Source organism: Schistocerca piceifrons, chromosome 3, assembly GCF_021461385.2.
Source record: "Schistocerca piceifrons isolate TAMUIC-IGC-003096 chromosome 3, iqSchPice1.1, whole genome shotgun sequence".
In the NCBI taxonomy this organism is placed as follows: domain Eukaryota; kingdom Metazoa; phylum Arthropoda; class Insecta; order Orthoptera; family Acrididae; genus Schistocerca; species Schistocerca piceifrons.
In genome coordinates this window covers 309,292,621-309,436,799 of record NC_060140.1, presented here as the reverse complement: position 1 = coordinate 309,436,799, position 144,179 = coordinate 309,292,621, and the positions used below count along the sequence as shown (strand labels likewise).

The following is a 144,179-nucleotide window of genomic DNA, read 5'->3' as shown; positions in this document are numbered from 1 at the left end:
ATGGGAAACGCCTTTTCTTTAATGATTACCATTCCAGGTCGCTTATCATATCCGTCCCCTACTTTCTGAGGGTATGAAATGAGCTGCCCATCTTTGAAATTTTTCTACGTTCTCCATCAATCCTATCTGTTTAGGATCCCACACTACACAGCAGTACTGTAGCACAGATGAAACGCATCGTGTGAGCAGTGTCTTTAGCAGACCTGTTGCATCCTCCAAGTGTTCTGCCAATAAAACGCAAGCTTTGTTTTGCCTTCCCCACAACATTATCTATTTGATTGTTCCAATTTAAGCCGCTTGTAACTGTAGTTCCTAGGTATTTTGTTACACGGGCAGCCTTTACACTTGCTTGATTACCTGTACAAACTAAATCTCTCTTAGCACTGAAATGGAATATCTCTCACTTTTCCTCATTTAGAGTCAATTGACTCTTTTCACACCATGCAGACATCGTGTCTCAGTCATTTTACAATTGGTCTTGATCTTCTGACGACTCTACTATAGGATACATGACAGCATCATCTACAAACAATCTAAGATGTCCTCTCAGATTATCTGTTAAATTGGGTATATACTTGGTGATTATAATTAAAGTTAAACTTTCAAGCCGCTGTAGAAATAACACCACTGGTCAAAATGAAGTCATATTCCAATGGAATACTATCGGAGAAGGTGGAAAACGTATGGCAGAAGAAAAATAAATAGTTACAAAGTGTACCAATAGATGGCATTATGAGCATCATAATCGAATAGTGGCCGACTACAAATGACAAACGGATCGTACAACAATTCCTAAGGTGTACGTCTGATGTTAAACAAACTGCACTACTCACTGTGCATAGGTTTACAGGTGTGATACTGTTATTTACGTAAGCCCATCCACCACGGCAAGTTCATATCACACTGGATGAAAAAATCGGTTTTTAATTGTCCTGAGGCCAAATCCGCATAAAAAGCATCAATCAAAATCAAATCGGATTTTTAACTTCCGTGTGACTGGCGCAAAACATGCTCAGTAAGCTGTCCACCACTTTTTGCAACAAGTTGAAATCGAGGAACAGCACGTTCCACAGCTGATCGAAGTGTTTTCGGGGTCACTTCAGAATGTGCTGCACAATGTGTGCCTTCAATGCAGCTAAGTCGGCAATCGGAACACTGAACACAACATCTTTCAGATAGCCCCACAGCCAGAAGTCACGAGGATTAAGATCTGATGATTGGGGCAGGCAGGCTGTAGGGGAATGGCGGCTGATAATTTAGTATTTCAGAAATGGCGCTTCATCACCTGCTGAAATGGATTTGCAATGTGCAGAGCTGCGCCAACTTGCATAAAAATGATTCCATCCAGACATCCACACTGTTGGAGAGCTGGAATGACATGATTGCGCAAAAGATGCTCATAGCGCTTACCAGTGACGGTACAGGTAACAGGACCGGAAGTACCGTTACCTGTCTCTTCGAAGAAATATGGCCCTATGATAAATGATGCCGTAAACATGCACCACACAGTGACCTTTTCAGGATGAAGTGGTACTGGATGATTTGCGTGTGGATTTTCTATTGGCCATATTCGGCAGTTCTGTGTATTGACATATCCTGTCAGATGGAAGTGGGCTTCATCTGTCCAAAAAATCTCCTACGACCAATCATTGTCCACTTCTATGCGAAATTCTAAAGCAAAGGTCTCTCTTGCTGGCAGGTCAACAGGAAACAACTCGTCATTATGGGTAATTTTGAATGGATAGCAAATAAGGATGTTTCGTAGGATTTTACGCACCGTGCTCACAGGTATATTCAATGTTCGGGCAGTTCTCCGTGTACTACACATTTGCACACCGCCACTCATCTCCTCCTGCAATGCTGTCGCCACTGCTTCCACTGACGTCGAAGCAGTTCGTTTCCTCCCTCTACCAGGCTACACACCAAAAGAACTCGTCTTTTCGAATTTCGGAATAATTTTCTCCAGTCATCGGACCGACGCCATTTTTCAAACCCTTCATTGTCCGAAACTTCTGCAGAGCGACTTGTGCACAGTTATCATTCTTGTAATACAGCTTTACAAGCAGAGCACGATCCAGCATTGAGCCAGTCATGGCGAACCTCGCAGACGCGAAAGGAATAATAGCCGTGTACCCGGCGTGTTTATATCAACTTCAATGGGTTGTGCACATGACAGATGTTTTCATTTACGTATTCGGACACATACAGTGTTATCTAATTTTCACACAATTTTTTTTCTTCTGCCATATGTTTTCTCCTTCTCCGATAATATTCCGTTGCAATTTGACGTCATTCTGACCAGTGGTGTAATTTCTACAGCGTTTTGAAAGTTTAACTTTAATTATAATCACCCTGTAGATTAGGGACAGCAGGGGCTTATAACACTTACTTGTGGAACCCTCAGATATCACTCCTCTTTTACTCGATAACTTTCCATGTATTATTATGAACTGTGGGCTTCCTGACAGGAAATCATGAATCCAGTTACACAAGTGAGACACCACTCCATAGGCACGCAATTTCATTAGAGGATTGTGGGGGACAGTGTCAAAATCCTTCTGAAAATATACAAATATGAAATCAATTTGAGACCTTCTGTCGATAGCTCATTACTTTGTGTGAATATAAACCCACAAGAATGATATTTTCTGAATCTGCGCTGACTATGTGTCAATAGACCATTTGCTTCAAGCAAATTCATAATTTTTCAGCACAGTAGCTCCACATGTTCCAAAATTCTACTGCAAATTGTAATTCACTGAAATGTTCATACTTCCTTTCCTGAGTATTGGTGTGAGCTGTGCAACTTTGTAGTGTTTAGGTACAGATCTTTTTCTAAGTGAATGGTTGTATATGATTAGATTAGATTAGATTAGATTAATACTAGTTCCATGGATCATGAATACGATATTTCGTAATGATGTGGAACGAGTCGAATTTTCCAATACATGACATAATTAGGTTAATTTAACAACATACTTAAGTTAATATAACAACTTTATTTTTTGTGTTTTTTGTTTTTCTTTATTTTTTATTTTTATTTTTTAAATTTTTTTTATTGCTAAGTGTGGAGCTATAGCATCAACATTCTCTGAAAGGAACCTAATTCATATGCAGTTGGGATAAGGGGACTTGTTTAAATTAAGTAATTTAACTTCTTTGCTACACTAAGGATATCTACTTGTAAGTTACTTATGTTGGTAGCTGTTCTTGATTGAAATTCTGGAATATTTACTTTATCTTCTTTGGTGAAGGAACCTTTGAAACCTGCATTTAATAACTACGTTTTATTTTCGCTGTCATTGATAACATCACCATTGATATCGTTCTGTGTTAACACTGCAATCATATTGCAGTTAATAAACACTTTTATTATTAGCATAACTGTGATTTGAGTCATAAATATAAACTGACCAGTGTGTTTTGAATTAAAGGCTGCTCCTAACAAGTTATTTAATTGTCATTCATTTTGCACAGTAGAAATGCTCACATCAAATGAATTTGAATTTAGTAATATTTTGAACTGTCCTAGGCTATATCGTTATTGAGCCTATTGAAGGGATCTGATTGTGAGCGAATTTTATGTGGTTGATCATACTAATGTTGCTACCTGTTTCTCAAAAATCATTGTTTTGCACAAATCAAACCAAATTTGAAACATGCATAATGTCGTATTTTCTTCATAGTACGTTACTTATGTCTCAGTACTATGGTTATCACAGTAGAAATCCACTGAATAGTATGTGATCAAGAAAACTGGCATTTAAAAAACTGCCTAAATATTTATTACACCCTTTATTTGATCTCCATAATTTTGGTTAATCCTAATGAAAATTATATATTTAATTGCTGTATCAATTTACATTGATATAGATGAATTAGTTTGAAAGAAAATTGTAGCTAAAGCTAAAAAATTTCGTACTTTCACAAAACCGCATTTAAAGATTTTGATACAATTTTTTCAACCTACATTCAAAGTTTAAAGACTCCAGGTCCATAACTGTAGTCATTTGATGTTTTTGCATCATCCATTCTATACTTGGAGACCCTCTTTTGAATTATGACTGTTTTTATGATTCATAGTGCACTCATCTCAGCCTCCCACAGCCTCAGCTGGTCAATTGACAGAATCACATGCTTCACATTCACCCCATGGTCTATGGGCATATCACTCAACACTTTGAGCCTGCTGATTGACCCATCAATGAAACACAACACTGCGCCCACAAATATTGTTTTAGTCAAGCATTCTCACATTCAGTTATTTAAACTTTCGTTGGGCATCCATGATACCAGATTTTAGGGTACTGAGGCCCGCAAATACTGTTTTAGGCAATTATTACCATAAAAAGTAACTGAAACTTGAATTGGAATCTATAGTTCTACGTAGATGCATTTAACAAGCAAGTGTATGCTAGCTATGCTTCTACTATAACGTCTACTAGTGAAACTGATTGTGAATTATTATGTCTGTATTCACCAACACTCAGACTAGCCCCCCGATATTTACATCATGACTCGAAACCCTTTGGACAGAGAGGACAACAGAGGTCATCATCCATAGCAATCCTGTGAAAGAAGATGGCCCACACATCTTTTTTCTCATTTCTTGTAAAACTGTATCAAACAAATGAATAGTGGAGGCCAGTATCTCCCTTTTTCACATTTTCATATATTGTCACACAGTCACTGTTGTCACTTGATTTGCTTCATCAACAACTTTTATCAGGTTAGATAAATGTGTGCCTAATAGGAGTGTAATGTTCTTACTGGCACTGCTAAGAATATCCTATGACTTCCACATCACTGGCAACGGGTTATACACAAAGCTGGTGAGTACAAGCTGTAAATAAATAGTTGCCACTATTAAAGTTCCAACCCTCATATATGCATGGACTCCACATTATACGAGGATGACAATATATAACTAGTTAACATATTTAAATAAGAAAATTTTAGAAACAAGGCTGCAGCAAAGACTGTAGGAAAAATGCTACTATTCAATAGAAGAAGTCACAGAGGATGAAATGATAATTTGAGCAAGGGGTAAGTAAGTGTTAGATTTTATTGTACACCTGTACAACAAAAATGTATAATGATTATGATGCTGTATGTTAACGTCAGCTGGTGAAATCTTATCACAATTTTGACATGTCTCCTGTACCTGACTCAAATGATTTAGATTATTTATGATATGACATTAATAAACCGTAATTTACAACTGCACTGAGTAAAATGTATGCAAAATGCACACAGAATGTTCAACTGTTACCTACACTCTCTTAGCACCAGTTTGACCAAACTGAAAAGCAGTGGTCAAGGAACGAATAAAAACCAAGAAAGTCTGCTGCAGCAAGGATAAACACAGCTGAACTGACAACAGACAGAATGGGGCATGTCATTGTTTATAAAATGCTCTCTTGCCTATCAGTGTGCATCAAACAGACAAAAACCATATAGATTCTTGTTCCAGATGGACTGGGGTACAACTTAGCACAATTTAGAAAAATCTTTATTTGACAGATTTTTCATTTCCTTGTTCTCTTAATCACTTTCTGTTCAACTAATCAATTTTGGATGTTATGAATATGATGCTTTGATGATAAACAATATTATAAAATGTTTGGTGACAGTATATTTGATGGTGGAATGGAAATATTTTCCTACACACATTTAAAACATGCAATAATGCTTCAGGGTGGTTTCTTCATGATATTCTACTATCTATTTTGAAATGTGTCTTTCACAAAAAGTTTTTCTGTGTAGCTCAAAAACAAAACTTATATGTACACATGTATGCTGTCAGACAGACTGGATATTTTAACAGCATCATATTCAAAAATCGTACATGTGGCGACATATTCAATCAGTTTTTACAAATGAAACTTATTCAGAAGCATCTTATCCTTCCAGTGAAATGTTTGCAATTAATCTTCTTGTTACCAATTGTTAATTTATACATTTGAAACACTTTTGCAGCAAGCAATCATGTGTAACTATTGTAAACATTGAATTATCAATTATAATTGTTATAGTGTCTAGCAAATTATTATCATTTGCTTCCTGTTTAAAGTCATGGTGTGTTTATATGAAACACACAATTATCCATCCCCCCCCCCCAAACACACAAACAAACACCCACACAAATGCACACTGTTTTTCTTATGTATAGGAACAAACTTTAGAAAATCCTGTGGCCAAAACAGGCAGCCACCTACGAGACGTTGGAATAAGCAGCCACTAAGGAGACATCTTCATTCATGTTAATAATATGTAGCAGAAAAGTACAAGGAAAATAATGTCTAGTTCTCCAAACAGGACTCTTTGCTAGACTGGAGAAAGTATATTGTTTCTAAAGTATTATCCTCACATACGAAGTTAACCAGAAATGTTACATGTATTTTGTGACCATAGTGCTTCATTTAGATGAAGCAGTTCCATGGAATCTTTAAAATGTGCTCTTTTTCGTATGAGCTACTTACTTTTATGTTCTGACTTGTTATTTGTGGGCTATGGAAAATTTTCAATAGTTCCATGAATATGGTTTGCATAAAAAGTGATAAGCAATTATTTAATTCCTTGAAGCATTGTCTGTACGCCATTTGTATTTCCATATGCACTGATGGGGGAAAAAACGCAACACCAAAAAATAATTAATGCAGAGTCATGGAATCCCGAGGATACATTTGTCTAAGTAATATATTTAAGTGATTAGCGTTGCAAGATCACAGTTTAATGTAAATGTGAAATACGCCATTGAAAATGTGAAATGCTGGTTCATTAATAACCAGTGTAACCCCCAGAACGTTGAATGGAAGCATGCTGACATGCCTGCATTTTGTTGCACAGGTACCAGATAACAGTTTGTGGGATGGACTTTCATGACTGTTGCACATTGTTAGTCAATACAGGGATGGTTAATGCTGTTTGTGGGTGACACTGGAGTCGTCATGCAATGATGTCTCGTATATGTTCGACTGGAGACAGATCTGGTGATCAAGCAGGCCAATGCAATATATTGACACCCTGTAGAGCATGTTGGGTTAAAACAGCAATATGCAGGCAAGCGTTCTCCTGTTTGAAAATATCCCCCAGAATACTGTTCATGAACGGCAGCACTACAGGTCGAATCACAAGATTTACATACATTGTATCAGTCATACATACGGCCATCATTGGCACTGAGACAGTACCAGCTTTCAGTGGCCTCTCGTTTGACACCACTGAAGTCGCAAATGGTGGTAGTTTGGCGTCAGTGGAATGCACACTATAGGTCATCAGGCTCAGAACTGTCCTTGTAGTAACCGATTTCTAACAGTTCGTTGTGACACTATGCTGCCAACTGCTACTCCAACTGCTGCTGCAAATGCAATATGATGCACCAGAGCCGTATGCCAAACACAATGGCCTTCCCTCTCACTAGTGCCACAAGGTCTTCAGAAGCCTGCTCATCTTTCGACTGTATATTCTTGTGACCACAGCTGCCAGCAATCATGCACGATGGCTACATTACTGCCAAGGCTTTCTGCAGTATTGCACAGAGAACATTCATCTTCCCATAGTGTTATGACATAATCTCGTTCAAACTCAGTGAGTTGTTGATAATGGAATTTTTGTCACCTTGAAGTCATCCTTGAGTAACATCAACTCACCACATCCAATCTCAAAGGTAACTAACGCTCACAACCGTTTCAGTGTATTTTTAAGCAAACCTGATTTGCATACTCATAGAGGTGCTACTAGCACCACCCTTATAATACTGGAGAGATATCTTAATAGATGTAGAAACACACCTACCAACTTCTGTTTATGTTGCACAACTGCTTCTTGGTGCTGCGATTTTTATTCCATCGGTGTACATACTGCTGCGCAAAACTTAAGGACAAAAGTAGCTTTTTCATGATGTGTCAGTACTCTATGAAACTTGGACCACACACAGAAAGAACTGCTACATTATAGCACAGTACAGAAGATAACTGAGAACAATACATAATGAGTTGAATAGATATGATACTTTTATTCAAAGTAGCCGCAATTCATGATGGTCCTTGGCCATTAAAAAAGGAGGAACATGGTCCTTAATAGGGTATATGATCGCCATGGACTGCATGTATGCTCTGCAACGCACACCCACGCTGGTCACAAGGTTTGTAAGGTGTTCTCGTGGAAGGGCGTTTCATTCCTCCACCAGCGTTGTTGACAATTGCTGGATGGTCGTTAGTGCATTTGGACATGCTGAAGATGGCCAAAGTGGCCGAGCGGTTCTAGGTGCTACAGTCTGGAGCCGCGCGACCGCTACGGTCGCAGGTTCGAATCCTGCCTCGGGCATGGATGTGTGTGATGTCCTTAGGTTAGTTAGGTTTAAGTAGTTCTAAGTTCTAGGGGACTGACGACCACAGCAGTTAAGTCCCATACTGCTTACAGACATTTGACATCTTCCTAATGCATCCCACATGTGGTTCTGCATTGTCACCCATAGAAATTAAGTTAGATCGAAATGCAGCCCTGAAAAGACACACATGCTGAGAGAGTAGTGCCATAATACTAGCGACTGTTGAGTGTACCGTGTTCAAAGACTTGGACGCTGGCACATCCATACAGCATTATGCCTCTCCATAACGTAATACCTGGACTACCAAACGATCATGTTTTGACAATGTTGCTGGGTGCATTACATATTTTCACCTCTCGTCCTTTGAAGGTACATCCAGCATTTTCAAACTTGATGGTTTTGGTGGTCCAGGTGCTAGGTTTGGGGAGGCACAATGTTGCATGGGAGTACTAATCTCCAAATCTTTGAACATGGTACATTCACCAGTCAACATTATTGTAACACTGTAATTCTTCTCCATGTGCATCTTTTCAGGGTGCATTTGGCCCTGCCTTAATTTTTATGGATGACAGTACACGACTGCATCACACAGCGAAGGGATAGGAGCTCTTGAAACGAGACAGTATTCAGCGAATGAATTGGCTTACCCGTTCTCCTCTCTTAAATCTCATCGAGCGCATTTGGGATATGTTGTGAGATGAATTGCAGCCTATTCACATCCACCAATGTCCATCTAGCACTTATCTTTTGTGAAGTTCAGGCGACTATCATGAATTACAGTGACACCAGTGTAACAAGTGTCTTCGAATAAAAGGTTTCACTTTTGTTTGTCTCATTTCATATTTCTTTCCATTACGTTTTGTACTATAACGTGGTACTTCTTTCAATGCATGATTCAAGTTTCATTGAGTATGTTACTTGTCAGTAATACATAATGCAAAAGATACTTTTGTATTTACGTTCTGCACATCACTGTACATGATGTTTCAGAAGTGATGATCAATAATTCACAAGTGGAAAGTACAGGCCAAAGGTATCTAAAAACCTCCAATAAACATGGCTCCACAAATCAACCGTTTTCGAGATACAACACATTTTCTGTTGTGGTTCATCAGTGTCTAGGAACACTTGGCATCTCTAAAGGTTAATGTAGTTGTTCGAAATGTTGTCCATGTGGCTGAATGCAACATTGAACTCATCTCTGAAATGAGGTGTGAATCCTCTCAGTCAGTCCTGAGAAATTCTGTATATGCTGGAAGGCCACTTCAATCCGCAAGGGTAATTCCTCAAGAGCGTTGACCTTGGTAGTGTAAAGCAAGCTTTTGATATGAGGCCACACACATAAATCTATGGGATTTAAATCGAGAGACCTTGGAGGCCATGGCACAGGCCTTCCATTACCTATCCAGTGTTGACCATTCGTCCGAGTTAGAAGCTGGTGCACTCATAAATTAAAATGTGCTAGAGCACCGTCATGCATGAACCACATGTTCAGGTGTTGATTCAGTGAGATATCATCATATACGAGGGCAGTTCAATAAGTAATGCAACACATTTTTTTTCTCGGCCAATTTTGGTTGAAAAAACCGGAAATTTCTTGTGGAATATTTTCAAACATTCCCGCTTCGTCTCGTATAGTTTCATTGACTTCCGACAGGTGGCAGCGCTGTACGGAGCTGTTAAAATGGCGTCTGTAACGGATGTGCGTTGCAAACAACGGGCAGTGATCGAGTTTCTTTTGGCGGGAAACCAGGGCATCTCAGATATTCATAGGCGCTTGCAGAATGTCTACGGTGATCTGGCAGTGGACAAAAGCACGGTGAGTCGTTGGGCAAAGCGTGTGTCATCATCGCCGCAAGGTCAAGCAAGACTGTCTGATCTCCCGCGTGCGGGCCGGCCGTGCACAGCTGTGACTCCTGCAATGGCGGAGCGTGCGAACACACTCGTTCGAGATGATCGACGGATCACCATCAAACAACTCAGTGCTCAACTTGACATCTCTGTTGGTAGTGCTGTCACAATTGTTCACCAGTTGGGATATTCAAAGGTTTGTTCCCGCTGGGTCCCTCGTTGTCTAACCGAACCCATAAAGAGCAAAGGAGAACGATCTGTGCGGAATTGCTTGCTCGTCATGTGGCTGAGGGTGACAATTTCTTGTCAAAGATTGTTACAGGCGATGAAACATGGGTTCATCACTTCGAACCTGAAACAAAACGGCAATCAATGGAGTGGCGCCACACCCACTCCCCTACCAAGAAAAAGGTTTTAAGCCATACCCTCAGCCGGTAAAGTCATGGTTACAGTCTTCTGGGACGCTGAAGGGGTTATTCTGTTCGATGTCCTTCCCCATGGTCAAACGATCAACTCTGAAGTGTATTGTGCTACTCTTCAGAAATTGAAGAAACGACTTCAGCGTGTTCGTAGGCACAAAAATCTGAACGAACTTCTCCTTCTTCATGACAACGCAAGACCTCACTCAAGTCTTCGCACTCGAGAGGAGCTCACTTCAGTGGACTGTTCTTCCTCATGCACCCTACAGCCCCGATCTCGCACCGTCGGATTTCCATATGTTTGGCCCAATGAAGGACGCAATCCGTGGGAGGCACTACGCGGATGATGAAGAAGTTATTGATGCAGTACGACGTTGGCTCCGACATCGACCAGTGGAATGGTACCGTGCAGGCATACAGGCCCTCATTTCAAGGTGGCGTAAGACCGTAGCATTGAATGAAGATTACGTTGAAAAATAGTGTTGTGTAGCTAAAAGATTGGGGGATAGCCTGGTGTATTTCAATGCTGAATAAAACAACCTCTGTTTCAGAAAAAAAATGTGTTGCATTACTTATTGAACTGCCCTCGTACATTGGGAAATACAGTCCTCAGAAACCGCATGTACTGCTGTCCAGTTAATCTCTGTGGTAGGAAGCACGGTCTAGTTACATGGCCTCCGAGCAGTCCTGCCCAGACCTTTAATGAATAACCCTGCTGATATCATGATACATGTGTTGCATTAGGATTGTCTTCAGCCCAAATGTGACAGTTATGGTAGTTAAAAATACCATCATGGATAAATCCAGCCTCATCCATAAACAGAATACCACTTAAAATAGGGAATTCAGAGTACACTGTTGTTGCACCTATTTGCAGAAATTCTCTCTAGGAGGGAAATCTGCATTGTTGAGGGCTTACACTTGCTGGAGATGATATGAATAGAGTACCTGCCAGTGTAAAATCCGCCACATACTGCTATGACTCAGGACACGGTCTTGGGTAGCAATACTCCTTGTTGAATTACTCGGATGTTCATGTACAATGTATAATACCCTTTCCTCAACATCGGGTGCTATGGATGTAAGTCGACTTTCTCATACATGGTGTGTGAAACTCGCGGTTTCTCTAAGTCGCTGATGGAAATGGCTAAATGTACGCCTGTCTGACTGCCTGCAAAGAGGAGAAGCTTCTTCATACGATCGTGCAGTCTCAAGGACACTGCCATTCATTTTTCCGTATATGAAGTGCTTGTCAGCATACTCTTCATTGGTGTAACGTCTGTCCATGGTGCCTTCACGTTCACAACTGATTGTGGGTCTGGTGCATCACAGTGCACGGAAGGAGAAAGGGAAGTAGATGTGCATGTGTAAACAAACATATAGTCAATCCCAAACATTGAGATGCCAACGTAAATAACCTCGATATCCAGGGGCATTTACAGTTGGTTCCCAACTCAAATTAATGCCATACCTTGGCAATGGTCAATTTGTGGACCCGTGTTTATTGGAGCTTTTCAGCTACTTTTCGTCTGTTGTTTCCACGTGTGAATTATTGACCATCACTTCTGAAACACCCTGTATATACTGCTATTGACCCCAATGTAGGTGGAGATTTTAAAAGATCCCTTGCTGACTCACAAGTAGATAGGGTGCTATGGGTCAACCTGTACAAAGTCCCTACTTCCTGGGTAAGCCTTATATAACTATGGATACATTAGCTGTCCAGGCATTGTCACTGGCGACTATTTTGCCTAAATTGCTATCTATCCTATAGTAAGTAGCATACCTTGAGAATGAGTTTATTTTTTTATAGAGCTTTGGACCATGTTCTTGTTGCAGGTGCTTATGCTAAGATCCCTGCTGTGCATGACACAAAACATGCCACCGCCACACTAAATGGTATTTGTTGAAGCATCCTTTGAGATACCAGTTATGAAGGACCGGTGACACTCCGAAACAAGGAATCTGAGCTCCACAAGGTACTCTACATTAAGCATGACCTCTGAGACAAGTGAGACTCATCGAATACCACAGATATGGCGAATGTACTTCCCAAACCATCTTGCCTATTTTGTGTTCCAATATTATTTTATTCAGAAGTTGATCTCCTTCTAAAAAGCGGTATTATTTCGTACTAAGATATCTGCGCTATGTTTCCCAACCATTTTTGTACAGAAACGCATGTAGTAGCTGCCATGTTGAAAAAGATTTACAGTCATTCTCAACTAGGGTAGCCGATTAAAAACGTCTTGGTAAGTGTCGCCACTTTCATTGTGCAAAGTGTAGTGAGCTGTATTTAGACACTCTCATTCGTGACGTTTGATTCAGTTTCCTGCCGATTCAGAGATTCATGCTCAGGCATTAAGAAAATCCAAAGTCATTATGGGAAGAAGTATCTTTATAATTGCTCGTGAAGTTTTTGATGCAGCCCAAGACAAATCGCCTGTGAAATACAAAGTGGTTTAAGTGTGAGAACGACAGGCCCATACCCAGAAGTACTGAACTAAATACACTGAACAAGGTGGGGTAGTGGTTGGCACACTGGACTCACATTCAGAAGGGTGGTGGTTCAAGTCCTCCTTTGCCCATTCAGAATTAGGGTTCCCGTGATTTCCCTAATTTTCTCCAGGAAAATGCCTGGTGGGTTCTTTGAAAGGGCACTGTCAAATTGCGTCCCCATTCTTAACAAAACAATCCAAGCTTGTGCTCCACCTCTTATGACCTCGTCGCTGACTAAATGTTAAACACAAATCTTCCTTCCTCCTCTCCTTGAGCTAAATACAGACATTTATCGTTGTCTTCCTCATCTTCCGATTCTGTAACCTCCAGGACAGTGTTCGAATTCAAGAAAGTTTAATGGCAATAGCAAATGAAAGTCATAAATGTAAATGGAATGATCAACAATCAGCATAATTTTCTAAGACAGTTCAGTCATGTGAGGGTTCTTTCCACACTAACCAATGTGGAACACATACACACCATAGTACAATTTGTTTCTGTTGCTGCAAACCTGATCATGCAGCCCCATTCTGTTTACAACAATCTGGGAAGACAAGCACTACTTCACCTCACCAGCAGTCTGTGACTCTTTCTCTCTTATAACTGACAACTCAGGTTATTAGTGATGAAATGTCGTTACACATAGAAAATCCTAAAGGTGGAAAGTTGGATACCTTATTTTTGTTTTTATTCTGGCTTACAAAGTCATTCTATTTACATATCTGAAATCTCTTTTCCAAATTTACAATGTTCCTTTGAGTTTGCGTTAGCTTGTATCAACAATTTTCAAGTTCATATAACAATAACAATGAACCCTCATGCATTTCCAGTACCAGATTTCTAAGGACCAAGAAAAATCCATGATCCATGTGGAATGACCTAAAGAAGTCTAAACCAACAGCATGGACAATAACATCACTCGTATTTCTTCAGACGATTAGGCTATACCTTTGTTCATAATGCACAAATCAAACAGATTATTAGGAATCTGTGACAATTCTGAATTTACAGTAAACGCCCAATCTGAGGCAGAAACTTGCCCAACTTATGTTTGTCTCTCTGTGAAGACTCTAAGGATTCAAAGACTTTAATATGCATTTCGCTCCCTACCAATTAAACTTCTTATAGTACCATTTGGAACTTCAGTTCTCCAGAGAAATTTGAACACTATTAGAGCAATTAATTCATAACATTTCCCTGTGTGTTAACTATCTTGATGACACCACTGTAACTTGTGTCACTCAAGAACGTTATCTACAAAATCTGAAGAGTCACGTCTGCAAATTTTGTTTTGCACATTAAAAAACAATATCAAGAGGATGTTGAACAATTTTTTTTCAACCCACATTAGAATTTATGCACAACAAGAATGGGTTAAGAGTGACAGCCAGTTGAGGCAAATGATATAATATCTGTACCTAAAAATCACAAAGATACACTATCGTTTTAGGTAGGTTCGATTGTAACAGAAAGTAAGCAGCTAAAATCATCCAAATTAGCAATTGTCAAATCTCATAAGCAAAAAAGGTTTAAAATTCATATGGTCTCAGAAATTTCAGAACATATTTCTTATACTAAAAAATTCCTCAAAATCAGCCCTCATCTAGTCACACACAACCCAAAAAAGTTTTGGTTTTGGGGACAGATATGTTCCATTGCAACATCACAGTAGGCCTTTCATACAAAATCGAGGATGGCTTGAAATAGCCCAAAGCATATTATGCATAAAAAATGCTAATAGCAACACAAATTAATTGTTCTAAAATTGAGAAAGAAACTTTTGCCATCATTTATAGCATTCAAAAATTCAAGGTATTCTTGTTACCATGGTCTGGTGTAGGAAAGGCCTGAAGACTAATCTGATCAGGTTAAATAAATAAATATTTGGCTCTAAATGCCGTTTGGAAACAGATTATTAGCGTCTTACCAACCTGTGTGCCCGCTCATCCATCTGCCAGGAAGAAATGATGTGAATATTGTAACAGAGGTCGCTGTATTTGAGCAATTTCCAAAACTGGTTAAATAAATAAATATTTGGCTCTAAATGCCGTTTGGAAACAGATTATTAGCGTCTTACCAACCTGTGTGCCCGCTCATCCATCTGCCAGGAAGAAATGATGTGAATATTGTAACAGAGGTCGCTGTATTTGAGCAATTTCCAAAACTGAGTGTATTATACCTTCGTGGTGTAACAGCCCACTACCAATGCTTTATAATGCCTTCGAGTGGGATGAGATGAAGATTTATGCCAGCAAAGTACTTTGCTTTCTTTAACATCAAACTTTACAGCAGTCACTGAAAGATTTTCCTGAAGTAGTGATTGCCACCATCAAGGACTCAGTGCTATGATAGGTCTGTACTTACATCCTGTAGGGTTGACCACATGTCTACCTGCAAGTGCCCCATATTTTCTACAGATATCCTTCTCACTGCACATCAACATACTGTACAGCATCCTCTTGCTGGCTACTAAATCAGCAGACTACAGGCTGGTCACCCCACAGTCCATCCAGCAGCAGCAGCTGAGGCTGCTTCATTGGTCACGTTGGGACATGTCACAGTTGAAAAACTGAGGAAGTCATTAGGTATATTGGGTGGCCATAAAAGTAGAAATGGAGGATACGATCAATGTGTGTACACCCTGTGTGCAGAAACAGTTGGTGCCACCATGCCACTACTCACTGTGGGCATCTCTGCACCGTCTTTAGGAGATAATTTCGGTATACTCTGTGGGCTCTAGATGATGGGCAACTTATCCGATTTCCCACAATATATGATCAGTGTTGTGTACACTACAAATGTAGCGATCATCAAATCCCTGGAAATCACTTCCACTATCAAAGGAACCTCTGACATCATGTGTCAGATAATGGTCCTCAATTTACATCAGTCCAGTTTGCATCTTTCTTCTGCAGGAATGGAATGTAATGCACGACTACATCATTTTATCCCAAGTCGAAATTTGAGATTGAGTGGTTGATGACAAGGGCACTACAGATGACAACAAAGGAAAAGTCTTGACATGTTTCTTGGCAATCTACAGATCCACATCCATCACTGAATGCAGCCCAGCTGAGATTTTGCATGTCCGTGCCTTCTCTTCCCAGAAGACCTCTAGTGCCAGCTTCCATCAGTGAGACCAGTCAAGAAATTATTTGTACAAGTTCATGTCGCCAATGTGTGCACTGACTTTTGAATCCAAGCTAAGATGGACACTGTGCACTATCACTGCTCAAGAAGGATGTAAAATATTCTCTGTCATAGCTTGTGACAAAATCCTGGTGCACCACTAGAACCACTTGAGACTCTGATCATTAGATGACATCTCTACACCACAGCTAGCACTACTTCACGACCAGTGTTGGTGCACATGTGATACTGGCCGCACATCTCTAAACCACACCTACCACTACTTCAGGAGCTGTGTTGGCCCACATGCCACACTGGCCTGCCATTGGCCCATCATAGTGTCTGTATGACCTGAGTCCTAAAACTCACTATCCCACCACCATCACCCACTCTACCACTGCCTCGGGGCAATGACAACTCACCACAACAGGTGTGCACTCAATTGACGTCTTAAATAATAGAACCCAATATGTTGTCCTCGACAAAGAGTGCTCATCAGAGACAACAGTATCGTCAGAAGTGCTCCAGGGAAGTATGATACAGCTGCTGTTGTTCTCTACATACAAAAATGTTTTGATGAACAGTGTGGGCAGCAATCTGTGGTTGTTTGCTAATGATGCCATGGTTTACGGTGAGGTGTCGAAATTGAGTGACTGACATAAGATACAAGACAACGTAGACAAAATTTCCAGTTGGTGATGAATGACAGCTAGCCATAAATGTGGAAAATGTAAGTTAATGCAGATGTGATGGAAATTCAGACCTGTAATTTTCGGGTATAGTATTGCTAGTGTCCTGCTTGACACAGTCTCTAGTCGTTTAAATATCTGGGCATAACGTTGCAGAGCGAAATGAGATGGAATGAGTATGTAAGAACTATGGTAGGGAAGGCGAATGGTTGACTTCAGTTTATTGGGAGGATTTTAGGAAAGAGTGATTCACCTGTGAAGGAGACTGCATGTACGAAGCTGGTGTGACCTACTCTCGAGTACTGCTCGAGTGTTTGGGATCTTTACCAGGTCAGACCCAAGGAAGACATCGAAGCAAGTCAAATGTGGGATACTAGATTTGTTACTGGTAGGTTTGTACAACACGCAATTGTTACAGGGATGCTTTGGGAACTCAGATGGGAATACCTGGAGGGAAGGCGACATTTTTTTCGAGAAACAGTATTGAGGAAATTTAGAGAACTGCCATTTGCAGCTGACTGCCAAACGATTCTACTGTCATCAACATACATTGCGCGTAAGGACCACTAAGATAAGATACGAGAAATTAGGACTCATATGGAGACATATGGACAGTCGTTTTTCATTCGCTCAATTTGCGAGTGGAACAGGAAAGGAAATGATTAGCAGTGGTATAGGGCATCCTCCGCCACGCACCATACAGTGGATTATGGAGTATCTATGTAGGTGTATGTAGATGTAGACTGAAGGCACAGCCATTTCCACCACATCAGCCCATGCCTGCAACCCCATACCATTGACTGCAGTGGATCTTCAATACCCAGCAGTACTACCTTTTGTGCATACAGCAGCTCTGGTGGGGATCTCAGCGATCCTCTCCTCACCAGCAGTATAAATTCTGAGCTGGCCGGTCCTGTGCTACGGACAGATTGACAGGGGTGGAATTTGATACTCTCACTAAACAGCAAAATGGATCTCACAGCAAAGGGTGCTGCCAATGTGCGGTACCAGATGCTACAATAATTACCATCCTCATCAAGTCTTGTGTGTTATACCACTGGCACATAAAGGGACCCACAGCCTGTGCTGTGCTTACCGTGAAAGTCGTCTACGTCTACATCTACATGATTACTCTGCAATTCACATTTAAGTGCTTGGCAGAGGGTTCATCGAACCACAATCATACTATCTCTCTACCATTCCACTCCCGAACAGCGCGCGGGAAAAACGAACACCTAAACCTTTCTGTTCGAGCTCTGATTTCTCTTATTTTATTTTGGTGCTCATCCCTACCTATGTAGGTTGGGCTCAACACAATATTTTCGCATTCAGAAGAGAAAGTTGGTGACTGAAATTTCGTTAATAGATTTCGCTGCGACGAAAAATGCCTTTGCTTTAATGACTTCCATCCCAACTCGTGTATCATATCTGCCACACTCTCTCCCCTATTACGTGATAATACAAAACGAGCTGCCTTTTTTTGCACCCTTTCGATGTCCTCCGTCAATCCCACCTTGTAAGGATCCCACACCACGCAGCAATATTCTAACATAGGACGAACGAGTGTAGTGTAAGCTGTCTCTTTAGTGGACTTGTTGCATCTTCTAAGTGTCCTGCCAATGAAACGCAACCTTTGGCTCGCCTTCCCCGCAATATTATCTATGTGGTCTTTCCAACTGAAGTTGTTCGTAATTTTAGCACCCAGGTACTTCGTTGAATTGACAGCCTTGAGAATTGTACTATAGATCGGGTAATCGAATTCCAACGGATTTCTTTTGGAACTCATGTGGATCACCTCACACTTTTCGTTATTTAGCGTTAACTGCCACCTGCCTCGCCATACAGCAATCTTTACTAAATCGCTTTGCAACTGATACTGGTCTTCAGATGACCTTACTAGATAGTAAATTACAGCATCATCTGCGAACAACCTAAGAGAACTGCTCAGATTGTCACCCAGGTCATTTACTCATATATAGATCAGGAACAGCAGAGGTCCCAGGACGCTTCCCTGGGGAACACCTGATATCACTTCAATTTTACTCGATGATTTGCCGTCTATTACTTCGAACTGCGACCTTCCTAACAGGAAATCACGAATCCAGTCGCACAACTGAGACGATACCCCATAGGCCCGCAGCTTGATTAGTAGTCGCTTGTGAGGAACGGTGTCAAAAGCTTTCCGGAAATCTAGAAATACGGAATCAACTGTCGATAGCGGCCATTACTTCGTGCGAATAAAGAGCTAGCTGCGTTGCACAAGAACGATGCTTTCTGAAACCACCTGATTACGTATCAATAGATCGTTCCCTTCAAGGTGATTCATAATGTTTGAATACAGTATATGCTCCAAAACCCTACTGCAAACCGACGTCAATGATATAGGTCTGTAGTTCGATGGATTACTCCTACTACCCTTCTTAAACACTGGTGCGACCTGCGCAATTTTCCAATCTGTGGGTACCAGATCTACTGGTGAGCGAGCGGTTGTATATGATTGCTAAGTAGGGAGCTATTGTATCAGCGTAATCTGAAAGGAACCTAATCAGTATACAATCTGGACCTGAAGACTTGCCTGTATCAAGCAATTTGAGTTGCTTCGCAACCCCTAAGGTATCTACTTCTAAGAAACTCATGCTAGCAACTGTTCGCGTTTCAAATTCTGGAATATTCCATTCGTCTTCCCTGGTGAAGGAATTTCGGAAAACTGCGTTCAATAACTCCGCTTTAGCAGCACAGTCGTCGGTAACAGTACCATCGGCACTGCGCAGCGAAGGTATTGATTGCGTCTTTCTGCTTGTGTACTTTACATACGACCAGAATTTCTTCGGATTTTCTACCAAATTTCGAGACAATGTTTCGTTGTGGAACCTATTAAAGGCATCTCGCATTGAAGTCCGTGCCAAATTTCGCGCATCTGCAAATTTTAGCCAATCTTCGGGATTTCGCGTTCTTCTGAACTTCGCACGCTTTTTCCGTTGCCTGTGCAACAGCGTTCGGACCTGTTTTGTGTACCACGGGGGATCAGTTCCATCTCTTACCAGTTTATGAACTATGAATCTCTCAATTGCTGTTGCTACTATACCTTTGAATTTGAGCCACATCTCGTCTACATTTGCAGTCAGTTCGGAAGGAATGGAGATTGTCACTTAGGAAGGCTTCTAGTGACACTTTATCCGCATTTTTAAATAAAATTATTTTGCGTTTGTTTCTGGTGGATTTGGAAGAAACGGTATTGAGCCTAGCTACAACGACCTTGTGATCACTAATCCCTGTATCAGTCATGATGCTCTCTATTAGCTCTGGATTGTTTGTGGCTAAGATGTCAAGTGTGTTTTCGCAATCATTTACAATTCGCGTGGGTTCGTGGACTACCTGCTCGAAATAATTTTCGGAGAAAGCATTTAGGACAATCTTGGAAGATGTTTTCTGCCTACCACCGGTTTTGAACAAGTATTTTTGCCAAAATATCGAGGGAAGGTTGAAGTCCCCACCAACTATAACCGTATGAGTGGGGTACTTATTGGTTACGAGACTCAAATTTTCTCTGAACTGTTCAGCAACTATATCATCGGAGTCTGGGGGTCGGTAGAAGGAGCCAATTATTAACTTAGTTCGGCTGTTAAGTATAACCTCCAGCCATACCAGTTCGCACGGAGTATCTACTTCGACTTCACTACAAGATAAACCACTACTGACAGACACAAACACTCCACCACAAATTCTGCCTAATCTATCTTCCCTGAACACCATCTGAGACTTTGTAAAAATTTCTGCAGAACTTATTTCAGGCTTTAGCCAGCTTTCTGTACCTATAACAATTTCAGCTTCTGTGCTTTCTATTAGCGCTTGAAGCTCAGGGACTTTCCCAGCACAACTACAACAATTTACAACTACAATTCCGACTGTTCCTTGATCCAAGCACGTCCTGTATTTGCCATGCACCCTTTGAGATTGCAGCCCACCCCGTACTTTCCCGAGGCATTCTAACCTAAAAAACCGCCCAGTCCACGCCACACAGCCTCCGCTACCTGTGTAGCCGCCAGCTGAATGTAGTGAACTCCTGACCTATTCAGCGGGCCCGAAACCCCACCACCCTATGGCACAAGTCAAGGAATCTGCAGCCAACACGGTCGCAAAACCGTCTGAGCCTCTGATTCAGACCCTCCACCCAGCTCTGCACCAAAGGTCTGCAGTAGGTTCTGTCAACGATGCTGCAGATGGTGAGCTCTGCCTTCATCTCGTAAGCAAGACCGGCGGCCTTCACCAAATCAGATAGCCACTGTAATCCAGAGAGAATTTCCTCAGATCCAAAGGGACACACGTCATTAGTGCCGAGATGTGCCACCACCTGCAGCTGGCTGCACCCTGTGCTCTTCATGGCATCCAGAAGAACCCTTTCCACATCAGGAATGACTCCACCAAGAATGCACACTGGATTTCTTTCCTTACTTAGCCGCCATATACCTAAGGGGCCCCATTACGCGCCTAACATTGGAGCTCCCAACTACCAATAAGCCCACCTTCTGTGATTGCCTGAGCCTTGAAGGCTGAGGATCATCCTCTGAAACAGGGCAGGCAGCTGCATCTGGCTCAGCCAGAGACAGTACCTGAAACCTGTTTGTCAGATGCACTGGGGAGACTTTCTGATCAGCCTCTGGGGACGTCTTTTGCTGCCTGCCACGCCTTGGAACGACCTCCCAAACAACCACAGGCGAGGGCTCAGCCCCACTGTGGGCAGCAACCGGGGCAACCACAGCAGCAGACCGATCTGGGGACAGATGAGGCGAGGTTGACATCCCCATGATACCCAAGTCTGGCTCCCCACAGTGGTGCCCATTGGCATCAGCCTCAAGCTGCGCAACCGAAGTCAGCGCCACCTGCAGCTGTGAGCGAAAGGATGCCAAACAGTCCCTGTCTATTGTAATCGATGGTGAACAACAGTTACTGAAACATGAGTCTGTGCCTATATAACACAAGGGAAACACACAAAGAATGTATGAACTAACCTGTACAAATGCCTAACGACTGCACTACAATCAGCTTGAATTTACGATTACAGTAACTAAAACTCGAAATCACACCTCCTATACGAAACTCGCACGCAATGTAAGTAAGAATCTACTAACAAGTGAACCTCCCCATCGCACCCCCCTCAGATTTAGTTATAAGTTGGCACAGTGGATAGGCCTTGAAAAACTGAACACAGATCAATCGAGAAAACAGGAAGAAGTTGTATGGAACTATGAAAAAAATAAGCAAAATATACAAACTGAGTAGTCCATGCGCAAGATAGCCAACATCAAGGAGAGTGTGAGCTCAGGAGCGCCGTGGTCCCGTGGTTAGCGTGAGCAGCTGCGGAATGGGAGGGCCTTGGTTCAAGCCTTCCTTCGAGTGAAAAGGTTACATTCTTTATTTTCACAAAGTTATGATCTGTCCGTTCGTTCATTGACGTTCTAATAAGTTTAGTGTCTATGTTTTGCTACCGCACCGCAAAACCGTGTGATTAGTAGACGAAAGGACGTGCGTCTCCAACATATTGCCCACGGAATACATCTCACGTATTTAATGCAATCTAGTCCAAAGTAGCGAACAGTCAACTGCCAGCCAGGGAGCCTCCTTAGCAGGAATACTCTCTCTTCCGTGCGCTGTAGTCGATTGACGTCGTGTGTTTCGATGTTTGTTTAGGTGTAGCGTCCCCATACTACGGCGCAGTTACCTCGCATCGGACGGACGGACAGATAATAATTGTCTGAAAATAAAATATTAAACTTATTTACTCGAGGGAAGACCTGAACCAAGGACCTCTCGTTCCGCAGCTGCTCACGCTAACCACGGGACCACGGCGCTCCTGGGCTCACACTATCCTTGATGTTGGCTATCTTGCGCATGGACTACTCAGTTTGTATATTTTGCTCATTGTTTTCATAGTTCCACACAACTTCTTCCTGTTTTCTCAATTGATCTGTGTTCAGGTTTTCAAGGCCTATCCACTGTGCCAACTTATAACTAAATCTGCGGAGGGTGCGATGGGGAGGTTCCCTTGTAAGTAAACACAGAAAAGAAGCTATATACGTATCTTTCTGCGCTGTCGATGTGCACCAACTGGGAGCTCAGGCCACACTGGTCCCTGAGAGCCCACTAGACAGACAAGTGCCACTGACGTACCAAAACAAAACAAATGCCTAACGACTGCGCTACAACCTGCCTGAATTTACGATTACAGTAACTAAAACTCGAAATTACACCTCCTATACGAAGCTCACACGCAATGTAAGTAAGAACCTACGAAGTAAACACATAAAAGAAGCTATATACGTATCTTTCTGCGCTGTCGATGTGCACCAACTGGGGGCCCAGGCAACACTGGTCTCTGAGACCAGATACTTATCGTTACCCTAGTTATCAGACCACTGCAACAAACTTGTTTTTCCTTGTACTGCGTTTTAATTGTTTAATCGTAAGTCTGCTATCTATACTTGTTCCGCAGACCGATTTTCCTTGGGATGTTCCCAAACTTGCATTTTCATTTGCCTATAATGATTGTGCATCTCTGTGGTTAGCATTGTTTTTGTTTTCATCGGTTCTCCAGAGCTCGTGTAGTGCTATTGTGATAGCCTTTATCAGTTCAAACACAAATAAAAGTACAAAGAAAGCAAGGCAGAAACGTATGTTCAGTAAATATCAAGTATCATCAGTTAAGATATGAAAAGGAATTCACAACAATTGTTCAAAGCTGCTTAACCAACTTTAGGATAAGTATTAAACGTCGCCCGCATCTCGTGGTCGTGCGGTAGCGTTCTCGCTTCCCACGCCCGGGTTCCCGGGTTCGATTCCCGGCGGGGTCAGGGATTTTCTCTGCCTCGAGATGGCTGGGTGTTGTGTGCTGTCCTTAGGTTAGTTTAGGTTTAAGTAGTTCTAAGTTCTAGGGGACTGATGACCATAGATGTTAAGTCCCATAGTGCTCAGAGCCATTTTTTTTATTAAACATCGTAGTAAAATACTATGTATCTTATCAAGTGGCCATGAAGTCGTTCTATTATCGACACTTGTGCAGTTTTCTTGTCTCCTAAGTCATTCCCATTTTTATCGTATAGACATTTTTTAGTAATTCCACGAAATATTACCAAATATGGTCAGAACATACAAATATGATATCTGAAAATCACATTTTCATCCTGTTCATTTCGTCAGGTAAGTCTGGATAAATAATTATCCACCAATGCACAATGTAGAATGAAGTCACCTCCAGCTGATTGAACTCTAGTTTATCAGTACCAAGCATCAATTGAAATCCTTTCAGTGATCAGAAATGGTCCTGAGTTTGTTGATACTGACACAAAGGAGTAGAGCGAAAAGAGAAATGGACTAATGATGTAGCGGCATTCATTAACTATTCCCAACCAACATTCAGCTGAGCTGACATGTTTGTAGACCAAGGTTTCACGCCTGGATTTATGAACTTGTATCGTTTCCATCTACGTTGGACGTTACATCGTCAAGAATTCGTTTGTTGGTAAGAAATATTTATATAGGTCACAGGAGTTTAAAGATAAACGAAAAGTTTTGTTTTTTATTTCCTAGACCATAATGCAGCCATTTAACAATAGGACCAGAAAATCTCACTGGTGTACTGATAAATTTTGGCGGATTATCAGATACGAAGTTGCAAAGTAAACTTACAGATATATGTATTAATTGTTGCAATTTTTGCTAGTAAACAGCTTTAGAATTATCAGTTTGTATTTCACTTAAGTAACAGTACAGCAGTGCATATAAATGCTGCTCTGTCAATGCCGTGAAAGATTTAACATTTATAAAAACTGAAGATAAATTTAATTAGCTGAGCACCTACAACCAAAATGCATGTATTAGTACCTGAGTTTACTTGATATCTGGAAAGAAATTAAACTGGTAAATTTCTGTTTAACTTGTATCGCTTAATAGTTTAGAAGTGATGATAACGTCGAGATTAGCAGTTATCATGCTTCACTGTGAAATCTCATGGATACAATAATTTATGACTTCATAGATGTTTTGTTTGATGCAAAGTTACAATTGTACCTGTATTATAACAACACGTATTTGTGGACTGAATTTGTTATAAACGGTAATACTGCATTCGTCATTAATAACTCGGCTCATGGCTTTGTTTACTTTAGGTCTCTAATTACGTTAGCAAAATATAGATATTTTCTTAATTATTCTCAGTAGATTCTGTTGCTGAGGAGTTTCGAAGTAATTTGCTCACCCGAGAGAAGTCATGGTAGTGGCAAATTAGTTTGCTGCCTAATTAATGTTGGCGTGTCTGGAGAGTTTCGAAGAGGTGTCAGATAAAATTCTTGGGGTTTTCAGTTTTCCGAATCACTTATCGAATATCGTTTGTAAGTGTTACTTTGATCATAGTGCTTCTTACAACTGCCGCATTGAATGGTGGGTGAATACTGAGTTCATGGGTAATTTCCCAAGATTCTTTAGTTGAGCAATAAGTGAATGGTGGTAAAGCTTTGAAATTGAGCTGGATTTAAATTATTGTTTACTGGAAACACGTGATGTCGCATATGAAATTTCCTCTGTTTATTTTAAACTAGAGGCTTTTCTGTGTGCCCTGTTGTAACACAGCTGTAAAACTCAAAGCTTTACCAAACGTTCATGACTATGTTCCTAGTTAATATATGTCCTAAATTAATAAATGGAACAGTATCTGTTTCGTTTTTGAAGCACTATGCTTGTTACACACACACAAACTCCTTTTTTTGTCATTAACTCCGTCGTATTAATAATTTCTTGTTAAAGCTTGCATGCGTTTCTACGGTCGATGATTCCTTGACTTATGTATCAACTTGAAAATTTCTATCAAATTTATCGTTTGGTTGTCGTTGCTGTATTCATAGAGATGGTGACATAAATAGTAGTTTCAGTATGTGCCCTGTGGAGGAAATGTTTGAGTAGCATAGTAGAGAGTATCTAATAGAGTTTGTGGCGTCATATTTGAATTGTTTTCTTCTGCCACAAAGAACAGAATATAATTCGCGTGATTTACAACTCTGAAAGGGTTACTCTTCGAAATTCGCAATTGGTGTGTCTGGATGTATTGTAGGCTACTTCAGAAATGAAGTCTTAGTTTGCATTTTCTTCCGAAATGTTCTTCAAGAAGGATGAAGGTAGTAACTTCGGACTGAAATGATTTAAGTAATTCAGTGTTACTAGACATTAATAGTAAGTATATATTATCAAAAACTGGGTCAGGCTTGTCTGGGTTTATTAAATTGGAATATCTCGTCGGATTAATCACGTGTCGGGCATTCTTAAATTACAATCCTGGTGCAGTCTCATGAATGGAAGGTGTTAGTTTGTGATTTAATGCGACCTATCAATCAACAAGTAACTGGCCAACGATTAAGTTACTTTGAGCAAATGATAGCCATGAATCATACCCTGGAGACATGCTTATTTGTTGAGGTCTCCATTAACAACTGTAGCACGATGTTTTATGGACTTGTATTTGTTGTAGTGTATTGCATGACTGTATTAGTCTGATTCATTCTGCTGTTCAGGTTTCATTTTATGAAAAAAGTTGCCCTTTTATATTATTTGCTGTTCATTCTCTCGGTTGTTTTTGGCAAGTGAACACTTGACTATTTCTGCTTTCTATATCTTTTTGAAGATATACATTTTTAAGTGTTAATTACATACTTCAATATTCACATTACTACTAAATTTACGAATATGTATGTCCCCATAACTAAAGTTTTAAGGTACTGCATAAAGGGTTAGGATACATGGGTACAAATGTGTCCAACAGCCTGCCATAACACTTTAAATCCCTTATTCATGTGATAGTAGAGTTGGAAACCTTTTTTGGACACCCTGTTCTGACCCACAGAAAATTATTTTGCAGAAACTTTCAATTAATGTATTAAAGTATAATTACTAATATAAGTGTGTATCATAATGTTATATAAAGTTGTGTTACTGCATTATACTGCACTTGAATAAAGTCTACTACCTTGACCTATTTCCACACCCCAGGGGCTCCCCTCCACTGTGTCAGGGAATACAACTCATTTAATGTGCTGCTTGCGGGTGCTGGATTTGGCTGTGTGATGAAGTTTGTTATTGTTTTGATCATGACTGTTGTTAGTAATATTGATATTTAATTTCTTCTCCTCTGTCATTGTTCTTAACTCAAACAGTTATAGTTCACACACAATCTTACAGCAAACATGACTGAAAGATCTACTACAAGAAAGATCCTTAAACAGAGCAGCAGTCAATTTCCTAGCCTTTCTTGAGTATTACAGGCAATTGCTCTGTTTCTAATGACTTCAGTAGGGTGTTAAAACATGATCTTCTGATGTGTGTGTAAAGTCAGATATTGTTTTCTCATTCCTGCTGAGAATTAAATGTAAGTTGAGATGGGACTGCTAATGAGAAACTCTTCTTTGTCTTTGAACATCTGCAGATTTTTAATTTCCTGTATGATGGAACCTGTTATCGACTTTTACACCGCAGTATGAAACTTCATTCTGAACTCGAGTTAGGGATGCATAGTCTACATGAAAATTATTACTGCTTCTAATCTTGTGGCTTTGAATTGAAGAGTACACTCTAAACTTGCTATTATTATTAATTATGAATACCATTAGTGAGTTGTATACAGGGCGTTTCAGGAAGAATGGTCAACATTCAGGGATATGACAAAAATGATTATTCAAAGCGAAACAGTCTAGTTAACATGGCTCTAAAATGCATACCTTAAAGGTTATGAGCACTTGTGGTGTGCACTCTAAGAGCCCATGCTTACTGGACATTTTTTCTTATTTTGGCCGACACTACCTCCTCTCAAAATGTAGAAAGCAAAAATGTTGCAGTAGAAGAGATTTGTTTCGCAGTATCGAAGATGTAGTGGTGCTCATAGTTCTTAAGGTATGCAGTGTATAGCCCATGTTTATTAGACTTTTCTGCCTCGAATGATCATTCCTGTCATACCCCTGAATATTGGCCAGTCCTTGTGGGACACCCTGTATCTATTGGTAAGAACATGTACGGATCACCTAGGTTTCTGAAGAGGCTTTCGCGAGACCTTCTGTTTTCAATATTCACAATATTTTTAATGCTTACTTCATTACAATAAAAACTTTATTGATCTTAGTAACATTGCCTCCAGAAGGTGTGGCATATCACAGTATGAGGTGAAAGTGTGTTAATAGTCCTGTCCACAGGTCAACATAGTAATAAATTTCCAAATGTAAAACTAACAGAATCGTGCTTATGCGTCCTGTATTTATTTACTTATTTATTCATCCAAGGATCATCTCTCAGTGATATAGCAATTGGCATGGCAATACAATGCCAATCAGAAGGCAAAAATATAACACACAGCATTCATAACATGCTTTAAGAGGATGGAACTGGTAGCCTAGGGGGATAGGGCAGGTGGTCTGTCATGGCCTTAAGGAACCATCCTGGCATTTGCCTTAGTGATCTAGGAAAAGTCAAATGAGGATGGCTGGACAGAACAGTTCCATCCTCCCGAATATGAGGTAATTGTCATAACAACTGCACTGCACTGCATTTGGTAATTCTCTATTGTATAATGTTCCTTCGTTTACACACATTGTTGCAGGCAAGTTGCAATATAAAATATGGTTTCCCTCTTCACTGCTCACACACTGATGACTCTCGGGCTGTTTCCAGTCACTTGTACTGTAAAATATTATTCCACTCTTCATTGCTGCTTGCACTAAGACAGTCACCAAACTGCTGGCCTGAGAAGATGCTGCTGTGCCCCTTGCCTCAGTTACCAGACTCCATATTCAGCTGTGTGCGACTGTCTACCTGAAAAGCTAAGCAAACTGACATTACCATCTATTCAACTACATGCCACTGTCCACCTGAAAAGCTAAGCCAATGTACATTACCATCATGCATTGTACATCTTTGCACATTATCCTAGTGAGGACAATAAACCATAATCATCTGAAACATGACAAGGTGAAGTAGTTATTCCCTTTTGTTATCATCCACTACTCTTGAGTTCTCTAAGTAATCTTTAATTGTGTAATAGCATTACTTGTGAAGAACATTCTAGTTGTTTCTAAACAAATTTGTTTATTAATCATTTTCACTTCATTTGATTATTTATTATACAAATTTATCCTCTGATAGAAACGCTGTTTTGACCTTTTTGTTTGTTTTTCCTGGTTAAATACAGCTCAGAAGTGGCTCATGTTCCATGATTATGTATAGAACAAAGAGTGCAATATTTAGTAATATTTTCCCTGGTACACATTACAGATAGGTATATGAACTCTTATGGTGCAGTAAGGATGCCTAGTGTTTTAAATAGCTCTTTGCAATGAGTCCAACTAGTTTCAATAAATATTCATGGCCCTTTTCTGGAGTTTAAAGATTATGTCCATGCTTTGTGCCACTGAGAGATATGGTGCAGCAGTTAGCACACAGGACAAGCATTTGGGAGGACAATGGTTCAAATGCACTTCTGGCCATCCTGATTTAGGTTTTCTGTTATTCCCCTAAATCACTTCAGGCAAATGCCGCGATGGTGCCTTTGAATAGGCACGGCTGATTTCCTTTCCCATCCTTCCCTAATCTGATGGGGCTGATGACCTGGCTGTTTGGTTCCCTCCCACAAATCAACCATGCTTTATGCCTTGAGTCCACAGAAGAGAATCATATAACTAAGGCACGTGTGTGTGGAGGCATAGTATGTCCTAAGACATTGTCAGTTACAAACTGATGTTAACATCCCAAGAACATGGCCTGCAGATGACATTCTTTTTGCCAGTATCTTTGTATGTTCACTCCATGTTAGTTGACAATTGATGTTCATTCCTAAAAACTTTGTCTGCTACACATCTATAGATTTATCATCTATGTTTAAAGTGACAGCATTACTTTTTTTCCCCTGAAGTGCATACTGTTCATTTTTTTATGTTCAGCATTAATTTATTACATACAACCCACACACACGTGTGTGTGTGTGTGTGTGTGTGTGTGTGTGTGTGTGTGTGTGTGCGCGCGCGCGCATGTGTTTTTTTTTTTTTCTGACAATTGTGTTACTAAAAATTTATCATTGGCAGACATGAACAATCTCCACTGTTTGCAACTAAGATTGAAACCATGAGTTTGATGTTCCTTTTATACCTAGTGCTTCTAGCTCTGTCAGTAATATTTTATGGCCAACAGTGTCAAAAGCCGTGGACAAATTCAAGAAAATGCCAGTAGCACAGTCATCCCTGTAAGAGCTCAAAGAACCACCTTTGTGAACTCTGAAATGGCTGATATTGTAGGTACTACTACCACTTTTGAAGCCAATCTGAGCTTTGTTAAAGAGGCTGAATTTACTTATGCAAATTGTGTCTCTCATTCATGATTGTTTCAATTATTTTTGAGAATGAAGACAGCAGTGAAACTGGCCTATAGTTTTCATTTCTTTCTGCATTACCTTTCTTTAGTAAGGACACCATTTGTGCATGCTTTATGTACCCTGGGAAACATCTGAACTAATGATTTAAGTTTGTTAATGGGGTTTGTGCGCCATCTGTGCACACATTCAGAACATAGACAGGAACCTCATCTATGCCCACTGACTACTTATTTTTTCAATTGTTGTACTGCCTTCCTAACTTGAAGCTCTGTTTTGGGAAACATCATTGTGTTCCCTGTGTAAGACTTTGCGGGTGCTACATGTGTTTTAGCAAGATATTGCTGCAGCCTCTCCACAATGCCAAACAAGTAATGATTTAAAAATTTTGCTGATTCCTGAGGATTTATTGTTATTCTATCCCCATCTCCGATTTTTATTAGGTCTACAACTTTGCTTCTGCTGTTTTGCAGTAGAGGGCAGCAGTGAAAAGTAGTGGTTCAAGTTGTTCGTTATAAGTACCATACAGTAAGCTTAGGCATTTGAGAACATAACGCCATCAAAATATCAGTCTATTTTTGATTGCATCATAAGGTTATTCTCGACTGAATACGTCAACTTACGAGCCCACTTCTCGTCATCTGCGGGAGGTTTTAGTTTTCTGCTTTGATATGAAGAAATCTGTGGCTGAGGCTCATAAACAGCTGGGTAAGACCTACGATGAGAAGCCTGTTAGTGACAGAATGTCGCAGAAAATGTTTTTCATGCTTCAAGAATGGTGATTTTGACATTGAAGACCAGCATGGTTGTGAAAGAGCGAAAGCTTTCGCTGCTACTGCAGCCGACGGGAACAATCACAGGAGATCGTTGTTGAAAGCAATTGATGTGTTTGAGCCGAGCATTGAAGGACAAATGGCCATACTACAGTAATAGACATGAAAAATAGATTTTGCAGCATGACAGTGCACGACCCTATGCTGAAAATCCCGTCAAAACATACTTGGAAACGTTGAAATGGGAAGTTCTATCCCATCCACTGTATTCTCCAGATATTCCTCCCTCTGACTGCCACCGTTCTCAATCTATGACACATGACCTAGCCGACTAGCACTTGCGGTCATATGAACAAGTGCAAAATTGGATCGATTCATGGCTCCCCTCAAAAGATGCCCAGGTATATACTGTGGGATTCGTATGCTGCCCTAAACCTAGGAGAAAGCAGTGGCCGACGATGGCTAGTACTTTGAATCACAAATGTTTTGTAAGTTTTTCACAATAAAGTCTCGAACTTCGAGAAAAAATGGTGGAAGCAAAGTTGTAGACCTAGTATGATGTTATACTTGCTTCTGCATTTTCCAGTTTCTGGTTTCATAACATTCTCTGACACTTTATTTTTGTTTTATGAATTACTTATTAATTTGTCTTTGAATGATGGTTTTTTTGCTGCAAGCAGTATCCTCCTGTATATGATTTTTTATACCTGTTGTAGTACTTGAGGAACTATGGATTAGTGCAGTGCTTTCGCAAAGAGCAGAGAAATTTAAGTGTTTATGAGGACTTCGTAATACCCACTGTTATCCACATATTTTCCTTAGCTGGTGCAGTAGAATTGGCTTCTGTTACAAACGTCAGTTCAAACATTAATTTAAACAACATGCAAAATTTAGAGAACTTAGCTCCTACATGTACACTTTTCACTGGTTTGGTTTTCCAGCCTTCTAGAAAAAGTAGGTTTCTTATGATCTGAGAAAATCTTTTTGTAGGCATGCAGTTTTGTAGTTTACACCGAGCCTGTCTTTTGCTGTATTAGCCAACGGTAATTATCCGAATTGCCAAGATCTCTTAACAAATACTTTACAATTTTTCCTGTCAGTGTCCATAAGTACATTGTCTCAAATTGAAGCTGAACTTTTTTAAACCCTTGTAGCAGTGTTTACCCCTTGTGCCATGCTAAAAGTGCTCAGAAAGTTCAGGAAATTATGGCTAATTTCACCCTCAGCATCTATGTTAATATTCATGTCTGCAAATATTATTATGCCGGTTCTGGGACAGCAGAGGCCCTTTCTATGACTTCAGTAAATTTGTTGAAGTAAGTGTCCACATTACGATCAGGTGACTGGTAACGACACAGAATCATTGGCTTATTGCAGTCATCTAGCTTTGTTAATTCAGTGACTGACAGTTCAAAATGTTTACCTGCACAAAACCATGGAAAACGTATATCAGTATGGCCAGATGGCGCAAACTCCATCCTCCCAAATATGAGGTCAGTGTCTTAGCAGCTGCACTGCCCCATTTGGTTAATCCCAGTTATACAGTGTTGGGTAATTTACACACAATTTGCTTTAGATAACTTATAAATCACAGTTCTGCTCTTCATCAGTGCACACACTAAGGTACCTACTGATGACTTCTGGGCCATGAAGATGCAGCTGTGCCCTCCAACTAACTCCAGTCTGTTCACAAAACTGACTCGAGAGCCACAAACATTCAACTATGCCCCATATTTAACTTCCTGTCCTTCCCTGTGCCCATCTGAAAAACTGAGTCAATTACATGCTTAAGAACTTCACACTTAGAGACTTAACCAGTGTGTACTCATTGATCTCTGCTTCTGGTACCTCGGAGTCATTATTATTTGTTTAGAACTGCTTAGTATGAATTTTTGTAAGATCAAAGAGTTGTTGTTTGCTGTGCACCGGCAGTAAGCCTGTTCTGTTACTCTCCTGGCTTTCTGATATGGATGTTTTTGGGCCTTTTATCAATATTTCTCTGTTTCTTAGCATTTATCCCACATGTGCACAGTCCACTTGTTTGACTACATCTCCATTCCGCTCTTCGATGACATCTTCACATTTTTAAACCAATGTCACACATATCAGACCTGTTGCCAGGTGGTTGTGTGACACCTGGGTGTAATTGAGGACCTTTTTTTGTAATAGGATTGCCCTGATTTATCATACCATACCAACATAGACCTGTTCCCTAATTTCTTATGTGACCATATTAAATAAGTCTGTGAGCATAGTCATGTCCATTCTTTGAGTAGTCTACTGATGCTGCTTCATAAGTGGTTGACATTCTGCACCATAAATGGCTGTAGAGCATACTGTGGTAATGTAAATTGTGGCCTTTAGATGTTTGAGCATCTTTCTCCACTTGAGAAAAGTTGCGTTCACCCTTGGCCAGATATCAGAAGTGCCATCACAGTTTGAGGTTACTATGGATCTTAAGTATTTAAAATGGATCATGTTCTGCAGGTGTTGATAATTGATTCTGATAGTACTATTGGTTTAGGGGCCACATTCCAGGTAGGCCCCTACTCAGTCTTCTGGGTATTGAGGCACAGACCAATCTCCGCCCATCTATCTATCCTGATGTTGGAATTCAAGGTGTGTGTCTTTCGCTAGGGTAACATTATCCATGTAAAGAAGTATCCATGGATGTGATGTGTCTTTGTTTGCTGTGGCTATATCCATGCAGAGGATTAGTAATAGCAGTGACGGAACAGAATCTTGATGATGAACGCTGTTAGTGATATCAATAGGTGGAGAAATTACTGTTGGACTCTGTAGTACACTGATGTACCAAGTTTACATATATCTCTGGGCTTTCATGACATCAAAGAGCTTGGCAGATGAGGTCATATGGGGCATGATGAAATGCTCTTCTGTGGTCCCACACATCTTCATTTGGTAGTTTCTTTGTTGTCATGAAGTCCCAAAGATCTGTGTATACTGGGTACAGCTTTTACGTCACAGTGCCATTAGTGTCACCCTTTTATGAAAATCTTTGTGTAAAATAGCCAGTATGTATAATTTCGTAAACTATTAGTACCTACATATGGGAACTACCGGAACTATGAAGTTGTCATACTCTGTTTCGTAGGTGTTTAATGACCATTGGTTAGTGGTTTACTTTATTGGCTTGGTCAGTGCCCATTACAGAGACAATACTTATTTCATTGCCCTCTTCCATTAATAGGGCCAATTTTCTCTTTGCAATAAGTTACACTCTTTCTTGTTGAAATTTCCACAAGGGACATGATCGTTTCTTTGCTTTTGTTGTCAGCTAGACCTATAGTGCTCAATCATGTTCCATTGTTGGTTTGGATAAGTGCAGTGAAAGAACTGTCTAGATCTAACGTGATGTATCTGCATCAACATTAATTGATGAAGCCTAGTTTAATAAAGTGGAATCTAGGTAGTTCTTCCTTTGTATATGTGCACCATGATTTCTGACCTCTTTCAAGACTCTTATGTTTTAATGCCAAAGTCGGAATGAACAACAGGCAAAAAAAAGAACAGCTGCAGCAGAACTTTGGCCTCTAAGATAATCACAGAACACCGCCAAATATATCAGTGCCTGATGATGCCATTTGGAATGGGATAACGCTGTTGGAGGGGCCAAGACATGAAATAGTTTAAATAAAAAAAATGGTGGACCTGGTGGGGACTGCAAAGACAAGGTTTGGCTAATTACAGTGTGCACAGAGGCATTTAAGCAATCATTTTTCCCATACTCGATAAGCAAATGGAATAGGAAGAAACCCTAATATGTAGTAAATGGGAAGTACTCTCTGTGTTGCACTCCACAGTGTTGTGCAGAGTACATGTTAAAAAAAGTAGCTTAAGAAATTGTGAAAATGATTAACACGTTGCCATATTTTTTACAGAGAAAGTGAGAGGTCACAGATGTGATTCACAAACATGCAAATAACTATGGATGTTTCTAACAGTAATGGAAATACCTGGATGGAGCAATATGTAAAGTAAGGGAAAAACAACCACACACCTAAAGCTGGTCAGTGTGTGCCACATAGTTACAGAAAACAGCATCCACACTAACTTCTGAGCGCTAGCTTTTTTTCCAGCAATGGTACACACGTTCACACTCAGGCACCCTCACACACACTCTTATGGCCATGGTAAGATTAATTATTGGTTATTTCATTAGGGCTTCTTCCCGTTCCATTCATATATGGAGTGTGGTAAGAGTGTTTAAAAGCCTTTCTGTGTGCAGTAATACTCAATCTTGGCCTCACGATCCCTACAGGGGCGATACAAAGGGAGTTATAGTATATTCCTAGATTCATCTTTATAGCTAATTCTTGAAACTATGTAAGTAGGCTTTTTCAGGGTAGTTTGCGTCTATCTTTAAGTGTCTGCAAATTCAGTTTCTTCAGCATTTCTTTGACACTCTCCCACAAGTCATAAAATACTGTGACAATTTGTGCTACCCTTCTCAGTAGTGGCATGTTCCATATCCCCTGTAAGTCCTATTTGGTACAAGTTCCACACATAATTGAGCAGTATTCTAGGATGGGTTAAAGGTGTTTTTAAGCAATCTCTCTTGTAGAGTGATTGCATTTCTGTAGTGTTCTACAAATGAACTGAAGTCTGCCACCTGTTTTATCTATGACCAAGCCTATGTGATCATTCCATTTTATATCCCTACAAAGTGTTACACCCTGGTATTTGTGAGTGTTTTTTCCCATTTTGTGAAGTGCACAATTTACGTTTCTGAACATTTAAGGTAAGTTGCCAGTCTTTGCAGCACATTGAAATCTTATCAAGATCTGACGCAAAAAATATTTGTGCTATGAAGTATATTCCATTTTGAAGATAAAACCACTTCAGCTGTAAGTGCTTTATTTATAACCACCACTTGTCTTGCAGCATGTTAGTTACACCATCAAGTGCAATAAAATCAGTTCATGTTCTGACCAGAAAAGAGAATGGGATGAGCAAGTGTTCATAGTCAGCAATTTTTCCCTATGTAACAGACGTCAATTATGAAACAACATAGAAAACTCCAATTATATCAGGAATTATCTGGAGAGTTAAAAGGTCCTCATAAACCAAAAAAGTTATCAAAAGTGGTCATATATGATCATCTATGTTAATATATAAAATTAAGCAGCACCGGTCCATTATTTACCACTGCAAGCGTGCGCATTGGCAAACTCATAATGTTATAGAAAGGTTCGTTGGGTGGCAGATTGGTTGGTTGGCTGGCCGGCTGTACAGGTCACTCATCAGAGAGGTCATCAGTGTCCTTAGTAAACGAATTTGAGACAGTTATGAGATTTTAGTCCAATACACTTTTAATCACATCCACGTGTACAAAATACGTAAGACTCAGTCTACAGTCAATTTGTAAAGTCTGTTATTAAAATACACAAACTCTATCTATATATTAGTTAAAATGCTGTAACAGAGATTTGTGACTGGCTGATAGTTTGGGGGGGGGGGGGGGGGAGATAAACCAGCCACCCTGAAAATACACACACATCTTTTCCTATAACCTATGTAAGAAGCCAGACATTACACAGAATGTTGAAACATGAACAACATTAATTTCTTCGTCACATAAAGCAGAAGTCAGATGAGCTGTTAAGCCAGTTGCAGCTTTCATATCTTGGTATAAAACACATTACGTTAAAATATGGCGTACACCGATATATACACTCCAAGTGCTGCATACTGGTGGGTCCTCTCCCCAGAGGAGGAACCCAAGGGTCCGAGGAGAGTGTCCTCCGGATGTGCATTAAAAATACTTTCTCTTTCCTCTGTGGCCAGGAGAAGGAATGCCACGGCCATGTTATTTGTTTCCCTGGCTGCAGTCTACACAATCCTCCATCCCCACAAACATATGAACCTTTTGTCTCAACAGTGAAGTAATTTCATGTATAGAACCAGCATATTAGAGAATTATATTTATACAGGCATTCTTAGCTGCTTCATTACCTTCAGTCACAGCATGCCCTGGTACCCAACAGAATGACATCTCCTTGTGCTGCCTCGTAGGTGGGAAAAAGTGTTGTGGATCATCTGGATATGTTATATGTAATGGATAGTGTAAAGTGCACTTAAGGAGTCAGTGCAGATAAGGAGTTTGGTAACATGGTGACATGTCCTCTGCTCTAGGATCACTCAAGATAATTCGGCATCATATACTGTGAATGAATGCACCAGGTGAGCAAATCTTGAGGACATATTCAGGAAATAACACAACACAGCCAATGGAATTCCCCTGCATAGAAACATCAGCATAAACTACAACATAATTGCAATTCCCAAATTACAACACAGATTTAAAATTTCTTTCTGTACAGTGATAAATCTAAAATAATTCTGGGGTTATTTGTTAAGCGTGGCAGTGAATAACTCCAGCCCTGATAATCTAATCTAATCACATCAAGTGCCATTGGGCACTGGATCTTGAATGGCCTCATTGCCCTATTGGAAACTCACAGTAATAGATTTTTTTGTGTTCAAATGCTGTTTTTGAAAGCCATTCTCTAGAAAAGTCTTAAGAGTGTGAATGGCAAGTTTTCAGCTGTAGTGTCATTCTCAACTGATGTCTTTCTGCTAGTCTGATATTTTTCCTTAGTCTTGTTATTGTTGCAAATTTCTTCATCTTTGAGGAGGAAGGGGGGGGGGGGGGGGGGGACGACTGTAAATGTTTGGTTGCAGTAAAAGATCTCCATCACTCAGAACTGAAAACCAAAGGAAAGGAAATGGATATATTACTCTTTCTCCCACATTGTTCTTTACATGATTCAGCAAATTGTCTCAGTTGCTGACATTGATTTTCTATGGTTTCCACAGATCATTGTTGACAAATGATGACGAAGTTTCTTGGGTCAGTTTTGTTTGTTATTACTTTCTTCCAGTCTGTTATAAAGTGTCTGCTGTGTCATGCGGATGACAAATACATGATTCTACAGTGTATTAGTGTTGTGAATAAAAGAAATCAAGCAAAAAAGTGAGATACTGGCACACAGCATCCTCTTATCAAACAGCAGCACATGAGCTACAAAACGTAGTGTCCACATCTGATGATATGATCACCATCAAACGTATCACATATCCTCACTTAATGAGTGATCCAGAAAGGAATGTTAGTGTAATATCTTATGTTCAGAAATTTTGTGTGTCTTAAGAACTTTTAAGTAGCTTATTCCACATTTCCTAAATCATGTATATGATATCTATCGAAATGATGTGGGTTGAGTCAATGTACAGACTATGTAAATATAATTTGTTTGTGTGGAAGGCTACATGCCAGTTGTTTACAACTTGTGAAGTATTATAATGCCTTAACTTTAATAAAGGCAAACATATTCATATGACATTAGTGTAAGCCAAATCTGTTTATATTTAACATCTCAGAGTGCTCACGACTCTCTTGTAATTACGTGCATGGCGAGCACAGGGTTGCAAGCTATTGCAGCACATGCTTCCTTTCCTGTGCTGTAATCTTTCACCTCTATCCTCCTCCTCCTCCTCCTCCTCCTCCTCCTCCTCTTACTCTCTTTCTCAGGGTGGCAGATTTGATGTCAACATGGCTATTCACTAGGTCCTGTCTTTCTTTCTCAGAATAATCGTTTGTTCATCACCTTTTGTCTGAAGTAATTTTTGGTCCCTTTCTGGGTCTGCCGTTCATTTTCCAAGTATCTTTTTCTGCAGTGTGGGCCAAAGAATATCTTAAATAGAGCCTATTCCATGCAGCGTTAAAGATCATCTGTGCACAGTACCTGTGTGGGCTTTACAGGCTGTGTCTCCTAAGAGTTGTCAGGCTCATTTCTCTGGTGTTTCACCAGATATTTGCAGTTTTTTTTAATGCATTGTGTAGCTGGAGTCAGCCCAAACAAATAGTGCTCATCATGTTTTTCATGCAGTGTCAAGTGTGTACAGAAAGCATCAGTTTGTTTCCTGTTACAAACAAAATAATTTTTAAATCAGAATTTGACATGCCTGTTTGATATAGCACTCCCAGATTAGTGTAGTGCAATATTTGTTTTATTGATATGTATTAACAGGGACAGCAAAACACAAAGAATAAACAGCAATACAGCAGCGAGTCAGTAGCACTGCGTGCTTAGCGGTAGCAGTCAGCGTAGGGCAGGCAGTGCTATCATTGCTGGAGTACTAGTTATTCTTTGAGTTGTACTGTCCCTGTTAATATAAGGGGCATTCAAAAAGAAATGAACTGGAAGCATAATTACAGAAACCAGTATCTGTATGTTGGAAGTATTGACCCTGGCTGTTGGGAGACTTGTTCCACTGTGACACAATGCGGTGAATGGCTGTCTCATAAAATTACCGGGGCTGCGATGTTCACCAGTTCTACATGTACAGCTGGACGTCATCGTCCAAGGTGAATTGTTTGCCCTTCAGAGTCTTTTTAAGGGGACCAAAAATTGTGTGATCACAGGGAGAGAGGTCCGGACTGTGTTGGCCGAGAACCTCTCATTTGAATTTCTGCAGGAGTGCCGCAACTGTATTGGCCATTTGAGGCTTTGTATTGTCGTGGAGCAGAATGACCCCACGGGTGGGATTACCTGGTCATTTTGATTTGATCACTTGGCGAAGGGTGGTCAAGGTTTGTGAGTAATACTGGACATTCACTGTTGTGTCCCGTACTGCAGGAAGTGAATCAAAGGGGGCCATCTTGGTCAAAGAAGAACGTCAGCATAACGTTTCCTGCACTTGTGTGGACGACGATGTCCAGCTATACGTACGGAACAGGTTAACATTGCAGTGCTGGGAATTTTATGAGACAGCCATTCACCACCTTGTGTCACAGCGGGAGAAATGTCTCAACTGCCAGGGTCATTACTTCTAACATACTGGTACTGGTTTCTGTAATTATGCCTCCAGCTCGTTTCTTTTTGAATGCCCCATATACATATTGATAAAACAAATATCGAACTAGAGTAATTTGGGCCTACTCTTTCATATGGGCATTTAAAATTCCACTTTAAAAATAATTTTGTTTGTAATGGAAATAAACTGACTCTTTCCATCAACACTGGGCATCGCATGAAAGACATTATGAACACTATTTGTTTGGGTTGACTCCAGCTACACATTGCAAAAATGAAATTGCAAATATCTGGAGAAACACCAAAGAAAATGCACCTGATGCCTCTTAGGAGAGACATCCTGCATACTCATATGTGTGTCAGAGTGAACGTAGTAGCCAACTCGACGTGGTGGGGTCATTGTGTATCCTTTCGGTTAAGCCCAATGGCAACACAGGGATTACAGTGCAGATGTCTGAGATTCTAGCATCTCGTGTATGCCAAGGTGTAGATGCTCATCTTCCTGGAGGCATCATGACTCCCAACAATTACCATGTGCCAGATGGCCTTTGCTGCAGATAGAAGTGTCTTATGGGGAGAGCCCTTGATCAGAGCAGGTGGCTTAAGGGTGGATGTTTCGCATGTAAAACGTATTAAATTACACTGAACCACTGACCATTTTGAACTGGCTATCTCATCCGACAGGTGTAGGAATTTCAGTGTGGATGGTAATAACCTTACTTCCTTCCCTACCCAATGGAAAAAGGAACAAACCAGACATCCAGTAGTGAAACAATTTATCCAGAACTTTGTATATACATGAATTTATGGAGATACTTTTACATTGAGAAGTATTTTTCTGGAACATATTGATAGTAAATTGACAAAAATATGCCATGGATTACTCTTGATTAGAGCCTCCCATGCTGCACACTCTGTAGCTTTTCAGGCATGCGAATGTTTTGGTATCGCTTCCTTGCTACCGCCAGATGAACTTGTTACTATGATAGGTGCTTCAAAGAGCCAAGTGTCTATTCTCTGTTCGGTTTACCTCCTGCCCCTCCGCACTGTCTGTCTGTCAGACTGCATCAGTGAAGCTGTGCGAGACACCTCCAATGCCATCACCCACGCCATTGGAATTGTTATTCCACTTTGTACAGGTCACATCTGTCACCAGCCAGTGCCATGGCAGACCAAAGACATTGTAATTGTTGTTCAGGATCACCAAAGAACCCTGCAATGTTTCAAGTGATATCCTTTGCACACCAACCTTATCATTTTAAGCAACATTGTGCTGAGGCTCGCTGTGTAATTAAATTCAGTAAGAAGGAATGCTGGGACCCCTTGTCTTCTCCCTGGGAATGTATGCCTCTTTCTCCTGGTTATGGGCCCAGCTCTGTAGCCTTCTGGACCACCGAAGACCCATCTTTCAGGATGGGCTCTTGCTGAATACTTCATGACCTACTTTGCAAAGACTCTGTGTCCTCTTCTTATGCAGCTGCCTTCTGGATATGTAAGTGACATTCCCATTTCCTTCACACTTTGGCATGCTGGATTATATAATGAACCTTTCACTGAGTGGAAATTGCTTCAAGCTCTTGCTTCGTCTCACAATATGGCCCCCAACCCTGATTCCATTCACAGTCAGATGATACAACATATGACTGTTTCTCAACAGATACTTCTCCTTAAGATCTTCACCCATATTTGGCTCGATGGTGTCTTCCCTTCACAAAGGTGAGATAGTATCATCACCATAATTGTTAAGCCAGGCAAAATCCCAACATCCATTATCAATTACCGACAGATTAACCTCACCAACTGCTTGAAAGGATGATTGTTCGCCGATTATGCTGGGTTCTCGAATCACGAGGGCCTTTTGTTCTATCAGTGTGGTTTCCAGGCGGTACAATCCACAACTGACAATCTAGTTTGTGTGGAAAGGCACTCTGACACTTTTTCCTAATACCAACATCTCATTACAGTCTTTCTTTTACCTACATAAGGCATACAAAACCTCCTGGTGCCATCACTTTTTACTTACAATCTATGACTGGAGCTTATGAGGCTCTCTACCAATTTTCATTCATCATTTTTTATCCCATCAGTTGTTCTGGCTGAGAGTTGGTACTTCACTCAGCTCTCCATGGGTCTAAGAGAATGGCGTTCTGCAGGGCTCCATGCTAACTGCCATATTCTTTCTGATTGCCATCAATGGGCTAATGATCTCTGTGAGGCCATTGGTTGCCCCTGCGCTGTATGTCAATGACCTCTGCATTTGGTACAGCTCCCTCTCTGTAGCCCTGGCTGTTAATGCCAGCTCCAAGGTGCCGTCTGATGGGGCTCTGTTTGGGACAAATCTCATGGTTTCTAATTATCTCCTACAAAAATGTAGGTCTTGCATTTTTTGTCATCATACACCATCCATCCTGACCCAGAACACTTCTGGGATACACAGTGCTTGGACATTGTTGCATGGTGTGAAGTTTTGGGACTCCTTTTTGGCAAGACTCTGACTTGGCTGCTCCATTTTCATCAACTAAATACTAGCTATGTGCAAAAGCTTAATGCTCTGTGCCTCCTTGCTCACACCTCTTGAGATGCAGATCACATTATTCTCCTTCATATCTGCCAGGCACTGGCCTAATCCTGCTAGGACTATGGTTGTCAGGTGTATGGCTTGGCGGCACCTTTGGCTTTGAAATTGTTAGACCTGGTCCATCATTTTGGAGTTTGACTGGCTGAAGTGCGGATATTCCCTCTTCAGTTTCGATGGTACCGACTCTTGCTCACCTATACAGTCTCCATTTTACAATCTCATCATCAATGAATGTACACTAATCTTTTTGCATATGAGGGGCACTGACCCCCTGACATCCACCCTCTGATGGGTTTACCAGTTGGTATGCACCTCACAGCCCCATGCTGGGACCTCCACCTATCCTCCTTGTTGTGTGCTCCTTGTGTTTTCTCACACACCTCGCCTTGGTTGGTGCTGAGACTATGATTTAGGACCAATCTATTTTAATGACCTAAAGTCTCAGTCACCCCCTATCACCTTTCAGCTTCTACTCCCTTTAGGAGTACAGGTTGCTACCATCTTCTTCAATGACAGCTCTAAAACCATAGGTAGTACAGGCAATGCTTTTACATCTTCTGTTGGTCAGAAATTTTCAATTTATCCCATTGGTTCTTCCAGTGCATCTGTTGCCCTTATTATTCTATCTATTTATTGCTGTATTTAGAAAGTAATTATTAAAATAGTTAAATTTGTGAATAATCACTCAGTTGTATTTATTCTGTTAAATCATTATGCTATCTTGCAGAAAAGGCTTGCTGTCATGCCTCTCATTTCACAATATTCTGTACAGTTTTAGTTGTATTATCAGCATGTTTAATATCGATCTTTATGAGCATATTTCAGGAGCTTTTAATAACTTTATTTTGCTGCAGGTTTTGTATAAAGTGAGAGCTTTACTTTTGGCAGTAATTATATGAATTTCCATTTTCTGTTGATAAGATATTTAATCTGTTTGGTTATCAATGGGTATCTTTTTCTGCTTCCAAATACTGACACAACATTAACAAAACCACATTGAACTTGGCATTCTCATGCCTTTGAGTATTCCATCCAAATCTAACCTCTTAAATATTGTGTCTTTATATCATTAATAATGTTTGGCCTGGATATTTCTCAGATCTGTAGTTGTATTTTTGTTAGTTAACCATCATGGTGCATAGTCCATAATTGATCCCGAACACTCTACGAAAATTTTATCAATGGAAGTCGAGATGTTTTGTTGCACAGAAGTTGGAAAATTCACTACAAAAATGAAATTGAAGCAGCTGATGTTTCCAGTTCATTTTTCTGCCAGGATCTTTTAAGACATCTACATTGAAACTTTCTCAAATTATTAACTTTTTCATAGTGCATAATACATAGCTTAACAGTGAATTTTGATTTCACATAAATGAATTAATGCAGTCTTCATCAAAACTTACAGGCTCATTTTCTAGATTCTTCTTTGCACGGAAACTGTTGCCTCAATATTTTTCTACTTTGTGTTTTCATCCTGGCCAAATTTAATGCTACAATGCAAGTAATTATCCAAAAACACAGTTATGTACACTGAAACTGCAATACAGAAAGGACAACAGAACACAAGGTGTTAAGGTGAGGGGGGTGGGGAAATAGTACTTATTTGCTGATAACATGAACAGCAAAGTGATAATGTGTCCTGGTCAGCAGGTGGATGTAAACATTAAGAAATATGAGGTGTGGCTATAAAATAATGGATTGATGCTGTAACAGAGTAAGTGCACATGCGCCAAAGGTGAATGACGAATGGCTATGATGTGTTAAGCCTTCTCAGTCCATTGGAGCTTCTCTAGTGTTTGTAGACAAATCAATATGGCCATGATCTTCATTTCTGTAAGAGCTTTATTTTGTTTTGCTGGAATAGTAAGTGTAATAATAGAGCAACAAATTTTTGTGAAGTTTCATATGAAAGGTGGGAAATCTGCTGCTGAAACCTATCTCTTAATAAAAGGAGGATGGTGAAGACTGTTTATCATGGAAGTGAGTTTTTAAGTGATTCAAGCTTTTCCAAGGTGGCCAAAAAGATGTTGAAGGTGACTCACATCCAGGACACCCTTCAACATCAAAACTGAATGAAAATATCAGAAAAGCAGATAATTTTATTTGATCTGATTTTTGGTTGAGTATTTGATCAGTTGCTGAAACTGTAAGAACTGGCAAAGAATGCTTAAGACAAATTTTACATAATCAATTTAACATAAGAAAAGTGTGTAAGAATCTGCTGCTGAAAATTCTCACAATGAAACAAAAATTAGTTTGTGAAAATGTTTGTACTAACATGACACTTTGAATACCATTGAAAATGGTCCTAATTTGAAAAGAATGATAACATGTAATGAATCGTGGTTTACCACTTATGATACAGAAACAAAGTGCCAGTCCATGTGATGGAAAGCCCCAATTTCACCCAGAGTGGAAAAAGCTTGGCTGAGCAAATCAAGATTCAAAGCAGTGATGATTGTTTTTTTTTTTATGTTAATGGAATTTTGTATCTTCACTGAGTTCCTGAATGTCAAACTGTTAATCAACATTACTACTACCTTGAGGTTCTTGCCCAGTTCCCATGAGAAAATAAGAAGAAAAAAGACCCAAATTATGGAAAAACAAGCCCAGGTTCTGCAACAAGACGATGCACCAGCTAATACTGTGTCATCTGTTAAGAGGTTTCTAGCATCCCAGTATTAGACCACCCACTTTATTTGCCTGACCTAGCACCATATGATTTTAATCTATTCTCCAAGGTTAAATTTGCATTAAAAGGAACAAGATTTCGGTCTGTGCGAAAAGAAAAGTGGCACATGTCATTAAGGAGCTCACAGAGGAAGACTCTTAGCACATTTCCATAAATGGAAAATTAGGATGGAGTGTCATGGGGATAGAGGATGGGACTATATTGAGACAGAGAGTAACTAAATATGTATGTTTTTGAATAAAATGTTTTACAGCAACAGTCCTGTTATTTTATAGCCACACCTCATAGGCACTACATGGGTATTCACTTAAAGCTGGCATCACCTCAGAAAACGTAAAATGGGTAACAACTGACCTCTGCTATATTTGACTACAATATTAAACAGAACTTATTAAAACAATATTAAAATTAATTTAAACAATATGGACTGCTCTGAACAGTGATCAGATACTGATATTACAGCAAAGTGTGACTGGCAATAGTTTTTCTTTTCAGTCATCCTGCTCCTTCTGAACTATTGGATTATCTCATTGTCAATTAACATTATCTGTTATCTAGAGCTCTACCCTTCACATTCATGTTAAAAAATATAAAAGATTGAAGGTGGTACATTTCTATTGTTTATTTTCTTTGACAAGTTACCAACATAATATTGCTTTCAAAATGGTTAAGTTCATATATAAATTCTGCAGTCCAGAATGTCATCTAGTGGCATTGTAATTTGTAGAAACTTTTTCTGTTTCATATTCTTCTGTCAGTTGTAGATGAGACAATGTAAGCAAAATACATTGTTGGGCTTTAATAGAGGCATTTACTGACATGTGAGCATATAGATTTCAGTATTGGTTTACTTTGCTCATAAAAATATAAGTAAACAAGTACTGGATGTAGCTAAGCTTCGAATTTGATCATCATCTTCTGCCACTAGTCAATGATTAGTTGATTGACTATAGCTACCATCCTGTGCAGTAAACAAGTCTTTTTTTAAACTAAGATCAATTTTGTATTTGGAATGAGTAAAGTATGATTAAATGTTGTAAGAAAATTCGTGTAGAATGTAAATACTTTGGATTTAAGGAGGCCACTCGCCAAATAGCAGAAGTGTTGGGCTGTCGATAGGAACACATGAAAATAAAGAAAATTTGCCAGCTTTCAGAGTAGTCCTTGTACGAGCTAGAGTAAAATACACACAGGAAACACACACACACACACACACATACACATGCATATGCCCACATGTGGCGCTGACTGTCAACAGTGCCAATGCTGTATTTCAGCCTGTGGACTAGATTTTGGTGAGGGTAGTGTTGAGTGAGTTTGGTAGAGGGAGACAGGAGGAAGGGAGAGGGAGATATAGAGGCTAGGCACATGATGCACAGTTGTCGGTGGCAGTGGGGAGCAACACACACTGAAGGTGCCTTGAAGACATGAGTTGGGAGGGGGTGGCAGGATGGAGGAAGGGGAAACTGTATGGTGGAGGATGTGGGAACAATTGATTACTGGAGATTGAGGCCAGGATGATTGCAGGAGTGTAGCATGTGTTGTAAGGATAACTCCCTTCTGCATAGTTCAGAGGAGTTGGTGAAGGAGGGAAGGCTCCAGATGGCCAAGGTTATAAAGTTGCTGTTGAAATTGAGCATGTTGCCCTCAGCTGCATGTTGTGCCACTCGGTTGTTCTTGGCACCTGTTTTGTGGTGGCCATTCATCCTGGTGTATGGATGATTATTAGTCATACTGACATAGAACACTGTGAAGTGTTTGCAGCAGATATGGTATACGACATGGCTGCTTTCACAGGTGGCCCAGCCTCTGATGGGGTGGGATAAGCCTATGATGGACTGGAATAGGACTGGACTAGGGTGTTGAGCAGGTTGAGTGAGCTATGGAACACCACTTTTGGAGGGTTGGGAATGATCTTGGGAAGGATGTCCCTCATTTCAGGGCATGATGATAATCAAAGCTGTGACAAAGGATGTGGTTCAGTTGTTCCTGTCTGGAATGGTATTGGGTCACAAATGAGGCACTTCTCTATCGCTGATTCTTGGGGGTGGTGGGAAGATAAGGATTTGTGAGGATATTACACAAAAGATCTGTTTGTGGACTAAGTTTTGGGAGTACTGTCTGTCTGTGAAGGCGTTTGTAAGGCCTTCAGCACATTGGGCAAGGGAGTTCTCGCCACTGCAGATGTGCCATCTACAAGTGACTAGGCCCTACGGGAGGGACTTTTTGGTGCGGAAGAGATGTCAGCTGTTGAAATGCAGTGTGGGTTAGCATCCAGGAACATGGTGCTTTGGGTAATGGAGGGCCGGGTAAAATGGATGGGTGAGAAGGTGTCAAGTTTGTTACGGAAGAAGGATGGGGTGTCTTGCTTCTGGGCACAGATCATGAAGTTGTCACCAGTGAACCTGAACCAGTCCAAGGGTTCGGAGTTTTGGAAGGCTGGGAAGGTTTCCTCTACATGACCCGTAAGCAGGGTGGCATTGGAGGGTGCCACGTGAGTGCCCAAAGTCAATCCACAGATTTGTTTGTATACCTTTACTTAAAAGGAAAGTTAGACTGTTCGACAGTGGCAAGGCCATGGGCTCGAGGGATGTTAGTGTGGCATCAATAGAGACAATTAGGGATCCAGGAGGTACAGAGGTGGAGATGATGGAAAGCGGGTGAAGGAAGTTGGTAGCGTCTTTGATGGGGAAGGCTAGGTTTCAGGCAATTGGTTGGAGATATTGGTCAACGAGAGTGGAAATTCCTTCAGTGGGAGCACAGTAAGCAGCTACAGTGGGGCACCAGGATTCTTGGGTTTGTGGATTTTGGAGAGCATGTAAAAGATGAGTGTGTGAGGTGTTGTTGGAGTGAAGAGGGAGATGAACTTGAGGGAGAGATTCTGAGAAGAGCCTGTGGATTTCAGTAGGGATTGGAGGCTATGTTGGACTTCTGGGATGGGATCAGTATGACAGAGCATGTAGGTGGAGTAGGCAGACAGTTGCCAGCGACCTTCTGCCGGGTAGTCACTGTGACTCATCATACAGCAGTGAAGGCCTTGTCTCCAGGGAAGATGACTAGCTAAGGGTCTGTATTCAGGTTGTTTATGACTGCCCTGTCTTTTGCTGAAAGCTTAGTGGTTTTAGGATGGGACCTGGGAAAGGGGCCAAGTTGGGGTTACAGAATGCTTGGCAGGTGACCAGTGGATGGTTAGGTTGGAGGTGGGGGTCACAGTTGGATGCTGAAATGAACTGGTAGAGGCAAGTTTCAGTGTTGGAATTTGGTTGGCTTTGGCTGGAGGGATTGGTGACTGAAACATTTCCACTGTAGGGATTGGAAGACAGAGAGTAGATCTTTGACAAGTCCATCATGGTTAAATTTGGGTGTGGGGCTGAAGATGAGACCTTTGGATATGACTGAAGCTTATGTATGACTGAGGTTTTTGGTGGAAAGGTTAACAACAGTGTTTTTTGTGAATAGGTCAGCTGGGGGGGGGGGGGGGGGGGGGGGGGGAGGGCAGGGGGTAGGAGGGATCTGGGCACTAAGAGGACTGACAAGGGAGTTCACTGCAAGTAGGATGGATACCATCACAAGGCAGGAGCAGGCTGTCGACAGGTCAGATAGGTCAGATAATTTATAGAGGCACTGTCTGGAATGCTTCTCCAAGTACAAGGGTTTCCATTTTGGAGAAGTTGTGTATGTAGTAAGGATTGCACAGTAAAAATATCTTGCAGAGGGAGTAGGGTGGTTCTGGGATTAAGTACTCCTTTACTCCAAAAGTATTTATGTAAAGCATATTTAAAATTGATATTATTTCCAGCTGATGATGCATGAAAGTAGTTAAGTAAAATATGTGTTTTACTATATTTACTGGTAAATGATTCATAGATGAGAGCATAAGCCTACAGGAGTTAATGAGAGAGACTGTCAAAGCTGAGAGGCTGGTATCATCTTTTGAAATTGATACCTGTACTTAATTTTAAAGGTGTCTTATTCAGTCTATGAACCATTAAATCCACCCAAAACACTTGATGAAAACTGACAGTAGGCTTCATTTTGGATATCCTTTGCGTACACTTCACATACTCTGTCAACAACTCGTGAAGACTCAAATCAGCTACTCCCAGCCATTTCTTTTGCATAAGCAAACCTGGAGAAACTCCACGGAACTTGATCATGGTTACAAGATAAATAAGCAAATTTTTGGACCTGAGTGAGTTACTTAGTTTCAAGTCCTGTGAATCATCTTAATGGTGTGGAATGAGTAATTTTTACATTTACATTACACATTTGTGTGTAAATATGGCTACAAGTTGATCATTTCTACACATTGCAAAATTAGAAGTTCTTCTATGGGAGAGGAGGAGTAGTGAAAGGGAAACTTTTTCAGTTTCTTTTCAAATTTGGCTTTGCTGCTTGTCAGATATGTCATTGGGTAAATGATCAGAAATTTTGATGGCAGCATTGTACACACATTTTTGTGCTAAAGACCACCTGAGAGTGAAGTAATGAATTTCATATTTGTTTCTGGTATTATAATTATGTACCTTATTGTTCCATTTGACTGCACTGGATTATTTACAAAAAAAATTTTATCAAGGAATAAATATACCGTGAAGCAGTAGTCAAGCTGCTGAATCAACACTTTCTTTCTTAAATTTGAGTTACCCCAGAACACAGTCCACTGTTGAATGTAAGTCACAAAATATGTCAACTTACTGATTTCTCTCACCCCAAGATTTGCAATGATTTGAAGTGCACATATGGTTGAACTAAGTTGTTTTAGGAGTTCCAAAATGTTCTTTTTTTACAGTTTAAATTCTCACCTGAAAATTATGACTTTTCCCCCCCTAGTCATTATTTCCTCACCATATTTTACATTTATCATTTGGTGTCATACCTCTAGATGGGCAGGACTGAATATGTTATGCTGTTTTGAAATTGAGAGTGAGACCATTCACAGAAAAATCAATATATTTAAGAACATTATTTACAATTTCCTCTGTTGCTATATGTATGATTGGACTGATTACAATACTAGTGTCATCCACAAAAAGAACTAACTCTGCTTGTTGTATATAAGATGGAAGGTCATTTACATAACATGAGAAACAGTGGCGAACCTAAAATTGTGTTTTGTGAACCCCATGTGTGATTTCTCTCCAGTCAGAACAATTTCTTCTGCTTACATTGATTGAACTCGTCAGTATAACTTTGAAGCAATGTGAACTCCAGGTTGGAATGTCAACAATGTAAAGAAAAAAAGATTGCTATTTACCATAAAGATGACGCGTTGAGTTGCAGACCAGCAAAATTAAAAAAGACATTTACACACTAACTGCTGACCACAACATTCATCAGGAAAAGAGAAAAAACACACAAACACACAAATGTGTAAATGTCTTTTAATTGTACCTCTCTGAAACTTAACACGCCATGTTTAAGGTAAGTAGCAATCTTATCTTTTCCTTGCATTGTTGGTGTAACTTTCTGCATTCATTTAGTTAGCTAAGATAGTCTCCATTTCTTTGTCATTCAATCAGTTCCATAAAAGCTCAGTTTATCCATGAGAATACTGTAATTCACACATTCAAGTGCCTGAGATAGGTCGCAGAAAATACCAACTGTTGCTATTTTGAGACATATCTCATAGGAGACTTAATTTGTGGTGTCTGTTGAGTTGTCAAGATGGTGCAGGATCACATGAAAACAAAATTTTGGATGCTCTTTGATGCTTTCAAAGAGGCTGGGCTGGCAAACCACAAAATATCAACATGAAGTTACTATGTTGACCTTATCCGCAACAATGCTAGTAATGTGGCACTTGTCATAAAACATTTGCACCATTCTTTTCTTGACATTTTGTGCTCTTTTTTCCAATTAGCTGATGGGTTCTTCCCTGGGAAGACCCAAACACAATTGCTACTTTGTTTTCATTGTCAAATTGTTACAGCCAAGTTTAATCACCAGTTATGACATTAAATACAGCTTGTGACCACCTTGCAGCATAATTTTCTTGTATTTGCTGACACAGTTCAATGCACATCTTTTTAGTCAGGATTTAGATGTGGTTTAAAATGACTGCACATCTTAATTGAAGAATTATTATGCAGGACTTTATAAATCACTTTCTAACCTATCCTCTTCTTAGTAAGTGCAGCAGACATACAATCCAATCAAAATTCTTGAACTCCAAGATATTGGCCTTAGGAGTGGCCATTGCTGTCCATCCTAATCAGCTGGGAAAGGGGGGGTGGTGGTGGTTCACTGCACTAAATATGTGATACGTTGCTTTTGTAGAAAAATGCTCTTAAGCCAGGTCTGCATAATTACCTGCCTTGCTTTTTCATACATGCACATCCATCCACCCACACTAAAAACAAGTGCTATTACTAATGATAAATTCTTGAAAATGAAACAGTCAGCAACAACCAAGAAAGTCTGAAAACTTTGCCAGTATCTCATTGTTAGCACTGTTCTGGGAAGTCTACCCTTCTTTTAGTTTGCAAAAAGACTTCCATTAGTGATACTTTTTCACTGGAGTATGAAGTAAGTAGCAAGTAAAGAGAGATGTTCCTTCAAAGTAATGTAAATATTTCAGAAAGACAGAGTTGCCATTTAACTATAGACACAGTAACAGCTGTTATTTGACGCAGAAACAGCAGTTACTGGAAAAACAAAAAACTGGTTGCTTGTACAGCACAAAGGTAACTGTCAGAATACATTTGGAGTTTTTCATTAAAATACAGAAAAGCTATTTTATAATAAAATGAAACTTTTGTATACAGGAAATTGAAAAACCAAAATGTTTTTCTTCAAGTGCGATGCATCTCAAAGAAATTGAATTGATACACATTGATGGATATAAGGTTGTATCACATGAATGTAGGCATCATGTAAGGAAATTAGAAATGTCTGTGTACATAAAAAAATGAAATTAAGTGTTACTCATAAATGTGTACTGCTTTTAACAACTCTCTGAATGCTGTGTTTCAGTAACAGGCTTGGAAACGTACAAGGATACAGAATGGCTGGCCAGTACGTATCTTAAGGAAGCTAAATTCCAAGTGCTCCCAATAGACTCACATAAAAGTAGGAAAAAACTTATCTTTCAGAATTGTTAGTGCCTTCTTAAGGAAGATATGGGGGCACATCCTCAGACTCCAGGTTGAGAGGGACCCACTCTTCACTACAGTATAAAGCAGCCAGAATTGAGCTTTTTTGTTGACATATCTTGGTGCTGGTGACACCTCAAGTTGTTCATTTGCGTGCATCCACAGCATGTGGTCAAGTAATTAGCATTGCTACCTCTGGATGACTAGATCCTGGGTTCGATTCCTGGCCGAGTTGGAGATTTTCACCACCTGGGGACTGGGTGTCTGTGTTGTCCTCATCATTTCATCATAATTCAGGAAAATGGTGAAACTGGACTGTGGAAAGATTGGGAATTTATACGGTGCTGATAACTACATCATTGAGTACCCCACAAACCAAACATCATAATCATCATTTGAATGCATGGGAATTACACATATGGAGTCTCATTTAGATTCTACCTATTGGTCTTTATGTATGGTAAGCAAAGTAAAGGAAAGGCACAGGAACACATAACAGGAAGCATTCTCATTGGCTTTTGAGCACTAGTTCTTTTCTATTAATAGGACACATGTTGCATGGAGCACATTATTGTTTTACTTGTGGTAAGTAATTTTTATTTGTTTGGAGTTGGCTGTTATGTGTTCCTGTAAAATTAAGACTTATGCTGTATGCTGTGAACCATTTGTAAACCTGTTCCGTTACACTCTAGTCTTAAGGACTGAGTCCCGAAGAATGAACACAACTGGAAAACAGTTCAGCTTTGGTTGAGACATTCATTTTTGAAACATGAAATACTGTAAAGAGATAAGTATTACACAGTTATATAAAAACAATGAACTCAGTGTTTTCACTCATCTACATGTGTAAAAACAGTGTACTAATTTAAAACGATATTTCAGTTGCTGATACCATATCCCACCCCATTACTACCTGGATCCCTGTGTGTCCTGTTGGTTCCAAATCCACTACTTCATACCTTGTACACCTGTAAAATACATCCTTACCTGTAACTACTTCTCCTTTGAGGAGAAGATATCAAACAAATTTATGAAGCAGCCATGGACACCTGCATGGAACCATCTTACACTAACCTATTTATGGGCTATATAGAGAGCACATTCCTTGCCGTCGAAGGTCCCAAACCTCTTTTCTATTTCAGATTCATTGATGATATATTCATGATCTTGACCCAAGGCGCTACTCCCGTTGGAAGTTCCGAGTCCTCCCTCGGGCGTGGGTGTGTGTGTTGTTCTTAGCATGGGACTGATGACCTCAGCAGTTTGGTTCCTTAGAAATTCACACACATTTGACATTCGGACCCAAGGCCAAGACACACTATGCTCGTTCCTCCAAATTCTCATAACCCTCTCTCACATCACCTTAACCTCCTGAGCAGTGCATGCTACCTCCATGTACACTGCCCTCCCCTCTCTGATGGTGCCATTAGAAAACCTTGTCCAGTTTGATAGCTGCCATCTGACCGCTTGAGGACAAAGCATCTGCAATGAGGAGCAATCCATTGCCCAGTATGCTGTGAAGGTCTTACTACGACTTTTGCATACAGGCAGTACCCCCCAAAACCTGGTAGGTTTAGATACAAAATTATTTCCTATATATCCACCCATCACTTCCTAGTTATGTGACAAACATATCCTAACCCATCAGAGTTAGGGTAGTCTGTGAAAGTAATTTTATCATATACCAGCTAAGGTGTAACCTTTACACAGCCTTTTATGAGGGCATGACCATCAACCAGCCATCTGGCTGGCCAAAAGCAGTGTTGACTATCCGATGGTGGGACATGCTTCAGAACATAATGTTCTTAATGCCAATTTCAGTGTCTGCTTTGTAGTCCTTGCCATCTGGATACTAATGGAGATCTAAAGGACATTGCGAAGTACCATCATTTGCCAAATTCGTTAACAGGTGAAGTGCACAGTGTAACTACTCATCTCGCAGTGAGTAACACTAACTTTAAAGTAGCCTTTGATTTGGTTTGTAACAAACACAGAAATTCTCAGTTGATTGTATTGACACTTTAAAGATGCTTTAATGTTACAGTCAATGACAAAGCCGTGTGCAAGTGAACTTTGAGCACTATTGAATGAGGCTTCAACCAATGTGCATGCAATGCTGGCATAAAATCCAGATGTCTCTTTGCAAGACATAATTACACCACAGCTCTTTACAGAAAGGGTGGAAGAGTCCATAAGAGCAGAGCTTGAAGCCACTCTTAATTGAAAAAGATTTCCAACATTTAAGGAAATGTGTGCTTTTCTCGAAAATAAATGTAAATTTTCAGAGCTTGTCAAGGCTACAGCACATGCAGCATGAACACAATGGCAAATATTAGTTAAGTACATCTAATTATTGTTCACTAAGGATCAGCCGAGGCAAACGAGTGCCCCTTGCGACAGCGAGAATAAAGTTGCAAGACTTGTCATGCTCTAATTAGATACTGAGTTGCATTCGCACTTCATATCAGATGCATGTGCATGATACCACAGACTTAAAAAAGGTGCCACAGCAGAGTAATGATTCAAGAAATATGTACAACCCACTCGGAAACAAAATGCCACGTCTCTGTACAAGTGGATCCTTGCATAAACAAGTATATGATGTCTGTCAAGTGTTGAGTTTTTACCATGGATAACTGATGCCTTTGCCATGGATAACCGCCAGAACAAATAATTGAGCAAAGTATGTGCAGCTTGCCAAATGCTCAACTCTTTGATCCAGAGTTTTGGCCACCTGGTAAGATCGACGTATTGCCAGGAGCCGAATTTTGTCCACACATTCAAAAGAGAAGGACCATCTCCATATGAGCTGAACTCCCATGTACATTTCATGTAAGGACCACGAAGATAAGTTCAGAGGGATTAGGGCACGTATGGAGGCATAGACACATTCATTTTTCACTCACTGTAATTGTAAGTGGGACAGGAAGGGAAATGACTAGTAGTGCTACAGGGTACCCCCCGCCATGCAACATATGGTGGCTTTCGAAGTATGTATGTAGAGTTAGATGCAGGTCCCGTGTTTCAGGAGACAGAGTGAGGTCAGGTCATATCAGGACAGCATCAAATGATAGAGTACACCAGTTCATCACAGGGGCGAGTCATGTCATGCATTGTAAAAACTAACTCTGACATTCAAACACATCCACTTATGAGCAATAGAATAATTACGTCAAGGTACAACAACAAAAGAGGAGGGACAGTATGTGGAACAGACAATGATGAATTCCACAGGCAGATTTGTTCTGTCTCACAAAGAGCCAAATCAATTAGGTGATTCTTACCACATTGCAGCAAACACTTCTCTCAGATTGAACAGTGACAAGTGAGAGAACTGAAGCTTGAGAGAAGCTACACTGAGTCCATGGGGCAGTACAGAACTGTGTGTTAGAGATATAAGAAATCATGTCCGTTGCAGTATGGAACTATGTGTCTACAAGACATCTTAAATCACGAGAAGTGTCTCCTACACACCAGCAAGAAAACAGACTTTGGTGGGAGGGACTGGCCTGGCTTAAAGAAGACACCACTTCAAGGTCTGTTTTAGACACACTAATGATTCTGCATCTCTGGAGTTTCCAGAAGGAAAAGCTCAAGTTCTCTGTCACATCAGCAGAGCAAGCCAAGATGATCTCACCTGTTGATTCTTGAAGTCATCATGACTGCAGCAGATAATGGCATACTGTCTCAGGTTATTAATAACTGCAAGACTGCAAAGGAAATGAGTAATTTCTGAACTGTCTCACAGTGAACTGCAGGATGCTTTGCTATGATGCATTGGAATAGCACAAAAAACTATTTCTGTCACAGAAATCCACCAGTTGGAGACCAACAAGCTAGTAGACAATAGCAGCAAGTTCAAACCACTGCATCATATCCTTGATGACACAAGATTACAATGGGTTGAGGCATGGTATGGTATGATATGCTGGCTTGTCACATGAGGAAGAGCATCAACTTGTACTGCACTTCTCCGTCATCTCACAAGGCTAATACTCCAAGGTGAACATTACCATTTTTCCCATGCTGGGAGCCAACTGTCGCTTGCATCTCTCGGGAAGCCTAACAGATGAAATGCAATTCAGCATTTTTTGCATCAGAGCCTGACTCATTAGTAATTAAAGGTAAAGCCTGCACAACAGCTCTTGGGAGGTTTGCCACAGCCATGTGTAGAAGCTGAGAGGCCTTTCTTCAATTATGGGATTGATTCTATGTGAAAACTGGCCCACACTGATCCAAGTTAAAGGAAAAGTGCTATGTTGCCATATTTGTGTACATAGCAACATGAGATTGAATTTGGACGCAGTTGGCAACATGACCACGGAAACACTCCTGTCAACCCTTAGAATATTTATATCACAATGGAGTAGTTGCAAAAACCTATACAGCAACAACTGGACAAACTTTGTTGGAGCTAGTTGGGAACTCTGTGAGTTACAAGCTGTTGAGAGCAGTCATTATCAGCAGACACAGGTGAAAAACTTTATGCAGAAAAAAGACATCACACTAAATGACAATTGAATATATTTTGATTTGTGAATATTAACGTAATGTAAATAATAAGTGATCTCTAACAGTCGTCATTAATCACTGCAATCTGAATGGATCCAAACCATTATACAGTCCTCCTGCATTCATAGCGCGCGCGCACACACACACACACACACACACACACACACACACACACACACACACACACACTAGTGTAAATTCTACTTACATTTCTGAGTATATAAATTCTACAACTATAAAAATGTCATGTTGGAATTTATTGATGAGCACATAATAAGATAATTCTTTTTGTTTTTTATTTGTAATGTACACAAATGTTTATCATGCAAGCATCACTACGTAATCTTCTGTGCATAGTCTGTGATGTTATTAAGTTTTCTTTCTGTATGTTGTTGTTGAAGCTCTTATGTTGTGACTTTTGGCAAAAGAATTTGTTACCTGTAAATGAAACCACTCAACAATGAATGTAATTTGTATTCTGTTTTCACTCATTCATTCTCCAGCTCCCTTTGTTATGCTAATTTTTCTTCCTCTGTCTTTTATTTTTCAGTTGAGATGTACTATTTTATCTTTAATAATGACACAAAACAACAAGTTCTTCTAAACAGTCTGTTGATTTGAATAATTTTCTCTTGTTTATTTCAGCAAGCAAGAGTATGAAACCATTGTAAACATAACAGAATGAAAGTCATGTGCTTCACAGACACATGGTAACCCAGTCCTATTCATGGAAAGAGTTGCTGGGTATACTGTTACTGTAAAGACAAAGCATAGTTTTCCCCATCGGGTGTCACTCAAATTAAAGGGCAGGTAAAGAAAAAACATTGTATATGTGAAATTAAATTTTTTAGGAGTGATACAACTAACAAAGCTTGTTTTTCTCAACTGCTAGTCCTTCCATTGTTAAATGTATTTTACAGAAATTTTATAATCATCAAGTAAAAAAAAAAACAATTATGTGAAAAGAAAAAACTCAGCACCTAATTTCAGATCTGTTTTTCCATTTTTGATGTTGCAGAAAGCTATGACAGACATTTCAGAAACTGCAGATCCAAGTACAGATGATTCAGAAACCCTAATTGGTACCAGCATGCCATCTGTTATTAGTAAGTAAACTCTATATAGTCTTAATTGTACCAGTTTTGCATACTGCTAATATGACTATAATGCATGGAATTTCGTTTAATTTTTAATTATTATTTGCTGGTCTTTACCAGTCTGCATGAAACACAGTTACCTTGGTTTATTGTAAATTCTAACACCGTCAGGTGGCTTGCGGAGTATGGATGTAGATGTAGATGTAGATTGTAAAAACAGATTTCTGCAGTAATTTAACACAAGAGGTATTCAGAAAGTAAGTTCCGATTGGCCGTGAAATGGAAACCACTGTGAAAGTCAAAAATGTTTTATTTGCAACAGTTAGCTACAACTTACAGCTACTTATCTATATAATTGCTGCTCCAACTTGGACATTTGCTGTAGCGTTGTACCAACTTTCCAATACCTTCATCATAGAAGGCAGCCACCATTGCTTTCCACAATTCTCCATGCTGGTCTACAGCTCATTGTCTGTCCGAAAATGTCTTCATAACCAGCGGTTCATGTGAACAGAGATGAAACTCAGAGAGAGCTAATTATGACCTATATTGTTGTGATCTAACATTTTGCATCAAAGGAGGTCTTCATTGCCCCTGCAGAATGCGGTTGAGAGTTGTCTTGAAGAATGAAACTTATGACAGTTATGTTTTGTGGACTGCATAGCTTCATACTTGGCAGGAGACACTTTTTTCTATACAGTTTTATGTGCTCACTGTGTGCTCAGAACTGAAAAGAGCGATGTGATGCAATACATGGGCATACTAGAGATACTGCCCAACATATCTATGCAAAGCTTCATCAGATTTTCACAGAGGTTTCCATTTTGTGACCAATCGGAACTTACTTTCCAAATAGCTCTTTATTGTTTCAACATCATTGCATAAGTGTATTGTGGTGGCCTGGAATGAGACACTTCAAAAGTAAGCCATAAGCTTAAGCATACATTTTGGATTAGAAGTTATTCTATTACAAGAAACTGCTCACTGGTTTTCAGATATTAGAACCCCCAGTCAATCCTAAAATTTATTCCTACAATGTTTAACTTTTCTTGTAATATGCATGGTGAAGAAACGCAAAATTGTCTTGCAGTTTTCATTCTGTGTTAGTTGGTTCTCCAGATAGTCCTGTAGTTGAAAAAGAAAAACATCAAGAGACATTTCAAAACTGTGCACCCGTGTGTTAGTACCGAGTTTCCTGTAAACTCCAAACTGAGAAAAGATAAAATCAAGAAACTTAAAAATCAATTAAGTGTTCAACAAAGCATGTTCACAAAACCAGTAGACAAAAGCGTTGCTGCCACTCTTGCTTCTTATCATGTTTGGAACGTATTAGTGGAAAGGAAGAAACCTTTCGAAGATGGTAAATTCGTAAAAGAAGCATTTCGAGAGGCTGCTGACGAGTTGTTTCATAATTTCAAGAACAAGTCCGAAATAGTTGCTGCCATCGAATTCCTTCAACTTTCATCAAGAACGGTCACAAGGAGAGTTGAAAATATGTCTAATGATGTTTTCTCTCAAAACAGATTTGGATGAGTGCTGCTATTTTTCAATGCAATTAGATGATTCTACTGATGCAACAGGTACTGCTCAGTTGCCGTTTTTGATAAGGATAGTTTTTAATAACTTTACTGTCAAGGAAGAACTTTTGAAAGTACTTTCTTTGAAAGGCCATACAAGAGGAGAAGATATATTTTTTCCCATGAAGCAACTCATTCTATCGGAGAAAATACCTATCCACAAGCTTGTAAGCATTACCACAGATGGAGCCCCAGCCTTGAGAGGTTCTAAAAGTGGTTCTATTGCTCTGTGCCAAAGAGATGAAAGTTTTCCACCGTTTTTAACTTATCACTGTATTTTACACCAGCAGTCTCTGTGTGGAAAGTTTTTAAATATGAATGAAATTGTGAATTCTGTTGACAAGACAGTCAGCAAAATTAGGTCTCACTCTCTTCAAAGAAGACTTTTCATAAGATTTGGCAAATGAACTAGAACTACAGTATGGAGATTTACTGCTCCACACTGAAGTGTGTTGGCTTAGCAAGGGAAAAGTGCTGCAACGTTTCCACAAGCTTTTACCGACTATAAAACTGTTTTTGCAAGAACAAGATGAGAATAGTCTTTCAGCCTGTATTGAAGATCCTCTCTGGCTTTTGAATTTTGCTTTCTTAATTGACCTAACAGAAAACCTTAATGAGCTGAATTTGAAGTTTAAGGGCAATGACAAAGATATTGCTGATATGACATCTGAAATAAATTATTTTACTGAAAAATTGTTTTTGTGGGAGTGCTGCTTTAAGAGGGGTGAATTAAGACATTTTCCAGCTCTGAAAACACACATAGAAGGAAGTGAGATACCTTACAATAGTGAATGTTATGCAATAATGATCTCCAACTTGAGGGATGATTTCAGTGGTCGTTTTTCAGACTTCAAAAAGATTTCAGTGGTAACCTAGTTGGTTCCTTTCCCTTGGGCTAACATTGAACTATTGAATATATCTTCTTCCATTGCAAAAGTTTTTGACATAGATAGGGCTGCTCTTGAACTTGAAATAATATCATTAAAAATGATTTGTTTCTCAAAAAGTGTTGCAGAAACCAAAACCTGTTGGCCTCTAATTCCTCACGAGAGATAACCTATCTTAATTAATGTTGCTCGTAGAATAAAGGCCATGTTTGCTTCTACCAAACTGTGTCAATCACTGTTTTCAATTATGAACTTTATTAAAAATAAACATAGAATAAGGTTGACTGATGAACATCTGGACTCAGGTATTCGACTAAGTGTAACAAGCTATACACCAAATATGAAGGACATTGTTGACAAAACAGCTACTCAGATTTCACATTAAATGTAAAATAATTCTTGTGTTATTAATGTAAGAATATACTTGAGAATATTATGAAATAAAATTATTATGTTTCGAATAAATAGTGAAGATTTAAAACTTTTATTTTAAATAGTTGTTTACAGTACCAGTATCCAAAAATTAAAAATGTAGCAACTGATTTTTAAAAGCAGATCACTTTGATATGTTGGTATGGAATAGTAGATCATGAAGGCTTTGTGGTTGCATATCCCTGTCATACTCCTACCTTCTACATGCTTCCTAAAGTCCATAAACCTAACCATCCAGGACATCCCACTGTGGCCGGTTACTGTGCCCCCACTGAGAGAATCTCTGCTCTCGTAGACCAACACCTTCAATCTGTTACCCAGAACCTGCCCTCCTATACAAAAGATACCAACCATTTCCTCCACCGACTCTCCACAGTTCCTGTCCCTTCACCATATGGTGCTTTGCTCATCACTATTGATGCCCCCACCCTGTACACTAACATTCCTAATGCCCATAGCCTTACTGCTATTGAACACTACCTTTCCCAATGCCCAACAGATTCCAAACAGACAATCTCCTTCCTAGTTGCCATGACCAACTATATCCTCACCCACAATTACTTTTCCTTTGAAGGCATTACATACAAACAAATCTGGGGTACGGCTATGGGCACCCGTATGGCTCCATCCTATGCAAACCTATTCATGAGCCATCTAGAGGAATCCTTCCTAAAAACCCAGAATCCTAAACCCCTCACTTTGTTCAGATTCATTGATAACATCTTTGCTATCTGGATTGAAGGTGAGGACACCCTATCCACATTCATCCAGAATCTCAACAACTTCTCCCCCCATTTGCTTCACCTGGTCTTACTCAACCCAACAAGCCACCTTCCTAGATGCTGACCTCCACTTCGAAGGTGGCTACATCAGTACCTCTGTCAATATCAAACCTACTGAACACCAGCAATAACTCCACTTTGACAGCTGCCATCCGTTCCATAGCAAGAAGTCCCTTCCATACAGCCTAGCCACCCATGGTCGTCACATCTGCAGTGATGAGCAGTCCATCTTGAAATATACTGAAGCTCCCACTGAAGCCTTCACTGACTGTAATTATCCCCCTAACCTTGTACAAAAACACATATTGTGTGCCCTATCTTTCCAGTGTCCCAACACATCCCAAAGTCCTACCGTCCGCCCACAGAGGAGCATTCCTCTTGTAACTCAGTACCACCCAGGACTGGAGCAACTAAATTATATACTCCACCAGGGTTTCAATTACCTCTTGTCATCCTCTGAAATGAGAAATGTCCTGCCCACTATCTTTTCCACACCTCCCATAGTGGTTTTCCACCATCCACAAAACTTACACAATACACTCGTCCATCCTTACACAACACCTGCTTCCAATACCTTACCTCATGCCTCATACCCCTGCAATAGACCTAGATGCACGACCTGTCCCATATGTCCTCCCACCACCACCTACTCCAGTCCAGTCACTAACATCACCTATCCCATCAAAGGCAGGGCTACCTGTGAAACCAGGCATGTGGTCCCTAAGCTAAGCTGCAACCACGGTTCTGCATTCTATGTAGGCATGACAACCAACAAGCTGTCTGTCCGCATGAATGGCCACTGACAAACTGTGGCCAAGAAACAAGTGGACCACCCTGTTGCTGAACACACTGCCAAACATGATATCCTTCATTTCAATGACTGCTTCACAGCCTATGCCATAAGGATCCTTCCCACCAACACCAGATTTTCTGAATTGCGCAGGTGGGAACTTTCCCTGCAATACATCCTACATTCCCGTTACCCTCCTGGCCTTAACGTTTGTTAGTCACTGTCCTCACCCATCCAGCCCCTTCCCTGTTCCCATTCCATCACTGCACAGCTGTCATACTACCACCACACCCAGTCTTTTTATTTCTCTCTTTTTCCGCTAGCCCCCCTCCCCCTCCCTTCCCCACCTTTCCACTGCCCTCCGTGTAACTTCCAGAACTTCACTGTCTCCCACCCCAAGCATACTATCCCTCCCCCTTGCCACCCCAGCCTCGTCCTTACCCCCACCCAGTCGCCACTCCCATCAAGCACTGCTGCTGCTGCTGCTCGCAGTATGGTTTCAGTTGCCTGAGACTCTATGTGAGTTGCATTTGTGTGTGTGTGTGTGTGTGTGTGTGCAGGGGGGGGGGGGTTGTTGTTGTTGTTGTTGAAGGTCAATGACCGAAAGCTTTAATTGTGGAAGTCTTTATGTTGTGCCTATCTGCGACTCATCATCTCCGCTATATGGTGAGTAACAACTTTCCTTCTACTAATATAATTGATTTATTAAAATCATAGCTGCCATGACATAATATGCACACAAAAAAACATGCTGCCGTGGAAACTGAACTCTGAAATGAGTACACGTCACATTATTATAGAAGTGTGCCACTTACCACTGATGAAATCAGTATTATATTTTGAACTGAGGCTGGACACAGCTTAATTTTGTAAGAGAATGAAGCATAATGCCAACATCCCTCAAATCACACAGTAATGAAAATAATGCAAGGAAAATTTGTACATTATTCTGGCTGAAAGCTTTATACAATGTCAGATGATTAGTTAAAAAATGAAACAAAGGTGAACTAAATATGATAACAATCTGGGACCTTCCATTGTTCCCAAAGTGTTTGGGGAGACCAAGACAACTTAATAAAAGTAAGGGCAGTCCTGGAAAAATCTCAACTGGTGGCAGCTCTAAATATAGGGCAGAATAAAACTCGACAGCACAAAGTCTTACAGAAAGCAACATGGTGAATGGATTAAAGGTATACAGCATAATGTCCCTGCTCGTAATCAAGAGAAAAAAAAATTAATGTCAAGTTGTAGTTATAGATTGTATTTTCCTCAACAACTATATGGGGAGTTTTGCAAATCACAGAAGTTTTGAAACAGGAAACATTACTTTTATAATGAATATGTATCTTGAAGAATTCGAGGGTGATATTCGTTGTTGAAGTTTGTTCACAGCAGATGTACTGGTTTCAGAATTTTTTTTAATTACACTAAATTCCTTAGAAATTCTCATATATTTGTCTTTTTAGTACAAAATCTAACAAAGAGACACTGAGTTGCAGTCAGACATGATGAAAGACACTTACACTTTACCTTTCAGCCAAAGCTTTCTTCAGAAAAGCAAACACACACACCACACACACACACACATATTCATTCACAGAAGCAAGCACACCTCACACACACTTGACCGCCACCTCCAGCAGCTCGGACCAGAATGAAACTCACACACAGAATGGAAGCAGCAGTCTGAAAAGGGGAGGGGAAGGGGGAGGAGTAGCAGGCTATGGATAGGGGGCAGAGAGTGCTGTCTGGCAGAGCATGCAGGGAGTAGACTGCCAGCAGGTGCAGCATCAGGAGACTGTAGGCCAGACAGATGGGGAAAGGGGGCGAGGGGAGCAAAAAAAAAAAAAAGAGGAAAGGAAACATGGGAAGACAGAGGACAACACACAAAGAGGATGAGGGAATGAGAATGTGTAGGAGATGATAGGACAGGGGGGGGGGGGGGGGGACTGTTGGGTGGAGGGTGTGCAGTCAGTAGGTTACTGTAGATTGGGCCTGGTATAATTTTGGGAATGTGTTGTAAAGATAACTTCCATCTGCACAGTCCAGAAAAGCTGGTAGTTGAGGAGAGAATATAGTTGGCTCGGGGAGGGAAGCAGTCATTTAAATCAGGCCCCATCATGTTTAGCAGCATGGTGTGCCACACGCTGGTCTACTTTGGCCTTGGCCACACCACCAAACTGTGACCAAGAGCAAAATAAGATGACCCTGTGGCACAACATGCAGATAAACATAACATGCTTGATTTCAATGGCTACTTCACTACCTGAAACATCTGGATCCTCTCCTCCACCACCAGCTTTTCTAAATCGCACAAATGGGAGTTATCCTTACAACATATTCTCCTCTACCGAAATTATACCGGCCACAACTTATGGTTACTTACCTACAGTCTCCACACCCTCTGTCCCATTACCTCCTCCCCATTCTCATTCTCTCACTCTCTTTGTGTACTGCCCTCTGCCAGTGCACCTTCCCATCTTTCCCCTTCACCTCTCCTCTCCTTTTTCACTACCTGTCCTACCCCCCCCAACCCCCCCACCCCTCTGCCCCAAAGCATCCTTACGCTGTGCCTTTTGACAGTTTAGTCCCTGGAAACCCACACCCTACCATCCCTTCCCCTTCCCCTTCCCTGCCCCCTCCAGATTGCTGCTTCCATTCTAAGTGACAGTTCAATTCTGGTCTGAGCTGCTGGGGATGGCGGTCGTATGTGCGTAAGATGTGCTTTTTGTGTGAATGAATGTGCATGTGTGTTTCCTTTTCTGAGGTAGGCTTTGGCTGAAAGTTAATGTGCGGTTTTTCATTGTGCCTGTCTGCAATTCCGTGTGTCATCTTTATGGTGAGTAGCAATGTGTCTTTTCCTTATATTGTTGATATTATGACCTGTAGTTTCCATTGTTGAAAAGTTTTCTTCATTTATTCATTCCAAATTAGTGTAGCTGACTCACATTAACCCATTAATGCTCAGAAATTTCTTGCGAGAAAACTTGTTCACATTGCTAGGGTAGGTTCAGTAAGCTAAAAAGGCATGACCACATTGATTTTTACTGTTTTCTGTACATACATTACAAAATATGAGTTAGTGCACAAACACACCACCAAGTGTATGGAACATCACACATCATATTTTCTAGAATGAAAGGAGTATAAATGTTTTTCTTGAACAGCTATATTACTTTTTGTGCACCTGTGAGTTGTGTTTCTTTTTTCCCAGAATGTCTGTATAATAGCCATGAATTTTGGATTGCTACATCTAAACCTGACAGAAAAAATTACCCACCACTATTTATTAGATTTGATAATAGCTCACATTTTGATCCATTCTATCTGTTCCACTCATACTCTGTAAGACTTGATTACATGAGGCTGAGGAACTACAGTTTTCTTCTCCAGTGCAGTAGAATACCATTGAATATTGCAAATGTGATTTACACCTTCACAGGTTGACACTGCCTTGACTACAGAGTTCTCATTCCAGTGACAGACAAGCAGCTGTGAATTTTTATCACAAATCATTTCATAAGAACCTCTGTCTTCATGCTTCATTGCAGCTACATTTTTTTAGTGAGCGATTTTCAATTTTGTTGTTTCTGAAGGTTCCATTTATACCAGTACCAATTTCAATAAATTTATCAACTATTTTCAAGGACATGAAGTATTTGACTGCAAACAAATTATGGGGCAAAGTGCCACCACAACCATCTTTAGGCAGGAATTCAGTTAACTGTGAAGGGATTCCCCCTCCCAAACCATAATCTTCTTTGTATTTATGTTGTGGTTCCTTTGTTCTTTGATAAACTTCAAAATTTAAAAACTAACGTAGTCTGAAGTTATGACACCACACTCTGTATCCAAAATGTATAGATTTGCTGTTAATGAATTGCATGAGAGCATACTGTCCAAAGTACAGGATCATAGCTTCATCTACCCTTCTTTCATTCTCCCATACAGCATACTCAAGAAGACAGTCTCTGATGTGACTGAAGTAGAGACAAATTTTTGAGACTGTCATTCTTATCTAGCTTAGTATCATCATTTAGACACACATTATGCATGACATCTTCAAAATGGTTTCTTCCCAGTATTTTTGTTTTTGAGGTAAGGCATCATATCCATTAATGAACAATGTGCCAAAGAAAGCCTTCAGTTCTTGAAGTTCATCCCATCTTTTTGCACTGCATATAAAACACGCAATAAAATCATCACTGAAAAACAGTTAAAACTTATTCAACGGAGTCAGGTGTCTTTGAACATGATTATGGCCCTGAAACAAATAACCACGTTCAGCCATCTTCTTTTTCATTTCATTTCTTTCAGGCAACTCGGAAGCCAGTCATCTTCTGCCAACCATTTTTATCATTTGTTTATGTCAAATGAGGCATTTCCGTTGATTAACTTGTCCTGTTTTTGGAACCAACTATTTTCATCTTCATTAATATTTCTTACAGCTACTTCAGCTTCTACAGTCAATTTATGGGTGTTCATCCCTTTTCAGATTCAGTGTCACAAAAACCAATTATTTTGCCTTTGTTACAACTGCTTCACATGCTGTTGTCAGTTGATGGCAATTCAAATTATTGATGTTGCCACCAAATTCTCATCTGCACTGTCTGCATCTGTGTTGTCCCTCACATCAGGTGGAACAAAGCTGAGCGCCAACGAGTTTGCCATTTCAAGATCTTTGATATCAGACTCCTCTAACAATGCCAACACCTCTTCCACACTTAGACCTCCGCAACAAGAATAATAAGCTCTTGCTGATGTAAAAAAACAACATGCTATGAGCATAATACTTTGTAAAATTGAAACTAGAAAGTAAAGTTGCCATTTCAGCAAAGTGTAGACCCTTGTAACCAGTGGTGGATTGGTGCACGAATTAAATTTCAATAGCATTCACAGCCAGACCATTGTGCATAATCTCATGCCATCATACACATGTACAGAATACAATTCACCAAAGTAACAACACTCTATAATAACTAACTGCTTTGGCCTGACAACACTGTCCTTTATATCGAAAAATAATAATTCATTATACTTACATTACTGTTATAATTGATATCTTGTGTAATGTGCAATGGAGAAAAGCTTGCACAGAACTATTTATGCATAGCATTGCACTCAGCAGAAAACATAGATGTGTTTTACCTACATAGTTTCATAAAATATAAAGTCTTCCAATGTCAAATTTTTTAGATCAAATAACTTTAACAATTAATCTTATGATTTGTAAGTTTGATTAAAAATAAATTAATATTCCACTTTTGTATTCATTATTTTATACAAAATACACTGTTAGAGCTCATATTCAAGACTAGTAATTAATACTTCTATTATGAACAAATGATTTCATCGTTCAATAAGTTTGTATTGAGCTATTATCCTTCGAAGTCCAATTATTACTCTTTGTGACATTATACAATGATTGATGTAGGCTGAAAATTAGAACATGTCGCATATATTTTCAAAATTCAAATTTCCAGTGTTTTGAGAAACATACCAAAAAAGTATTCTGTACTGCTGTTGGTGAATTTAAATCTGTTATATTGCAGCACTCATCTTATAGCTGATGAATTGAGTGATTAACAGGAACATAAGTTAGACTGAAAATGTTGCTGAGCTTGTATGAAAAATTAGCAACATTTTAATTCTTGTTTATGTGCCTCATCTTAGTACCTGAATACATTGGATGTAGGGACATAATAGATATAGGCACAACATGTGGAGCCATGCTTTGTTCTGTGTATTCAAAAACTAGTAATAAGCCTAACTACAAATGCATATACATTTTATGAAAGCATGTAATGTAATACAACCCAACATTCATTTGAAAAATATCCCAATTTTATACTGTGTGGACAGGAACAAGATTCACAGGCCCATAGACCTCTGTATCATTCAAAACAATTTCTCCAGACCTAAAAATATATAGGGATAAAGTCCCTGTGACACACTGTTGCCATACACAGGTGATTTTTCTTTAGATTTAGGCTGGTGTATGAAATAGTACTTGAATATTGTTGTTATATATTGGTTTTGCTTGGAAGATGTTAAAACTCTGGAAATTATGTTATTTGAGGTGTTGTACTATGTCCTGCAAGAACTCATTAACAGTATAACTGTCTGCCAGCCTGAAAGGTGGGGGCAATCATACCTCAATAATCATCAACAAATTACATAAATAAAATGCAAAGACAGTGTACAAAAAAAAAAAATTAAGTATGCAGTCTCACAAGGGTCAGTCTTGGGATTTGTCCTATTTCTGCTGTATGTAAATGCTTGGCTGATAAAATACGTGACGGAGCCAGAGTACTCTTTACAGATGACACTAAAATTCTAATTAAATCACACAGTGAAGAAAATCTGCAGGAAAGTGCAGCATTGGTTATGCATAGCTTATCGCATTGGTTCAAGATCAATAGGCTCATCATAAATTCTGGAAAAGCTTTGGCAGTTAACTTTCAAACCATGCAAAACCTCCATCCTCCAAACCCTCTTTCTCCATTGAAGGAAAAAATGCCTCAAATGTCAGTCATACAAAAAATTTTAGGCATACATATTGAGAAGGATTTGAAATGAGAAATGGACCTTAGCAATATAAATAAAAAACTGAATACACTACTGTATGCTGTAATGATTCTCAACCAAAATACGAACTGCTCATCAGTGTATGATTGGAGTATACAGTCACTACTGATGCACAGAATAATATTTTGGTTGAATTCCACAATTTCTGAAAAAAATATTTAAAAATAAAGAGAAAGATAATCAGACTGATAATGAAAGCTAAATGCAGTGACTTCTGTAGACCCCTTTTTTAATTTTGAAAATACTGCTCTACCTTGTTTGTATATATTTGAAGTACTAAATTTTACAGAGGGGAGCATCTTAAAAGGAAACCTATTCAAACATAACCATGATATACATGTATATGAAACTAGGCAGAAGCTGAACCTACACATAAACACAGTAAGCGCAACCTTATGCAAAAGAGGTCTGTATCATACTGAGGTTATGTCATAAACCATATGCCTTCTTAATTAAAATGCCTACAAAAATTAAATATGTTTAAGGCAAAGTAGAAACATTTCTTGCTTGACCACTGGTTCTACTCTGTCTTGGAATTTCTGGAATATCATCGTAAGAAAGCATCATTTACCAGATATTGTTAATTATGCATTGTACCATTTCACACTATAATTTACTGTGTGTTTATCATGTAGTGTCTCTTACTATCTCTGGTATCAAATGTAGAAACAATGTAGTATATCAGTTGGTCAGTTTATATTATTATGCACTTGGTTTGTGTTGTCCATATAGTCACAATGGCTGCTGTAATCATAAATTAATTATGTTTACCCATGTCCTGCATCATTTGTACAGACAATGTACTAAAAATTGATTCTTGGACTAAATAAATAAACTGAATACATGTCGCACTTATGCAATATAGTGTTTGCCATTTATAATACCAGACACCAAATTATCGAAAAGTAGTTATAGTTATGTCCCCATTTTGTTAAGTTTTTCACTAGTGCAGAACATATCCTAACTTCCAGAGAGGAATTGCAGAGGAGCAGCACCACTGTATTCCAGCAGATGATGTACATCTTAATTTATCTTCAGGTGGAAAAGGTTGTGCTGCATCATCATACTTGATGCACACCTAATTGCCAGGTTACATAGTGATTTTTGCATTTCTGTATCTTTTCTTTTGACCATTGCTGAGACAAGTGAAACAATCCTTCCAGAAGTCCTCTAGTAAACCTTATGAATAATATTTTATTTTTAACAGTGTCTCCCAGTGAATAGTAAAGTGATTGAAAAAGTCCTGCCTTACTCCTATATCTTCTGTATTTTGTTAAAATAAAGATTTTTCTGTGCATGAGTCTTAAAGTAAACGCTGTTCCAGCAACTAATTGGAACAAAAGTTACAAACCACTTCAGTTTTTGAAAACTGTTTATTTGATCTTTTTGACTGTTGTAGCAGTTCCAACACAAGAACTAGAAGTACTGAATTGTTTTACTGTTTTGGATGATGGCTCGGTGGCACAAGAAGATGGAAATGGTGCAGTTTCTATAAAAATCGAGCAGGTTGAAGAGCTAGAAGGGGGAAATCTCTTAATTAGTAGCACAAGTGGAAATTTTACTTCTGTTACTTTAGCAGATGGAACAGAGGCACTTGTTGCTCATGAAGTTGCTGTTGAAGAACAAGGTTTGTTTCTACAACCACACCTCTCAACTATTGTCACTTGTACATAAATTGGTGCCCTTTATAGGAAGTTTGCTGTATTAGATGCTTTAAAATTGTTTGTTCATTATTTCAAACTATGGAAACTCCAGGTAGGAATATCAACAGTTTAGGAAAAGACAGATTGCTACTTACTTTAAAGAAGACACGTCAAGTTGCAGACATGCACAATTAAGACACTTACATAAAGCTTTTGGCCACAGCCTTCACCAGTAAAAGAGGGACACACACTATTCATACACGCAAGCAAGCACAGCTCATGGACACACAACTGCCATCTTCAGCATCTTGGGGCCAGAATGCAGCTGTCACTTGGGATGCAAGCACCAAACTGTAGGGGGTGGGGAAGAGGAAAGGATAGTAGTGTACAGGTGGGGAGAGAGACAAACACTGTCTGGTGGACACAGATTCAGGAGGCTGTGGGGTAGGGAGATGGGGGAAAAAAGGGAGAAGAGGGAGGAAAGACAGGTGGATGCATTGGTAGAGGGCCGCAAATAAACAGGGTGGGAGATGATAGGACACAGGGGATGGAAACTGTTGGGTGGTGGGTGTGGGTACAGTATCTTACTGTAGGTTGAGGCTGGGATAATTACAGGAGCAGAGAATTTGTTGTAAGGATAACTCCTATCTGTGTAGTCCAGAAAATCTGGTGGTGGAGGTAGGGATCCAGATGGCTTGGCTAGTGAAGAAACCATTGAAATCAATTGTGTTATGTTCAGCTGCATGTTGTCCCATAGGATGGGCTACTTTGCTCTTGACCACAGTTTGGCAGTGGCCATTCATCTCACTGCACAGCTGGTTGGTAGTCATACCAATATAAAAAGCTGTGCAGTGATTGCAGTACAGCTGGTGAATGACAAGGCTGCTTTCACAGGTGGCCTGGCCCCTGATGGGGTAGGATAAATCTGTGAATAGGAAGTGCAGGGTGAGTGGATTGGGCAGGTTTTGCATCTGGGTCTTCCACAGAGATATGATCCTTGTGGCAAGGGATTGGGATTGGCATAGGGATGGACTAGGATGTTGTGGAAGTTGAGTGGGCGATAGAACACAACTTTAGGAGGGGTGGGAAGGACCTCAAGTAGGATGTTCCTCATGTAAGGGCATGGTGATAGGTAATCAGAGCCCTGGCGAAGGATGTGGGCTTTTCATTGTGCCTGTCTACAACTTGACATTTATTCATTATATTGTATACTTGACACAAAAGATACATTCATTCCTTTTTTCTTACAATACTCTTGAAGTGAATTACATTTTTTTGAGTGCAAGTCATATTTATCACTTATGTAAAGTTGATTATTTAGTAAATAAATTTCAAATTATAGTTACATACTCGTAATTGGATAACACTGTATCTTTAATGTACATTATCTAATATCTTGTTGTGTACAATGTGAACAACTACAGTATTTCATTGGAGGGAGTAACAGGTCAGTTAAGTTGATTGGTGCCTCTGAGATTCACAAGCAGAAGAAGCCAAAAGACAAAGTGGAAACTACAAAAATTATACTTCTGGGGATTTTGAAAACAAATGATAAACTAAACCTGATGTTGGGTGACAATAAAACAATTTTGAGGCATCCAATTGAGGTGATTTTTCTGAAAATTTTGAGACTTGTGGTAAGTTCATGGGATGAGAATGGCAATGAGGACTCTGGGTGCAACAATGAGTGAAACCAGACAATGGTGACTTGGAGGAGCTGCTGGCTGGGAAAGTGTAAGGTAAAGTTACTGATTTCAATTGAGTCTGTAATCTCTGATACTTTCATTTTTTTAGAGAGGTGAAAAAGTGAAGTAATTCCTGGTTTGATTTTCTTTTGAAACTTATCAATGGGAGGAAAAAAGATAGAAATCCCTCAGGATTTTATATCAGAGTGGGGCAGCATGAACAGGAAAATAAATGTGTTGCCAGTACTGAGGTGTCATAGTGAGGAGCTAAGTTCTACAGACAGCAATAAAAGATGGGGATGAAAGCTAGTGAAATTTGAGCTAAACAAAACTGTAATTGTTGTTGTTTCCTGTTGCTATTTATGTGGAAGTTAGCTTATCCTTTTGTGGTTATGTGATTTGCTTATTAATAATAAATAAATCCTAATGATTTCCTCTTGCATCTTGTTACAGTATGCAGTTCAATTTCTAGCACTTTTCTCTAGAAGAGTGCTAGAGAGTCTGCGATATCAGATAACTATAAGTTGTTGGAGCTTTGATTAGTATATAAAATTGGGAACTCTGGGGTGATTTAAAGTTTAGTAGTTACGAGAGAGAGAGAGAGAGAGAGAGAGAGAGAGAGAATTATTATGATCGTATGCCAGAATAGCAAGTAAAGCATCCAGCAGCTCAGATTTTAAGGTTACTGACATGGATTTTACCTCAGTAGTAGGCTGCTTATCTTCAGTGTTTTGCCTTCCTACTGTTATTTGATATAGTGACAAGTTTTTTAAAATGATGACTGCACCACTGTGTAACTGAAGTTGTGATTTTTGGTCATTTTTTGACATCTCGATTGCTAGTGAAACAGAGATGTTTAACATCTGATTATAAGTCACTGGCTTTAATACCGATTACTTACCAATGCAAACTTGCTTCGTATTCATGAGGAATTTACATTCCAACAACCAACCATGAACTGACTGAAGCATTGTCTTACACACCTATTTACAGATGCATGTAAGATTAAAAATCAAAATTGGCTCTTATATTTTGATTATTGACATGAAAGAGAGCAAAATCGGAGGATCAAAATAATAATAATAAAAAGAGCAATTCTATTTAACTATGACCTGTACTATCAGAAAAAATGCAAAATAATGGATACTATTTTGTGGACATAATTTCTGTTTCTGGGGGGACTTACAGAGTCTGCCAAGCGACTGTTTCTGGGGGGACTTACAGAGTCTGCCAAGCGAGGTGGTTCGCACACTGACTTGCATTCAAGAGGATGACATTTCAAATCCACATCCAGCAATCCAGATTTAGGTTTTTCGAATTTCCCTAAATTGTTCCAGGCAAATGCCTGGACAGTCCCTTTGAAAGGGCATAGCCAAAATTTTCTTCGTCGTCCTTGCAACAGTCCGAGTATGTGCATCTTGCTCTGTTACAAATGCTCTTGGGTTTTGTAAGGTTAGCTGAGTCCAAACATGATAGTATCTTGCTTTGGCATTAGTGGTAATACTCATTGTTATGTACCTCATGAAATGTGCTTATTTTCAATCATTAACTATAATTTGAAACATATGTCTCAAAAATTTCAGTAATTGTTCTCTGTTTTTAGTTGCAGAAGAAGTCCAAGCTGATGAAGAAAATGTTCCAGAATGCAACACAATCATTATCCAAGGACTACCAAAATATCTGGAGGGGCAAGCAATCAAACTTGAAGACGGTTCAACTGCACTGATCCATGCTGCTCCCAGAGGAGGTGATAGACAAATTGTTTTCAACTTTTAATTTACTGTATCAGAAAAGTTACATTGTGAAAAAAATTGTCATTGCATTACTGCAGGCTAGTACCAACTGCTGCTAGCACAGATGTAGTCTGACAGAGTCATTATCTTAAAGTACGTTGTTTTTATTTCCTTATTCAGTCTGAATTTTTTACATTTGGAATTCATAGCTTATGTCAGGGGTATAACTCATTCACATTGATTTGTTCCATTTCCTGAGCGAATTTCTTGTAGGATTTTTAAATATGTTGGCTGTAGTAAGTGCCATGTACAGCGGTTGGACACCCTGGTTCAAACACCTCATTTTCAGAGGTTGTATTTTGACTTATCAGTAACACATTGATATTTTCTTTTGTTTTCCCCCTTCTACCACAATTCCCTGGAAGTATTCTTAGCTGCCAGTACGTCTGTAATAGTGTACCTAGAATAGAGATGCATGTGTAGACATTCATCAGTGATTTGATTTAATTTAATTTGCATTTGGTCCTGTTAAAATACATTTTTTGCAAAGGTTGTACTGTAATGTAGGACAAGTCAAAGAATACAACATTATATGGAGAACTGGAAAAAAACAAACAACGATACTGAGAGAGAATTTCTGCAGTGCATTATTGAGTTATTTAGCTAGATAGTTACATGTTCCACAGATCATTTTGCATGATAGATCATAATGATGTGGGACGAGTAATTTTACATTCACATTACAAATTAATTTGTACATATTGTTACATTCTGAACATTTCTAAAACTTTTTTCCAAAAAAGAAAAAAAACTATAGGAATAGGAGGAGTTGTCAAGGAGAAACTTTCTCAGTTTGTTTTCAAATTTTACTTTGCTGTCTGTCAGATATTTTGTATCAATGGGCAAGTGATCAGAAATTTTTATTGCAGCATTGTGCACGCCTTTATGTGCTAAAGACAACCTTAATGTGGAGTAATGAAAATCATTGTTCCTTTTGAAGTATAGTGGATTATTTACAACTAACTTCACAAGGGAATAAATGTACTGTGAAGGAGTAATCAGAGTGCCCAACTCCTTAACAGATGTAGCATGTTTTTGTACATCAAAGACTTTCTTCCTCAAAGATGAGTTACCCAAGAACATTATTATTCCATATGACATTACTGAATGAAAACATGCAACATATGTCAGTTTATTGATTTATCCCTCTCCAAGATTTGCAGTGATTCTGAGTGCAAATGTGGCTGAACTAAGTTGTTTTACAAGTTCAAAAATTTGCTTTTTCCAATTTAAATTCTCATCAACATGGACACCTTAAAATTTTGAACTATCCACCCTGTTTATTATTTCCTCACCATGTATTACACTTATCACTGGTGTAGTATCCCTAGATGGGCAGAACTGAACAAGTTGTGTCTTTTTAAGATTGAGGGTGAGACCATTCACAGAAAACTAATAAACAATACTTTTAAGAACTTTGTTTAACGTTTCTTCTGTTTCTGTATGTATGCTTGGATTGATTACAACACCAATGTCACCTGCAAATAGAACTAATTCTGCCTGTTGCACATTAGATGGAAGATTGTTTACCTTAAATAGTTAACATGGGAATCATATGTTCATTTGTTTAACCACACTTTACTCCACATATTATATATTTCTCTCTCTCCCCCCCCCCCCCTCCTCCCTCCCCACACACACACAAAAAAGTTGCCAAAGCAAATGCATCATTGTGTGACCTCAACATTTTATTGCTTGAGTCGTGTAGAGACACAAGGTATTTGTGCATGCTTGCACAAGCATTCTTGGGTGTGTGTGCTTGTCAAGCAACTAGTTAAGTGTGTGATCACCTTAACAGGTCAGTGCCAAGGTGGTCAAAACTTTTATTACAGAATTTTTAAAGAAGTTTAAAGACTGTCAATGTTTGTGGGACATGTAATGTGAGAAGTATACCAACAGAGATGCAGGAAATTAATCACTTACTTCATTGTGTAAGTGTCAAAAACACAGCAGAATGTTCTAATGTGTGTGAAATCTTATGGGACTTAACTGCTAAGGTCATAAGTCCCTAAGCTTACACACTACTTAACCTAAATTATCCTAAGGACAAACACACACACCCATGCCCGAGGGAGGACTCGAATCTCCGCCGAGACCAGCCGCACAGTCTATGACTGCAGTACCTTAGACCGCTCGGCTAATCCCGCGTGGCACACAGCAGAATGCCACACTGTCTGCTGTGGTGAGCAAAAGTGAAGGATTGAACTGTTTTCTGATGTTGTATTTATTACAAGTGGTGTGCCACAATAATTTGCAGTCACCTTACATCTAATTTGAAGTGAGATTTATTAAACTCATACAGCACATATTTAATTAAATACATTACATTTACATGAACACTAGCTTAGTGCCTGCTGCTTTGCTCACAGACTGTACAGTCTGCAGAGATTTTTTTTAATCAAATTTTTATGTTGTTCACAAATTGCAATCCCTTCTAAGCTTTTTCACCCTAATTAAGGCCATACAAGTATGATATTTTCTGAATGTACTTCTGACCAAAAAGCAGTTCTGGTAGCTGGTGTCCAGAGCTTTTTTTAATCGTGGCTTTTGTGTTCTTGTGGAGATATTTCCATAGCAGCTTTCATCCCCTGACAAATATTTCTTTATATCTAACTAAGAAGTGAAATACGAATTTTTATAAATTTAGCTTTAAAATTTTTTTAATGTAACAAAATACAAATATCAAAAAAAGTTTTGCATCACCCTGGTTCCCAGAACTACTGAAGATAGACGTAGACTGTGGATATTGTATCACAGACACAGTCTCTTTGACTATTCAGAGACGTCACTAAACCCACGCAAAGATGTAAATAACCATGCATGAGCAGTGCCTGTTAAATGGAGGGGTTCCAACAGCTGTTCAGTTCCAGTCATTCCACCAGGAAGGAGGTAGACGGCTTGTGGTGTTTGTAGTTCACCCGTGCCTAGACGGTCAATACCGTGGTTCGATCAAGTCCACATTGTTACTTTGTGCCAGGACGTGCTCTCAACAAGGGAAGTGTCCAGGTGTCTCAGAGTGAAACAAAGCAATGTGTTTCAGACATGAAGGAGATACAGAGAGACAGGAACTGTCGATGACATGCTTCGCTCAGGCCGCCCAAGGGCTATTACTGCAGTGGATGACCACCTATGGATTATGGCTTGGAGGAACCCTGACAACAACGCCACGATGTTGAATAATGCTTTTCTTGCAGCCACAGGATGCCATATTACGTCTCAAACTGTGCGCAATAGGCTGCATGATGTGCAACTTCACTCCCGGCGTCCATGGCAAAGTCCATCATTGCTACCACGATACCATGCAGCGCAGTACAAATGGAGCCCAGCAACATGTCAAATGGACTGCTCAGGACTGGCATCACGTTCTCTTTACTGATGAGTGTCGCATATGCCTTCAACCAGACAATTATCGGAGATGTGTTTGGAGGCAACCCAGTCAGGCTTAATGCCTTATACACACTGTCCAGTGAGTGCAGCAAGGTGGAGGTTCCCTGCTGTATTGGGGTGGCATTATGTGCGGCCAACGAACGCCACTGGTGGTCATGGAAGGTGCCGCAATGGTTGTACAATATGTGAATGCCATCCTCCGACTGATAGTGCAACCATATTGGCAGCATAATGGCAAGGCTTTCGTCTTCATGGACGACAATTCATGCCCCCATCGTGCACATTTTGTGAATGACTTCCTTCAGGATAATGACATCGCTTGACTAGAGTGGCCAGCATGTTCTCCAAACATGAACCCTATCGTACATGCCTGGGATAGATTGAAAAGGGCTGTTTATGGATAACATGACCCACCAATCACTCGGACGGATCTACACTGAATCGCCATTGAGGAGTGAGACAATCTGGACCAACAGTGCCTTGATGAACTTGTGGATGGTATGCCATGATGAATACAGGCATGCATTAATGCAAGAGAATGTGCTACTGGGTATTAAAGGTACTGATGTGTGGAGCAATATGGACCACCACCTCTGAAGGTCTCACTGTATGGTGGTACAACATGCCATGTGTGATTTTCATGAGCAATAAAAAGGGCGGAAACAATGTTTATGTTGGTCTCTATTCCAATTTTCTGTACAGGTTCCGGAACTCTTGGAACCGAGGTGATGCAAAACTTTTTTTGATGTGTGTATTTTCTTAAAAAATTTCATCCACTGTTGTACTCCCTTAGAGATTAAATCCCCAGAAACACTGAAACACAAATTTTTGTTTTTCTAGCCAGTTGTCTTATGTGTAGCTTTAAAATCCTTTAGCAGTTCTTTAGTAATTGTTTATTTTCAAAGACTTTCACTCCCTATTTTACCCATTTAGTGGTTGAATTTCCAAAAATGCTGAAACATTTACTTTTTATTTTCTGACTGAGAAACCAAACACCAGTTTTTGTAGATGTAGCTTCAAAACTCTTTTAATTGCGACATACTTTCAAAAACTTTCATCTACTATGTCATCCAATTATAGGTGGAATTTTGCACAGTCCCTTCTTAAATGATGCCTACAGTATAAGAGCCACAATCGCTCCAGTGTCAAGTTTCTATCCTTAGTGGTTTGGGCTGGATAGTGATGGGTTAGTGAATCAGTCTGATCCTATTTCACCCCTTTAGGAGTTGAATTTCCAAAAACAACAGTGAAGTATGTATTTCTTCATCTCCAACCGAGAAGCCAAACACCAATATTCAAATATTTAGCTTTAAAAATGCTTTCATAGTGAAATATTATCATAAATCATTTCACTCCCATAGGGATTGAATTTTCAGAAACAGTGACATGCGTATGTTTTATTTCTAACAGATAAACCAAATTTAAAATTTCATAGATTTAGGTTTAAAAATACTTTCCTAATATTATATTTTCTTAAAAGAATCCCCTTAGGGGTTCAGTTTCCAAAAACACTAAAACACTTATTATTATTATTATTATTATTATTATTATTATTATTATTATTATTATTATTTAATTTGTAACCAAGAAGTCAAATACCAATGTTCATAGATGTAGCTTTAAAAATACTTTGGTAGTTCTTTAATAATGATATATTTTCAAAAAAAGTTTTCACCCACTATTTCACCCCCATAGGGTTAAATTTCCAAAAATGCTGGAGCATGTATTTCTTTATTTCTGACCAAGTAACCAGTTTTCATAAGTCTAGCCTCAAAATTGCCTTAATAGTGACATTTTTCAGGAAAAAATCTCTTCATTCCCTATTTCACCCTCTTAGGGTTGGAATTTCAAAAAATCTCTGAATTTCAAAAAATCTCTTCTTAAATGATGCCAACAATATAAGAATCACAACTTGTCTAAATTTCAAGTTTCTATCCTAATCATTGGGGCTGGGATGATAAGTCAGTAAGTCAGTCAGGACATTGCCTTTTATTTATAGAGATTTATTTATTTAGTCATGATGAAATTCATCGTGCACCTGTAAAAGACGTTGCTGCTTTCAGGAATAGTAATAACTGTGGAAATACACCTGCAGTGAAGTATGCCAGTAGCTAAAAACAATAATAGAGATAAAGGCTTCTCTTGTCTCTTTTTTGTCAAATGTGACTAGATGAAGTTAAAAGTTCAGAAAAAAAATTTCTTGACCATTCTTAAATAATTTCAGAAGTTGTCAGATCCCAGCTCCATCACTAATAAAGCGTGCATGAAATTCTTTATTTAAAAAAGCCATTTCTCAGCCCCAGCTTCCTCTCTCCTGTTTCTAGCCTTGTTGGTTGTAAACATCAAGGCAGTCAGTTTTTGTAACATTGTTATAACAAACAGCATCTCAAGCAACATAACCTCATTGTACTTAACACAAAGAACAAGCGGCCAGTGATAAGAACATGTCAGTTCTGTGGTAAGTGAGTGCCTTTCTTCAAAAAATAATTTATTAATCGGAACTGTACAATATAGCACCATAATACAGACAAATTCACGTCAAGTAGCACACAAAAAGTGTCTTTGATATTCAGTACATAAAAAGTTTCATTGTTTTCTTTTCCACATCACCACCACATCCAGCAGTTGATTGTCTTCTTCTTCTTACATTTATGGTGTGGTCATAGTTGTTGCTTCTCTTCAACTACATCTACATCCGTGCTCTACAAACCACTGTGAAGAGCATGACATATTCCTAGAGTCGTCATTTAAAACCAGTTCTTGAAACTTGGTTAGTAGACATTCTTGGAATAGTTTATGTGTGTTTTCAAGAGTCTGCCACTCAGTTTCTTCAGTATCTCAGTGACACTCACCCAAGGGTAATTCAATCCTTTTTACCATTCATGCTGCGTATACATTCAATATCCCCTTTCGGTACACTTGACCAATCACGTGAGTGATTTGTTGATAAGATTAGATTCTATTCTACCAATAAACTGAAGTGTGCTACCTCCTTTACCCGTGACTGAGCCTGTGTCATCATTCTGTTTCATGTCCTTATAAAGTGTTACACCCAGTTATTTGTATGAATTTACCAGTTCCAATTGTGACTCATTGTTGTTATAGTCATAGGATAATACATGTTTTTTTCATTTTGTGACTGCACAGTTTTACATTTCAAGCTACCAATTTTTACACCACTTTTAAATCTTAGCAAGAGCTGAGTTAATATTTATGCTGCTTTTTTTCAGACTGTACTTCTTTATAGATCAGTGCAGCATCTGTGAAAAGTGAGAGATTACTACTAATATTGTCCACAAGGTGGTTAAGATATAACACGAATAGCAAGGGGCCCAATATATTTCCGTCTGGTACACACTAAGTTACATCTGCATCTGTTGATGAATTTCCATCGAGGGTAACTTGCTGCATCCTCCCTACCCGGAAATCCTTAATCCAGTCACAAATTTCACTTGATACCTCATAGGAGTGTACTTTTGGTAACAAGCATAGATGCGGTATTGGGTCAAATGCTCCTCAGGAATTGAGAAATATTGCAACTACCTGACTGCCTTGATCCCCAGCTTTCAGTATGTCAGAAGAGAGAAGTGTGAGTTGGGTTTCACACAGTCGATGTTATCAGAATCCATGGGTTGGTGGCATGGAGGAGGTCATTCTGTTTGAAATACCTCATTATCCTTTGGCTCAGAATATGTTCTAAGATTCTACGACAAATGGATATCAAGGATATTGTACGGTACTTTTGTGGATCAGTTCTGCTACTCTTCTTGTAAACAGGCGTGACCTGTGCTTTCTTCCAGCTAGTGGGTATGGTTTTCCATTTGAGAGATTTATGACAGATATAGCCAACGGGGGGGGGGGGGGGGGGGGGGGGCGGCATCTCAGCTGCAAATTGGATAAAGAATCTAATATGAATTCTATTAGGCTCTGGGGCTTTGTTCAGCTGGATGTCTTGTCGCACCCACCACTAACAAAACCATAACTAGCCCAATTGATATTTGGAAGATTAAAGTCACCTCCAGTGATTACAGTATGATTAGAGAACTTTTATGCAAGATAACTAAGGTTTTCTTCAAAGTGTTTGGTTACATGCAAGTGAAAGTCTGGTGGTCAGTAGAAGGATCCAATTATAAGAAAATGCCCACCTTTGGTACGGAGTCTTGCCAAACAATCTCATGTGTGGCTTCAGTTTCTGTCTCTGTGAATTCAAGTTTCTTGTCTTCTGTGACAAATATACCACCTCCATTTCCCATTAGTCTATCCTTTCGGTATATGCTTATGTTATAACCTTTAATCCTAATAAATTGCGTGGATATACAACGTAGAGCAATAGCGAGTTACATGCTTCCAACTCCGAATCTGTCACTCCACTGCCCACTGCCGTGCCATGACATGCGGCCGGCGTCGTTCATAGCCAGGTGGCGCTCCTGCGCTCGGCCGAGCTGCGGAGCGCCTCTATCGCCGTGTTCGCGTACTGACATAGCGGCACTTTTAAATCTCGTGGCACTGTCACAACAGCTTAAATTTTCCCCATAAATCTCACTACTGTCAACTGCTGCTTTTAACCAGCTTTCTGTACCTATTATTATGTGTGGTTCACTGAATTTTAGGTGTGCTTCAAACTCTGGCTGTTTGTTGCAAATGCTTTAGCAGATAACCACTAAGATTTTGATATTCCCACTTATGGAGCACGTTTCTTTGGATCTTACACTGATATTTCTGGGTTTCCTACAGCTATTATTATATGGATGGAATGGAGAGTCACCTAATCAAAAACAAAAAGAAAAGAAAGGAAAAAAAGCTCCCTTGTGTGCACCCCACAGACAGCAAGCCAGCTGGGTAGCAGCATCTGATGTGTAGTGCACACCTAACACATTTAGGGAGACTCTACAGTTCTCAACCCTATGGCGCAAGTCTAGGAAGTCGCAACCTATCACACAGAGCCACCAAAATCCCTGGTTCAAGCCCGCCACTCAAAACCAGGGGGCCGCAATATGTTTTGGGGAAAATGCTGCAGATTGCCATCTTTGTTGAAACTCTGTAAGCAAGACTGGTATTCCAACCTTCTCTGCCAGTCACTGGAATGAACCCAACAAGTATGATCTCAGAGACCAGGTCATAGACTCATATAAAATGTCCCACATTCTGCCATTGATTGCACCCTGTTTCTTCAGTGGCTGCCATAATAGCCTTTTCAATGAGACCCCCAGGCATATGCACTGAGTGCACGTGGTGTTCCTTCCCATCCCTTGCTATCGTTCTTTAAAGGATACCGTTATTTGTGGTATGTCTGAACTGCCAACGATTAATAGGCTGATACCGTTTTGTATTTGCCTCCCCCTGACATTACAAACAGCACATTTCTCAGCAGGTGAAATGGGTCTCACTGTATCATTTTCAGTTTCAGTGGAAGATAGCACCATGAACTTGTTGATTAGTGGGATGGGTATAACATCTTAAGTTCTCCTTAGTCCCTGTCTTCTCTGTACAGGTCCTACACCTGTCATATCCTGGTTTTCGTGCCTCTACACCTATGACTTCATAAATACTCTGCAGACCACTGTGAACTGCATGGCAGAGGATATGTCCCACTGTACCAGTCATTAGGGTTTCTTCCTGTTCCATTCACGTATGAAGCATGGGAAGAATGATTTTTTTGAATGTCTCTGTGCGTGCTGTAATTACAGTAGAGCGTCGATTATCCAAAGTTATTGGGGACATGGGTGTTCGGAAAACTGGTTTCTTCAGATAATTGGACGGTACATGTTTATTTGCCAAAAAGAAGTACTGTACAGTAAATTTATTCATAAAAACAGGCATCTCTTTTAGTATTACAAAGTAACATACAAAGGCAGCTTCAGTAGGAATATAAAGCATGTGGCATAGTTTATTAAACAAAAATATATACATATTACATACGCATTTTGCATGAACAATACACACAGTATACAAAATTATCACACAGAATGGGACCTGAGATAGGTTCTCCTTCCGATCTCTTTAGTGTAAACCACTTGTAAACAGCATCATCTGTGTTAGTGGCGAGCTTCATAGTTTTACGGCTTGTTGATCCATCAGTAGAATCAAGCATAGCTATAAAATTTGCTATGCTCGTCTTTTGTTTTTTTATATCCGTAATTGTCGACTTCCCCACCTTGTACTCATTGGATAAAGTGGTTGCAGATTCACCTTCTTCTAACCTTTTAATAATCTCGTACTTGTCCCTCATAGAAAGGACAACGCGTTTACATTTAAGCATTTTGTATCATCAAGTTCACTTCTTCACGCAGCAGCACACAAGTGGTCGTAACAGAGAACAGAAGGTGACTGTTTGCACCGTGAGAAGCTCTTCTTGGGGGCGTGCAATCCTTCAAACTGCGCAGAGCAGCACGGCTCAACTCTAAGCTGGCGCAGCTGTTGCTGTGAACAGCTTTGATACTGCCGCTACTTCTACCGCCAGTGCCAAGCTGACAGAAGTGTGCTGATTGTTGAAACACAGCAACTGGCGGCTTGGCCGGTCAGCAGCGCCTTGTGAAGGCCCCATTAGAAGCAATGTTCCGCCAGCAGTGGCCCAGTGCGGTGACTACTGTGGGAAACTTGGTTTGGGAGTGAGGGGAATGATGGACGGTAGGGTGGGAGAGTAACAGGTGCGAGCGAGTACACAGTTCGGTTAAGCGGTTGTTCGGTTGACCGACATTCGGATAATCGACACTCTACTGTATTCTAATCTTATCCTCATGATCCCTAGGTGAGCAATACATAGGGAGTTGTAGTATATTCCTAGAGTCATCATTTCAGGATAGTTTACTCCATCTTCAAGAGTCTGCCATTTCAGTTGCTTCGGTATCGCTGTGACACATTCCCATGGATAAAACCAACCTTTGACCATTCATGCTGCCCTTCTCTGTATACATTCCATATCTCCTCTTAGTCCTGTTTGGTACAGCTCCCACATGTTTTAGCAATATTCTATAACCAGCTGCCTGAGTGATTTGTAAGCAATTTCCTTTGTAGACTGACTGCACTTCCACAGTATTCTGCCAATAAATTGAAGTCTACCTTCTGCTTTACCCACAACTGAACCTATGTGATCATTCCATTTCATATCCCTGCAAAGCGTTACACCTAGGTATTTTTATGACTTGGCCTACTCCAACTGTACCCCACTGATATTATAGTCATGGGCTACTACATTTTTTTCATTTTGTGAAGTGCACAGTCTTACATTTTTAAACATTTAAAGCAATTTGCCAATTCTTTGCACCACTTTGAAATCTTATCAAGATCTGACTGAATATTTGTGCAGCTTCTTTGAGACAGATAACTGAGTCATCTGCAAAAAGCCTGGGGTTACTATTAATGTTGTCTGCAAGGTCATTAATATCCAACATGAACAGCAAGTATCCCAACACACTTCCCTGGGGCACACCCAAAGTTACTTCCATACCTGATGACGATTCTCCATTCAAGACAATATGCTGCATCCTTCCAACCAAAAAGTCCTCGATCCAGTCACAAATTGTGCTTGATACTCCATATGATTGCATATTTGACAGTAAGCATAGATGTGGTAGTAAGTCAAATGCTTTTTGAAAATCAAAAAATACTGCATCTACCTGGTTGCCTTGATTTAAAGCTTTCTGTGTGTCATTTGAGAAAAGTATGAGTTGGAATACACATGATCGATGTTTTAGAAACCGATGCTGGTTGGCATGGAGGAAGTCATTCTGTTCGAGGTACCTCATTATGTTAGAGTATTATGAGTAATTCTGCTACTTTGACTTTTTTTACATCCAATAGTGATGCTTGCCCACACATTCTCCGAGTTTTATTGGCATTTTTCTTTCAGTCTTTGGGAAAGGCTTCCTTTTCCTGTCACTGCTTAAGTCACATTAAGTTCTTGGATGCCATTTTCAACATCCTTGCTTCCGTCATCTTCTGATAAGTTACCTGAATTTTCTGGTAAACAATGGGCACCTTCATGTACCGTTGAGTGTGAAGAAGTACCATCATCTCCAGTGGCAACTGTGACTATTGTGTCATTTTGAGCATTCTTGTATACAGCCAATGAAGTTTCTAGACAAAATATATTTCTATTTTCAATTAATATGATATCAGCAACATTATCAATAAAAATAATCGCAAGAAAATTTATCTGCATCATCAGATTGTAAAGGAAAAGCAACTGAGAAGGTCATGTATGAAATTAATTCTTCTTCTGTGCATTTAACTTCACTGTTATTATTGTTATTGCCTCCCTAAATGGGTTAGGTGTGCGCCACTCATCAGATGCTGCTACCCAGGTAACGGAGTGTGTGTGGGGTGCACACAAGGGAGTTTTTTTCACTTCCTTTTTCTTTTTTTCTTCTCTTTTTCTTTTTGATTAGGTGACTCTCCGTCCCATCCATATAATGATAGTTGTAGGAAACACGGAAATATTAATTCTGCTTTTACTGGAAAACGTGTGGTTAAGTGGGTTTTCTAAAAATCTTTGGCAGAAATGACTAAAGCGCATTATGAGTGAAGTGTGTCTGTCCGATTCACATTGCAATAAATCAGCTGTGATACTAAGTTTTATAGTTTTAGTAGATTACTGTTAGTGTGAGGCAATCAATTTTCAATCACTCTCAGGAAGGAATATCCACTTTCATATGCTAATTGCAGCCAAGAAACAAATTCTCCCTCAGTAAAAAAGATCATCTCATGTTGTGTCTTCCGAGGGGTAAGTGTGAGGATGAGGTGGCACTTGAACACAAAAGATTGGGTGCAACACACGACACTTAGTAAACAACAGTTTGATATTACTTAACTTTATTAGATGCAGCATACACGTACATGACAGGCCACAATACAAGCAAAGTGTTCTGCAGAGCACATTAAATCCAGTCCGTTTAGGCAGAGGTCACAAAAGTCCAAGTAACGATGACAGATTATCAGGCCATGTTAACCACAAGTGGATGACCCCTACACTGAACCAAGATTGCCCACAGGCTGGCTCGTCTGCACCTTTTCAACCCTTTCAACGGACTGCTGCAGTCCCTGCCTGCAGAGGCTCTTCCCGCCAGAGGATGCAGATTGGTGGCAACTCACATGGCTTAGACAGCCAACCTCTGCGAGTGACTTGGATGGTGATAGAGTTCCAGAATGAGATAGAGTTGATAGCAAGGACTCCAAAGTCTTGTAAAATGCTGCACATTTCCATGAACTGACACTACAACCACTTCAAAAAATAGACAGTACATAGTAAGCAATAGCAATGTGCTATTGCTGCCCACACTTTTCCATAAACATGGTATTTATTTCTTTTCTACATCCAAAACACTTTAGTTGCTTTGCAGTTACGTGGCACATCTGTCTATTTTTTTCTTAGTATCACATGTGCAGTATTGTTTTAGTTCATTTTATTTGTAAATAATTAATAATTGCAAATTTAGCATTCTGGTGGTTAGAGCAGATGCACTGAGAATTGAGGATATCGTAGAGATCACAGTAATAGAAATCAGACAGAACATTTAAGTGCCTTTTCAACTTTTCATAGTGTAATGAATAGCCCATTAAATTTCAGGCACGCAGCCACACATATAAAATTTCTTCTACTGATATTTCAGCCACATATCATCCGGCCATCCTCAGAGTGAGTCACAAGGCACTGGACTCAGCAAGTTGTAAACCAACGGTCTTCTGGAGGTACACGGACGACACATTTGTAGTGTGACTGCTCAGGATGGATGAATTACATCGATTTCTTGGGCATTTGAGTTCTGTCCATGCTAGTATCAAATTTACTTTGGAAAAGGAAAAAAGACGGCTGTCTCCCCTTTTTGGATGTTATTGTTCGCCGTAAAGTTGATGGCACTTTAGGATTTGCCATATATTGTAAACCTACACATACAAATCTATATCTTCTGCCAGTAGCTGTCATCACCCTTCACAAACCATATGTGTCCTTAAGACCTTAGTGCATAGGGTGCACTGTATATCTGATAAAGATAATTTGCAAGAAGAGCTCACTTTTTTTTTTAAGAGAATAGATTTTCTCTGCAACAAATTCATAGAGCATTCAGTGTAAAACCTAGAATGCAGGTATGTGATGGGGAACAAGATAGCAATTCCTTCAGATCAAGTGCTTTTTTGTCCTATGCGGGTGCTCTTTCCTCGAAGATAGGCCATATTCTCGAGAAACACTGTGTTAAGGTGATCTTCCAGCATCCCACGAAGATTGCAGCTTTACCTGGTTCTGTAAAGGACGATTTATTGCTTCGTAAGACGGGTGTGCATCAGATTCCTTGCGGAGACACTGATAAGTCATACATAGGTCAAACAACATGCACCATTCATGAGAGATGTGTGGAATATCGCAGATACACATCCTTGTCACAGCCAGACAAGTCAGCTGCAGCCGAACTTTGTACTAATATGGGGCATTCCATAAACTAAAGTGATGTGAAGATTCTAACATCCATATCTTCCTTTTGGGATTCTGTCCTCAAGGAAACTATAGAGATTAGATTAGCTAATAATTTATTAAATAGAGGTAATGATTTTAATTTGTCTTGTAACTTACCCCGACGGTGACCGGACGATACGCAGCCAAAATATCAGTGGAAGAAGTTTTATTTGCATGGCTGCATGCCCAAAATTTAATGGACTAGAACATTTAAAGTTTATGAAGTTGGCAAAAAATAAAGGAAGTGAAATTGTTTGATTATCAATGTGTATTGGAAACTATTAATAGATATTGTTACACAACACTTTTATGGACTCCTATAAATGTACCACATTACAGCAGTTATAATTGATGACCTGATGTGATGATAAGGTGGTATAGTAACTAACAAAAGCATGCCTTGGGAATGACTGTTAGGTTAGCATAAAAATTCCACTTTTTTGGAGTGAAAAATCTGAAATTTGGTAGAGCACATGTCATCACTTGCAAAATTAGTACAGAAGAGTCTAACTTTAAGCATCTAGTGTCACAGTTAGAGCCAAAATACATGGAGAATATTTGGGACATTATTTGCCATACAGAAGTGAATAAATATTCATTGGCTAAGGAACGTCTGCAGAATGTATTCAAAGGAAGTGAAGATAAGTATTAAGAGACTAGTCACTGGAATTGATTTGGAAGACCAAAAGTCTAGCCAATTGTTTCACAAGATGCAAGCCTTGGAAGGAATAGATGTGTCGGGAAAGGTGCTTAAGACACTGTGGCTAGAAAACTTTCGGAATCTGTAAGGAACATTTTAATTGTCAGTGCAGAGGTACTCGAAAAAGTGTCTGTAACAGCTGATAGAATAACAGAAATGAATCCCCCACAATCAATTGTTCATGGTGAAAAGTGATGCTTGTAACCAACAGGTTGTTCAATAACAATGAGTGACATAATGACAAGAATTTTGGGACTATAGCAACAAATAGCTGTACTGTTAACTGGTTATCAAGGCAGGTCTCGCCATAGAAGCATCGACTGCCATTGTAATAATTTCCGCAGTAAGTCTCAAAATAAACACAACCCCAAGGACAAGAACTGATACTACCACTTTTGCTTTGGATATCACTGCAAGCCTGAAAAATGCACACCTCCATATAACTGTCCCAAACAGGGAAACATGACCCAGTGTCTCAATTAGAAGCAAGTTCTGCTGCCAAAGGCATTTGCCATAAACCCCACCCATTTGTAACCAACAAAAAATAGGATTGCAGTTTTTAGTTGGCGTTGTGGCTTATGTTTCTGCAATTCCAACTACACTGTGGTGACAAAAGTCATGGAATAGTGATATGCACATATACAAATGGTGGTAGTATCTTGTACGCAAGTTATAAAAGAGCTGTGTATTAGGAGAGTTGTCATTTATACTCAGGTCATTTGTGTTATAAGGTTTCTGATGCATACAACAGGAATTAACTGGCTTTGAAAGCATGCAGAATGCTAGTTGGAGCTGGACACATAGGATACTCCATTTCAGAAACCATTAGGGAATTCAGTATTCTGAGATCCACAATGTCAAGAGTGTGCCGAGAATACCAAATTTTAGGCATTATCTCTTACCATGAACAATGCAGTAGCCGATGGCCTGGACTTAATAGCTGACAGCAGTGGCATTTGCATAGAGCTGTCAGTGCTAACAGACAAGCAACACTGCTTGTGGGATATACGACAACGTATCCATTAGGACACTGCAGTGAAATTTGGCATTAATGGGCTATTGCAGCAGACAACTGATGGAAGTGCCTTTGCTAACAACCCAGCATCACCTGCAGTGCCTCTCCTGGGCTAGTGACAATATCGGTTGCACCCTAAACAACTGAAAACTGTAGCCTGGTCAGATGAGTCCAGATTTCGTTGGTAACAGCTGATGGTAGGGTTTGAGTATGGTGCAGACCCCACAAAGCCAAGTTGTCAACAAGGCATTGTGCAAGCTGATGGTGGCTCCATATGGTGTAGGCTGTGCTTTACATGGAATGGACTGAACTGGGTCCTCTGGTCCAGCTGAACTGATCATTGACTGGAAATGGCTATGTTTGGCTGCTGGGAGACCATTTGCAGCCATTCATGGACTTCATGTTCCCAAACTATGTTGGATTTTGTATGGATGACAATGCACCATTTCACTGGGCTACAATTATTCGTGACTGGTTTGAAGAAAATTCTGAACAGTTCAGGTGAATGATTTGGCCACATAGATCATCTGATATGAAACACATCGAACTTTTATGGGACATATACGATAGGTCAGTTCATGTACAAAATACTGCACCAGGCAACACTTTAACAACTATGGACGGTTGCAGAAGAAAGGGTCCTAAGACCCTTGAATCAAAATACAAAATTTATGGACCTATTGTTGCAGTATCCAGATATAGTTAAATCTAATATGGCACCCGGCAAAATTAAAATGTGATGTCAATCACTACATTGCCACTGAAGGCCCACCCGGGTTTCTATGGCAAGGCAGGTAGACCCATATGTGTGTGGAAGTGGCATAAAAAGAATTTAAATTCATTTTAGATAATGGCATCAATAGGTCATCGAAATCTGCATGGGCTGTGGTATCCAAGACAGATGGCTTGATATGTCTATGTTGAGATTACATACAGTTACATGAAAGAACAGTCTCTGACAGTTATCCTGTACCTCAGATAGAAGATATGCACTGTATTCTGCAAGGCAAAAAAATATTTTCTTAAATTTATCTGCTTAAGGCTTATTATCAAATATCCAGCACTGAAGAAGATACACACAAGACAGCTATAATCACGTCATTCTGATTGTAAGAATTTAATGTACTGATTTCCAGCCTGTTGAATGCACCTTCAGCATTCCAGCAATTTCTTAATGAGGTCATGTTTGGACTGGATTTTGTGTTTCCTTACCTTTACAACATTTTAATCACCTTGTCCAGATTTGAGAACACTGAGCACTCCTCAAACTATGCTATAGTGGTTGTCTAATTGCATTCTTTGTATCAATATCTCAAAATCAATCTCTGGAGTAAATGAAGTAGAGTTCCTAGAGTACTATGTAACACCAAAGGGGTCCCGTCCACCACCTGAGAAAGTGCAAATAATTTCGGAGTACAAGTTATCAGACAAAGTCCATGAGCTCCATACATTTATTAGTATTGTCAGCTACGGTTGTCGCTACCTTGCTCCAAATGTTCAGAAATGTAACATTTTGCGTTTCACAAAATGAAAAAATGTAGTAGCCTATGACTATAATATCAATGAGGCACTGTCGGTACTGGCCAACTCATACAAATACCTGGGTGTAACACTTTGTAGGGAAGTGCGACTGCAGGGACTTATCCCTTGCACGCTTCCCGTGAGACCCACTTTCCCAACTGTCCACAACCTACATTCGTAGTGCTCTTAATAGATATTTGCCCATTCACTCATTACTCACGTCAGACTAAGCTGACAAGTCCCGTAAGAGTTCGGGCAAAGCGTACACATTCGCACAGAAAGAGGTCAATGGCTGGGTAGCCTTTAACTATATGAAGATGGTATCTGCTCCCGAAAGAACAGATACCTTTGATGTCCATGCATCTTCTCTAGAATGAAATGATAATTATATCAAAACCCTTAGCTACCGACAGGTGTTGGTGATATACATCAATGGGGACAGCTGAAAATCTGTGCCCCAACTGGGACTCGAACCCGGGACCTCCTGCTCCCATTGATGTCCGGGATCTCCTGCTCCCATTGATGTATATCAACAACACCTGTCGGAAGCTAAGGGTTTCGATTTAAATATTATTTCATTCTAGAGAAGCTGCACGGACATCAATGGTATCTGTTCTTTCGGGAACAGATACCATCTTCATATACTTTTTAGGGATGTGAAATGGATTTATCACGTAGGTTCAGTTGTGGGTAAAACAGGTGGTAGACTTCGGTTTATTGACAGAATACTGGGGAAGTGCAATCAGTCTACAAAAGAGATTTGTTACAAATCACTTGTGCAACCCATCCCAGAATACTGCTTAAATATGTGTGACCCATACCAGATAGGACTAATAGGACTTATTGAACTATTCCGAGGAGGACAGCACAACTAGTCATACATTTGTTTAATCCGTGAGAGACTGTTACAGAAAGGAGACTGTCACAGAGATACTCTAGGAACTCAGTGGAAGACAGACCTGAACTATCCAGAATAAGTCTATTAACAAAGTTTCAAGAACTGACTTTAAATGATTACTGTAGGGATATACTCCGACCACTCTGTGTGTCGCTCACATTGGTATCATGAGTATAAGATTCGAATAATTACTGCACGCACAGAGGCATTCAAACAACCATTCTTCCCACGCTCCATACGTGTATGTAACAGGAAGAAACCCTAGTAACATATAGAATGGGACGTAACCTCTGCCATGTACCTCACAGTGGTTTGCAGAGTATAGAAGTAGATGTAGATTCTTGGAACAAGTTATCTCTGAGGGAAATTAAGGCTGGTCTAACACCACCATATTTCTTTGTCAAAGTTGGTATGTCAAATATTTATGGTGTACTAGGGAACTTTGTCAAATCTCACCTATTCTCAAATACAAGGGTTGTAACTTAAATAGTGGCAACTATTTATTCACAACCGATACAAAAGAGTTACATGTTTGCACCTGTTACTGTCCTTCAAAGTAGTCACCAGCATTGTGTAGAATCTGTTGCCAGCGGTGTGGAAGGCATAGTATATCATTAGCAGAGCCTGTTCTGTTGATGGTGCGAATGGAGTGGTCTAAAGTTATGGTGATTGTCGTTTACGACTGTGATGGTGCTATCCTAACGCATTACATTCCTCCATGGCAGACTGTCAATGCACAGTATTACTGTTTTTGGAGCATCACCTGCAACCAGCTTTGTGAAAGAAGCGGTGACACTTTCTGCGCAATCCACCCATCATTGTGCATGACAATGCACAGGTGCATAAAGCGCAAGCTGTGGCTGCTCTGTTGGGTCAATGGGACTGGGAAGTACTGTACTATCCACCATACTCCCCGGACTGAAGTCCTTGTGACCTTGATTTGATTCCAAAGATGAGGGAACCACTTCATGGCATTGCTTCAGAACTGTTCCGGAGATTCGACAGGCAGTAGACCGCTCCATTCGCACCATCAACAGAAAAGGCTCTGCTAACGGTATACTATGCCTGCCACATCGCTGGTAACGGGTTCTACACAACGCTGGTGACTACTTTGAAGGACAGTAACAGGTGCAAACATGTAACTCTTTTGTATTTGTTGTAAATAATTAGTTGCATCTATTTAAGTTCCAACCCTCGTAAATATGATCAAATCTAGGTCCTTGCCGTAGATTTGTTTGTAAAAGTCGCTCGTCTTTTGTCCACTGCAATGTGAAACGTAGTCGCTTGTAGTGCTAGCGTCGCTACAGCTATCTGACATCACTATAGTGTATTTGTAAACATCACTTAAAAGTTGGTGTGTTTCTCCGACTCTTTTTTAACAAATTTGCTTCGACTAGGGTGGGGGGTGAGTAAGGGGCACAGCGCACACTTTTAATTGTGTGTTGATGGGTAGGTGGAATATGCTGCAGGTGACTTCCTATCCACAAGCACAGCAACAGCCATCCATCTTTACTTCTGGAAACATCCAGGCAGCTTTTTAGCAAGTGGAAACAGACAGCTGTCCATTCTACTTTGTCTATTTTTTAACTCTGGATGCCACAAGTTAAAAAGCGCACATGTAATAGTCCTTACAACGTGTAGTTAAGATACACGAGGACCTCTATGTTAATAGAATGCACCTACATTCCGAAGCGATATCACCTCATTGACTCCCATTTAAAAGCCCTGATGATTATATTTTTTTTTTTTTTTTTTTTTTTTTTTTTAAATCTTAAAATGCCGTAACTGAAATTATAACAGAAACTATACATAACCTTTTTGTCGGGGTCCTTTGCAGTTCACTCAAATGAGATTTGGAAAGCCTCTCCAGCACTGTAAAACTGTGCAGTATTTCGCCTTCATAGGTACAAGCTCATAATTTTACCCTCTCAATAGAATGCAGGGGCCCTCTTTTCTGTTTTTCTGTGTGGCAGTTTTCTAAAATGAGCACCATTTCTCACTCGCCACTGTGAACCTTTTCCATTTTGGTGTTTACGGCAGATTAGATGAAGCTTTCTGCAGACCACAAAGGTGATAAGCGCAGTAAACTATCAAAGGGCTATGTAGGCTCCCAGACAATGGATGCTTCAGTTCTATCGAAGTATGTGCTAGCTAACATTGGCTGCTCCTGGAGACAAGTGAATATCAACGGACTTCCTACAATTTTCTCCACCAGTATACTCTGTTCATCATAAGAAGAAACCTGATTTCAACATACACAAATGCGATGATTGGTCAAAAGCCGTAGCACACATAAACTGGTGTTACTATGCTCTCAAAACTAGGTCCTACGTATGTATTAGATATTTTATCACTCAGTTTCGTTAAATGAAACTTCAGGGGGACATGTATGTGAAATTCATTGAAATTTGACATTTTCTGTTTTCTGCTCCATAATGTACTTTGGACATTCCTGAACATTTGGTATGTAATACATTAAAATCAGACAGTTGTGAGACCTTTAAATAATATTCTGAGTGTTGACTTGTGACTGTCAAATTTCGCGACCACGCAATACTGCCACAGTTGAGCAGTCATTGGGAATTACACAGTCTAGAAGGCTATGAATTGCCTTTTGCCTACTGCTACATCTCAGAAGTTGGCATTGCGAATAAACCTAAAAACCAAACTGGGTAACACAAAACTGTCTGATGGCAAAACAATGAAATGTGTGCTGGAAGACTAACAGACAAAGTAATTGATGAATTACAGGAATATTATGGGACGGTCATGAGAGATAACTGTTACTATTCAGAAAAGATGAAAAGAGCTGTGTAGAGAACTTTCTTTCATCGAATATCAACTGATGAAAAGCCATGTAATGCTTTGTGTCCACCTCCACCAAACACTTGGTGTAAATATAGGCAAGCTGAATTTTCTGGCACCCTGCATGAATTTACACGTAAACATTCTCCTCCTTTGGCAGTAATGGAGGCAATCAAATCTATTTACAGAGATTTGGCAAATCCTGAGCTACTAAAGAAGTGTTTACATCGGAAGACCCAGAATGTGAATGAGTCCTTCAATAATGTTGTGTGGTGCCGTGTGCCTAAAAATGTATTTGTTGGCCTTATGAATCTAAAGTTAGTAGTGTCTGATGTAATAACTTTTAATAGTGGGAACTGTAAAAGACTTACGGTTCTGGATAAGTTAGGGGTAAGATTTGGACAGAACACAGCTAAAGGACTTCAGGAACTGGATGAGCTTCGTGTATGTGAAGCAGAGTTAGCTGTTCAGCAAATGACAAAAGAAGCAAGAAAGAAAAGGAGTCAGCAAGCACTGGGCTGTTATGACACTGAAGTCCGCCCCAGTAGCTGAGTGGTCAGCGTGACGGATTGCCGTCCTCTGGGCCCGGGTTCGATTCCCGGCTGGGTCGGAGATTTTCTCCGCTCAGGGACTGGGTGTTGTGTTGTGTTCATCATCATTTCATCCCCATCCGGCGTGCAGGTCGCCCAATGTGGCGCCGAATGTGATAAGACCTGCGATATGGCGGCCGGACCTGCCCCGCGAGGGGCCTCCCGGCCAATGACGCCAAACGCTCATCATCATCATCATCATGACACTGAAGAAGATACAGACTATGGGCCAGGGCAGTTCTAACACATAAAAGATGTAGAAATGTCTGTCTGACAATTTGTAATAAAAAAAAGTTTTGAACCTCATTATCTCTGAACTACATGTTTTGCAATAAATGGCCCTTTTCTAAAACAAAAAGTACTGATGGTAGAGACATGGAATTTTCACAGCATGCGAAGTGTGAGATTCAACACACATGGAACTAGAATAATTAAAATATCCTTAGCTGTTTTGTTTTTATGTTCACTTATTTACAAAATTCTGTCAAAAAATTGAGTGTTAAGAAAAAGAAAAAAAGCATGCCCCGCAATACAATTTTAGTAATAATTCTAGTTCAGTGTATAGAAAGGTGCATTCAATAATTATGGAAAACTGTAAGTTGGTGTTTTAAAAAGTTTCCAAGATAATGGGTCACAAAATTCGAAAATTTAACATTGGCGGCATAGGACATACAATCCCCATGAAGATGTTCCATAGCCCGCGTCACGTAAGACGATGCTTCCGCGCACATAGAGGCGGAGCAGCGAAGGGATAAGAACTGCGCATTCGCGGTAGCCAAGAGCAGGCCGACAGTCCACCATGCCGAATTGCATTGCTGCGGACAACATTCAGGCTCATTCGCCTACGGTACATCATATTACACATTCAAATCTAAGAGGGAAATAGTAAATATCAAAACAAATTTCGATCATTCGTCATGAGAGAAATATTACTTCACGTCTTGACGACGTTGCATTCACTGCTCCACAGATTTACTCCGCGTGACATCGGGAGGCGAGAACAGCAGACACATATTTGCGAAGACGTGAAGTACAATTTTTCTGAACATAAAAACTGTCTACCGACAAGATCATTGAAACTGCTTGCAATAATTATAATTTATTGTGATTTGAACTGTATTTTAAGTAAAAATTTAACACACAACAAAATTAACTCCAAGCACAAACCGAAATCAATTTGCTTGACAACTGCTTCTACGCAATAGAATTTTTAAATATGTGTATAAGGTGTATGTGTCGATGTGTTTGACTGTAGTTAAGTGCAATTACTGAGCATAAAAAAGAATTAGTGGTAGAAAAGACTAATGAAAAAACTATCGTAAAAATGGTCAGCGTAAACTAACTCGTTCGACATTACAGTGAGAGACCGCATTTATAATCCATTCGACAAGCAAATAATTAACCATCACCTAGGAATAACTTCAGGGAATGATGACCGATAACATCGAAAACGACCGATATCTCGACAAGTAACAGTTACAAAGAATGTTAACTCCATCTTCTGTCTGGAGTATCGGACTACGGCTGGTCAATATCCAATAATACAGTACCAATCGCCGCTATTTAGGTTTTATTTTTAGGCTACCAGTTTCGACGATACACTACGTCATCTTCAGGCCTGCTTCAATCGAGTAATGTCCGTGTTACAAAATACAGCAGCACTTTTAACTGGTCTCGTAAAAATCGTTACGAGACCAGTTAAAAGTGCTGTTGTATTTTATAACACGAAGGTTACTCGACTGAACCAGGCCGAAGATCACGTAGTGTATCGTCGAAACTGCTAGCCTAAAAATAAAATCTAAATGACTGCGATTGGTATCGTTTTATTGTAACAGTTACTGGCATTTTAGGGCCTTATCCAATTCGTGCCATGAAAATGGCAGGGGTTTACATGTGGGAATATCGGACTTTTGACGAATTTATCCAGCTGCATTCTCTCGTGTTATTAGAGCATTCAACATCGTGGCAGAAGCATAATTCAAAGGATACAAAGTCCTAATCAAAAAGGCTAGAAAGGTCTCATTATTATGTACGCAACTGATACCTTGACAAACACATTTTTTAAACCACGAGCCTTTAAAACTAAGAAATATTATTACTTTGTTCCAAAGTCTACATCGCTGTAAATTTACTGTGATAGTTTCAAGTCTTATCCTTTGCCCAAATTAATTACATAGGTCTACAATGATAGTGATACGTGGGTAAACACAGAACTAAGAGACCCCATTCACATTCAAGGAAGTCAAGTTTGTAAGTTCTGTAACGTAACTTGTATAAATTAACGAGTTGCAGGAGATCGGCACGAGTCTGTTCTTAAATTTTATTTTGAAGCCAGGGAAATATATCCGCTTTTCAGGTGTTTATACTTGGTGTTTTCTCTGTAACAGTTGAATTATAACGCAGTGGCCGACTTCGAAGCGAGGTATGACAAGAATTGTGAATCACGCTATGAAACCGATTGTTCATTTCCGAACGGTAATCACTGATGTTTTTCTTACTCGCAAATACACGTTTACTCTCAGAAACAAGATACTTCACTACATGATTCACTGCCGTTTTCACTAGTAAAATCCACACTGCATTGAACATCCTAAGGCAGTTCGTCGCAGTTTGAGTCCTGTTAGGTTAGGTTAAAACAAAACCAGACAAAGAGTCAGCATGCAGAATAATTATCCGAGAACCTATTCCTATGAAAACTTTAAAACCGTCACTACCATCACTCATTTTCCAGCAGATCTTCCTGGAATGATTCTAATTGACACATGGTTCATCAAGGCAATACACTGTTGAACTACCTCCTATCGTGAATCTTTACGTGGGATGTAGTTCGTGCTGCACCTATGTCACTTCTTTGAACTAAAAACTGTATATCAGGGACCAACGTCTTTTAAAGTTCTTTACATTGACGAAGCGCTTACCATTGAAGCTAATTTTGTCCTGCATAACTGTAACACGTTTTAGTGATGTCGGGCATTCATCTTTCACGTGAAGCACTTTAAAACATCCATTTGTGAGGTTCCTTGCGATTTCGATGCTTTCCAGGCGACACGAAACCAACTTTATCTGCGGTTCCTACAGCTCTGACACTTTCGTTTACAATTCTCTTTATAATTCTCTTTCCCGCACCACATGGTTCTGGAGTGCGTTCTTGTGTCTTCAAATGTCAACAATAGGACACCAGCTTTCAAATTCACGTTTGAAAAAGTTATAAATGCGCTTAATAATACCCCTCGCCTGCTTGTGAAGCACTTCACATTTATTTCCGTCACCTGGCTCCTTTTTTTTTTTTTTTTTTTTTTTTTTTTTTTTTTTTTTTAAAAAAATTGCACTTAAACAATTACAGATACACATTCACACCTATCCTGCTACAAGGAAAGAAGAATACAAAAACACTGACAGTTGAATGGATAATTCGGCTGTCGCGAAATACGGCAACAGTGCAGCATGTAGGAGGGAGGTTTTCGCTGCTACCCGCCCGAAAAGAGAATGAATCTGCCAGTGGCTAGTGGAGCGGGATGCATAGAACGGCTGAAAATTGGGCCGCGTTCCAAGATGACACGGACTCTTTTTTTTAAATACATTAACAGCCATCTACGTTTTTCCTAACCACGCTTTACGTATGTAGTTTTTATTTCAAAAATAGTGTATAGTCATAGTGTCTGTGCTGTTTTGCTCCGATTGTCGCGCTGTTATACGCAGCATAATGAAACACGCGAGTGAAACGCGGTTAAAAAGTGCCGAGAAATATGTTGTTCTTAATGATTTTCATAAATTTACAGAAAAAAAACCGGCGGTGAAGTTTTACGAGGGCTGTATGTGATACCGTTGAGATTCAAGTGCGCACTGAATGCATAGCGGAATCGGTAACGAAGTGGATTGAGAATCTGGTGTAGTTCATGGATCGCTGGTACGAGTCTCGCATTGGTCGTCCTTTTTCGTTCAATTTGGAATATCTACATGTCCTAATTTTAAAATTCATCATCGTTTTTTATGAATAATGGACGTCTTGTTGATTCTAATAACATGTGGGCTGCGAAATTCCTGTTTTCACTCCAAATATAAATTCTTAGTTATCGATATTTAATGAAAGATTCTTATTAGAGGCTGCTTAAATGAAGAAAACATAATTTCATTTTTAGGAGAAAAATTAAAATGCAGATACTCATTATTTGTAATATGCTCATTATTTTACACCACATATGTAGTTTTCACACGAACCAGAGTGATAAGTATCGTAGAAACATGAAACATCGTTTTCACAACTTCGTGCACACTGTACAACTTCTGTATTTTTACATTTGCCACTATACCTTTACAATATGAACTGATCGGGGGCCAGCTTATGGGATTTGTCGCGAGAAATAACACTACTATTAAGCTGCCAGACGTACTGGAACTAACGCACGCAGCTTTTTCACACGTTGCGGCATAACGCTGGCGGGATGCAGAACGGCATGTCATAAAAGAAGAGGAGAAATTGTGGCGCCTTGGTGGCTTCGTAGATTTTGTTGTTGATCGACTTTTTATTAGCGTTAACAAATGGCGGTTCCAGAACTGAAATTTATTTCTCTGATTTGGATAAGGAAGGAGCTGAGAAATTACCAGACGACTGACTGTAATTAATACCTTCAGTGACTTCAGTATTCAACAATATAGTGAAATCCCTTCGTTGCATCACACATAGGCCTAGCTCGCTCAGAAAAATTACCCTGTGTTTAAGTTAGGAATTTTCATCACTCTTGTTTGTAATTAGAATACCATGCGCATTTTATGCTTTCCGCCAGGTTACGTAAGAAGCGTGCGGTAGTGCTGGAGTTTTACTGAATACTATTGCATTCTTTTTAAAAATTAAATTACATTCGAAGCTATATTGTTTCTCTGCTCGTTTTGTTTTACGTCTGAACTGGAAGTGCACACAGCATTGCAGGACCGAGCGAGGTGGCGCAGTGGTTAGCACTCGCACTCGCAAGACGGTTGAATCCCGCGTCCGGCCATCCTGATTTAGTTTCTCGGTAATCTCCCTAAATCGCTCCAGGCAAATGCCTGGATTGTTTCTTTGAAAGGGTACGGCCGACTTCCTTCCCTAATCCGATGAGATCGATGACCTCGCTGTCTAGTCTCCTCCCCCACAACAATCCATCATTGTAGATTAGTTGAACCAGTTGGCTGGCCAGCGGTATCCTAGTTAAATGCGCAGGTAAAGCTGTTGTTCCGCATGATCGCTCAGTCTATATGCGTGTAAGTAACAGCACAAAACTCGTTATGGTCGTACTTGACTGTATTGGCTGGGCACAGCTTGGCTTTCGCCCCACGTGAAACGAAATCCAATGAGATTCAAGGAAACGCGGAAAACACGTGGTGTAAAGATAGATCTCCGTAAACGATTAACCATTTTGTCGAATTAAGTATGCTTGCCAAATATTTGACCGTGTGCGGTGCTGTTTGACGTGTGTGTCAAGCATAGATCGTATTTTGATTGACTGAAAGTTTGACAAGATACCGTAGCGAACGTTATTTATGACGATGTTTCGCCGCAAATGTTTAGTGAAAAATTGTTTTATTACAATTTATCTCATTATATCGTGAATTTCCCCAACCATGGAAACTGCGGTCAAGTATGAAAACAAAATAGCACTGAAAATTATCAAGATGTTAGAGAAATAGCCTCTTTCCAAGCCATATATTACTCGTGAACAGGTTATGAACAAAATCAATATTTTACGCGTGCAGTTACGTACAAGCGGAAGTGAAATGAAATAAAACAAATTTAAGTTCTCCGGCTCTTCTGAGGATGATGTGGGCAAGATGTTCCTGCGTTGTGGTATTTTAATGAACTGTCTTAGAGGAACAAGTAGAAGAGAATACATTTTCGCATACTTGTCTTCTTTTTCAATGTGAGGGCGAGGTCACGGTAAACAAGTTATTGAACGCTACGCTGCCCATCCGCAGAAAGTTGATGTAATCATCGGGTTCTGACGATTATACTTACTTTAGGAGATATTCATTGGCGAATCTCTCATTTTAAGCTATTCCCTGGACCAGTGTCTGGTTTTCTTCTTCTTCTTCAAACACAGTGCCAAAAGTCAAATACGGACAGCGTCTGCTTCAAAGTGAAGTTAAACTGACAGACAAACGTTCTTTGAACATTTGCGGGCTTGCGTGGCAAATCCATGGCTACGTAAGAGCAATTTTATCAAACACGTTTGATCGTTTACGGGGGCGTTAATGTTTACATTGGTTTTGAAGATGAACACAGTGTACTAACACTAACGCTGTAGTAAACCCTAGTACGAACAATTTCCCGTCATATAGTATAAATGTATTTATAATCTATGGTTTCCTTGTCGTGTACAATATGAAACAGCATCGGAGGGAGTTTTATTAATCGAGATTTATCCTACCCGCGATTTAAACGGATCCGCTAACTAGTTGCAGTGTGAGCTACTGCAGAGCTCTGAAAACATCACTTTAACAGAAATAAGGGAAAATTTATCGTCACGAACACTTATTTTCTCTGTATATTGTCAAACGTTTCGCATTTCCTAGTGTCAGTAGGAGAAGTCTGTGTCATTAAATTTTCCTTATTGTAGTAACGATCAAGTTTCCAGAATGATAGCAACATCTCATTCGTCTAGTTTATCACAACAATGTTCCTTTCATCCACGCGAAATTGGGAATCATTACAGGGTGTCATGTGCAAGAAAACTTAAACAACGATCATAACTGACAGTACCCATCCTTTTTATGTTAAAAATAATACTAATACCATTATCACATTATGTTTTTTACACAAATATAAAGTTGTGTATCCATGATAGTTTTGTGTAATAATGACCTGCAGACAGTGAAAACTGTATAATTATTAGGGTTTTTGTAGATAATAGTGTAAATACTTCGACATTGCAGAAAAATAAGATGTGGCACTGTCTTTGTACAGTGTGGTGAAAGACCTTTCTGTGTACTGAAGCTGAAGGTTCTTTTCCAGGGAAAACAAATCGGTGATGTCTGCCGAGGCTGAAAATGCAGATGAGGATTCAGCTGCAGAAAGGTTTGTTGTACCTATACAAGGAATTAATTCTGTGAGGAGCAATTTTTCCCACTTCAATCAGGTCTTGCATCTTCACTCAGCTGGAAGGATGGAGCAACCCAGCTTACTCATTCTTCAAAAGACAATATTTGAGGAGTTCTTACTAATTTATCTTGTCATTGTGTTCACGTTGTGTCCATGAGTGAATAAAATAATTGTTCAGTAAAAAGTCTTTCTTTGTGAACACCTTCTTTTAAAGGTGACAGCTATTTTTGCTTATGTCTTAAAAGATTGAAAAGCTATTTATCCTGATCCTTGATTAAGCTCTCAGCAGAAAATGGCATGTGATTAGAGGGTATGTATACGACTTGAAACTGACAGAATCACTGGTCATCATACATTTTTTGTGAATGCTAGATTTTGCTCAATACAGGGACCAAGACATGCTCTGCAAACAGTATTTCCCCAGATTTGTGTATCATATAGTGGAAGATTTCTTGGTATTAAGAAATATTTACCGTGTTCCTTCATTCCTATAAATAAATAAAAAATGGTTACATAAGAAATGAAGTATGGTATGACAGTATTTCTCTGTTGCGTGAATTTAATTTCTGTTATGTAAAAAATAATAATATATTGCTGATGTTTTTCTATTAAGACAATGAACTTGGCTAAATTTTCAGTCTTGTGAGTTAAAAGTAAGTTCTTTGATTAACAACCAATAAAATATATTATTTGCTGTCACAGAAAATTGCCAGAGTGTGGCACTTGAAGATGGCACAACTGCATACATTACTCTCCCAGAACATTTATTGGCAAGTGTAGATGATGAATCAACCAAAAAACATTCTCAACAAAATCTACAGAAGGCATATCAAGAGGAGCAAGAACAAACGGAAATACAAATCACACCAGTAGAAGAGGCACGGCCTAAATGCTTCATGTGCACCCATGAAGGCTGTGGGAAGTTGTACACTACACTGCATCATCTCAGGGTTAGACACATTACTTTTTATATTTATTCTTTATATTCTTACAATAAAGTTAATGTAGAAATAATACATTTTTGCCTGTTTAATATATTGCAACACATAATAACAAATATGTAGGCACATGCAAAGTTTTTTGGACTACAATTAATGTGTTATTTAAAAATACTTTTTTGATAATGACCTACAGATAAAGTTCTAGGTAGGTACAGAATGTCCCTCAAATTTGTATTTGTAAAAAGGTACATTGCCTCTGATGAGAAATGCAACTCATCACAGGTACCATTGTTGGGCTCTCCTGCAGAAATAACTTTTTGCTCTGAAGGTCACAAGTTTGGGACTGGGGAAGGAAACTCGTGAAACACTTGATAGTTTGAAAGTGATTGCTGAACTTAGTCATTTGTGAACATTTGTTGTGGTAACATGGCATGCTGCACAGAGGAGGTGAAAGTGAGTGCAGCCTAGAAGGAATATCGCCCAATGTTCGCTTCCAGTGTAGGCAGCTAGTGCCTTGTGTGTGGCTGTTGGAATTTGTTGAAGTCAGTAGTAGCCAGTCGTGTGATAGTACAATGAGAAATAGACTAGTGAATATAATAATAATAATAATAATAATTCCCGTGGAGGCCCGGGAAAAGAATGGGCCTCCGGTATGTTCTGCCAGTCGTAAAAGGCGACGAAAAGAACAAACCACTAATAGGGCTAACCTCCCTTTTAGTGTGACTAGTTGGTTCAGGACAGAACTAAAGAATCCTCGGACAAGCACTGTCATGGTCGGGAACGACGCTTGAACCCAATGCCCGCCCACAATGGTAACGGTGCTGCTAGCCAACTGGAAAATGATTCAAATCCAAATAGAGGTGTTTTGCAGGATATGCTTCCTGCAACCACCCTAGAAGGAAAACAAAGACAGAGGATGAGATGGTCAGATGAAGTTAATCGACACCTCATGTTCTGTTATTACCAAGCAACAAACCTAGGAACCAACACAACTGGATACAGATCACAAGTATACACAACATTTATTACCAGATACCCAGAATTAAAATTTTTAACAGAACAATGACTAGCTGATCAGATCCGTGTAATAATAAAAAATAACAGGATACCCCTGTCAGAATTAGAAAACATCAAACAACAAGTACAACAAATACTGGAACAAAATAATGTGCATTCAGAAGAAGAAGAAAATACAGTAATGGACTCAAACATCCCAGAGCAAACAAACAAAGAACAACACGCATCAATTGAACAGTCAGAGGAAAACAAAATCTTAAGACAGCCACCAGAACAAGCACAAATAGAACACGAAGTGACACACATGTTAGATATAGAAGAAAAATTTCAGCTGACATATATAGAATACAAAGACACAAATACAGACATTAGACCATTCTTGCATAGACCGCCAAATAACCCACAAGTCGAAACAACAATAAAAACTATCAACACAATCATACACAACAAAATAAATGAAAACACAACTATGTAAGAGTTACAACTACTGGTTTATATAGGAGCACTCACTACACTAAATATGCACACTAGGCAGAGATCAGAACCAAGCAACACACAGAAGAAACCCACAAAACCAGCATGGCAACACAGGCTACAGATCAGAATAGAAAAACTGAGAAATGACATTGGACAGCTAACACAATTTATAAGAAATGAAATATCAGACAAAAAACGAAAAAGGTTAAGTAAAATCTCACAACAAGAAGTGATAGAGCAATTAGATGAAAAGAAGCAGAAATTACAAGCATTGGCCAAACGACTTAGAAGATACAAAAAAAGTGAAAATAGAAGGAAACAAAACCAAACATTCAACACAAACTAAAAGAAATTTTACCAGACAATAGATAACACACACATTAAAATAGACAATCCACCAAACATAACACACATGGAACACTTCTGGAGCAACATATGGTCAAACCCGGTACAACATAACAGGAATGCACGGTGGATACAAGCAGAAACAGATACGTACAAGATGATACCGCAAATGCCTGAAGTGATAATTTTGCAACATGAAGTCACCCAAGCAATTAATTCTACTCACAATTGGAAAGCCCCTGGAAAAGATAAAATAGCAAATTTCTGGCTAAAGAAATTCACCTCAACACATTCACATCTAACTAAATTATTTAACAGTTACATTGAGGGCCCATACACATTCCCTGATACACTTACACATGGAATAACTTATCTGAAATGAAGAACAAAATGGCTGTTGCAAAGGAGCACGAGGATGTAAAGAGCAACTGATAATAGATGCAGAGGTGACATGTCAAGCTAAAACTAAACAAAGGTCGCTACACTACGCATACATTGATTACCAAAAAGCTTTTGATAGTGTGCCCCACTCATGGTTACTACAAATATTGGAAATATACAAAGTAGATCCTAAATTGATTCAGTTCCTAAACATAGTAATGAAAAATTGGAAAACCACACTTAATATCCAAACAAATTCAAATAATATCACATCACAGCCAATACAGATTAAGTGTGGAATATACCAAGGAGACTCATTAAGTCCTTTCTGGTTCTGCCTTGCTCTGAACCCACTATCCAACATGCTAAATAATACAAATTATGGATACAATATTACTGGAACATACCCACACAAAATCACACATTTGCTATACATGGATGATCTGAAACTACTGGCAGCAACAAATCAACAACTCAACCAATTACTAAAGATAACAGAAGTATTCAGCAATGATATAAATATGGCTTTTGGAACAGACAAATGTAAGAAAAATAGCATAGTCAAGGGAAAACACACTAAACAAGAAGATTACATACCGGATAACCACAGCAACTGCATAGAAGTGATGAAAAAACAGATGCCTATAAATATCTAGGATACAGACAAAAATAGGAATAGATAATACAAACATTAAAGAAGAACTAAAAGAAAAATATAGACAAAGACTAACAAAAATACTGAAAACAGAATTGACAGCAAGAAACAAGACAAAAGCTATAAATACCTATGCTATACCAATATTGACCTACTCATTTGGAGTAGTGAAATGGAGTAACACAGGCCTAGAAGCACTCAATACACTTACATGATCACAATGCCAAAAATATAGAATACATCACATACATTCAGCAACAGAAAGATTCACATTAAGCAGAAAGGAAGGAAGAAGGGGATTTATCGACATAAAAAACCTACATTATGGACAGGTAGACAATTTAAGAAAATTCTTTATAGAACGAGCAGAAACTAGCAAAATACACAAAGCAATCACTCATATAAATACATCGGCTACACCACTGCAATTTCATAACCACCTCTACAACCCTTTAGATCACAAAACATCAACAGATACGAAGAAAGTAAATTGGAAAAAGAAAACACTACATGGCAAGCACCCGTATCATCTAACACAGCCACACATCGATCAAGACGCATCCAACACATGGCTAAGAAAAGGCAATATATACAGTGAGACGGAATGATTCATGATTGCAATACAGGATCAAACAAGAAACACCAGATATTACAGCAAGCATATTATTAAAGATCCCAGTACCACAACAGATAAATGCAGACTTTGCAAACAACAAATGGAAACAGTAGATCACATCACAAGCAGATGTACAATACTAGCAAATACAGAATACCCCAGAAGACATAACAATGTAGCAAAAATAATACATCAACAGCTTGCCTTACAACATAAACTTATAAAACAACACGTTCCCACATACAAGTATGCACCACAAAATGTACTGGAGAATGATGAATACAAATTATACTGGAACAGAACCATTATAACAGATAAAACAACAACACATAACAAACCTGACATCATACTCATCAATAAAAAGAAGAAATTAACACAACTAATCGAAATATCCATACCCAATACAACAAATATACAAAAGAAAACAGGAGAAAAAATTGAAAAATACATCCAACTGGCTGAGGAAGTCAAGGACATGTGGCATCAGGATAAAGTTGACATTATACTAATTATACTATCAACTATAGGAGTCATACCACACAATATCCACCAGTTCATCAACGCAATACAGCTACATCCAAACGTATATATACAACTACAGAAATCTTTAATTATTGATACATGTTCAGTTACCCGAAAGTTCCTAAATGCAATGTAACATATACCGTACAGTTAAAAGGAAGTCACGCTTGATCAAGGTCCACGTCACTTTCCATCTTTGACCAGACATAACGTCTGAGAAAAGAAAGAATAATAATAACAATATTTTACAGAACATAGGAATTGCTTGTATTTATTTTTGATATGCAAAAAGTCAGAATAACTTTTATTGATCTGGTTATTGTGAATTTTAAGCTTGCGTACTGATGGTCACAATTCTTTTATTATTCAAAATACCAAGGTTTTTGACAGGCTGGCCTGTAATGAAGCTTGAGACCTATATAGGTTGGAATGTAACCCATTCTGGTTGAGTAGGAAAGTAGATGAATTTGAAAGCAGAAAACCTGATTGTGGTGATGGATTGAGCTGTAGCTTAGCCTCAGGTCTAGGTTAGGTTGGAGTGTAATAATTTGCATGTGAGTTGAAGGAGCCAATGAATCTCAATGTGAAAATAATAGATTGATGTGTAGCGTAGCTCATGATACACATTTGTCATTGCAATAACCTACTTGTATGTCTTATTTCCAATTTTCCTGAAGAATGAAAACTGTGGTTAAGTTCCAATCTTACGGTAGAAAATACTAGCTAATTTTATTTAGAAACCATAGGAAATTATGAACAAGAATCTCATTGGCTACCTACATGTCATTCATGATTCATTGTGTCGACTTCCCAGGATTCATTCAGTGAACCTTTACCAACAGCAGCAGCAATGCAAAAGCTGCCAACACCGTAAGTGCACTTCTACTGGAATAAGCCAAAGCTCCATATTTCAAAGAGTGAAGCTCGAAGTAATGATGTCATTACTATTATTGCACTTAAAGATTTACACCTAATATTTGACAGTGTATTTGCTAGTGATCATTTTTTTCTGACAGAATTTTATATTTTCTGTTATTTGTTTGACAGTAATTACTGCTTCGTTGCATAGATACCGTGACTGATTGCGTATGTGTCCCAGAAACGAATGTGGCCAGACATAGGGCACAATACATTTGGTCATGCCAGTTCAACAACACATGCCAAGTGTAAGAATATAGAATGCTGCAGAAACTTTAAGATATTGGTAGTTACATATACAGGGACATATCAGGTGGAATAGGCCATCAACATTTTAGGAGTCTTGCCACGGCTCCAGGCGTGCTCATTTGGGTATCTGTGGCTGTGTGTGTGAATGTGTGTATATCCACTATTGAAAGAGCAAGAGCTCAAAAGCTAGTGTAAATACTCTTTTCTGATGTGTGTTTCTGTGTGAATCACACCAGTCATCAATAGGTTAGTGGTTGCCTTTCCTTCATTTTATGTAACATTTCAAGACAATTATTTTTGTTTGTCCTTATAAACTTAATTGTACTAAGTATATAAAAACTGCTTTAAAAAGGCTTTTTACAACCTTCTTAAGTGCCAATCTGTCTGGGCTTAGAGTCGGATGGAGCTGGGAATGATCCATATGCCTTATGCATCTAAGGGATGAAAATAGTGTAAAATAAAATCAAAATCAAAACCATAACTACACTACACACAGTATTCCAATGAAAAAAAAATGAAATGTCATGTGACTAGGGCCTCCTGTCAAGTAGACATGTCACCTAGTGCAAGTTTTTTTAGTCGACGCCACTTCGGTACCTTGCATGTTGATGGGGTGATATGATGATGCAAGCAACACAACACCCAGTCCCAGAGCAGAGAAAATCTCCAACCCAGCCGAGAAACGAACCTGGGCTCATTTGCATGGGATTCTGCCACACTACCAGTCAACTATCAAGGCAGACAGTATTCCAATTGCTGATACTGGGAGGACAAGCGAGCCATCCAGCATCAGGATTTGTACACCCGTTGTCAGTAGAAGCACCTCGAGGAGACGCAGCTTGGGGAGGCGGTGCAGAGAAACATGGTAGCACTCCTTTTGTTAAATGAACTGCAACAGAACACTGACACTGAGCACAGGCTAAGAATTCTGCAGTTCATACATACCTCAGTGAAACGCAGTAGTTAATGATGTGAGCCACGTGGTGTTGTGCAGGCAAGCTGCTGAGAGCATGGCCAGGGGTATTGCCTCGTCGGAGCGGAACAAGAGCCTGCTCGAGTGACGCTGCGGCATGCCTCGTGTCTGGAATGTGTGGCCGTCTTAAATTCTCCCTCCAGCGGATGTGACCAGTGAAGATATTGGGGGGGGGGGGGGGGGGGCGGGGGGGGGGGGGGGCTGGTTTCCAGTCAGTGCAGCTCATCAGCTGTTGCTACAGATAGAGGCGATTGAAGTAGTTTCCATGGTTCCTTGGGGCCCTGCCTGGTCAGACTGTACATTCCATTTTTTGTGAAATGAAAGTGCATCATTGGACCAATCCTGAAATATATTCAGTAGTTGGGTAACAGTAAAAAATATTAATACTAAACCCATTTAACAATATTAAGACTAAACCCATTATAGGATGGATGTACTTATGATGTATGATCAGCAAAAGTGAAAGTTAGTAACAGGACACATCCGTGGGCAGTTTCAGCCAAACCTATTACACACATGACTTACCTTCTGGGACAAAAGGCTGGGGGATGGGACAAACATTGTGTCTTAATGAGTAGGAGAGGGAGTAGGCGAGTAAAAAATAAATATTTCTCTGTATGTGCTGGAGTATTTTCAACCAAACTTGGTACAAGCAACTTATGAAGTGGGACTTTGGGAGTGAGGTATGCAAAAGAGTAGCTGGAAGTGGTCTGGGAAAAATATGTAAAAAGAAGCATAAGTCTAGAAAGAACACCAGGAGAATTTTTTACTTCACATATGAACTGGAATTTCAGTCTGGGAACAACCCTCCAGGCTTAGACATGTCTCTGTAGTATCCTTTCTTCCAGGGGTGCTAGTCCCACTAGGCTGCAGGAGAACTTCCAGCTACTCTTCTGCATGCCTCATTCCCACAATCCCACTTTATAAGTTGCGTGTACCAAGTTTGGTTGAAAATACTCCAGCGAATACAGAGAAATGTTTATTTTTTACATGCCACGTAGGAGACAAAATACAGGCAGAAGTAAAAACTGTGAAGGTGGGTCATCTGTCATGGTTGGAGAGCTTACTTGATGGAGCACTTGCCTGGAAAAGGCGAAGGACTCAGGTTTGAGCTCTGGTCCAGCACACAGTTTTAATCTGCCAGGAAGTTTCAGATATGACTTTCTAACTCAGAATAAGATCCCTGGCGGTGCACCACACGTAGCATCTAAAAGTTGACAGAGTTTAGTTCAACATTTTTGCACGTTCTGTGGATTATATTTGTGACAACTCACCATGTTGTGGAAAGCGTTAGTAGGTTCACAAATAAGGTACATTTTCTCTCTGTGAAAACATGCCGCTATTTGCAGAACTGGATTTTTTGTTTTAATCTTTATTATAGCTGTAAATTGTAGTAGCTGTGTTGAGGAATAACCGGAGCTCCAAGGCTTGTAGAAAGCACCAAAGCCGAAATAGTGTATGCACTGAAATCTAGCTAAATGAGTGAAGAACCTACAGAAAGCCCGGTGCCTTAGGGAGAATGCAATCAAAACTGAAATGCACAACACATTGGAACTATAGCAAAGGTGTTGTGTCATGCAAAGATGTCACTGACATTCACAAAGTGGAACTGAAAGCTGAGTGGGACAGAAAAGGCATTGTTGAATCCACATCATCATGAAAAGGGCACTTGTGCTGCTGCTGCTATTTCAAAGCCCATACCTCCTCCTAGAACTTCAAAAAAAGGCTGTGGTTGCTGCCATCAAGTGCAGCCACTAGCACAGCCACTGATGGGAGATGGAAAGTAAGCAGTCTGGCGATGTCGACGTGGCTCTGATATTTCTCATTCCATGATGATGACATAGGGCAGTCAATCTCACCCCAAGATGCTGCCTCCACACACTACAGGCTCCCCTCCCTAGCAGAAAGACGGGGTAAAAATGCAATCTCCATTATAAATGGCTCCCATATTGCACAAGAAGGCCTCCTGTCCTTTGTTTGCAGGAAGTGCACTTTAAAGTGTCTGTTGATGCTGTACTATGGGGCTGTTCTTTTCATTGCAAGGCTGACGTGACGGGAGTAGGCCAAAGAGGGGTTGCTATGTGTGTCAATAACACACTCAACTCCTCGGCTTTGTCCTTGGGTACTGACATGCAAGTTTCAGCTGTTGCAGTTCATGTAGGTCAGAAGATCAGTATCTGCTCCCTGTACTTATCTCCACAGGATGCAATGGACACTGAGGCTCTCACAGACCTTGTTGAAGAACTGCCCCAGCCATTTCTCTTACTGAGTGATTTCAGTGCCCATAGTGTGTTATGGGGCTTGAACCATACTTCGAGAACATCATGTCATCTCAGGAGCTGTGCATCCTCAACGAAAGTGGTCCCACTCATTTCTCAGCTGCTACTGTGTTATCCTCAGCCATCAACCTCTCTTTCTACTCGATGACCTTCATTCCAGAGTCCACATCCCACAATGGAGCCACCGACTGGATGGAGCATTACTCGAACAGAAGCCACTGAAATAGATAGTCAGCAGGGCTAATTGAATGCTGTTCAGCAAGCTGGTTGTGTTTGAACATCTCAACAGTGTCCAGGAATGGGTGGAGCACAGCACATGAGCAATCCATTATGCTGCTGACTTATTTATCCCAAAGTCCATAGGTCACTAGGAGGCAACCTGTATCTTGGTAGAACAATGAGTGCCGCTCAGCAATCGGGGACAGGTGTGCAGCTCTTCGACGGTTTCAATACTGCCCAACAGCAGACAACCTCAGCCTTCTGAGTCGCAAGAATCAGTACTCAATGTGTAACTAAGGAGAGTAAGAAAAGGTCATAGCAAACGATCCTGTACTCCATCAACTGTTCCACTTGTCCTACCAAAGTACAGGAAGCCATCAGGAGGATTTTCAGTAAGCACAGTCATTTCCAAATAGCAGCAGTGCTGAAACATGGGTGTTTCCAGACAATGCCTGGAAACACTGCTCAGACAATGGCAGAGCATTTTGGAATGACTACTGCCAATACCAGCCAGGATACGGCATTCATCCGTTACCAAGTGTCTGTAGAGAGGGGCAAGTTGGATTTCATATTCAATAATTCTGAGTCTTACAACTGCCCTTTCTCCACATGGGAGCTGGATTTGGCTTTGTCAGGGTCGCAAATCTGGTACTCCTTGCTTCAACATTTGCCAACAGCATCACAGGATATCCCCCTTGGCTGTTTTAATTTGATACGTCAGACAGGCCAGTTTCCCAACTTGTGGAGGGAGATAGTTTTGATACCTCTCCTCAAACCAGGAAAGGACTGCACATGTCCCAGTAGCTACCAGTGTGTCACCTTAATGAGCTGTGTAGGATAGACCCTGGAGCAAGTGGTTAACCATCATTTAGTATGGTTGTTAAGAGAGCAGGCAACTCCTTAGCTGGTCTCAGTGTGGGTTCCGGAGATTTCGATATACTGTAGATAACGTGGTCCTGCTAGAGGTAGCTGTGCGGTAGGCTTTCCTACATAAACATCACTGTCTCAGTATATATCAGTTAGGCATACGACACTGCTTGGAGATTCAATATTCTTGTGCAACTCTGTCAATTGAGCTTTCATAGCCACCTACCCATCTTCATATAGTCTTTCCTATCTAAGAAATTTTTTAGGTCCTGTGTTGGTGACATGCTGTCGGATCGTTTTGAGCAAGGGAATGGTGTTCCTCAGGGCAGTATTTTAAGTGTTACCCCCTTTGCCATAGCTATAAACAATATCATGTCTGTGGTGAGGAGTCCTATTCAGTGCATGATTTTGGAGTTTTCTGTTCATCCTCTATAGTGTTGCAACTCATAATGCAGAGGTTGGAGGAGTGGGCTACAGAGATGGGTTTTCAGTTTTCTGCAGATGAATGTGTGTGTCTTCATTTTAATCATGCTCATTGTCTTTTTAATTTACCTGAATGGAATATGAGGGGCACCAATGCACGTTTTAAAGGCTCAGTGAAGTTTCGAGGCCCCATCTTTTACTGCAAGTTGTCGTAGTTCCCAGACCTGAAAGCCAGAACCCAGAAGGCACTGAATATCTAAATAGTCTTAGCCACAGGACTTGGGGAGCAGAAAAGGTGCATCTGCTTCAATTTTTTAGGGCTTTCATGTGATTGCAGCTTTACTATGGAAGCACAGTATATGGATCAGCAAGGCCCTCTTACCTTAAGATTATTGATGCTATCCACCATGAGGGTAATTAGGCTGGAAGCAAGTGTTTACAGGGCCAGTGCCATACCCAGTCTCTGTGCTGAGGCTGGAGTCACTTAGTGTGGAGCAAGTACAACCACAACTCCTGGGTTTTAACTGCCTGCCACCATGGTTACTACAGAGGCCAAGAGTGATTTTAGATTTAGTGCAGTACAGGAGAGACTGCATTCCTACATGTGTGTTTAATACATTGTTTGTGACATTTCAGCTGAGGTCTGAAGCAGCATTTACAGGATTGAGACTCCATTAGTTGCTCTGTTATTTTTCTCAGTTGTTTCCTCAAGATCCAACTGACCCAAGACTTTACTGTCTTCAGTGTGGAATTATATGTGATCTTGTAGGCACTATAGCAGATGAGACATGTTTAGAGTGCTAAATTCCTTGGCTATTCCCATTCCTTGAGTGTCTTTCACTCTCTATAATGCTTGTACCCAGCGGATAAAGTAGTCTAGAATATCCAAGATGCCCTCCCGTGATCATGAAGGCTGGGGAAGGAGGTGTCTTCCACCGGGTGCCAGAGCACATGGGTATTGTGCTTAACAAATGGGCGGATGTTGCAGCCAAGGAGATGTGTTATGATTCTCACTTAGTTCTGTGTGCCATCCTTCTGCATGTCCTCGCCTCACTGTCCAGGTCATGCATCACTGGTGAGAAGAATGGCTGGAAGTGACATATAACAAGCTGTGTCTTGTTAACTCCACAACACAGCCATGGCAGCAAAGCAGACAAAATGAGATCCTCCTTACTCGTCTTTGCATAGGCCACAGCCTTACGATGCATGGTTTCTTGCTCTGGCGAGAGAGCTCTCCAAATGTGTGATGTTTGACTTGTTCCCTGAAATTTTAGGGTGCCATTTTTTGTGTGTTCTCAGATTGGCTAGCTTAGACATGTTTTTGATGAGCGATGAGCCAGCCACATATTTCTGTGAATCACTCTTAGTTTTCCTTTAGTCTTTTTGTGTTTTAATTGACAGTTTTCGCATATCTCCCAATTGTGGTGGTGTTCCCCATGTTGTGAGCTAGTGTGATTGAGCAAGTGATCATGGTTGAGACTAGGAGAAAGTGAGTGTGCCTTGTAGTTCTTCTGTCACATTTTCTATGTTCTAACAACATTTCTTTCCATTGATCTTCGTGTGTGTGCTGATAACCTCGAAGTTGAGTGCACCTAACCCACAAACACACAAGCACTTAAGTAGATAGTTGCTACGAGCTACCATAGGGAGAGGTTATACTCATCAATCTGAATAAATAAAAAGTTGGTTCCTTTTACTGACCCCTCGACCCAGATGTAGTTGGTGAAGGATTCAAGAAAAATTTGAGTGACATTTCAAATAGGTACCCAACTCTTGCAATTATAGTTGGGGTGACTTCAGCCTACCGTCAATATGTTAGTGAAAATTTGCGTTTAAAGCCACTGGTAGGCATAAAAATTGTCCAAAATTTTACTAAATGTATTCTCCGAAAATTATTTTGCACAGTTCAGGAGCCAACACGAAGTGTAAATGTTTGCAGTAACATACTAGCCTTCTTGACAACAAACAATCCTGACCAAATAGAGAGCATCATGACAGATACAGGGATTAGATGACTACAAGGTCATTGAAGTGAGACTGAATATAATAATATCCAAAACCACGAAAAAAATGCAAAATATAATATCTATTTAAAATAGCAAATAAAAATTCAGTTGGTGGCTCTTAAGAGACAGTCTCCATTCCTTCCAAACTAACAATGTAAACGTACACCGGGTGTGGGTTTAATTAAGAGAAATTGTAATGTATTGATGACAATTGAGGGATTCATACCCAGATCCTCCATTGTACACTAAACAGGTTAGGACTCTGTTGCAAAAGCAGCAAAAACGCCTGATATTTAAAAGATTGCAAAAAGATTGCTATTGATGTTTTACAGGAGCTTGAAATTTAGTGTGGACTTCAATGTGAGATGCTTTCAGTAATTTACACAGTGAAACTCTGTCTCAAAATTTGGCAGGAAATCTGAAGAGATTTTGGTCATATGTAAAGTAAACCAGTGACAATGCACAATCAATATCTTCACTATGTGATAGGAACAGCAATATTATTGTTGACACTGCAACTACAGTAGGCTTAATTAAAAGAGTGATCCAAAATTCCTTCACCAGTGAAGATACAGTAAAAATTTCGGAACTGAGATCAAGAACAGCTGCCAACAGTAGTCACTTAGAAGTGATAACCTTAATGTAGTGAAGCAACCTAAGTCATGTAATAAAGACAAATCTTCTGGTCCAGACTGTGGAGTATACTAATGTAATAGCTTCATATTTAACAGTCATGTACAACCACTTGTCCGGTGAAAAATCTGTACCTAAGGATTGGAAATATGCATAGATCACACCTATACACAAGGGAAGAAATAGAAGTAATGTGCTGAATTATAGATCCGTACCACTGATGGCAATTTGCGGTAAGGTTTTGGGTTGTATGCTGTGTTCAAACAATATGAAATACTTTGAAGAAAATGCTCCATTGACACTTGGTTGGCATAGATCCAGAGAGTATCATTCTTGTGAACAGAACCAGCCCTTTATTGGCACAAAGTAATGAGTGTTAGAGCCCGCCGGCTAACCGTGAGGTCTAACACGCTGCTTCCCGAGCAGGAAGGCATACTGGTCCCCGGCACAAATCTGCCCGGCAGATTAGTGTCGAGTCCGGTGTGCCAGCCAACCTGTGGATGGTTTTTAAGGCAGTTTTCCATCTGTCTTGGCGAATGTAGGCTGTTTCCCCTTATTCCATCTCAGTTACATTGTGTCGGCGATTGTGTCTGGGTACCTGCGCAAACACCGTTTCCACGTATAAACACGCCACCATTACTCTGCCATGCAAACATTTGAGGTTACACTTTTCTGGTATGAAACGTTTCCGGGGGGGTCAACTGGGGTCTGGACCACACAATAACCCTGAGTTCGGTGTGGGGTGGTGGTGGGGTGGGTGGACTGCTGTGGCCTGCTGTGGCTTGTTGTGGAGTTGTGAACCACTGAGGGCTACAATGGGACAAAGCCTCTCTGTCATTTCTAGGTCCCCATTTAATACAATACAATACAATACAATGAGTGCTATTGACATGGAATCTCTAGTAGTTTTCATTTTTCTATATTTCTCAAAGGCTTTTGACACCATTTCTCATAAGCTGTGTCTAGTCAAACTGTGTGCCTCAATTGTGTGACTGGGTTTGTGATTTCGAAGTCATCGAGTGAAACAGAAGTGATATTTGGCATTCCCCGAGAAACTGTACTGGGCCCTCTGCTGTTTCTAATATATGTAAACGATTTGGGAGACTAATGTGAACAACTTTCTTGGGTTGCTTACAGTTGATCCTGTCACTTTACTGCCTAAGTATAGTTATAAGAATATCAATATGAAGTACAAAATTATATAGACAAGATGTCAGTATGGTGCGAAGAAAGACAATTGACTCCAAACAATAAAAATTGAAAGGACCCGCACATGAGTACTAAAAAGAATCAACTTTAGGTTTTACAATAAATAGGTTTACAATAAATAGGTTGTTGATTCAACTAAACACCTAGGAATTACAATAATGAACAACTTAAATTGGAACCAAACACTGTGTTTTATTGGCAGAATACTTGGAAGAAGTAACAAATCTACTAAAGAGATTGCCTACACTACGTTTGTCATCCTCTGGTAGAAAAACGCTTGTCATCCTCTGGTAGAATATTGCCACATGGTATGGGATATTTAAATGATACGATTGATGGAGGACATTGAAAAAGTTCAAAGAGGGGTAACTCATTTTGTATTAATGCAAAACAGGAGGGAGAGCGTCACGAATATGGTACACGAGCTGGGATGGCAATCATTAGAACGAAGGCACTTTTAACTGCGGCGAGTTCTTTGTACAAAATTCCAATTTCCAACTTTCTACATCTACATCCACACAGATACTCTGCAAGTCAATGTGGGGTTTCCTGGCAGAGGGTACTCTGTACCACTACTAGTCATTTCCTTTGCTATTCCCCTCGCAAAAAGAGTGAGGGAAAAACAATTGTCTATATGCCTTCGTGGGAGCCCTAATTTCTTGTATATTATCTTCATGGTCCTTATGTGCAATGTATGTTGGTGATGATAGAATTGTTTGGCAGTCAACTTCAAATGCCAGTCCTCTAAATACCCTCATTTCCCATTTGACTTCCCAAAGCATCTCCGTAACACTTACGTGTTGTTCGAACCTACTGGTAACAAATATAGCAGCCCACCTTTGAATTGTTTCAATGTGTTCCTTCAATCTGACCCTGTTCGCATCCCAAACATTTGAGCAGTACTCAAGAATATGTCGCACCAGCGTCATATATGTGGTCTCCTTTACAGGTGAACTGTTCTTTCCTTAAATTCTCCCAGTAAACCAAAGTTGACCATTCACCTTTCCTGCCGCAGTTTTCACATGGTCGTTCCATTTCATATCACTTTGTAATGTTATGCCCAGATATTTAAATGACTTGACTGTGTCAAGTGGGACTCTAGTAATGCTATATCGGAAATTACAAGTTGCACTTCCTACCCACCCTCTCCTGTAAATGCAAAAATATTTTTTTGACTTCCATCTATATATGGAGGAATGACCCCATAATAAAATAAGATAAATCGGAGCTCACACAGAAGGATGTAAGTGTTCATTTTTCTTACATGCTGTATAGTAGTGGAACAGTCGAGAAATAGTCAGCAAGTGGTCCTGTGCCAAGCCTTAAACATGAATAGCAGAGTAGTGATTGAGATGTAAATGACTCTTCATCTACAACAAAATTTATCAATTGTAACCCAATCACATATGCACTATTCACTTAAGAAATTCATCTATGAATTAGGAGTTGTTAAATAGAAATAATTTCAGTTTGTTTTTAAAACAACACCGAAGCTCAAGGAAGGTGGTTAGATATTTTTATGCGGTATTCAGTATAACAATGTTCAAAGGAAGGTGCACTGTGGCCACTGAAGCTATAGTAAAATGCATTTAATGTGTTCACAGTTGTGACATTCATTCATTGATGAATTTTCAATGTTGTCATTCCATTATACAGCTGAAGGTTGTCCATATTTATTTCACAACAGCAGCAGCGCACACACGCACACACACACACACACACACACACACACACACACACACACACACATATATATATATCTGTGTGTGTGTGTGTGTGTGTGTGTGTGTGTGTGTGTGTGTGTGTGTGTGTGTGTGGGCGCGCGCGCGCTGCTGCTGTTGTGAAATAAATATGGACAACCTTCAGCTATATAATGGAATGTCTGCTTGTGTCTGTGTATGTGCGGATGGATTGTGTGTGTGTGTGTGTGTGTGTGTGTGTGTGTGTGTGTGTGTGTGTGTGTGTGCGCGCGCGCGAGTGTATACCCGTCCTTTTTTCCCCATAAGGTAAGTCTTTCCGCTCCCGGGGTTGGAATGACTCCTTACCCTCTCCCTTAAAACCCACATCCTTTCGTCTTTCCCTCTCCTTCCCTCTTTCCTGACGAAGCAACCGTTGGTTGCGAAAGCTAGAATTTTGTGTGTTTGTTTGTGTGTCTATCGACCTGCCAGCGCTTTTGTTTGGTAAGTCTCAATATCTTTGTTTTTAGATATATTTTTCCCACGTGGAATGTTTCCATCTATTATATATATATATATATATATATAAAGATATATATATATATATATATATAAAGATGATGTGACTTACCAAATGAAAGTGCTGGCAGGTCGACAGACACACAAACAAACACAAACATACACACAAAATTCAAGCTTTCGCAACAAACTGTTGCCTCATCAGGAAAGAGTTTGTTGCGAAAGCTTGAATTTTGTGTGTATGTTTGTGTGTCTGTCGACCTGCCAGCACTTTCATTTGGTAAGTCACATCATCTTTGTTTTTAGATATATATTTCCTACGTGGAATGTTTCCCTCTATTTTTATATATATATATATATATATATATATATGCATTGCAAAGTCTTATTTATCTGCTGAGCAAGTGGCTTTTAGTTAAAATGTCTCCCCTGTACGGGAATATACATAATGAATGTACAAGTGCAGGTGTTTACACATGAATGACGACATATGGAAGTTTGGGTCTTGCTGTAAAGCATGCTCAGATAGCTGAAATGGTTAAGGTGGTCGTTTGTGACAAGTGGGAAATCCAAGTTCGAGTCCTGGTCCAGCACAAATTTTCAGTGTTGTCATTCCATTATACAGCTGTAGGTTGTCCACATTTACAACTGTGAATATATTTCATGTAGATATTTTTATGTCTGTGTGCTTTCTTCCTTCCTGCGCAAGACTGAGGTTAAGTGGTGGATGATGGGGGCTATTTTTGTTCCTGGTGTTGTATTGATGTATGACACTATTATTTCCAAGTAATGCCAGATTCGTTCAGACAAATCTCATAAGAGAATAAATGTATGTAAGGGTATTGTTAGTAGTCTCGTGTTATGTTTTAAACAGCTGTCTGCATGAAATTCAATGATGAACACCAGATATTATTCTTATGGCATGTTTCTGTATAATGAATACTTTGTGTATGTTGGCTCAGAAAATTTTTCCATATGACACCAAGAAATGAAAGTAAACAAAATAAGCTAATTTTCTGATGCCTTCATCAACAAAACCAGCAATTGCACTTAGAGTAAATGTTGCTGAACTCAGGCTTTTGAAAAGATTGATAATATGTTATTTCTAATTCAAGTTATGATCAGTATGCAGACCCAGGAATTTTATGCAACCAGTTACATATATTTTCTTTCCCCTTACCGCATTGTTATTGATAATGATACACCTTACCTTGTGCAGAATTGTATGAACTACTTCTTCTTCTTCTCCTTCTTCTTTTTTTAGTAAGAAAGAAAGGTGCCTTTTACCATGAACCAATCAATATTGTCTTTGAAAATTTCATTGATTGTTCATTCTGTTGTTGCAGTACTGTTGGGCTTGAATATGATTATTGCATCATCTGCAAAGAGCACAATTTCTGTTTTATCAGTATAACATGGAAGGCCACTTACATACTGCAAGAACAGGAGTGTTCCCACAATTGAACCCTTTTGAATGCCAGTAGTAATTTGTCCCCATTCAGAAGGAGATTCATCATGAGAGATGCATCAGCTATTTAAGATAGCCATTTGCTTGGTATCAATTAAATATGAAGTGAACAACTTAGTTAAAATTAAAATTGTGATTGAGTTGGTGATGAGGTCTTATAAATGGAAAGCAACTTATTAGTTTTAGTCTTTAGTTTTTATATTTCTAGTTTGATTGCTGAGTGCCCCAATCATATGGAAATCCAATTTTGGTCAATTACATTGTCACAGAATCTTAAGAAAACTTTTAGAAATTAGCAGCACTTTGTAAAACTGTTTTAAAGTAGTAGACATTATAGAAAATCTGTTCCTATACCTGTTCTAAGATACGAGAAGTGATCGGAAACTAAGGTTACAAGGCTGATATTCCTAGATGTTTATCTCTTACGATGAAATTAGTAATTTGAGGTAATCCTGATACATGTGGTTGGCAGCTGTGCAGTTTCAGGGATCTGTCACATACAGCACTAGTTGTAGGTGACTCATTTGGAAAACTGCTCTCAAAGGAATCTGCTTAGTTATTCAATTTCTGTGGGCAGAACATGTAACCATGTCTGAAATCCATTGGTAGCTTGTAGAGGTTCACAGATAGACTAATGTCATGTCAGTATGTCAAAGAATGGTGTCGAAGTTCATTACCACTAGAGAAAATGTCACCAACAAGAATTACCATGGCTGACTGAGAATGGCATTAACAGATTTGAGCACAGCTTGCATGGTGGAGCTGATTCAGGACAATGGAAGGACCATGTTATGGCATGTGATGGTGGAATTGGGAATGTCGTTGGGAAGCATTTGTCACATTGTTCATGATATTCTGCAATGCTGGAAAGTTTTTTGCTAACTGGTTTCATGAAATTTGACCAACCAACACAAGGAGAAGTGCACAAGGACAAACCTTTAACTTTTGCAATGGTTCTCCGTGGAAGGGGCAGTTTCCCTCACAGCAGTATCATGGGTGACAAAACATGGATCCATCACTACACTCCCAACAGTAAGTGGTCATTAGTGGAGTAGAAACACACCTCCTCTGCAGAAAGGCAAAGAAGTTTGAGGTGACCGCCATCTGCAGGAAGGTGATAGCCACAATGTTTTGGGACATTGTGTCACACTCGTGGAGTTTTTGGAAAGAGGGAAGACAGTGACCACTGATTGATACTGTAAGACCTGGACATGATTGCTGAAAGTAGTCAGGAAGAAATACCCATTACTTCCAACTGAGGACATCATCTTCCTTCATGGCAAAGCATAACCTCATACAACCAAGAAGACCACAATGCTGTGGAAGTAGTTTCGCTGGGCCATCGTCAACCACCCCCCCACCCGCTGTGGTCCCAACCTCGCACCAAGTGACCTTCTCCTTTTTCCTCATTTGGAGGGACACCTAGGAGGCTGATGATTCGCTTCAGGCTAGAAGGTGGAATACTTTGCGATAATGTGGCTGAATGCACAAGGACAGCATTTTTACCAAGAGGTTGTATTCAAACTCATCCCAGAAAAATAACCTAATGTATGTACTATCAGTTGGCTGTATTGGTTGTCATACTTCATAGTAGATAATTAGCAAGTAATCCTTGATAAGTTTCGTGTAATATTCTGCACTTACATTCATTAAGTGACTGTTGTGTTATAAACTATTAAGGTTCCCATAATCAAATCTGAGTGACAGAGTGTGTAAATAAAGTTGCAAGACTGATTTTTTCCTGAGTAGCGGTGTGCGTGCAGACCAGTCTCACCACCTGCAGTGGGTGGTGAGGGCTGTTGGCTAAGTGAGCCAAGCATTGGCATTCGCTGGCAAAATTCTGGAGTCAAAACATTGAAAGTTTAGGTAGTGTCCGTTTCAAAACATCATCAAGAAATTGGAGTGTCTGAAATGCAGCAGCTCTTGGAGCAGCGGTGTTTAATCAAATTTTTGTGTAAAACTGGGAAAGACCAGTATGGAAACATTCAAAATGATTCAAGAGACCTATAAAGAATACACCTTGTCACATGCTGTGATTTTCATGTGGCACAAGAGGTTCAAAAATGGCCATGATGACTTGGAGGATGATGAACTCTGTGGAAGACCTTCAACAAGCAGGACTGATGAAAATCTGGCCAAAGTGAATCAAGTTTTAAACAGTGATCGACATCTCAGCATCAGAAAGGTTGCAGATGAAATGGGTTTGAATCACCAAACTGTTTCAGCTAGTGACAGAAGATATAATGATGAGAAAAGTGTGCACAAAACTTGTCCTTAAAGTGCTCTCATATGAACAGAAGAAGCAGCACTTGGCTGTTTCACAGGAAATGGTTGAACGTTTGCAAACCGAACCTAATTTTTGGACGAAGTGGTTACTAGTGAAGAGACCTGGCTCTTTGAATACGATCCAGAGTTGAAGAGGCAGAACTTGGAGCGGCACACCTCCGCATCACCAAAGCCGAAGAAAGCCCGCATGAGGAAGTCACGTGTGAAAGCATGCTTATTGCTTTCTTTGGTGCAAAAGGAATGATCCACAAAGAGTTTGTGCCTGCCGGACACACGGTCAATGGTCAGTATTATTCTGAAGTGGTCCGCCGTTTGAGGGATCAAGTGTGCCGAGAGAAGAAAGACGACTGGGTACTACACCATGACAATGTGACTGTTCACACCTGCTTCACTGTCACTGAAGTTTTGACCTGGTTCAACATTGCAATCCTACCGCAGCCAGCCTATAGCCCTGACCTTGCCTCCAGTGATTTCTTTTTTTTCCCCCGAATGAAGAGAGACCTGAAAGGTAAGCAGTTTGACAGCATTGCAGCAGTCCAAAAGGCTTCGGCGAGGATTCAGAACAGAATTCTGGTTAAGGAGTTCCAGGGGAGCTTACTAGCAGTTGAAATCTCGTTAGCACTGGTGTGTGGATTCTCAAGGCACCTATTTTGAAGAATTTTAGTCTGATGTATGAAAGTATTCAATAAATTTCATGTTCTGAGACAATTCTTGAAAGTTTATTTACACGTCCAGTCTGTTAGTGTTTTTCAAGGAACATGTAAAAACTATGTACGGTTACACTGATGTTTCCATTTGTTTCGTGTTTCCTGTGAGACTGAGTATGCATACTGGAGATTCCTTGCACTGCTAATCATTCGTATAAATGTTACAAGAGTTTCTTGTGAAATAATTCTGAAAGCATTCTTCATTGAGAGTTGCATGACTGTCATTACGGCTTTATGCTGTGCTGAATTTTTCCGTTGCACCAGTGTGGTCGGGTGCTTACTTGTTAATCATAATGGAGAAATGTTGTGTGTGTAGCTATTTTTAGATTTCCAGAAAGCATTTGGCACTGTGCCATACTGCAAACTGTTCATGAAGGTACAAGTGTACAAAAAAGATTCTCACATACTGGGGTGGCTCAAGGACTTTTTACATAATAGAACCCTGTATATTGTCATGAATAGTGAGCGTTCACTGTTTATATGGATATCATTAGGAATGCCCCAGGGAAGTGTGACAGGATAGGGTGAGCAGCAGTCTGCAACTATTTGCTTATGATGCTGTAGTACACTGGACTGTGTCATCTTTAAGTGAACATAGGGATATACAGGATGACTTTGCAGAATTTTTATTTTGTTTCATGAATGGGAGAGTGCTCTAAAAGTATGAAAATGTAAGTTAATGCAGTTGAGTAGGAAAAACAATCCTATGATGTTCAGATATGCTATTAGTAGTGTGCTGCTTGACACAGACATTGCAAAACAACCTGAAATGGAATGAGCATGTTGGGTTTGTTATGGGGAAGGTGAGTGTTCAGCTTGGCTTTACTGGGAGAGGATTTTAGGAAAGCAAAGTTTGTTTATATAGAAGACAGAGTATAGGACACTTGTGTTACGCATTCTTGAGTACTTCTCACGTGTTTGGGGTCTCCACCAGTCAGGTTAAAGGAAGGCACTGAAACAATTCAAGATATCTGCTCTTAGATTTATTATTGGCCAGTTCTATCAGCATGTGAGTATTATGGAAATGTGTGAACTCAAATGGGATGCCTTGGAGGGAAGAAGGTATTCCTTCAGCAAAACTCCATTGAGAAAGTTTAGAGGGCCAGCATTTGCAACAGACTAAGAATCTTCCTACTGCCACCAGCGTACATCTCACATAAGGACTGCAAAGATAAATAAGAGAAATCCAAGCTTATATAGAAACATACAAACAGCCATTTCTTTCCTAGCACCATTTGCAAATGGAACAGGAAAGGGATTACTGAGCAGTAGCCTAAAGTGTAGTGGCTTGCAGAGTACATATGGAGATGTAAATGTTATCACAGGTCAAAATATGGTTATCTGTCAATACTATCATTTTAGGTATACTATCATATATATATATAATGTGTGTGTGTGTGTGAGAGAGAGAGAGAGAGAGAGAGAGAGAGAGAGAGAGAGAGAGAGAGAGAAACAAGACTGTTTATTTTAAATGAATGCATGGCTTCAATTATTTCAGGTTCATGAACGAACACACACAGGAGACAGGCCATTCCGTTGCACTGTTCGGGGTTGTGATAAAGCATTTGCAACAGGCTATGGTCGGAAAGCCCATATTCGTACACACACTGGTGAGAAGCCTTACAGGTGTCCTGAAGACACATGCAAGAAAGCCTTCAAAACTTCTGGAGACCTTCAGAAGCACTTACGTACTCACACGGGTAAACATTATTTTGCTTTTTGTTCGCTCTAGTCTGTAGCAGAATTACTTGATATTAATTAACCTGTACTATTATTGAGACAGTAAATGTTATTGTGCATCGTAGTTGACAGATGTAAAGCATTGTGGAAGATGTACAAGGAAACATGTGATAATGGTGCTTGGAGAATTAGGACCAATGCAGAACTGTATGGACTGTATAAAAACCCACCGATCACCATAGGTGTAAACAGAATGAGATTGCAGTGGTTTGGACATGATGTGCGAGAATCAAGGAACAGCGGGTGCCAAAGAAGGTGCTGTCTACAGAGTCAGACAGTAACTCTGTGGAGAGACAAAAACTTTGATGACTGGAAGATGTAGAGAGAGTTCTGAGAAGATTAGGTGTGCAGAACTGGAGAAGTTTGGCAGAGTCAAGAAGTGACTGGAGGAGACAGGTCTTCAACAAAGCCAGGTCCCTCCATGGGCCATAGTGCCGGAAAAGAAAGATGAAGCTGTACCTTGAGTTTGATATATGGTATGAGCAAAGACCAACTGCCTTTAACTTAATTGTATCTAGGAAAGAAGATAGATGAGAGATGATGGGTGTTCGATCAGTTATCTGTAATGTTGGTATGGTAAAAAATCGCAAAGAAGTCATCATTTCTGAAGTACTTAGCTATGGGCATGTTAAAGTTATTGTGAGATTTCATCTACATGGTTGTCATTCTGATAATGTAATCTCATTCCAAATACTAATTTCAAGAATCTTAAATCTCGTCCTCAAGAACTTTTATTGCTCATTCATTGTTGTTTTCCTGTTGTTCATGATATACAAAAAGCTGATTACTTTATGTTTATATTTGGTGGGACTTGTGGTTATTGTTTTATATGAACATTTTGTCTTTTCAGGGGAACGCCCGTTCACATGTCCAGTTGCTGGTTGTGGACGCTCCTTTACTACATCTAATATACGAAAAGTGCATGTGAGAACACATACTGGTGAACGGCCTTATGTTTGTAATGTTGAAGGATGTACAAGAGCATTTGCATCTGCAACAAATTTTAAGAACCATCTCAGGATACACTCTGGAGAGAAGCCGTATGTTTGTAGTATTAAGGTACGCATATTAAATACACATTTAGAAAATTGTGTGTGATATAATGCAAAGCCATATAATAAAATCATTCTAGGTCTTTTCATCTCGTAATTTTGTGTAATTTCTAATATCCTTTCTTTTCTTGCTTCTTCTGAACTCATCATAACAGTATTCAAGGTTCAGATAGAGTGTCATGTGTACACAATCCCTGAGCTTGCAATGTAAGTAGCAGTTGCTGAACGTAGCCCATTGGGACCATCAGAGTTCCGGTCAGCACCAGTTAACACCCAACTAATACCAAGTAGGAATACTTTTGAGTGCAGCTAGACTGCAACTAACGTGAAGCCCTATCCATCCTATGTTCTTGGGAGCAAGTGGAAAAGCAAAATGGCTCGTAAATAATTTCTGAATATTAGAGACATGAGTCATCAACAGGTTTCATGCTGTCCATCGTTTACCATATTGAATACAGATTGTAAACCAATTCAGAAAGAAAAGGAAAAGTCAGTCAGTGTAAACCTGTGAATAGCAGTTTCATATTAGTCAAAGCTTTGACAAGAACCAAAGTATATCCATCTTCATTGGTATCTCTGGCTGTTGTGGTGGGCCGATGGTGCCAGGACTGGAGGTCCTAATGGCACAGCCTCCCCCCTCCCTTTCCCCAGTGCTCACTATCCTTGTAGCAGCACCTTTTGTCCTCTGTGAAATATGACCAGGCAGGCTGATGTCTGCACCACATAGGAACTCCGTTCTGCTGCAGCTGTTAGCTAAGTATACTTATAAGTAGTGAGTTCCAGCACAGGCTTCCTTAGAAGTCGTAACATTTTGTGGACTTCACTTGTGCTTTAGAAGTCCTGCCCATCCACTTCCTTTCTGAATTACACGCTAGGTGGGACTGGTGTGTATGCCATTCTCCACACAGAAATCTTTGAATTGTGAGGATACAAACTCAGGACCATTGTCAGAGTATATGATATGGGAGTATTCCCATAATGACAAAAATGTTAGTCAAAGCCCAGAACACATTGCACTTGGTGGATGTGAACTTGGGGGGGAAAGGTAAATTATAGAGAATGTCAACCACCAACAGCCACATTGCTACCTTGAACTGGCCCATGAAGTCAGTCTAAGAATATATCTGTAGCAAGTAACTGGTGTTGCCAGGGACTTCATTCACATCATCACCCATTGCAGTTTATGGAGCAAGTGTATGATCCACCACTGAAGGGGAGGCAGAATTGATCATCCTCTGTTACCAATAAGAGGATCCCGTAGTGGGTGTTGAACCTGTTGTGAAGTGAGATACAAATGTGGAATTTGCATCCATCTGTTTTAGCACATAATCAGATCACCCAGTCCGAACAGACAAAACAGCAGATAATCTTTCATTGTAAATTGGATTACCGTGTGGGCTGCAATGGGAAATTCTTCCGAGATGTGTGACAAGTTGGAAATACAGAAATATAGAAAAGAGTCCAATGTTGCAGTGTCTTGCATTTTTTAACAGGAAGTGCAGGGCAAATAATAAATTCAGCAACTTATGGTCCACTCTAATGGACCTTTGTTCTGTAAATGTACCCATAAAACTTCCAAATGCCATAATTATATTGTGGCCAGCCTCCTTTTTGCTTTGAGGGTACTTCAACTGAGCTGCTGATGGGTTTGTCACCTAATAGCAACTGGGTGATTTATACTGCTGAAGTACTTACTAGAGACAGAGCAACAGTACCACACTATAAAGGCAGTGGTGATGAGCGTAAGTTGCTTACCTGGCATAAAAGTAACCAGACTGGGAACAGATGTCTGCCAGTTTATGACATAGACCACTTGAAGTTGATGCCCTTCGTCTTGAGCTATTTCAGTGAGTACAAAATTTTTACAGCATCTGGGAGAAATTTGCCATAGTAGTTGACCTTGCCTGGGAAAGTTGAATCTTAAAACATGTTCTGAGCTCAGATGTAAAGTGGTATATGGAGCAGAATAATATCCTCTGTGCCAGCCATCATGGATTCCGAAAACATTGATCATGTGAAACTCAACTTGCACTCTTCTCACATGGCATGCTGAAAGTTACAGATGAAGGCGGTCATGTAGCTGCAGCGTTTCTTGACTTCAGAAAGGTATTTGACTCAATACCACACACACACACACACACACACACACACACACACACACACACATACACACACACACACCCCTACACACACACACACACACACACACACACACACACTTATTTGTGACTGGATTTAGAATTTCTTTCTGGAGAGGACACAGCATCTCATCTTGGATGGAGAATCATTGACAGATGTAGAAGTAACTTCAGGTGCGCCCCATCAAAGTGTGTTGGGACACATGCTGTTCATGTTGTATCCAAATGACCTTGCAGACAAGGTAACCTCAGACTTTGGCAGTGGTGCAAATATTGGCAATTTTCAGACACGTAAAACATTGTTCTTTGCAAATTAAAACAAAACAAAACTTAGTATCCTGTGTGTCACAGTTAGAATCGGTCAGTTCATACTAATACGAAGGTGTAACAATTATATTATGAAAAGGATAGGTTGCTAATCACCATTAAGAAGAGGCATTGAGTTGCTGACAGACAGAACAAAAAGACTTGTATACATTTGAGCTTTTGACCAAAACGCCTTCTTCTAAAGTAGAAAATACTCTCTCTCTCTCTCTCTCTCTCTCTCTCTCTCTCTCTCTCTCTCTCACACACACACACACACACACGGCCACTGTCTCTGGCCGCTGAGGCTGGACTACATGTAGCAACTGTGCCTGCTTGGAATAGTAGTCTGTGAGTGGTAAGGCTAAGGAAGTGGCTGGGACAGGGTAGTGAGAAGGATAGTAGGGTAGGAGTTGTGGAAGGTGTAGCTGCTAGGTGCAGCCGGGAGGTTGGGAAGGGGAGGGGGAATGACAAAGAGAGGAGAGAAACAGAAGAGGGGGAAAAAGTCTTGTGGGCACATTAGTGGAATAGAAGGCTGTGTCATGCTGTAGTGGGAGAGGGAAAGTTATAGGTGGGTGAAGGACAGAGACAAGTGAAGGTTGGGGGGCAGGGGGGTTACGGGAACATAGTATATCTTGCAGAAAGAGATCCTTCCTGCACAATTCAGAAAAGCTGGTGTTGGTGGGATGGATCCACATGGCACAGGCTGTGAAGCACTCATTGAAAGGAAGCGTGTTGTGTGTGCAGCATGTTCAGCAACAAGGTGGTCTAGCTGTCTGTCTGTCACAGTTTGTCAGTGGCCATTCGTGTGGACAGATGGCTTGTCAGTTGCCATGCTCACATAGAAAACAGCACAGCGATTGCAGTGTAGTTTGCAGGTCACATGACTGCTTTCAAAGGTAGCTCTGCCTTTGATGGGATAGGCAATGCTTTTGGCTGGACTGGAGTAAATGGTTGTAGGAGAATTTATGGGACAGTCTTGCATCTAGGTCTGTTGTGGGCATATGATCCTAGAGGCAAGGGGTTGGGAGCAGGGATGGAGTAGAGGTGGACAAGAATATTGCATTGGTTCGGTGGATGGTGGATAGCATTTGAATGACTGTGATTTTGATGTAATCTCTCTCCTGATTCGCATTCCTCTGTCTGATTTGTTATCGTCAGTTGAGGTTAGGTCGAATTAAAGAACCTGTTTCAACATGGGTGGACTTCACTAACTTTACCATCAAGACCATGGTGGATTGGTGTATTGAGCGTAAATGTCAGTCACATTTTATTCAATGAGTGATCATGTGAATGGGTGATGAAGTTGCGACAGGGAGCCCTTTGTCACCTGTTATTGCTGATCTGGTTATGGATGATTTCGAGGGATATGCATTAGAGTCAGTGGCATTGAGACCTACATGCTGTTTCAGATATGATATGAAATGAAATGAAATGTCGTGTGACGAGGGCCTCCCGTCGGGTAGACTGTTCGCCTGGTGCAAGTCTTTCGATTTGACGCCACTTCGGCGACTTGCACATCGATGGGGATGAAATGATGATGATTAGGACAACACAACACCCAGTCCCTGAGCGGAGAAAATCTCCGACCCAGCCAGGAATCGAACCTGGGCCCTGTGGATTGACAGTCTGTCGCGCTGACCACTCAGCTACCGGGGGCGGACGTTTCAGATATGTAGATGATACTTTAGTTGTTTGGCCTCATGGAGCTGAGAATTTAAATGGCTTTTTAAAACAACTTCATTAAATTCATGCAAGTGTTCACTCCACAGTGGATGTGGAAAAGGATTATAGCCTTCCCTTTCTTGATGTTATGGCGAAGAAGAATCTTGATGGTATGTTGGGAAATGCCATTTATAGGAAACCAACTCAGATCAATTCGCACCTTCATTCTAATAGTTTTTACCATATGGCTCAGAATGAAGTGGTAATCTGCATCTTGGTTCATAGGGCCAAGACACCTCAGACCTGGAAAGTTTGTCAGCTGAGTAGGCCCACCCCAAAATCACTTTTTGCGAGAATAGTTGTAGTGGAAAACAGATCAGACACGTGTTATGCTATCCACCAACCTTGAATCAGGTGAGTGATGAAAATAAGGAGGTAGCACCAAAGTCTATAATATTTTGCCGTATGTAGGTAGGAATTCCAATGGGGTAGACCATGTTGTGTTGAAGCATTAAGTTAAGTTTATTTTTTGATCACCATCTAAGATCAGGGCCCTTTTATGGTGTGTAAAGGATGATCTTGGTTTACGTAAGGTACGTGTCTACTGTATCCTTTGCAGTTGTGCCATGTCATACTTCAGTCAGACCATCAGGACCACGGAGGACTGGTGTACTGAGAATAAGCGTTGCATGCACTTAAGGATAGTTGGAACTCCCTGTACTGACAATGTTAAATTTAGTGACTTGGCTTCCCTGTATTTCAGGAACCAATATAGCCATTGACATGAAACTTTTGCAGGACATTAAACAGTATATTCTGAGTCTGCTGAACTACAATAATTGTATTTCAGTCACTGTTTTCGGAAATACAGTTTTTTAACTACACAGTTAAAATTATGTGTACCTTTTTTGTATGTTATCCTAAATAATTTTAATTACATATAACATTATGTTCTTTTTTAGTTTAGTAGACTCAGGATATGTATGTTATTACTCTCTGAAAATTTAAATGCTCTACTGGAAGTGGTTTCTAAGATTTAGGGAAAAATGCAACAGAAAATGTAAATTTTCAGGAATGTCTTCTCAAGTTTCAAAAGACTGTAACTCACTTAATATATGCTTAATTTTTTATTTCTAGTCACTCAGAAGCATGCTGCCCCATACTGTATGTCATCCTCTTGATCTTTATCCAAGTTTTTTCTTCTTTCTGGTTTCCTTAGTGGCCAACTGTGGTGCATACTCTGCTGTATCAATGCGAACCTTGTCCATCAGTTCAAGTTCTCTGATGCAGTTTTCTCCAGGATTAATTCGCATATGCTGGAACACTTTGACCCTACCAATGTTACCATCATTAAAAGCAATAACAGCATCACTGAACCTCCACTTAGTTTCTTCATTCCAACAAAAACATTTTTTGGTAAGTGAGTCTGTATAAGATTACTGAATGACTCATTGGGATTTTGAGTCTGACCATACAGACACTTCTTCAGTAATTCAGGATTTGGCAGGTCTCTGTAAATGGGTTTTATGATATCCGTGACTGCTGCTGGGATGGAATGTTTATGGCTGTATGAAGTGTTTGAGTACTGGGCATTGCACCATGAATCAGGTCCAGGAGGGCAAAGGTGGTGTACTGGTTTTTTTATTAGTTGACAGTCTGTGGAAGAAGGTAGCCCATACTGCCTGCTTCAGTTTCAACAAATCCTTGGTATTATTTCTAATGGCCATCCCATAATACTGCTGTAGTTCATCAATCATTTTGTCTGCCAGTCTGCCTCTTATGGTTTTACCATCAGAAAGTTTCTTGTCTCTCAAACTTTGTTTCAACTTCCTCAACCTGTTGCCCATTCCCTTCTGGATGTGACCAGCACATTCCAGTTTTGTGATAATCTTCTCACTATAAGGCTGAGCAGCTACCACACTGTTATATGCTTTTGAGTCTCCATCACCTAAAAACTTAGTGTAACACACTCCCCTTTAGTTCACAGATCGACTAAATATTTCAATAGATGCAGAGGCCTCCATACCACCACTTGTTCCTTCATAATTTCTGTCAGAAATATGCCCTTCTTCATTCCCTGGTTTACACTTATAACAATGTTTGGTTAAAACCTGGAAATCTATTACCTTTCCAGTATCCACACTGGTCACCACAGCAACAAAATTCTTAGAACTGTAGCCGTGCTTCTGCCAAATGTCATCAAAAGCTAGTGGTGTGTCAGTCATACCATCATTTATTTCAACAGCTTCGTTTGCAGCACCCTTCATTGACTCACATGCAACAGATTCCACAGCAACTCCAATAAATCCTGCATACTTGTCAATTTTACAAGGTGGGCGTGGCATATTCATCACAGCACACTTGTTTCTGCTGCAGTGTGTCCTTTGCCAATAGCTCTCAATCCATACAACCACCTAACCTTTACTTCAAAATAATTATCTTTACACTTATCAGAATTCCAAAATGAATTAGTATATTTACAACTGGCACAATTAATGATAAGTTTCCTGGCTAGTCCACTTGATACGTCACCGTCTTCAAGTAAACTAACTGACCATCCACATATTTTACAACACACCTATTCACCTAATACCTTTGTTAGGATCTGTAAATCTGTCAGGCTATAACCTAACCTATCATTTAGATCATTTTTGTTTTGAAAAAATGTGTATCACAACATTTTATTTTAATCTTTGATGCACTAATGGGTGTTTCTCTAGATACTGATGAGTTTGCCTGTATTTCATTGCCTGCAACTTCACAAGCCACATGTTGAACACAACTTTTCCTTTATTCGAAAATCTATTACCATGAAACCCATGTTTCTTAAAACACTTTGTTTTGGCGTCATACTTTACTTTTTGGGAGATTTACCAATCTATTCATCACTTTCCCTCAGAAAAACATTAGCACTTCGACATACAACACATGTTTATACTATGAAATGGCATCTGACCCACACAAAAAGTAGATAATGCCTGTAGCACTGATATTTTTGACATGGTAATGCCTTTATTACTCATGGTTACTCTGCAATGCACAATTAAGTACCTGGCAGATGGTTCATTGAACCAGCTTTTAGCTACTTCTGTACTGTTCCATTCTCTAACAGCACATGGGAAAAATGAACACTTCAATCGTCAAAGGTGATTTGACATGGATGATCAATGCAGATCAATATTGTGAGACTACTAGAACACTATGCTCAATGATCCAAAACTGTAGATGCAGAATGCTTTCTCATGTATTGTGTTTCCTCAAAATCATGCGTGCTCTCACTAGGCTGTTACAGCCAGAGACTAGCTGGATCAATTTGAATGGTAAATTAGTATCACCTATCCCACAATTCGAACCTCTCTCTTAGCAGGTTTCTTTTCAGAAAGCTCTAAGATTTCCTGGGCGGAGGGTATTTTGGGAGTGATGCTTAGATGAAGAATTCAGTAAACTGTTGGTCTAATAACTGGTAGCAGCTGCCTGTGATACAGGAACTCTAAAGCCTGTCATAGTCTTCATTTCCGGGTTGGGATATTTATGGTGCTTTCCCACTTTCCTGTGTCTTTCTTTCATTCTTCTTCTGTAACTGTTTTGACTCAGTCCAGATTCCTTCTTAAACTCACCTTTATTCAGTCAGTCCATCTTGCTCCAGGTCTCCCTCTTGCCCTCAAAGTTGGCCTCCATCATTCGTTTTGGTATTCTTCTATCTTCAGTTCTCTTTACATGTCCAAATCATTTTAACCTGTTCTTTCCAATTTCCTCATTCAGCTTTGTGCTCCAGTTTCATTTCTGACATCTTCATTTCTCTCTCTCTCTCTCTCTCTCTCTCTCTCTCTCTCTCTCTCTCTCTCTCTCTCTCTCTCTCTCTCCCCTGTCCCCTCCCTCTGTCCCCTCCCTGCCTTCACCTCCCCATTCCCTCCCCCCTCCCTCTCTCGTTGTCTTCTGTAATATGCTTCTAAAGCACATATGCAGATATTTTATTGCTTAGGTAATCAAGGTCATTATAAATAAGCTTCAGTTTTGTAAAAGATATTTTTCTACTAGTAAAATGTATTCTTGAATTTATAAAGCTAAATGTACTTCCTGTATGATCCCCCATCCCCTGGTACATTTGATGCAGTTAATTTGTCTTTGAATGCAAGTTGTGCGGATGACGCTATTCCAAATAACTGTCTTATCTCCAAATAGTGTCAGAAGAATTTATGTGTGACAGTAGTGTTTAGATTCTGCAGCTGCCACCTAGACCTCTGGGTTACACGAAAATGCTTATAGCATGTGGGAAGACACATTAAATAGTACTTGACCTGTATCCTGATATTATCTTTTTTGAATATGTTCTTCTTATCTTTGTTCTTTTTTATTTCTCGAAGAAATTACATTGGTAATTTGTGACAGGAAAAAAGACCAATAAAATGATTGACTTTAATTCCCACCACATAATATTTCTGTATCCCTGCAAGAACATTATTCATACTTCAACTTTGATGTAACTTATTACAGCTTCACTGTGCGAGAGGGGGTGGGTTATTGCCAATAATCTTTGGTACTTGTGGCATATAAGCAGAAAATTAACATTTGTTCATGGGTATTGGAACTGGAAAACCATAATCAGACTGGCATACATACAATACCTGCCTTTCGCAATAGGCAAATTTAATTCGTTGGTTTAATCTAGGATCTGCATAACTATGGCTTTCCATTATCCCAGAGGTTTCTAAATCTAGTTATCCCTGCATTGAGGATAACATAAACAGTTTATTTTAGCATCATTTGTGAACCTCTGTACATTAATATTTGCTACAAATACCTACCCAGAAATATACCATGCATTGCTAGTCATAGCCCTAGGAGTTTTCTAGCTTGTCAAAATTTACTCTTTCATGATCAATTTTCTATTTCCTTTAAGAGAACATTGTTATCAGCCAAAGGTAAGCAATGTTTTGAAACAACTAAGTTTGTATTCCAGAAGTAGATGATGCTATTTATCTTAATTTTTAAGAAATGTTTTCTGCAATTGGGTCAGCGATATCAGTTCTTGGGTCTGGTTTCAGTTCAGCTTAAGCATTGTTTGATCAGAGAAGAGAACCGAGAGTCTTTAAAAATAATCTCTGCATTATATGGTGATAATTTGTTAGATAATTATATATTTATATAATTATAATTTATATAAAAATAAGAGAAACTGATACTTCAAACAATTAAAATTCATATTAAAATAACAACAGTATTATGAAAAGGACAGGTTGTTACTCGTCGTGAAGGTGACATGATGAGTTGCATCTCAGTGTGCCATCTTTATGGTGAGTAATGGTCTATTTTTTTCATAATATTGTAGAAATTGATTCTTAACATTATACATGCTGAAAGTTTCTGTATTCATAAATGACTACAGAACTGAAACTTCCTGGGAGATTTAAACTGTGTGCCAGGTAGTTTCAAATCAGCACACACTCTGTTGCACAGCAAATATTCATTTTGATTACGGTATTGTTTAAATTAACTCATAGATGTCAGTATTTTGATGCTTACTACTTTATCTGTGACATAAGCAGCTATTGTCTTGTTTCTGCTTCACCGTTTTAAATTTTTTAATTTATTTTCTGTATTTTCATTATCATTGAAATATATTTTATTTTTGCAAGTATCTAAATTAATTCCAGAGACATTTTTTTATATATATAATAATTCTTTATCTTTCACGACAGGATTGTGGTAAACGTTTCACTGAATATTCTAGTCTGTATAAACACCACATGGTCCACACTCAGCTGAAACCATATTTATGTGGAGTTTGTGGAAGACATTACAGACAAGCCTCTACTCTTACAATGCACAAGAGAACAGCTCATGGTATTGTAGAAGTTGACGATGGCACCGAAATATTTTTTGGTGACAGAGTCCTGGAGTTTGCAAACAACGAATCTGTCACAAAAGGGAAAAAACTTAAAACTGTGAGTATAATTTTAATTATGAGTTTAGATTTCTGTGATATTTCCTGGATTACATTCACTGTACTTTCAACACTCAGACCGTTGCAAATTAGGACAAAAATGCTTATGTGAAGGAATCTTGGACAACTCGGCCATTTCTTCATGCAATGAAAGAGAGATTTGTGTGGTGCCAACATTCTCAAAAGATATTCTTGACGATGGTGTGACAGTGACTTCACAAAATTATGAACTTGCACAAAATGAAGTAAACAAGAAGATATTTTTTCAATAAGCCAGAGCAACTTCCCATGCTGTGGGTGTAAGCATAAAGTTTATTTATGATTCAGTTCCAAATCACTTGATTTCTCACAATGGAGACATCACATGACCACTGTTTGCCACATCTCACAAACGATGATAGTCAAAGTAGAGAGGATATAAAATATAGACTGGCAGTGGCAAGGAAAGCGTTTCTGAAGGAGAGAAATTTGTTAACATCGAGGAAGACTTAAGTGTCAGGAAGCCTTTTCTAAGAGTATTTGTATGGAGTGTAGCCATGTATGGAAGTGAAACATGGATCATAAATAGTTTAGACAAGAAGCGGATAGAGGCTTTCAAAATGTGTTGCTACAGGAGAATGCTGAAGATTAGATGGATAGATCACATGACTAATGAGGAGGCACTGAATAGAACTGGGGAGAAGAGGAATTTGTGGCACAACTTGAATAGAAGAAGGTATCAGTAGGTAGGACACATTCTGAGGCATTAAAGGATCACCAGTTTAGTATTGGAGGGCAGCATGGAGGGTAATAATAGTAGAGGGAGACCAAGAGATGAATACACTAAGCAGATTCAGAAGGATGTAGATTGCAGTAGGTACTTTGAGATGAAGAAGTTTACACAGAATAGGGTAGCACGGAGAGCTGCAGCAAACCAGTCTCTGGCCTGAAGACCACAACAACAGCCTGAAAATAAAATTTATCAGAACAATAACTGCATGAAGAAGCAACTGAGGTACTAAAAGAATGGATCCATTGGAAACTGGTTCAAGAACCAATAGAAATCCTTCCGAAAGTGATGAATAACATCAGCACATCCCTGAAAGAATGTGTAACAAATGGCCTCTGACCAGAGTTATCAAAAAATTGTCTATTTATTTCATTTTCATATTGCTTCTCTTTGACACCATTGAAAAGGCAATAAAAACATCCTTAGAAATCACTACTTATTCTGCCTCATTCTTTATAATGTGAGTGTAAGTCATTATAATCCTAACATTTAATCATGGTATTTATTGTTTTCATTCAACAGATTCACTCTGTAATGAGCAAACTGTAGTTTTTATGCTTTAGCTTTTAACACACAGGTTTCTTACTATTGCAGTTTCCAGGAGTGAAAAAAGATGGTAGCACATTGGTGGCCTTACAAACATCAGAAGATCCAAATGCTGTAGATGCAGTCCAGGGCACAACAAGTCGATTAGTTTTTGTCACTGATGCTGTGAATTTGGCAGACCTAGAAGTAAGTTGACAAAAAAAAAAAAATCAATGATGATAATCACTATGCATGCATTTACCTTTTGTCACAGTAAAAGGCTGGAAATAAGAAAGCAATGAGTAAGGTTTTGTCCTGCCAGATAGTGATATCAATGAAACTTTATGATGATATGCATGCTGCAACTGACAAAAATCCAACATCAACTTGATCTGTGGAATGGTTTTGTTTATACTCATTTTTCAAGAGGTAATGCTGTATGTGTGTTTCATCCAAATGGAGAAACTGGAATACCACACAGTCAAATAAACTATTTCGTTTGGACTATTTATCACTAATAAAAATTCACCAAAAGTTGTTGAAGATTTTATAAAAAGCCAGGTCCTTCATGTCTAACACTTAAGAAATGGATGGCTGAATTCATATCCTTCTCTTAAATTTGATCTTTGTGGATTACATCTCAAAACTGTAAGAAATAATCAAATAACAAGAAACTGTACAAAATTCTGTTGCGTGACTATCGACAAAAGGTGCATGAAATGTGTAATGTTGTATCCATATTAGCAGAAAGAGTATTATACATTTTATGCGAAGAATTAACAATGAAAAAGATTTGTGCAAAATAGTTGCCATATTTTGTGAATGCTGGCCAAACGAAAATGTGAAGAGGAAGTTCTCAATAAAATTTGGACCATTCTAGAAAGAATCAAACTGGTTTTGTGTGTTAAAATGTTACAGTAGATGAGACATAGTTCCACTGTCAAAGTAAAGGGTGGAAGACACTGGCTCGACATGAAAATACTTAAATTCAGTTTTACCTCCCAAAGAGATTATGGATAGTATTTTTTGGGGTGCGAAACAGATTATTCTTCATCATTACACTATAAAAAATAAAATGGTAACTGATGAACACTGTACACATTTTCTAAACCCCCTGGAAACACTAGTGCCATATGTGGGCTCAGTTGCCAAAGCAAATGAGTTATCTTTCATGAAAATAGTTCTTTCCATACAATGATGCTTTTCTGTAGGGAAAATGAGAGATTTGAACAATGAACAGTCAGAACAATGACTTTACTCCCAGATTTGACTTTTCTGAATTCTACATGCTTCCAAATATGAAGAGGTTGTGGTATCTGTTGATGAATATTTTGCAATCCTTCCAGAATCACATTTCAAAGTTGGACTCTACTCACTGAGAAAATATTAACTTACACAGGGAGTACTGACAAGAAAAAAAGTTTCCATCATATGCCATTCATTAATAGTTACTGTAACACACCAAAAAATATTTATTTTCTAACAATAATTTTAAAATATTGGATTGTGTGAAAGAGGTGACAGTTTTCATGCATGTTAGTAAGAATGGAAATTGAGATTTTCTTTTCTCTGTTGTATCAGTAAACTGCAAGGTTCATGTTGGGCCACATTCTTTTCAATCTAAGTTGTGAGGTACAAGAAAAGAATACCTGGTTAATTCCTTACCATGTAGTTTTTTCAGTGAAACACAGCAGTGTAATGTGATACTGTTCAACAGATACTCGGAGGGCATCCAAAGAAGGTGTAACCATATCATTTTGGTAATTGTCCACAACTCCCTGACCTTTTTAGTGGATTACCTTGAGCATAGGAAGATCAGGTGACTGCGCAGTCATCCTTTCTAAATGCTGAACATTGAGTGCCACAGCAATTTGATACAGTTTTTGATCAGCACAGCCACATCTATATTAACAACTGCAATATAAAAACTCGGAATTTTTAAAAATGCTGTTTGATTCAAGTAAACAATGTGCAAGAAAGTTCTGCTAAAGTCTTCTACTCTTCCATTGAACACTGCTGTTGCCAGTTCATTATCATTGTCCATAGCCAGTTGGGTGATAGTAAATGGTAGCCAATGAGAATCATTGACTAATTACTTCTTTCAGCTGAAAATAAGAATTGATTTGTTGTGTTTCTGATACGGTGAGTAATTACAGTAATACCTTGTTAATTCTGTTTATTGATATTGACAATCATGTTTGTGCTCTTTTTTTTATTGTGTATGTCACAGTATCCAAGATTTTGGTTGCATTGGGATGAAAGAGCAAAGCTTAAAGTGAATTAATTGGGCAGCAGTCACATTTCAAATTAGGATTATCAGTGTGCCACTGCCGGCATGCTCCCCATCTCCCTCCCTCCCTCCCAGAAGACTACTGTTGTGGTGACATCTGCATCGTAACCAAGGTCTAAGATGGATTGGAATGTAATAAATTGGTTATGAGATGGCAAAGCCAACATACGTTAACAGCAAAGATTGAGTGTGGTTACAGATTGATTTGTAGCTTAGCCTGAAGTGTACATCTGTCATCATAATTACCAGTTGTGTGTCTTACTTCCGAATTTGCTCAATTTCCGAGAAAATGCTTCATGTGTAACGTAATAGCACAAACTACCAGCTAATTTCATTTTTTAATAACAGGAAATTATGAATAAGCAATGTGACTGGCAACCTACATTCAACATGATTTGTCATGTTCATGTCCAGTCATTCATCACGTGAACAGTTACTGACAGAAACACAGACTGGAAGATCCATGAACACGATAAGTGTACATTTGGCAAATGTTCTATTTATGAATCCTCGTAGCTATTAACTATTCACATGTCACATGTGGCTCAATTGGTGCGGAGGGGGGGGGGGGGGGGGGGGGAGTTATATGTTTTGAAAGATGTGTGCACTGTTCACATTTATGCCTAGGCATTTCATGGGCAGGGGAATAGCTTAGCAGTTGCTGTATAAAAGGAAAAGCTCTCCCATATTATTTCAAAGTATGTTTCCATTGCTTCATGTTATCTGAGAGTAACTGAAATATCTGAAACGTGCCAGATTGCTGCCAAATCTATCTTGCTGTGAGTTTCAGTTGTTAAGTATTTTTCAGATTTTTGTAATGCACAGATTGTAGCCACCAATCTGTTAACCTTGCTGCTCATAGTTACAAACAAGTTATTGGCACTTGGCACCAAGTGCTGATGTCAAAACTTGTTCAAAGTTTTATTAAGTACCCCCATTGTGATTGGTTGCCTTAGTCTATCCTGCCTGTTTTGTATACAGTGACTGATAAACATTACTTGAGTGCTAAAAAGTTATACTTTGAATTTTATTTGGTCAGTCACAACAGGGTGCAGTGAGGATAATGGTGTGTGTGTGTGTGTGTGTGTGTGTGTGTGTGTGTGTGTGTGTGAGAGAGAGAGAGAGAGAGGGAGGGAGAGGGGGGGGGGGAATAAAGAAAGAGTGAAAGTTTGTTTGTTTGTTGTGGGTTTCTGGCACTATTCTATGTATTTTACCGGGTTGTTTCACGGTCTAAAGTTTTATTTTGCTTCTGCTTCTTAATATGCCCATTAATTTTTGAATTAACATTGGAAAATGTTGCTGTAATTCCTCATGTACCAGTGTTCATTGCACAGGAGGCTCTTATTAGTGAGGGAACTAAGGTATCCAGTGGTACACATAAGACCTGCAGGTTGGTATTTTCTGCGGCCTGTCAAAGGCATTTGACTGTGCAAATGACAGTATTCTCCTGCATAAATTGAAGTTATATGGGATTGTGATATAACCAGTCAATGGATAGTGTCATATATAATCAAAAGATCACAGAAATTTGTACTTAGTTATTCAATCAATGTAGTTTGGGGAAATTATTGTGACTGGGGAGAAATCATGTATGGTGTTCCCCAAGGCTCAATCTTAGGTCCACTGTTGTTCCATATGTATGTAAACAATCTTCTACCTAATATATAAGGGGCAGTCAAAAGGAAACGAGCTGGAGGCATATGCAGGGAGAGATTCACAACAGTGAATGCCCAGCATTACTCGCCAACCTTGACCACCCTTCACCTAATGATGAAATCAAAACGACCAGGCAGTCTCATCCGTGGGGTCATTCTGCTCCACGACAATGCAAAGCCTCATACGGCCAACCCAGTTGCAACACTCTTGCTGAGGTTCAAATGGGAGGTTCTCAACCACCCTCCGTACAGTCCGGACCTTTCTCCTTGTGATTACACCATTTTTGGTCTCCTTAAAAAGGCTCTGAGGGGCAAACGATCACCTCGGACGACGATGTCCAGCTCTACGTTTGGAACTGGTTCACATCGCAGCCTCGGGAATTTTATGAGATAGCCATTCATAGCCTTGTGTCACAGTGAAACAAGTGTCTCAACAGCCAGGGTCAGTACTTCTAACATGCAGGTACTGGTTTCTGTAATTTTGCCTCAGACTCATTTCTTTTTGAACACCCTCTATACAACAAGCAGAATTAGTTCTTTTTGCAGATGACACTAATATTGTAATCAATCCAGGCATGTACACAGAAATGGAAGATATAGTAAACAGTGCTCTTAAAAGTATCATTGTCTGGTCATATTTGTAAGTTAATAAAAAAATAATGAAAAAGACCTTATAAAAGTTCAGCATGTAACCATATTTGCAAATTAATTTGTGATGTGAATGTAAAAGACGCATTCCACATCATTACGACTTCTCATGCAAAATGATCCATGGAAAGTGAAACCAATTAACTACTTAAGAATTGCTGTGTTAAAAGTGGCAAGGTTGTTAACTATATAGGGAGTAAATTAGGTGAGGTGAGATGTGCTAAAAGGTGTGATGAGATTGGGAGGTACATAGTAATAAGATGGTGAGGAAAGTGTGTGTTTCACTTTAGGATTTTTGACTTAACAAAAACTCTTCCAGAGAAATGTGTCGTTTCATTATTGTTGTTGTTGTTGTTGCAAAGACAGTTTTTCCTGAAAGATGCTACAGTATGTGAATATTAATTGCCGCACTTTTGTACAGCCTATGCAACAAATTTCAATACATTGAAGTGTACAAAAATTAAGAAACGCGTAATTCATCTGACTGTACATATACTAGAAACAACAGATCAATGATACCTACATTATGGTCAAACACTTGTGCAATGAAGGTGCCATAATTAATCTAAGCATATCAAGTGTCATCATTTGTAGTACTCGCTCAACCAGGCATAGGAGTTAAATTGCAAATGAGAGAAAAGATCTCACTGTGATTGCATACATATATGCATTGTTAAGATTTGTTTATGTAAAACCATTGTTTTATAGACTTTTGGTTAGAATTTCATATTATGCTTTGGTTCATTTGTGGCGTATGCTTGTCTGTTACAGCAGTTTGGTGTGCAAGCAAAAGAAGCAGTTCCTGAGGAAACATGTCACATTCAAATGGTGGAAGATGAGTCCTCCAACAGTATTTCAACATAATGCTAGTTGCTCAGCTTAGCCATCGAGGCCTATCTTAAGTTATGTAACCTTTATGTGACACTGTATTTATACACTGACTGTTATGCATCTGCTGTTGTCTATGGTTCTGATGCCTTGTTTAATAACATTCTGACATTTGAGCCACTGTTTAAATAACATCAAATGAATGTGCACTGGTGATAAAAGAGCCATTGTTAATATGAGTATAGAATTTTCTGGATTCGCAAAGTTCGTTGGTTGTGGTCGGAAAATCAGTCTTTGACTTCTTTTGATATCACCACCAAATCTGACACCTAAACAGAGAACTTTCCTGTAAATGAAGAGGAAGAATGGTCTACATGCATCCTAGTCCTGTGAAAGTCCATTTCGAATAAACTGATAGCACAAAAGACAGAAAACCACAATGGTGTTTTAGAATTTAGTAGCTTATTATAAAATATTAACAGACCCGCATTACTGAGCCTTGATTGAAGATATGTGCTATGGCTGAAGAAAATGCTCCTCACTCGTGCCTGACTGTTCTCTCTCTCTCTCTCTCTCTCTCTCTCTCTCTCTCTCTCTCTCTCTCTCTCTCACACACACACACACACACACACACACACACACAAATTGTGGAGAAGTGCATGTACAGTCAGTCAAGATACATAAAAATTACAAAAGAGAAAATAATTTAATGTTTGATGTTGTGTATTT

The 144,179-nt window shown here is 39.6% G+C and overlaps 1 protein-coding gene across 3 annotated transcripts; it reads left to right on the top strand.

Annotated features, from left to right (window-relative positions):
* Positions 1-25,339: 25,339 nt before the first annotated feature.
* LOC124788263 (zinc finger protein 143-like) lies at positions 25,340-143,684 on the top strand. 3 transcript variants are annotated; one of them, XM_047255467.1, is made up of 11 exons: positions 25,340-25,375; positions 57,444-57,608; positions 57,817-57,904; positions 70,354-70,578; positions 73,883-74,026; positions 103,210-103,457; positions 125,392-125,593; positions 126,484-126,692; positions 136,491-136,736; positions 138,099-138,236; positions 143,394-143,684. In XM_047255467.1, the coding sequence occupies exons 3-11, from the start codon at positions 57,823-57,825 to the stop codon at positions 143,484-143,486; spliced, it is 1,587 nt and encodes a 528-aa protein (XP_047111423.1). In that variant the 5' UTR covers positions 25,340-25,375; positions 57,444-57,608; positions 57,817-57,822; the 3' UTR covers positions 143,487-143,684. The 3 variants fall into 3 exon arrangements, with proteins under 3 accessions (XP_047111423.1, XP_047111424.1, XP_047111422.1); XM_047255468.1 differs by having other exon boundaries at positions 70,351-70,578; positions 143,397-143,684; XM_047255466.1 differs by having other exon boundaries at positions 70,351-70,578.
* Positions 143,685-144,179: the final 495 nt, after the last annotated feature.

Coding starts and splice junctions, on each gene's coding strand:
- LOC124788263 (XM_047255466.1), top strand. CDS start 57,823: ATGACAGACATTTCAGAAACTGCAGATCCAAGTACAGATGATTCAGAA. Junction 126,693..136,490: donor CGTATGTTTGTAGTATTAAG/GTACGCATATTA, acceptor CTTTCACGACAG/GATTGTGGTAAACGTTTCAC. Junction 136,737..138,098: donor AAGGGAAAAAACTTAAAACT/GTGAGTATAATT, acceptor TTACTATTGCAG/TTTCCAGGAGTGAAAAAAGA.